We start from the raw sequence: 144,179 nt of genomic DNA on the forward strand, positions 1-144,179 counted from the left end.
AAAGGGTTCCCCAAACCAGAAACTTTAAAAGTTGTTCCCTAATTGTTATACAAAAAGGCAAATTTTTCTTATTAAGTTCATGTGATAATGGAAAAGGAAAAAAAAAAGGAACTGGTTGTGTCTCCGGGGAGATCAGAAGAGCATAAAGGTATGACCCAGTCAGAGGAAATTATTTGGGAAATAGTCCCCAGGGACAGTTTATTTATCAGAAATTTTTATTTAGCAACAATAAGAGAAAGTAGAATTTGCATCCTATTTAAGCTTCTTTTTTTCTTTTTCTTTTTTTTTGTATCCTTGAAATTTACTTAGCTCATAAACTTTTAAACTTTATTGAATGTACTTCTATGTTATGATAAGTTCCAAGAAGAATCTGGCAGAAAATATTCTTATTGGTATAAGGGGAAAATTGACCTATCTTGTTTTATGGACTTTGCCACTCACATTCTCCTGGAAAAAGAACAGCTTTGATGAAGAGAAGAGAAGGTTGTGTGTGTGTATATATGTGTGTGAGTATGTATGTATGCATGTATGTGTGTGTTTGTGTATGTGAGGAGATTGCCATCAGAGGTGAGATATCAGGGAAGAAAATTTCACAATTTTGCTTAGGAATGGATATGCAGCAGTATTACTTAGAGGATGCTCCTCTGGGTCTGCCCTTGTAAATGCTCATTCCTCTTTTCTTGAACTCCTTTCTTGGAACTTTCCTTTGGACTTCTCTAAATTCTACTTAGTGATATTCCCTGCTCCACACCAGACAAGAATGAAAATTCTCAAAGGATCCATTCAAATTCCTGCTATCATCTATTTAATCAGTTCATCAGTTTAGAAAAATTATTTTGATGCATGATTCACCAGGAAAATCAGCAAATCTCAAAAAAGAATAGATGGAATCCATGAATTATGGGATGTAAAGCTGTTCTAACTTTATTTTATAGATGAGGAGAGTGAGTTGCAAGGAAGTTAGTACTTGCCAGGAGTTCCACTATTTGGTAGTGATCAAACCATGACCTTGCCAATATTTAACACTAGCAAAGCCTAATAATCCATTTCCAGATAGAATTCTGGAACATAAACATCCAGTAGGGTATGGTAGTAGGATTACTGACTGGAGCTCCAGGGTCAGCTTTCATCTCTAATGCCTTCTACCTTCATGACTTTTATAAACTCACTGAGCCTTTATTTACTCCCTTGTCAAATTTGTTGGGTGGGATAAGGGGGTGGAGGGGAGCAGTAGATGGTTTCTCAGATTGTTGGCAGCTCTAAAATGATGATCCCATTATGGAGTTTTAAAAATAGTTTTATGACAACATTTCTAGAAAAGGACAAGCAACCCAGGAGAAATGAACCCAATATACCAAATGGCGACAGGTTTACAGAATTTTATGGGAGGTCATATATTCTCGATGAACGGCAATTTCCTACTGTAAAGCCCCCTTTCCTGTTTTTGGACATTATGTTGGAGAAGCAGACCTTGTACAGAGAACTGTCTGCTCCAGGAGCCCATTAAACACTGGAAAATGTGTAACTGCTCTTTAATCCAATTATAGAGTCCTCATGTTCCTCCTCTTAATAGTACTGCCCTGAGAGTGAAAACCAAAGATAGAACAAGATTTACGAGCCTCCAGAGCTGATCCTGTATGTGGGGCCCCTCCGATGACATCATTTGGTTTGGTCTCTTGTTGTAGAAGGTTGTTAGGGTAATTCTAAAAGGCAAATTCAGTGAGGGAGAGGGAGAACATTTAAAACCAGTGGAGGAACCCTGCAGAGGTTACAGTTCCATATTTAAGGAGCTTCATATGCCCATATAAACAGGTGATAAAAAAACCCATTATCTTTCCAAATGAACTCATTCTGAACTCTTTGTTAGGGTGGATTTTTAGGAGGTTTAGAATGTTTGCAACTATTGTGTAAATACCCACACCTTTAATTATTTAAGTAAACAAGGAGAAAGATCTGCAAACCCACAGCAAACTGGACCCAGGTGAAACCCACACCAACACATATTTAGGAAATAGAGGAATCCCTACACAAGGGAAGCAACTCTTTAGATGAAAATATTACCCCTGCTTTCTTGGTGTCTTACTATTTTTGGAATAAAGTCAGGTTAGAAGAGAGTTCAAACCAGGCAGACTAGAATTCCACTTCTTCGTTCTATTGCACATATCGATCTTTAGAACAACCCTGGGAAGGTGGCAATTTTTTATTTGAATCTTATAATTGAGGAAACTGAGACAGAGATTATATATTGCTTGCTCAGAGTCAAACAGCTAGTTAATGTTTGAGGTCAAATTTGAACTCAATTCTTCCTGACACCAATATGCAACTCTCTATTCACTGCCCCACAAGAGTTTTGTCTAATGACTACCTCCCAGGAACAGGCAAAGCAAAATCAATATTCTTTTCTTGATTATTCATTACTTGCCCGATGCATGCTCAGTTTTGCTCCTCTCCTTCTCTCTGAACTGACATAAGATGAGAGTGTCCTGGGGCCAATAGCCAATAGCTACCAGCATCTAGATGGAGGGATCAATTTGGATGGTGCTAATGACCTCCAAAGAGGATAGCTTGGTAAATGAGGACAGGAGGTGAAGAGTTTGGAAGTGGCAATAGGGAACAAGAAATGGGAGCTTCTGCTCACTGTGACCTGTGATTTGGGGGATATGCAGGAAAGCGCAAGCAGTATTAAGAGGTTGGCAAGGGATTGACTGTCCATGGGAAGGTGGCAGGTCTTGGTGAATGTCAGAAGGTGGAAATCAATATAAATGAAAATGATTAGGGAAGAAGAAGTTTGCTAATTGTGGAGCAGACATTAAAATGAGCACACTAAAAAGAGTGGACAGATAAAAGGAAGGGAATTATGGGATTCGTGTAGTGGACAGTAAGGTGGTAGTGGTGATGGCATGACAAGACTTAGACACTGGTGACCAGACTTCTAAATCAGAGATTTTCGAAAAGGGACAATGGGGGGGTATAATTACTGCTGTGAAATTAGCCCAAGAAGAATATCACTGATTAGAGAGACCTCCCTTGAGGTCCTACCTAGTATCAACAGGTAAAGCTGAATCCTTTGAGGCCCTGGGAGACCCACCCTACAGTGGGAAGGAGCAGGAACACAAGATTGCTGAGACAACCGAGCACTGTCTTTTGGCTTGGCTTGCAAGCTTTATCTAAGCTAGTTATTGAAAAAAGGCACTCCAACTCTCTAAGAAATCTTTTATTTTCTCAGAAATGATGACAAGGGTGGTATGGTTTCTCCCTCCCCTCCCATTAGATTTGACTTCCACATACCAAAGAATTCCATCAGTAATATTTACCAAAAATGAAGAACAAGGACCATTCTGTTTTCTCCTTTCCTTTCTCCCTCCCTCTCCTTCCCTCCTTTCTCTCCTTTCTCTCCTTCTCCCTTCCTTCCTCCTTGTCTTCCTCCATACATATGGGTGCTCTATCCAAAGAGTTCTGGAAAATCAGGTTTTGATAAAGTCATTTGGGATTAAAATGGAGCTACCTGAATATTTTTAAACCCAAATCACTCTGGCTGTCACTGATTGGCTAGTAATAGCTCCCAGCCCAAACCTCAGCTGGTCTTTATTTAGATTTTGATGACTTTCTCAAAAATACCATTGTTTCAGTTCTGGCCACAAATCCTGAGGATCTTTCCCACTCCCTTCTTTTCCTTCTTTTCTGTCATTTCTATTTTTTTGAGTAGGCAAAAGTGATTATTTTTTGCCTAATTTCTTACTTAAACTTAAATCATTGAATAGGTGCTGCCTCAGATAAACCAAGACCTGGGAAAGATTTTAGCTTAAAAAATGATCAAGTCCTCCCTTTGCATCTGGGACCTTCTCCAAGCAGCCTGAATTATGTTTTGCCATTGGATTCAAATGCCTAGAGGAGAGAATAAGGCTGATTACTTTGGATAGCCCTGCTTCACTCAAATCCAATGGACCTGAAAGTCAAGATATCATCTCCTGATTTCATTGATTCTCCTTGAGGATGAAGGACAAACAACATTTCCCCTCCTCTCCTCCCCTCCCCTCTCTCTCTCCAATCATCCATCCATATATCTATCCATCCATACATCTATCTTTTTTATGTATCTATCCATCTATCTTCAGAATTAGCACAATGTCAGCCCTGTACTGATTAATTAATAAAAGTCTTTTTATTGGTTACTTGCTTGATTTGAACTGGGTTATTCATTATTTTAGCCATCTATTTGCTAGTAAGTGAAAGTGAAGTGCAAGCAATCAGAGATCTGTGAGCACCAGACACCTTGAATGGAAACTTCTAGACCAGAAGATATCCTGATACGCCTGGTAACACCTCAATTACACATCAAAAGAATGTTATTAGATGATTGGGAATTTAAAGTGTGTTTTAATGAAGAGACAGCTGCTATATGATGAAGAGGATTTAATAACAAAATCCATTATCATTAACTTCATTGAAATAAAATTAGCCATCTGTGTATGCTTTGCCTGGTTAGGTAGTTTGGAAAGTCATTTAAAGAGGTTGTTTCTTCAGTTAACCTTTAATTTTATATAAAATGGAAGTGTGGATTTTAAACTAGCAAAAAGATTTTTTTCATATCTCTTACTATATATTTAATGGAGTGCCATCTAAGCATCATTCAACTAGTTTAAAAATAGATCTTCCCTTGTTAATTTAGTAATATTATATAGTTTGCTTTCTACACACATATTAAGATAATACAGCAGATAAAGTTCTGGACCTGGAGTTAGGAAGACGAGTTCAAATCCAACTTTAGATACTACTAATCTTGTGACATGGGCAAGTCACTCAACCTTATTTTATTCAATTTCTTCATCCATAAAATGGACAGGAGAAGCAAATCACAAGGCATTCTAATACCTCTTGCAAAACAAAACAAAAAACCAAAACCCCCAAACAAAGCAAAGAAACCTAAATAGGGTCATGAAGAATTGGACATAACTAAAACTGAACCTTAAAGATCTCAGTGAAGAGAGTCTTAGAAGGTGATATGATATCCACCCTGTCATAGCAGAATCAAATTTCAACCAATTTAGATCATATCATTTGGGGTGATGGTACTGTTATTGAATCATAAAGTCCTCATAATGCAGTTTTACTTTAAGGTTTGATCATTGCAAGGACATGATCCTGGACTTTTTGAGACACACAATGAGAAAGCACAGATTCTAAAAGAGTCAGATAGATTTTGAGTATCGACTGGGGGTGAACTCTAATACATGTCTCATATGAAGAGCATCTCAGAAAACTCAGTATTTTCCTCCAAAAATTGAGAACCTTATTGACCACAGGAATAAAGAGAGATCCTCTAGGGAAGGAGACCTGGGCAGATTTCCATACAAATATAGGTGTCTGTGTATGTAGACATCTATGTATATAAATACATAGGGGAAGCTGGGTAGTACAGTGGATAAAGCATTGACCTTGGATTCAGGAGGATGGGAATTCAAATCGAGCCTCAGACACTTGCTACTTAATAGCTATGTGACATTGGGCAAGTCACTTCCCCTTGATTGCCTGGAATCCAGGGCCATCTCTACTTGGCCTGATTTTCATATCTGGCCACTGGACCAGATGTATATATATATATATATATATATATATATATATATATATATATATATATATATATATATATAAAATTTATGAAATTATTTAAAATTGTTATAGACTTCACCAGACTGCCTAAGGGACACATAAAAAGTTTAAGGTTCCCCAGTCTAAGGTTGGGAATGGTCAGAATTGATTTAAAGGCAAGGCCCACATTTATGATAGAATAGGTATTTTGTAGCCTTATAGTGCTGGTGCAGAAATGAACTGCCCTCACACTGTAAGATACATGGAATAAAATCATGAAGATTTAGAATTCAGTTGGCAAATTGCTGACTGCATTACTATTATAACATCTCTTCTATCTCCTTACTTTGATAATGATGAGGATGATTGCTAGCATAGTTTATATACTCTATTTCATTTGATACTCAGTATACTGTTATTATTATTAATATGATTATATTTCTCATTTTACAGATGGGGAAACTGGGGCTGGGAGGAGTTACATATCCAATCCAGAGGCTTTCAGCTAGTAAGTGTTTGAGGGAGGTATTGAATTCAGCTTTTCCTAAGTTTAGGCTTCCAAATACATATTTATTCACTATACAACAAAACAGCATTTCATCATTTATCTAATAAATATCATATATGAAATTTAATAAGATTTTCTGAGCTATTTGAGATTATCTAAATTACTCATCCCATATCCAGTAGAATGTAAGCTCCTAAAGGGAAAGGGCTATGTTGTTTCTTTGTTTTTTCTTTGCTTCCTCAGTACTTTGTGCCTAGAAATTGTTCAATATATGCACATTGGAGTAGAATGTGCTACCATAAGTATTGGTATTTTTATTATTCAAACTAAAGAAAACACTGTTCTTCATTCAGCCAACTAATATTTAAGAAGTCCCTCTTATGTGCCAGCCTCTGTGAATGTGTTGTACAGTAGATGCTTAATATTGGTTGGTTAATTAATTCTGTTACTAACCTCTGATAACAGGACTTTACAGACATGATCTCAATGTCTGTGTTGATAGTCAGGGTTGTTTGAAATTTGTGGAGCAATTAGAAAGTGGGTCTTATACTGTGACTGCTTGAAACCCAGTAATGAACATCATACCTTGGATTAAGGTAACAGATAGTCAAAGGTATTTTTAAAAACTAGTTCCACTTTTCCTCCATTGGCCTGACCTGAATTTAGTGGCTACATCTGCCCTGAATGATAGATCTAAAAATTGCTTTGGAGGTTGCCTATTTCCATAAAATACTGACACACAACTTGTTTGACATCAGCAAGATTGACGTCTAGAAGATGAGGCCAGAATTGAGCCCTGTTATGAAAAGGTAGAGAGCCTGTGATGTAATGATCTTTTACACAAGAGATAAAGGTTGATCCCTCTGCAAGTGTAGTGAGGGAAATAACAACATTGCAAATTGTTTACCCATCTTTTGCTGCTTGAATGTATCTGTGGTTTCACTAAAATTGTCACTTGATAGCAACACGTCTCTGCCCTCCAACCCAAGCCAGTATGGCTCCTTGCTGAGAGGATGGTCCAATACAATCCTTTTGTTGATTCCTATGCAAAAGTCTGGCTGTCCTGTTCTCCCTTGCCTTTGCTCTGTGACTGGGTCCCCTGCCCTCCTCTCTATTCCCCACTGGGTTGGATGGGCAAAGGGTATTTCTTAGATATGGAGAGAATTACCTGGATTTGGTGCCTTGAGATTTGAATCCTAATTGTATAGCTAATCCTCTCAGTAATTATTATTATCATCATTAATATTGGTAATAGTGCCATAGGATAGTTGCCATTGTTTATATATTGATTGAAAGTTTTCTGAGACCATTACAGATGCTATCTCACTTGATCCTCATAAAATAATATCCATGATACATGATACAGACACTGTTATCATTCCCCATTTTACATAAGAGGAGAGTGACATTAAGAGATGTTTCATAAATTGCTCAAGGTAAGCAGGATTCTAACACATCTTCTTCCTGACTCCACACCTAACACTAGCCAGCATACTCACCACCCAACAGCTTCAAGGTGGTACAGTCACTTCCCACCCCTGGCATCAATTACCTCATCTATAAATTTTAGCCTACCAAGAATCTTTCCCTTTCTGTGTAGGGGTCATGTATGGACCCCTTAGTCAGTCTGGGGAATCCTCTGGATCCCTTCTCAAAAATATTTGTTAATTAAAAAAATGGGAAATTTCAGTAGCAAGTCAGTAAAAATAAAGACATGATTTTTCCCTTTCCAAGTTTCCAAATATCCCTGAAATCTATCATCATAACCTCCTTCAGTCCATGTTAATTGCCAAGCCCCATGCCTACAAAGGCAAAATGAGATTGTTCATGCTCCCAAGGACCTTACTTTTTTTTTACTCACATAAATAAAATGGCATAAATGCAAAGCATTTTAGGAGGTGGAACTAATTAAGAGGAAAGAGGGAGCCTGAATTACATACCAAGTAAGATTTAAAAGATTTTATTATGGCAAAAAAGAAAGTCAGAAAAATGTTATAAGGAAACTTTGAATAAGAAAGGTCACCCTCTTCTACAGGGGTAGGTAGGGGTAAAGAGAGTAGAATGACAGAAAACTTAGATTACACTTCATGAAAAGAACAGGCATCTGAACTTGGCCTTGAAGGATGAGAAAATTTTCAAGGGGCACAGTACTTTCTTCAATCAAGGTTTCTGGGAAAAAACTAAAGAGCTAAGATGGAGCCCCCATGGGTGATGCTATAAGAGAGATCATTAGATTGATCAATGTGTGCAACCTGGAATGAGATTAGCTCCAGGCAGAGGAATTCAGATGTGGTCTCTCTTAATCTTTTTTGACTCAAGTAATGAAGGGAAGTTTAAAGAAATACATTTAAAAAACCAACTGGGACCAGAACCACAATGACCTTTAATGCCTAGGTAAGAACCTGAGATTTGATTTGCTAGCCAAGAGAGAGTCATTGATGATTTCTGATCTAGGAAAGGCAATGATCAAAGCAGAGATTTAGGAATAACTGATGTAGCAGAGATAGGCATAATGGACTAGAGAAGGGAATGGAGTGAAAGTAAGGTATATAAGAAATAGTATCTGACAGATGCAATTCTAAGTGATTTTTAAAAATTAGTAGTATTTTAATTGATGCTCACAGCAACATATTACTATCATTGCCACTTTAGAGTGAAGAAACTGAAGCACACAGAAGTTAAATGGTCTTGTCTATTGTCACACAGAAAATAAGTATTTGGGATCAGAGTTTCCCACTGATTTACAATTAGTAGGAATGGAAACTTTTTAACATGATATGGATTTTTCCATAGAGGGCATCCATTTGCCAAGTATCTTTGTCACATGGTGAGGGCATGTTGGTATTTAAATAGCAGACCATTATAATCTCCCCAATGGAATATGAGAATTCTACATCTTCTTCATTGGTACCTTAGTTTCTTTTATTATTTTATTTTCCAATAAAATAAATATTTCTCTCCATCCTTCCCACCTCCTCCTTAGGGGAAAAATATGGAAACCAAAACTCTGCTAATAAATATTCCTTTCTTTCTGTGACATCAAATCTGCCCACACTTCACTCTTCTGTTACTTTATAATAACCCTAAGCAAGGACCTTGCCTTGAGCCTTTTTCCCATCTTTCAAAAGTATAGTCCGTTCCACTTCCCACTTTTCCTCTTTTCATTCACTTTCCTTCAGTTATTCTCACCTTTTCCCCTTCAAGGACCATCACACATCAAGGCTCATTGCTAAAGCCTTCTTTGAGGGGGGAGAGCTCTTATCCACCTTAGCCTTTCGTGGGCCATTTAATATTCAAAGTAAACTTGAGCAACCAAAGGTAACAGAGATCTATTGCATAAGAAATGTTGTGCTGTATCATTGATGTAGACCTAGCAGGAACTTTAAGGTCTCATTTTACAGATGAACAAAATAAGACACAAGAGTTTGACTTATTTTTGGTATCACAAAGTCAACCAATATCAGAAAGAGGACCTCCAGACTCCATATGAATGGGCCCGGCCAGTAAATAGTTTTCCCTCCCTAGCACAATCAAGATAAAGTACTAATAATCAAGCTGCCTCTCTCATGGTCATTTGACTTTACACATCACTCATACTGGAAAATCACCTATATTTGCTTCATTTCATATAAACTTGTAAAATCTTCTATGAACCTGCACTGGCAATATCCTCTAGTCTCTCATCCCAGAATCGAGATACTTCTCGAAGATTCTGCCAGTGGAACACATAGTACTGACAGGTAATGTTCAGATAGAAAGTATTCAAATCCTTCTGAGTAAGAGGATGAATATCTCCTATTCAATAACATTCTGCCCAATACCATAGCCAAGAAACCAAGTGGTGAAGTTTCCGATTGATGGCTATGTATATGTTGAAGGCTTGAAATATTGGGTCAGTGATGGGTGACCAAGACATCCTTGTGGGACTAATAGCCTGAAAAACTGCCATTCTAGTACCAGTCTAGCTAGGTTGGAAAGGCTCATAATCTGGAAATCAAGAGGTATAGGTGACAGATTGGTGACACTGGTTTAGAAGGCTTGAAATAGTGAGTCAGTGGTTGGTATGAAAGGCATCTTCATAGTAACAAGGGAAGCACATGGATCACACATTCTTAATCTAGGGTCTGTGAGTAACTTGGAAGGGGAAAATCACATTTATTTCAATGTAATTATTTTACTTTCTAGTCCTAGATAATTTATTTTATGCATGTAATGGATTATTCTATTAAAGATCCATAAGCTTTACCAAATTGTAAAAAGCTTCCATTACTCAAAAAGGAACTCCTAATATACAATGTGGAAAGCATTCCCATGTAGACCCATCTAGCCAAAATAACAAATAGGTTGAATTAAATCTCTGGGATACTGTCAGAAGACTTTACTCTTTGGATAAACACCAAATTTATATGCTCCATATTTTGACTTGCAGACTAATTTCCCAGTAGTCTCCAATAAGAACTCCAAAAAGAACACAGATACTGAGTTGTCCCAGGGAGGGGCAGACTTCCAGGGTGGGGGCATCATGGATGATCCCTCTTCTAGCTCTTGGAATTCAATGAGCTCACGGTCTTCTTGACCACTCACAGCTGAGCGGGAGTCACATGCCTCTGTCACCATATCCTTCAGGGACTTTGGGGGATACTTTTCTCTGATAAATGGCAAACATGAATACACTGCTCTCTGTGGGGATGCCAAAGGGACCACTACACATTGGTCTCTTCCCAAACTGCTCCTTGGGAAATCTGCCCATCACATTTCAGCTGAAACCTCCTCCATTTCATCAGCAACAGTCTATTCTCTCAACTCTGAAGCAGGCTGGGGCTCCTTGGGAGTCAAGTTTCTATCCACACCCTCATGGGGGGGTTGAAAAGCAAACTCCTACACATAGACTGCAGGCTCAAAATACAAGAAACTTGGCAAGAGGAGAATAAAGGCTTTGATGGCAACCCTCTGAACACAAGCAATCAACTGTTCTAGGTGCCCAGGAGACAATGACAAAATGAGAACCAATCCCCATTCTCAAAAGGAGCTACCTTTTCCTGGGGAGGTATACCCTGCACTCAAGTCCAGTCAAGATCTGCAAAAATAAATAAATAAATGAATTTAAAAACACAGGGGACAGGGAGGGGACAAGCATCTAGATTTTCTGGCTCTTCCTCTCTATGAAGGCTGTAAGAACTCTTGTTAGTATTCCTAACTCCTCTCTGACAGGCTGAGGGAGCAATGCTACAGGTGATGACCAGACCCTCACTAGGAATCAGTTTCCATCTCAACTATCAACCAATTTTTATGTCTTGATGCCGTCTTCTCCAGCAAATTGCATCTTGAGTCATTTCTCTGACCTTTTCTTATCTGTGGTTTCCAAATGGTTTCCTGCTCTCTCCAAATATGCCTGAGTCTTTCCATCCAAAACAAAACAAGACTTCACTAGACCTGTCTGTGCCCTTAAGTGATCATCCTCTTCTCTCTTTGCTTTCTCAGCTAAACTCTTGCCTCCATAATTGTAGACTCAGCTTCTTTCCCTCTAAGTCTTTAATCCTTTTTGCAATCTATCTTGCAGCTTCACTTGATCCTGCCCTCTCTCCAGTTCCCTAAATTGTCACATCTTTTGGATTCTTTTTAGTCTTCATCCTTCTCAATCTATCTGGTTCTTTTGATTTAGCTAGTCCCCACTCACCTGCCCCTAAATATAATGTCTTCTCTGGGTTTTGGGGATGCTGAATCTGACCCAGTCTGACTCCAGCCTATGATACAAAATGACCATGAGAGGTTCCTGTAGCACTGATCTCACATGCCAGAGCAAAGTCTCAGATGAGAATGCAGCTAAAATAGCAAAGTGTTTTAGAAATGTTGAGCCAAAGTCCAGTCACCTGACATTTGAATGAAAAGATTTTCAGGGGGTTCTTGGATCATAAAAGAGTCCTGTCAGTTCAAAGAGGAAAAAGTCTTTGTAGTTGTGAAATAATACATATATTTAAAAAGAAAACCTAGTCACTGATTCTTTTGGGAACTAGTAAAAATTCTTGATGATAATACAGGTGGTGATGATGATGATGATGATGATGATGATGATGATGATAACAATGAGAGAATGAGGGAAGGAAATCATTCAAACTCTGTCTTATCTGTTTCTTAGTTCAGTAATATATACTAAAACTTCCTTCAGAATAAAGCTCAAGTGTTTGGAACCTTAGTACAAGTCTTAGTGGTCCTTTCCCTGGCAGGAATTAGCCTGATGAATCTATCTGATGAATCAAACTGAGTGTTTCCATTAACCCAATTAGGGGCCATTTATCTTAATTAGGTTTTAAACATGTCTACTTTGATCCTAATCAACCTCTAGGCTCAAGAGTAAAGTGAAAAAAAGAAAAAGAAAAAAAGAGTAAAGTGAAAGGGTCTCTCAGGATCCTTTCCTTCAGAGCAGCTGGTCTAATCCTTTCAATGTCCTTCTCTTAATTGTCCTTCCTTTAGAGTTTTCTTCTATTTCAGAAAGTGAAATAGAATTTTGAACTGATTCCTGCCCCCAGAAGGTCATCATTCAATTGAATAGATATTTGGAAACCTCTGTGCCAGCTACTGGTGAGAAACGATAGAATTGGGACTTGGTCTGTGATTTTATTAGCACAGGAAAGTTTTAGATGAGGGAACTCTGTCTCTTCAAGATAGACTACACCTCCTTCCCAAACTCTGATCTTAGTTGTCTAAAGCAAGAAGAAGGTCAATGACTTGTAAAAATTATCTGGTCAGTGGGGAGTCAGAGGCAGGCCTTGAGCCCAGATCTCCCCTGCCTAGTTCTAGTTCTAGGTGGTCCATTTTACAGAGAAAACAATCACCTGAATGGTAGCCAGGCAGTAACCAGAATGAGTACAGAATCTTCAACACAGAATGGGAAAGGTTACCTTTTGTGGCATTAGGGAACATTGACAGATGTGGAAAATGAGCCTCAAGAAGGTCACAGGAAATGTTCAAAGACAACCAGAATAGCAAGTATTTGAGGTCAGCTGTGAATCAAGAATCTTTTTTGATTAACCTAGCAGTCTTCTTACTGTAACCACCTCCAGGGACCTTGAGTTCATGACATATGAGGATTAAAGAAATCAGTGCATTTGACCTGGAGAATAGAAGGTTATGGAACCCTGGCAGTCATTATAGCTCTCTTAAAGTTGAAAAGAGGCACTATTGAAGCAGGAACAGTTTATTTTGCTTGACCCAGGAGAACAGAACTAGGTACAAGAGTGAAGATTTTAAGAGGAAAAATTTAGGTCAAATTCCAGAAAGAACAAAACAACTGTTTTTAAAAATCACATCATGGCAGCCATGGTTGGCCATGGTGGTGCCCCTGGTCCCACCAGATACTTACTCTGGTAGATCTGAGCAAACTGGTAAGCCTTAGAGCATGGACTGAGGCATGGATTGTCTTGGAGGATAGTTGGCAAATATTCATGCCTAATTATTTACATGTTTTCTTCTCCACCTGGATGTTAGCTCCTGGAAGGCACAGTCTGGGTTTTTCCCCTTGTATCCTCAGAGCTTAGCACAGTGACTAGCATACAAAAAGAGCCTAAAAATGCTCACTATCTGATTGACTGCATAGGCTATTAACTATTTGCTTACCTGTCTTATTTCCCCCCTTCTATTTAAAACACTTCGTGGGTATGGGACAGTATCTCAGTCCCATTTCTGTGCTCTGCGATGCCTAATTTAGAGGCTGACACCTAATCTAGGGGAATGGTGCAGAGAAGATGGGGCAGAGAAAGATGTCTGGCCATGGAGGGTGATGGCAGGAGCTGGAAGAGACCTGGAAGGTCATATAGGCAATCCCTACACTTTATAGGTGAGGAACTAAGGTCTGGTGGTACAGTTAAGTTTCAAACTGAGGTCTGATGACTCCACATCTGGAAAAGGAGCATTTCAAATTCTTGCTTCCAATGAAGGAAACAGACCTAGGGACTCATGGATTTGGGGATTTTCTTCTTAGAAACAAATGGATAGGAATCAGCTTCCTGAAACCATGAATTTCTAGTCTTTTTCTAGTTCAGGCTCAGCTTTCCTGCTTAATTTATGACTTTAAAATATCAGCAATGGACACTATCTAAAGATTATTATCTATCTACTTGGGGACAAAATTCAGAGATCTCCCACCCTGCTTCAAGCATTGCACCTACCAATAAACTCTGCCCTGAAAAAGCATGCATCCTTGATTTTGCAGGGGAAAATGGTTTCTCAGGGGTAATTTCTAATAGGTTATAAAGTGATGTTAATCAAAGAATATGATTCCTTATCCTTTCTTCTTGGAATGGATCTTCAGATGGCCATAGAAGGTAAACTCAGCTAAAATCATCTGTTGCTGCTAAGTGGGGAACAAGGCTTTGCCTTTGCTCTCTCCTGACTTGTTCTGGCCTCCTCTGAAGATCAAGAGATGGGCTTTTCCTCCTTCCTTCAATCCCACAATTCATGGATTGTAAGTACAGTAGTTTAGCAAACTACTCAAGGAAGGAACAGACTAGCTACTTAATTCAGGACAGCTCTTATTCATGTCTGGATAAAAAAAAAAAAACCTCTTCATTCATTTGGATGTAAAGAATTGGTGCCCTCTAGAAAAGTGAACAATTTTCCTGGGGAACCACAGGATGTTTACAACACTGCCTTCTTTCCCAGTATCATGGAGGATGTCCCCAAAGAAGCCCAGGTTGGACCCAGGTGATCCAGACTCTCAGGATTCCCAAAGATGTGGTAACCCTAGGAAATGCCCAGTCCCCTAAATGAAAGTCCTAATCCTTTAAAAGAGATAAGCTTAGTTATTAATACTAGAAAAAATAAATGGACCCAAAAAGATGTTTTCCCTATTCTGAAATTTGTGTATGCAGTTGATGGGTGGTCCTTTTAAGTTAATTCATCATATCCTGGACAAATACCACAGAACCCACTAAATGTTATTCTCAGATTTAAATTGGAAAAGAAAATCTGTTTCCCTTTGGGAAATTGTACCATGCTCTGAATGATCTCAAGGTACCTGCTGCCACAAATTCAGCAATATTTTTAACATTAACACTTTCACAGTGATGAGGAAAACTGTGAATCATAAAAGGTCATGATGTTCCAGGATCCCAATTTGGAACTGAGAGGGACCTTTGAACTCCTCTGTCCCCCACTCTGTTATTGTAGTGATGTGGAAACTAGGATGCAGACAGGTTAAGTGATTTGTCAACCACTTACCCACCAAGAGAAAATGACCACTGATTGAAAGACAGTGGGACAACACAAGGTGGCTAAAAGTAGGTAGAAAGGAGACACCATTAATGGCATGTTTATAAGAGCTGGTGGGACAGCTATCATTGAAGACATGATGCTCCTTAAGAATGGATCTAGTGGGGCAGCTAGGTGGCTTAGTGGGTAAAGTATTGGCCTTGGAGTCAGGAGTACCTGGGTTCAAATCTGGTCTCAGACACTTAATAATTACCTAGCTGTGTGGCCTTGGGCAAGCTACTTAACCCCCGTCTGCCTTGCAAAAACCTAAAAAGAAAAAAAAGAATGAATCTGGTAAAGACAAACAGACTGCCTTCTATGGGGGGGGGGGAAGCAAAATTATGGGAAAAATTGTAAAATTCAAAATAAATAAATAATTTTTAAAAAACGAATTGATCTGGCCCTTTGACTCACTGACTAAATAGTATCCAGTGGCTCCATATAGAATAAAAAAGAAATTCCTCTGATTTTTTGAGACCTTTCCAGTCTGATCCCAACCTATTTTCCCAGCGTCATGATACATGGCACCCTTTAAGTCAGTATAGAATGGGACCAAGCTGACATCCACAGAGGACAGTTCATTTGGCATTCCCCAAGTTTTCCACTGACTATATCACATACCTAGGATGTATTCTCCCATTTCTTCTAGCTCAAAGAAGCTGTTCCCTCAAGACATGACATGAGAACTACCTGGGATATGAAACTTTTCCTGCTCCCCAATTGCTAGTGTCCTTCCTTCTCGACACCTGGCAGCTGGGTGGTACAGTGGATAGAGCACCAGCCATGGAATCAGCAGGACCTGAGTTCAAATTTGACCTCAAACACTTGACTCTTACTTGCTGTGTAATCCAAATCTGACTGCCTCCATCCCAGGGTCATCTCCAGTCATCCTGATTCACATCTGTGACTGGACCCAGTTGACTCTGGAGGGGAAAGTGAGGCTTGTGACTTAGCAAAGTCCTCCCCCAACTCAAATCCAATTCACATGTATTACCTCCCTGGTGTCAATAACTTATATTAACTTTGTATTTATTCTGTGAAGATATGCTTATATATGTTTGTAAATGTATAACCATGGATGACTACAAATATATACTTTATATATTATTGTATAGCATATGAGAGAGAGAGAGAGAGAGAGAGAGAGAGAGAGAGAGAGAGAGAGAATCAGAGACAGTGTCCATCACCTACAGAATATAAATATAAATTATTTGAGATCTGGGGCTATTCCTTAGGCTTCTTCTGTGCTCTCCTTCCTCTTCTCTCCTTTTTGTAGAGGGGGTAGGGAAGTTTACCTCCAGTATCTCACACAGAGTATGGGAACGTAATATATGATTAATAAATATTGTTTGTTTGGTAGAAAGGGGACTTACTTAGTTCTCTCCTAAGACTGAAGTCTAACAGAGAACCAGGCTCAGTGATCCCTGCTTAACCTATAAATAGCACTCTTTGGAGCACTGTCTATTGAGAGGATCTTTAGGGGGTGGGTTTCTGAAAGGCAAGAGTCACATGGATCAAAAATGATTGATCTCTTGTGATTTGGGCCATACTTGAAAGTACACAGGTCAAGGAGATTACAAAACCATTGAAACATTTTGGACCCTAATAGCATTCTTGTTGTGGAAAGTACTGTTTGAATGAATATCTCTATTGTGGATATAGAGGATAGAAAGAAAATCTGAGAATCACAGAAATTCAGAGTTGTGAGTTATCCCAAAGGCCTTGAAGCCCAAATTATTCATTGACCTTCCACATCAAGAGACTCTCTGGTCTTCCTCTGAATCCTTCAAGGAGGGGAGCTATCTTCCAAAGCATTCCATTTCACTCAAGGAAAGCACTAAGTACAAGGAAGTTTCCCACCTCCAAGATGTTTCTCCCCATCTCCCCGCAGAATGTAACTTCCTACAGGGCAGAGTCTACTTCCCTCTTGTCTTTGTCCCCTCCCCCCCCCCCCCATTCACACCTTCATAAAGCACAAGATCTTACACATAGAATATGTTTAGCAAATATTGGCTGACTGATTGACTAAGGAATACATTTGCCTTTTTGCCATGTCTTCCTTTTGATCCTGTTACTTTTATGTGGGTCCAAACCCTACAAGCTGAAAGCTTATTCTTAAACATTAGGTCCTGTCCTCCTGAAGTCTTGTCTTCTTCAGTTTCTCCTGTCCAGCTTTCTCAGACAGCACCTGTACATGGATTTAAGGCCCTTTCTCAAAGTTGATTGTCCTCCTTTGGGTTCTCCCTAGGGTCTTAATGTCCTCCTAAAGTGGGACACAAAGAATGCCCAACAATACACTACATGTGGTTTGACAAAGAACATAGAAGAAATGTCTGAATGTTGTGCAGTACTATTATAGATTTACAAGAAAATCTTTTTAATGCATTTTAACCCAAATCAATTCTATCTACAACGGATGCCCCACATGCTTTTTGCCCCCTATAGCGAATCCGCCTCTGAAGACATTTGTTATTGCAAATGCCTGTTTCTGAATGAATATCCACTCAGGCATGAGGAACTCAAGAATAAAGGGAAGCTTCTTCCAGGCTCCCTAGTCTGCAGTGATTCATGAGCCCCCTCACTAATGAGACTCCTACAAACTGTTGATCGTACTTGATAGCTAACAGATTTTTAATGTAGCCAATTAATTTTCCACTAATGACTGAATTCCAAATAAAGGAAAATATATTCATCTATAAAGAACCATGAGTGGCGTTGTTCGGGGGACAGCTATAGCCTTATGGTATGTTGCCAATGCTTTCAAGTGAAGATGATGTAAAGATGTAGAGGCTTGACTTCTTGATATACCTTCTTGCCACTGGCCTGGAAGACAATGAGATGATTTCATCCTTTCTTAGGATTTTGGTACCAGAATGGGCAAAGGTGAGCAATCTATCCCACCCCCATTTCTAGCATTAATATGTCCACATCTACTCTTCCCCTGGAATATGACTTCAGAATGGTTATTGATGAATGTTCAGACTGTATCTGTCTTCAGCAAAGAGAAAGCCAAGATTCCTTGGCAGAAGCACAACAAGGTTTTCAATGTTCAGACTCTTCTGTCAGCTAGGCTCGCTCCAAGTCAAAAAGTTCACCGTGTTTGCTCTTTTGAAGACTCATGTCCCGAGTGATAGAGAGAAAGGGAGGTGGCTGGGTGGGGGAGGGTAGGAAACTCCCAGGGAGAAATGTCACTTTTGCAGGAGTCAGCTTCCACCCAATGGCAGAATTATTGATGGTATTGACACCACAAAAGAAACCCATGCGTTGGGCACTATCTTTCCTAGGAGTGTTGCTTTCCTTGTGCCACCAGTGGGAAACTCAGTCAAAGTCAAAACCCTTTGATAACATCTTCAGGATAAAGGGAAAGTAGCACATGATTTATGACATTTCTTCCTACCAGAAATCCCTTGACTACCACTTTTTAGCAAGATAAACCCCACCAGAAGAACAGGATAAATCACATCATGCTGTGGTTGTTGCTATGTCTATTTTTTCTCCTTAATATTATACTTTTTTTAATATTGAGACTGAGTCTGCTCCAAAGAAAGTTATCTGGAAAAAGAGAAATGAATTTGAGTTTTGCCTCTGACAGTTCCTAGCCATTTGGCCTTAGAAAGGTTGTTTAATCTTTTATAGCCTTGGTTTCCTCAACTGTAAAATGAATGACTTTGCCAACATAACCAGTTTATTGTGAGGTAATTGATTTTAAAACATTAAAATACTATAGAAATTTGTTTAATTTTTATGCTAGCAAAATCATATGAAAATAAACATTTGAGATAGCCTTTACAAAACAAAAAAAAATGAGAAGAATGACATTTATTGAAAAAAATATCATTAAGTATGTACCATATTCTGGGCAGTTTGCCATGAGATGGGCATACAAATATCAAAATCAAACAGTTTATATTCTGTTGGAATAGACATTCAGCATATTTAGGGGTTGTGAATTTGAAGGAAGAGGGTTTGTTGCCTCTTTGCTTTGGTTGTGGTGATAGGAAGAGGGTGTTTTTTTAATGCTATAAGCATTTCATAGTGCATAGTGACAGTGGTGGTCTCAATTCCTCTGTCTAGAGGAGAAGTCAGGAATGTAAATAGTGTAAGGAATATGAAGTCCCCCAATGAATGGGATGCACTAAAGATACCAGAGATAGTTCTCTTGGGACTAGAGTTGTACTTCTTATTCTCCAAATAACATAAAGATTACATCTTCATGGAGCTTCATTCTGAATTTTTAGGGCCATGTTCTACTTCATCATTTTCAACAGATTTCCTTTGGTAGATGCTTGTTGGAATTGGAACCCAAGTCCAATTAGCAGAAGAAATGACAAAAATCATTAAGGACAGAGGCATTGTACTCCCAAGAAGATCTGGAGTTGACTAAATACTAAAAAAATGTATATGTATGTGTATGTGCCTGTGTATCCAGAAACATGTGTACATGCATGTTGATACTCAGACATGCATGTATACATGCATTTAATATGTTTGTATGAGTGTATATAGTCACATATTTATTGTGTAAATATATTTACGTGTTCATAAAAATAAATACAAACCAATTGAGAAATAGCAGTGGCAGCTGGGGATGGGGCATTAGTAAAGGCTTCATGAGAATGGTGGTGATGGAGTAGTCAGGAAGGAAATTGGGGATTATATTGGGGAAAAGCTTGAGCACATGAAAGGAAATATCAACTATTTCACTGAATTGTTTTGTTCTATTTAGTAGTTAGAGATGTCTGGTCAACTCCAAAAGTGATTTTGGTCATTTTGTTCTTTGTTACATCTAGTTTATGCAGTCCAGAACAGGAGTAGACAATCACAAATATAAAGAAATACATATCTGGGAATGTTTGATGACAATGATGATGATGATGAGGAGGATGGTGATTATGCTTTACATAGCATCTACTATATGGCATATACTGTGCTAAGCACTTTAAAATTATTATCTCATTGATTCTTATCACAGTCTTACAGATTAGGAAAGGGAAGTAAACAGGTTAAAGGACTTGCTCTGGGTCATCCACCTCTTAAGTGTCTGCATTTGAACTCGGGTTTTCCCAGGACCCGCCCTCCTGAATTTCATCATTCTAGAAGGACATCTGGTCTTGGATGTCCCCAAGAATAACAATCTATACCTGATTGTCTTAGAGACTTTTCTGCAGCAGGCCCAACTTATGTGAACAATCCACATCACCCATTCAGACAATGACAGAGGTGGGACTTGAACTCAGGTTCAAAGCCACAAATCAATAGCATGTTTTGCTTCTATGCAGGACAACCATGGCAGTCTCCTGCCCTGTTTCTCCACTCTGAGTTCTCCAGCTTTAGATTGCAGACTTGGCTGGATTGCAGTTCTCTTCTCAGCTCCAGGTTTCTTTCTCCCTCCTCCCTGCCTGCTCTACCAGTCTGATGCCTCCACCTTTCCCCTGTGTTCTGCAGAGTCCTCTTTCCATTATTGATAAAGTGCCCTTCATGTTGAACCCCTGGCTTTTCCATGGAAATTCTAATATATATAGCTCTAGGCATTATTTTTATTCCCTTTAGTTCCCCACTCTTCATCCCCCCTCCCATAGGCTATCTACACTGCTGGAGGGTGGAAAGTGATGAGCTTTGTTTTCACATCCATCTCTAGGATCTAGAATTGGAGCCTGACATATAATAGGAATGTAATTAGTGTATGTTGAATCAGCCTAAATTTCTGACTCCATGAGAACAACTTTGCTAAAACCTTCTTTCTCTCACACTTCTGTATAAATGCATATAGACAGATATGCATACATACCAATCATATATATTTCTTGTACAATATAAATATATGCATATCAAATATAATTATATATTTATTACTATATATAGCATATATTTAATCTATAATACAAGTGTATATGTTGCAAAAGACATGCACATGAACACGTGTAAGGGCGTGTGTTGATATTACATAATATAAACATGGATAATGAGCTATATAGTATATATGTGTGTGTACACAAGCATAGGTGTGTGTGTGTGTGTGTGTGTGTGTGTGCGTGTGAAGAGATGTTAGACAGGATCATCTCATCTCTACTTTAGATCCAACCTCAGGATTTCAATAGAGTGACCCAAACTGGATTAAGTGACTCTCAAAGGAGGAGAGACTATTGAGTCAAGGCAGCAAAGGAATGATCTAGTGTCCATAAGGAACATGGAAGATACACTCTCTTCTTTACAGACAGAACTGCAAAGTAATTTCAGTAGGAATTAACAATGGGGATCATGAACCTAGAGATTGTTAAAACACAGATAAGTTGATAATGCATTCTAGGGACAGCCTATACAAAGATGTGGAGGCTGGAAATGAAATGCCAAGTTTAAAAAATAACCATTTTGGTTAGAATGCAATTTGAATGTAGGAGAATAATGTAAAATTAAAAAGATGAGTAAACAAAGTGCCTAAGGTAACATAGGTTCTATGTCATGGGAAATTTCTTCACTAAAACTCCCTTATAGCAAGCTTTTTTGTAGCTTTGTTTAGTTTTGTTCTTGTTTTTGTTAAATGACTTTTTGATGAAATTCAAGATACAGTCTTCTTGTACTGTGATCTGCTGGTTAATGTCAATGGTGGACAGATTAGAGGTTCCTGGAGACATTATTCCTTTGACTCTGGAATTCTGGACCTTTTGCAAAAACAGATATAGACTATATTTCATAGAGAACAACACTGTGCAGTATTTGCTATCAGGTTTCCCTTGGAATTTTTATCATAGGTAGTTTTGCAGAAATACATATCTTAACCACAGAAAGTTATACATTCATTTATTTATTTATTTTTAGGTTTTTGCAAGGCAATGGGGTTAAGTGGCTTGCCCAAGGCCACACAGCTAGGTAATTATTAAGTGTCTGAGGCTGGATTTGAACTCAGGTACTCCTGACTCCAGGGCCAGTGCTCTGTCCACTGTGTCACTAAGCTATCCCCAAATTTATTTTTTAAAGTTCATCTATCTTATTTTTTAACATTCATTCATATACATATGTATATTTTTAAGTTACAAAATTCCCTTCCACCTTCCCTTCCCAACCCCTACCCTCAGCGGGGAATAGTCAGGTTAATATTGTACAAACATATTTTTGATAAACACATTTACAGATTAGTCATTTTTAGCATGAAGAATTAGGATTAAGGGAAAGAGATACATAAAAGAGATAATTTTCATAAGCTATTAATTTTTTTGTTTTTTTTCCTCCTCTGGGTGAGGATAACATTGTCCACAGAAGGTTGTCCCAGCTCTCTGAACTGCTGAGAGGAGCTGCTTCCATCAAGGTGGATCATCTCACTAAAATGTTGTTAATGTGTACATTGTTCTCTTAGCTCAGCATCAGATCCCATAACTTACTCCATGTACCTACAGAGTCTGACCATTGATGGTTTCTTATAGAACAATATTTCATAGTATTCCTGTACCATAATAAGCCATTCCTCAATTAATGGGCATCCCCTCAATTTCCAATTCTTTGCCACTACAAAAAGCGCTGCTATGAATATTTTGGAACATATGGATTTTTTCTCATTTTTTATGATTTCTTCTGTATATTGACCTAGAATTGGAATTGCTGGGTCAAAGGATATGATTAGTTTTATTGCTCTTTAGGCATAGTTCCATATTGCTCTCCAGAATAGTTGAATCTGTCCACAACTCCACCAGCAATGCATACATGTTCCAATCCTCTCATGACTTTTCCAACATTGATCATTTTCCCTTTTTTTCACCTTAGCCAATCTGATAGATGTAAGGTGATACCTCATACTTCTTTTAGTTTGCATTTCTCTAATCAGTAATGATTTGGAGCATTTTTTCATATAATTATATATAGCTTTAATTTCTTTATTTGAAAACTGTCTGTTTATATCATTTGACCACTTATCAATTGGGGAATGACTTGTAACCTGATAAATTTGATGTAATTCTCTATATATTTTGGAAATGAGACCCTTATCAGAGCTCCTAGTTGTAAAGATTGTTTCCCATTTTCTGCTTACCTTCTAATTTTAGCAGTATTGGATTTTATTAGTACGAAACCTTTTTAATTTGATATAATCAAAAATCATTCATTTTGCAGTTTATAATATACTTTAATTCTTGTTTGGTCATAAATTTGTCCCCTTTCCATAGATTTGAAAGATAATTGTTTGGTCTATTAATTTATTTATGGAATCATCCTTTATGCCTAAATCCTGTACCCATTTTGACCTTATTTTGGTAGTGTAAAGCTATCACTTTAAACGTTAGCTTATCAAATTAATGAATATAAAGCATTGCAAATGAATGGGGGAAGAAAGTTTTGAAATGGGAACTTCTAGATAAAGATTTTGTAAGAAATAGAGTATGTGTTTTTCTTTGTCTTTTTTCTTATATCAAAAAATAAAGAAAGGATTAAGCAAGCTTGGATCTATATTATATTTTGCAATAACATAAAACAATTCTATACTTTTATTTTTATTTTCCTAAGAGACATGTCTTCATAGTGGTGATCAAATCATCCAGTTCATGTGTATGAATCAGAAAGTCTAAGTAGAAGAGTAATTGCAAGTACAAATGAATTGCAAAGGGAAGCATACTCATCATGTGCCTGGAAATGGGAAGGTTTAGAGTCCACTGGGCAATCCTTACAGCCTCATCTTTACTGTAACCATATTTAGTAGCTGAGGAAAAGACAAGTTCACATTATATGTGGGAAACAAAATACTGGCTTTTTTTTAGTTAGAAGAACAAATTCATCACCTAATTCAAGAAAAAAAATTAAGGTTTCTTTTGTCCAGATTAGTGCCATAGTAACAGTTGATCATCACCATCATTAGGTAGTCTAGTCTTTTGGGGCATCAAAGACATGATGTTGCAATATTTCTGTATCAATCACTGGAGGATATAGTGCTGCTGTTTAATTCACAGCCTTTGCTAAACATAGAACAGTCCCTTAACTACACCCCCCCATCCAAAAAGTCTAATTCAGTCCAACCCTGTTCTGTGATAGAGAAATATGACCTACGCGATAGCCTTGCCTCTGTTTGGGGAAACCTGCTATCTTTGCCCGTGTGAGGTTTAAATATATTTTACTGTTTGATATTGATATCCTAGGAGCAGGCATTGGATGTGGTCTTGCCCCAGAATAGAAAACATTATATTTCTTATGACACTTTCAGACACTCATACTGGAACCTATTGCTTTAGGCTTCCATAAAGTAAGAATCTGTCTGGAGTGGGTGTGGGCTTACAGTAGAAGAATAAAAGCATGATAAGGAATGATGGTAAGATCCTTTTTCTTATAGTTTTAAGTACTGTGCCATAATTTTAAGTCATTAAGATCTGAGTTCAAATCATGGCTTAATTCTTTACCATGTTGTGAGACTTTATGCAGATCCATCAGTTGACAATCCTGATTTTGCTGTTGTTCTTGTTTTCCTCTATCTTTTGCATTGTACAAATGAGGTAAAGGAAAATCCAGTTCATAAAATTGGGAAATGAATAGAATGATTCCATTCTTTAGATGAAGTGATTATGTTATATAGGGAGTTTATTGATTTTAACTGAAGAGACTCAGTCAAACTCTGTTATTTTAGGATAAAGAAGTTGGTCAATATGGAATATAGCATACGAGTACTTCACTGCCTCAGTGATAGAAGATTTTTCACTTAAGCTCCTAAGAGTGAATCACTTAGAGGTGCCTCATCGTTCCCTATATATGTTGATTCTATGTCATAGGACACAGGACTTCATAGGATGGTTGGAAGTATCAGATTTCTCACTAATATATTTTCAGTGTCCCTAGAGTATAAGTTACTAGCAGCAATAATTGGAATGGAAGCTAATGACAAACCAAATATGTCAATAAATGAAACTTAGGGCTTAGGAACTTAGAAGAAAGCTATATCATGCTTCAGGTGGAGCTTCATGATGGCCCCACAAAGGGAGAAAAGAATGTCTAACCACCCCTCTCAGGAACCTTTCTTTACTCCCTTCTGCCACATGGGCTTGATGTTGACTCCATTTTTCTCTAGACTCTATAAGAACCAGTAAGAAAGTCTGCATGTTTATTTTTAGGAGGGAGGCTGTAAAGGAAGTAGGCAAGAGTTTTATCCCACTCTACTTCTTATGTAAAACATTGTAAGAAAGATTCCTTTTCATTCCTTGTCTTTATTCCCCCTTCCCTAGTCAATATTTATGGTAAGTTCAAAACAAACTTATTTGAAAAAAAATGTAATCCCAGCACAAGAGCAAGGAAGGTAGATTTAGAAGATTTGGGCTTTTTTCTATAGGTCAAATAATATTCTAAAAACCTCAGTTCTCTTATGACTATGGCATGGGAATTCCATATATTTCCAAAGAGCAAGGTCTTGGTTGCTTTAATTTTGGGTCTAAAACTAAGCATTGTACTCTAAGGACTATCAGAGAAGGGCACTTGCCTCCCAGAAGTGCAATATAAAATTAAATACCTTGTGCCCTATTTGAAAGGGGACCCAATGAGGGTCCCAATTGCACATTTGCCCTGAAGTTTGAGGTGGCAGGGAACAGACCCTTCAATTATCATCTTTATGGGGGCTTGATCCCCAGGTTTTCATCTATTTAATTTTCTTTCAGTAATCCAGGCAGTCTTATACCTAAAAATACTTGGTGACATGGGAATGTCTTACTAGAATGCAAATTAGTCTCCCCAACTCCTATTGCTCTTCTGGCTTGTTAGTGAAACTGCATTTCCTCTATAACTTCTTCAGGGGAAATGCCATGATCTAGAACTTGGAGTCCTGTGCATCTTAGCAGAAGGTCAGGAAGACCTAAGTTCAAATCTGTCCTCAAACAGTTGACAGAATCTATGTGACCTTGGACATGTCACTTAACTCTGATTGTCTCATATCCAGAGCCATCCCCAGTCATCCTGATTCATATCTGGTCATTGGACTCAGATGACTGCAGAGGAGAAAGTGAGACTGGTGACTTAGCACAGTCCCACTTCACTCAAATTCAATTTACATGATTATCACCTCCAAGGTAGTCTTTTTTTTTGAGAATGAAGGACAACCATCATCATCATCATCATCATCATCATCATCATCATCATCATCATGTTGCATGGTGTATGTAAGTGTATACACACACACACACACAACACATGCACATGCTTTCAAGATATTTGGAGACACCTTGCTTCACAGAACTAACACCCAGTGAGCAGGTTGTTCTCTGTGCTTGGCATAAAAACAATTCTTTGCATTCTTGATGACCCCACATTCTGAATGATCTCAGTCCCAGTAAAATTCCCAAATTGTTTTATACAAATGTCAGGTGGTCATTTAGACAAGTGCCTGTAGAACCCATGTTCCAGTCATCAAGCCTGCCCAGCAATCATTCTTGCCTCTTGCTGCTGTTGCCCCTCATTGTTAGAAGCACAGCCCACTATAGGTCTTAATGTTGTTGTCTCCCCACAGTCCCCACTAAGGGTGAGGCTACAGCATGTGTGTCTTTGATTAAGCTGCCAAACTTCTGTTTGTGTCCTGACTTAGCCACCTTTAGCTTGTTTTTTGAGGCTCCAACCAGCCACAGATTAGGGGTCAGTTCCAGTCCAGTTGACAAAACTTATATGCTATGTGTGCTGATCTTGCTATCAAGTCAAAAGGCTAGATTAGCACCTAATATTATCTATCCATCTATTCATCCATCCATCCATCCATCCATCTATCTTCCTATCTACCTTTTTAAAGAAAGATTTTATTTATTTTGAGTTTGACAATTCCCCCCCCCATTCTTCTTCCCTCCCCCTACCCATCACAGAAGGCAGTCTGTTGGTCTTTACATTGGTTCCATGTTATACATTGCATTGATCTCAGTTGAATGTGATGAGAGAGAAATCATATCCTTAAGAAAGAAAAATAAAGTATGAGATAGTAAAATTACCTAATAAGATAATGCTTTTTTTTTCTAATTTGAAGGTAATAGCCTTTGGTCTTTGTTCAAACTCCACAGTTCTTTCTCTGGATACAGATGGTATTCTCCATCACAGACAGCCCCAAATTGTCCCTGGTTGTTGCACTGATGGAATGAACAAGTCCATCAAGGTTGATCATCACCCCCATGTATCTATATATCTTCTATCTCTATCTATCTATCTATCTATCTATCTATCTATCTATCTATCTATCTACTTCCTATTTCAAAGGAGGTACAATTATCTTCTGACCAATTCTTCTAGGTAGCTATGAGCAGATAAGCATAAGAGTGAGCCAGACATCCAAAGCTACACTGAAGGGGGAAACATCTACCCGGTCTGTCACACCTGCTGGTCTGTCCCATCAAGCAAAGACAATGCTGAGAACCAAGCCTGGGTAAATGAATGCCACCTAGGGAATGGATGAAGGGAAGAAGGGAAGAAGGGAAGAAGGGAAGAAGGGAAGAAGGGAAGAAGGGAAGAAAAAAATAAAGATGGAAAGAGAGAGAGAAAGGAGGAAAGGAATGAAGCAAAGAAATACGGAAACAGTGTCTGTAATGTGCCAGACACTGTAATAAGTACTTTACTAATACTATCTTGATTGATTCTTACAACAATCTATGAGGGGTAATACTTTTACCCTATTTTACACTGAGGAACTGGGAAGATGCAAGTTAATTAAGTTGTCCAGAGTTCCATTGTCTAAGGCTGGATATGAACCCATTTTATTGACCTACAGGCCCATTTTTCTATCTTATGTGCCACCTCACCATCTTGGGCCTGGAAATTTGTATCCAGGCTTCTGTATCTGTGGAAGTATCTTCAGGGGTTCCAAGACAGATCTATATTTTTTTAAAAAGGTCATTTTCCTGTATTGCCTTAGTCAGAATTTATATTTTTCTCTGCAGGTTTTTGATCTAAATCTGTCAAGCTCTCCTCCATTAGGATGTTACATTTTCAGAAAATTTTATGTTAGGAGTAACCAGTGCTGAATCAATGTTATTTGATGCCATTGACAATGCTTTTTTTTATTTTTGCAAGGCACGGGGGTTAAGTGATTTGCCTAAGGTCACACAGCTAGGTAATTGTCTCAGGTCAAATTTGAACTCAGGTCCTCCTGAAGCCAGGGCTGGTGCTCTATCCACTTTGCCATGTACTTGCTGCCAATGACAATACTTCTAAGCCTTTACTGTAGAGGAAGAGAATAGAGTGTTGGATGAACCCCAGCAAAACAGCATCAGGATTGAGGGGTGACTGAACAGCTATGGCAGCCCACAGACAGTAAGGAGGTCACACAAAGGTTCAAAAGGAGATCACGGGTCCTTTTAATAGCACTAAGCAAGAAAGAGAAAGAAGAATTCAATTTAAAATAAGAACAGATAACAGAAAATGCATAAGAGTCTATCTGCTGAAAAAATCCACAATTACAAAACACTTTTCATAGAAATATTCTTCCACACAATTAGAGAAATAATAATTGCTCATGGGTAGACCAAATGAATATGATAAAAATGACAATTCTACCTAAGTTGATTTACTTATTTAGTACCATAATAACCAAACAATCAAAGAGTTATTTTATAGAGGAAAAACATACATTTCATCTGGAAGAAAAAATCAAGGGAATCATTAAAACACAATATGAAAGGCACTTGTAGTTTTTACACTATTTACAAAGTAGTAATCAACAAAACCAATCTGGTACTGGCTAAGCAATAGAGTGGTGGATCAATGGAATAGATTAGGTACATAATACACACTAGTAAATGACATAATAGTGTTTCATAAACCCAAAGATTCAAACTTTTAGGGTAAGGACTTAATATCTAACAAAAACTTCCTAACAAAAGTGGAAAGCAGTTTGACAAAAATTGGGCATAAATCAACATCTCATATTATATACAAAGATAAGGTCAAAAATGATTTGTATATCAATGGCGATATCATAAAAATAGGAAAGCATGTAAAAATGTGAGGTCTATGGATAAGAAAGATTCTATGATTCAAGACTAGAGAGATAGGTAAAATAGCTCAATTTGATTACGTGAAATTAAAAAAACACTTATGCACAAATAAAACTAATGCAGCAAAATTAGAAGGAAGTCAGAAACCTAGGAAAATGTTTATATCAAATTTCTCTTATAATGGTCTTACTTCTCAAATATATGGGGAACTGAACCAAAAGAATTTAAAAAGTTCATTCCTCAGTTAATAAATAAGAAAATTAATATGTGTTCAACAAAAGAAGTTAAAGCTATCAGTAGTCCCATGAAAAAATACTCTAAATCATCAATAATTAGAGAGATACATATGAAACCAATACTACTTTATACCTATTAGATTGGTTAACATAAAATAAAAGATAAATACTGAAGAGAGTATTTAAAAAAGTAAACACTAATGCATTATTGGTGGAGTCCTGAACTATTCCAACCATTCTGGAGAAAAAAAAATTGATATTATACCCAAAAGGCTATCAAACCCTGCTTACCCACAGCTACCAAGGTGATATCTCAAAGAGCTTGAAGGAAAGTAAAAAGATGGTTTTGCACAAAAAATATTCATGGAAACTCCTTATGTTAGAGGTGGGGGAAAGAATTAGAAATCAAAGGCTTGCCCATCAATTGGAGAGTGCTGAACAAGTGGTGGAATATGATTGTAATGGAATTACTATTGTGACCAAAGAAATGACAAATAAGATGATTTCACAAAAACTTGGAAAGATGTATATGAACCCATGCAAAGTGAAATGAGCAGAACCAGAAGATCATTGTGTATAGCAACTTCAACATTGTAAGAATGATTAACTATGAAAGTCTTTCAACCCTAATCAAGAAAATGATCCAGGATGATTCCAAAGGATCTATAGAGAAAAATTCTATTTACCTCCAAAGAAAGAAATGATGAACTCTGAGTGAATATTGGAGCTGATTTTTTTCATTTTATCTATATTTATTGCCTTTTTTGTAATATGTAAATATGTCGTGCATGTCTTTACATATATAATCAAAATGAAGTAAATTGCCTTCTCAAGGAGCTACAAGGGTAGTAGGGAGAGAAAGAATTTATAATTTAAAGTTTTAAAAAAAGATAATTTTTTTACATATTGTTGGGCAATATTTAAAAAAAAAAGTAATTAAAAAAGAAAATATAAAAAAGAATTGCAAATTATTCACAGCTATGTGAAAGAATGGAAAAAAACCCTAATAATAAAAAAAATGCTAATCAGAACTATCCTTGGCTTTCACTTCAGACCCATAAAATTGGCACAGTTTTGGAATAGATATAGTCAATGTGAATGGGTAGTGAAAAGGCAGACATTACAAACTCAAAATTTTCACTAAAGAAGGAGCATGAGAAGACATGTCTGCCTACCTTGTTGCAGAAGTAAGAATTGGGGTGGCTATACATTTGAAACATTAAAAAAGATGTCTTTTTTGATGTATTGCTCAACTTTGCTGAAATTTCACCCCTGTCTTATTATTTGAAGTTTAAAAAATCTGTATAATATTTGATATATTTTGATGAGGAAAGAAATGAAGGAATTTTGAGCAAAATATAGAGAATATGAAACCAAAGAAATCAATAAAATATATTTTAAAATGAATAAAGTTCGAATATTCTTTTTAAAGATAAATTGTATTGATTCCCTATGGAATGACATTCCTAATAGTTCATCATTTAAACAGTTCACCAGAGCCTTGATTGCTATGATTTCCATGGCTTTATTCTTCAGAGGGGAAATAAACATAATGGGGGTAGAGGCAAGTCGAAAGTCAAGAATAATTTCCCAAGACACTAATCAGAAAATCTCGTGAAATGACAAAATCTCTGCATGAGGAATAATCTTGGGAGTCATGTAGTTCAAAACACATCTTCACAAGAAAACCCTGGACCCCTGTCATAGCAGAATTATACATTTTTAGTCTGAAGCCCTCCAGTGAGAGAGACACTATGTTGAGGCAATGCGGCCCTTTTTACTTCTACACACATTCCATTTAAAAAAAAAAAGTTTTCTTGACATTTAGTCTAACTTTGTTTCTCTGACCCTTCAACTCATTCTCAGAGTTTGGGCTTTCAGGACCATATAGAATAATTCTTGTTTCTTTTCTCATTGACAGACTTTGAGACTTCAAACTTGACTGATAGGATAGTAAAGAAATTTTTGTCCCCAGAGAAGTTGAAAGTTGATGTTTTTCTTAAACCTAATTTTTTTCTTTTGTTCAAGGCAATGGGATTAAGTGACCTGCCCAAGGTCTCACACAGCTAGGTAATTATTAAGTGTCTGAGGTCAAATTTGAACTCATGCCCTTCTGACTCCAGGACCAGTGCTCTACACACTGAGCCACCTAGCTGCTTCTCTTAAACCTATTTTTGATGTGAGATCAGAAGCTTTTCTTCCTTTAATTTCTTTGACAATGATGAAAACTGTTCTCTTTTTTCTTGTTTCCTCTTCCATTGTGCCTCATCTCCTCAAATTATATTTTTAAAAATTTTTTGAAAGGCAATAGGGTTAAGTGAATTGCCCAAGGTCACATAGGAAACTATTACGTGTCTGAGGCTGGATTTGAACTCAGGTCCTCCTTATTCCATTACTGGTGCTACATTAACTGCCTCACCTAGCTGCCTCTTCAAATTATCTTTAAGGAAATTTGAGAAATACAAAGTATCAAGTCAAATGGATAATTTTCCTTAATATTAAATAATTTTTTTTACACTAGAAAATGGATTTCCTTGGTCACCAAATAAAGAGATGATAATGCCTTGTGACTAATGGTTATTTTTCTGATTTCTTGCTCTTGTTTATTTAATGTGCAATAGAAAAAAAATTGACAATTTTTTTCTATCAATGCTTTGTGCACAATCTTAACGATATCATATTGATTAACCCATTGTTGATAAGATTTTGCCATTCAGTCCAACTTTTCCCTTTTATACAAAATATGGCTTCTTTCTGTCAATGTGCAGTGACAAATTTCTGAACAGTCAAATTAAAGTCGCTCACCTTATATTAATGATAGAAATATTCTTTCATCAATAACTACTATTGAAACCCACATTTCTTCTTCCCTCCCTCTTTCCCCTGACAGAAAGCAAGATGATATGGGCTCTCCATTTATAGCCATGCTAAACATAAATTCATATTGATCACAGTGTTAGAGAAGAATCATATCCGACAGAAGAAAGGAAACATTCGAGAGAAAAAGAAGCGACATAATACATGAGACAACTTTTAAAAATTGAAGATAATAAGCTTTGATCTGCATTTAAACTCCAGTTTCCTCTCTGGATATGGATGGTATTTTCTAATATAAGTCTTTTAAAATTGTCTTTGATCATTACACTGCTGAAATGAGCAAATACAAAATAATTGCTCATCAAACAATATGGTGGTTAAGGTGTACAATGTTGTTCTGGTTCTGTTCATTTCACTCACCATCAGTCCATGTAAGCTTTTCCAGGTTTTTCTGAAGTTCCATCCCTCCTGATTTCTTAAAGAACAATAGTGTTCCATCACATCATAAGCTACATCTTTGTTCAGTCATTCCCCAATGATGGGCATCCCTTCAATTTCCAATTCTTTGCTAACATGAAAAGAGCTGCTATGAATATTTTAGCACTTGTGAGGGTTTTTTTTTTTACCAATTTTTGTGATCTCTGGGATACCAATCTAGTAGCTTTATTGCTTTGCCAGTGTCCTTTTAATCAAGCAAGGCAAGAGTGAACATGCTTAAAATTTTCATGACACCAAATGAGTATTTTCATGAACCAATCATTTTAAGAGCTATTCCCTGATAAATTTATGGTCAAATGGTATGGGCATTCAATTTTCAAAAAGAGAAATTAATACTGTCCATATGAAAGATTATGCCTAAAAACTAATAATGGGGAAAATATTACCTAGAAAATTGGCAAAGGTGACTAAATATGGAAAAGTTAATGATAGAAGGGTTGGAAAAGAACAGACATATTAATATGCTATCATTGGAGCTATAAATTAATTAAACCAATTGTTCAAGTCATCCCATTTTCTAGGCAAAATCATCAACGGAATCAAAATAAGAGGAAAAGTTTCATGTTTAACAAAATATGCATAGTAGCAAAAACAAATGGAATACTAACCATTTAAGGAATCGCTAGCCAAATTGTGGTATAGGTATGAAGTAGCATAAGGAATTATTAAAATTCTTTATGCATAGAAAACTGGAAAGTTTAATAGGAGCTAATGAAGCAAACAGATGAAGAAAGCAATACATAAAATGACTACAATTACTTAAATGAAAAACAGCAACCAGAAGAGCCCAATTCTATAGATATGTAATGAATAATTTTTGCCCAAGGGAAAAAATAAGAAAAGATCCAATCCTCCATTTTTCTTTGGCAAGACAATGCAGTTAAGGGCCTTACCCAAAGTTACACAGCTTGGTAATTATTAAGTGTCTGAGGCCAGTTTTGAAATCAGGTCTTGAGGCTGGATTCAAACTCCCATCCTCCTGAATCCAAGGGCCATCTCCAGTTTTCCTGATTCCTGTCTGGCCACTGACCCCAGATGGCTCTAGAGGAGAAAGGAAGACTGGTGACTAAGCACAGCCCCCTTCTCACTCAAATCCAATTCACATACTTGTCATGACATTACCTCCCTGAAGTCATGGTCTTCTTTGAAAATGAAGGACAAAACATTTCTACTATGGCTACTACTACTACTACTACTACTACTGCTACTACTACTGCTGCTGCTGCTGCTGCTGCTACTACTATTACTACTACTACTACTACTACTACTACTACTACTACTACTACTACTACTACTACTACTGCCACTACCAGACAAGATTCACTTCTTTTGAACTCCCAAAACTTCTATGGGGAAGAAATCTTAAGCCCCAGATCAATGTGAAGTTTTAACCTTATTCGTTAATCAGACTTCCCTGATATCCTTACACAATGTGTGTCCCAGAAGCAAGGTCACTGAGGCCCATAGTTCCTGGAACCTAGAGAGCAGTGTTAAGATGATTTTGCCTAATATCTTTCACTCCAAGAAAGCATTTCTTAGTGGACTCTAGATATTTACTTTTGGAAATAGGAGTTCTCAGTAAATTTCTTGATTGGGGAAATGTCTATCACCTGTTATTTCTATTTTACAAGACACTTTGCCCTTCTTTTTCAGAGACTGAGCTTCCTAATTCCACAATTACTTACTCTTAGAATCTCAACTTGGTTCCCAGAGAGATCCAGATCAGATTTCTCTCCTAATACTTATAATGTTGAATGGTGGAATAGTACTATTTTAATGATCAGTGTGGAAAGGGCTGACCTTGGCTCTCAAAGACTACCCTAGCAAAGTGTACTGTCTGTCAGGGAATATCTAAGGATAGATACCTTAGGTCGGCAACTGGACAGAATCATTGCTATTTGCCTCCTAAAGTATGAGTTCTCTGGATATGTAGAGTGTTATCTACTGTAATGTCATTTAGCTAATGGATGGATTCCTGTTTGACTGAGTAGCTCCTCAAATTCGATATTCTCTCTTCTCTTCCATGCTATGGCACAAGTTGTCCTCTACCTGAATGAGCCCCCTCTTGACCAGAGAGTGAAAGGTCAGTTCCTGCACCATCTCTTCCAACAAAAACTTTCCTCCTCCCTTTGCTTTGGGAACGCACTCCCTCACACCCGCTTCTCTTCGTCTTCCTCAAGTTATCAGGTTTATGCTTTTCTGCCTCTACTGAACATCTTCTCATAAGAATTAGATTTCTTGAGAACAGGTGAATTTTTATTTCCTTTTCCTGCCATTTAAATTTCAGCAGTGCTTCAGATGTAGCAGACACTAAATAACTACATGTTGAATTAGGATGGATTGCATTACATTACACTAGCTTCACCATTTAATCTTGCCAAGGGAAACAAGAGGAGCCTGGTACATTTACCATTTTTGTCAGTGTATTGGAAGAAGTTATGAATCATACGCTTATCAAATTGGCAGATGACACATACCTGGAATGGCTAGTTACTACCCTGAATGGCAAACTAAAGGATTCAAAGTAATCCTCACAAGCTAGAACATTAGGTCAGATCTCAAGAGATAGAAATAAATGGTTATAAATTTTAAGTCATGCACTTATTTAAAAAAATAATGACAAAGTATAATGTGGGCAGCATGGCAAGATAGTAGTTTGTCTGGAAAAATAAGATGTAAAAGTTTTATAGGTCAAATGAGTTCAAATATGCTGCAGCAGCAACCTCCAAAGTAGCATAAGCTTGGGCTGCATAGGCATCTTCTCCAGAGAGAAAGGGTGTTTTTCCCTCTACCTCCAGTCCTCCTTAGGAGGAGGTAAAGGACCTGAAATCCTTGAAGGCATGGGGACAAGGTGAAGAAACTGGAAGGATTTAGACTGGAGAAGAAACAAGACATGAGAGGTATCCTCAGGTATCCTAGAAGCTCCCATAAGGAAGAGAGACTTGTGTTGACCTTCTTAGGACTCATCCAAGAGCAGTGGGAGGATGTCATAGGGACTTGGAACAAAAGAGCAGGGTAAGTCCCCGGCATGGAGATAATGAGATCAGCGGTGGAATTGTGGAGAAAAGATTTGGAGAAAAGATTTTCATAATAGGACACAGGATTGAATTCAATGACCAGTAAGGATCTTGGGAATTGAATCCAAGTATCTATTATCAATGTCCTGACCTTGTGAATTCAAGGTTCTTGTGAATGCAAACCAAGTAACCACCATAAGTATCACATGATTTAAGGTTTTTTAGAGGATATCTTAAATGAATAGACATCAAATTTTCTGGAAACAAACCACATAAATTTAGGACAGATATATATTTACAACATATATTCAATTATTTTAGAAAATTCCTCATTCTGTTTTCAAGCTAGGACAAAATGGATGAGGCTGAGTGATTGTGATCAGATTCTTTAACATCTTGGTACTGGTGGAAGGATCTATAACTTATATGATCTCTAACAGAGGAACGTGTTAGCTAAAATTAGAGATTCCATAAAGAGATGAATTCATGGCTCTGAATCTCTTCCTCTTTCTCATCCCAACTCACATGTAAACAAATTTTTGAAAAGAACAAAATCCCAAAGTAAGATGGAAAACACAGCAGGTTAAAACAGGATGCCTGCTAGCCAAGAGGGCTCTTAGTAATTGGACTCCCCACTCCCTGAGCCGCATAAACACACAGACATTTACTTCTCCAAAGCAAAGTACCCTGTAGCCAATAAAGTGTCCCTGATTTTCTGAAGCCAGGGACAGACAATGCTCCCTCTTTTTGTATCTTCCTCTATTAATAGGACTGTAACCTTCATTGCCCCAGGGAAAGGCAAACAAAAAGGCAGAGCCATGTCATAGAGGCGCGTTCCAAATTACAGTAATTTTGTGCTTTTATTGTATTTTGCTAATCCTGGAGAATCAGCAAAGCCTTCTATATGAGTCACCCGCCCCATCCATGGCAGGGGAGATGAGCAGATCTCAGGCCACAACCAATACAAGCAAACCCCTGGGTTCCATCTCTTTTCTCCCCCTCCTCCCACCCTGTTGTTTATGGCTCCCTAGCTCTTGAAGGAACTGTGAATGCCTCACTTTGCCCCAGTTTGGAGAAGACTGCTGCTGGTGTGGCTGAATGATTAAACAGTAAAAGACGATATGGTCTGCTTTTTCTCTTGAACTGTTTCAACAATTTCCTATTCCTGTAATCTAAAAACAAAATCTTATGTTTGAGAAATAAATACTTGAAGCTGGGATGGAGTTCAGTGGAAATGTTTATTTCCTTAGTGATCACTAATAGCAACATTTATGCATTTTGACTGTTTTAAATTTTAGGACATGCTAAATAATTGAAAAATGTTATTTAGAGGCTCATAACATCAGAGAAATAAAACTGAAAAAGTTTCAATGGACATTTGTTTGGAGTCCTTATTTTATAGTTGAGGAAATTGAGGTCCACAGAGCTTGTAATCTATCAAGTACCAAGGATACAAGTGGGATTGGAATATATTTGTGCTATACTTTAAGATATACTTACATACAAGAGGAGGCAACTAGGTAGCTCAGTGGGTAAGAACTTTGGGTTTGAATTCAGGAAGACTTGAGTTCCAGTCTGATCTCAATACATTTATTAGCTATGTAAACCTGGGCAAGTTACTTAACCTTTGTTTGCCTTAATCCACAAGAGAAGAGATTGGAAAATCATTCTAGTGTCTTTGCCAAGAAAAATTCATGGATAGTATTGGTGTAACATGGTCCATGGATGTCACAAAGAGTTGGACACAACAAAGCAAATGAACAACTACATATATAATTATACATACATATTTAAATGTATGGATGTATTTAAAGATATGATTTATATACTTGCATGCATTAAATGTCATATTTACATATTTATATGTAAATCTATTAGTGTATTGCATATCTTGTTTTGATATTTTTAAAAAGTTTAACAGTATTTCCCCTTATTATATAAACATTCTTCATACTAAAGAACAAAAGAGAAAGAAAAATAGCAATTCAGTAAAAGACAAAAACATATTTGATATTATATGTAGCATTCTATATCCATAGTCCCCCTATATAGATCTATCTAGCTATCTATGTAATTACTTTAAACTTTATCTCTATCATATCTATCTCCATCATGTCTCTGATTTCAATTTCTATTCATATCAAGGAAAAATTCAGCAGAACGTAAACTCCTTGAAGGCAGAGACATCATTAAATAATCTCTCTAGTTAATAGTATGGCAAGGGTGTTGGTGGTGTTGGTGGTAGAGATAGTGGTGGTGGAGGTAGTGGAGGTGGTGATGGTGGAGGGTGGAGGTGGTGGTGGTGGTGGTGGTGGTGGTGGTGGTGGTACTTTCTTGTTTTATTTACATCCAATGCTTCATGACCCCATTTGCCATTTTCTCCTCCAGCTTATTTGACAGCTGAGAAAGCTGGCATACAGGACAGAGTGACTTGCCCAGAACATGTCTGAGACTGGATCTGAATTCAGTTTTTCCTGCTCTATCCATTGCACCACTTAGCTACCCAGATTTTATGAATTCCCCCTTTCTATCTATGAGGACAGAATAGATGACATTTTTTTGTCTTTATAGTTCCAATCCCTAAAGGGCACAATATTTGTCCCAGTGTAGGTAATGGATGTGCTTGTTTGAATGAACTGAATGACCTTTTTGGGGAAGGGGGGGGTTGCAAGGCAATGGGTTAACTGACTTGCCTAAGGTCACACAGCTAGGTAAGAATTATGTGTCTAAGATTAGAACTCAGATCATCCTGAGTCCAGGGGCAATGCTCTATTCATCGAGCCACCAAGCAGCCCCCTGAACTGAAGGACCTTTAACAAGACTTCCCTGTGACTGATTTGATCTTGTCCATTCACTAATAGGAAATATATGGTGACATAATGAAAGACTGGGGCACAAAGAGAGATATCCAACCACAGGACAAGATAGAAAGAAAAATTTCTCTGCAGAAGATTCATGGGACAGAACTCTAGATAATATCAGTCTCTTCCTGGAGAGAGAGTTTCATAGAAGTGGGACCCAGCTAGGTCCCCATAAAACCAAATTGATGAGACTGAGAATGCTCATGTTCCTAGGTTTCTATCGGGAAAAAAAGTGACTGGCATGACAGTCAAAGAGGGAGGGCCTAAGTAGCGAAGAAAGAATCTCATTAGAAAATGCTAAAAGGTAAAAATATATAAAATAAAACAAAAATCCAAAAGAGAAAACTTATGAATAAACCTGTTTCCTTAGTAGATGAACAATAGGTAGGTTCAATAGACAGAAGGAAAAAATGAAGAATAGAAATATATACACATACACATAGAGAGAGAGAAGTGTTTTTATCTATATATATACAGACATAGATATTTAATTTGCATATTTTATATATTTAAAGCTTATTACAAAAACAATAAAGTATTATACTTTAAAAAAATGAGAACCATGAACTCCCAATGAAGAAGAGAAACAGATTTAAAGCCAGTAAACTGCCTAGCAATCTTAGAACAACAAAAACAAAATAACAAAGTGACCTGCAAAATTGTTTAAAAGTGAAAACAATCCGAAAGATACTAAAATATGATTTAGGTCAGGGATCAGATCTCAAATAAAAAAGAATGAATAAATAAAAGTATTACAGAATACATGACATACAATTTCGAGAAGGTAGTTGATGCTCTTGAAAAAGTGAACATGAGATATGGAACTCAAAATAGGAAAGGAATAAAACTCAACAAAAGACTGTAACTTTGAAAGAATCCATAGTTTACAAGTCATGATGTGCATAGCTTCAAAGGTTAATGACTTTAACACACTTAAACTTCTGAAAAGTTTTGAAAGTATATACAAAAGACCATAGCTCCTCTGGTGCCACTTTCTCTTGCTTACTGGATGGTGCATGAGGGATTTGCTCTGGGGAGGTGTGTCCGTGTCATTGCAGGTACTTTGGTTGGAACCATGACCAGGTGGGCAAAACACATAATAAGAAAGCCTTGAAAGCAACATCATGGGAAGACATGGAGAGAGGACCCCAAAATCTATAAAAGAATTTCATTCCAATGGCCTCTCTCTTAGGAATGATCCATCCCAATCAAAAAACAAGAAGGAAACATTTGACATCAACCAAGATGTAAATGGATTCATGGAATACGTAAGTCAGAACAGGAATATGATAGGAGATATCCTGGAAAAAAAGAAAAGAAATAACCACAGCTCTCAAAAAAAAAGATAGTTGCCAAATAGGAAGGAGGCTAAAAAGACAAAAAAAATGAAGAAAAACACACATGTCTGTTATCATTGAAGAAAACCAGGCTGTGAAGTTGCAGATTGCCCTGCTGTCCTTGAGAGTCAAGATATAGGCACTGGAATCTGTTACCGCTGTGGTTCCACTGAACATGAAATAACCAAATGCAAAGCCAAAGCAGAATCAGTATGGAAGAATTTCCTTTTGCAAAATGTTTCATTTGTGAAGAGATGGGACATCTATCTAGATCTTGTCCTGATAATCCTAAAGGACTTTATGTTGAAGGTGGTGGTTGTAGACTTATTGTCCTAAAAATCAGAATTCAGATAACAAAGTCACTGGACTGAGGGGATGAGTGCAGATTATGAAGCAATTTTGGAGACTTCCATACCACAAAAAACCCAAAAATTAGTAGCCAAGGTTGTTAACTTTTGAAGGTAGACAAATAATACCTTAGAATGTTATAATTTAAAAATAGTCTAAATGATGTCTTTTCTGAAGTTTTGTGCACTGAAGAGGAGTACCACCAACATAAAACACTCAAAAACTAGCATTTGAAGGTTAAATTAGAGTTCTGGGAGAAACCTAATTCTTAACAAAGTAGTATTTGCAAAGCATGAATAATATCAATTGATACAGGTTTTCTTCAAAATAATGAAAGATTTAGTCCAGAAACAAGATCTCTATGCATGGAGGTGATCTTTCTATATTTTATATGTTTCATTTCTTTAAGTAATTTAATTAAATACAGTGGTATTTTAAGAGTTCAAATTTTCTAGTTTTAAAATTTATTTTGCTTTTCCATATTTAATAAAAATGACCTTACCTGTAAAAAAAAGGATCATAGTTCCATAGGTCATTAGTGGAGAAATTTTAAGACTTGTACGGATAAAATTTCAAAACTTCAGTGGCAAACAATACATTTTTGCAAGCCGCAAGGAGAAAGAGTATAGTAGGAATGAGCCCAGGATCACTCCAATTCCATGAAACAGCAGAAGAGAACGGACATGTCAAAATTCAAAGTACAGTATATAGAGATCAGCATATACTCTATATTAAGTGTTCTGCATATCTAAGCCTGATAAACAATGGCAAAATTATCACTGTAAGCAAAAGGGAAGCATTTGGATATTTTTTTGCAAAGTGAAAAAACTGTGAGGAAAGGAGTTCACTTGCAAGTATCCTAAAGAAGAAAGAAGATCATGCAAAGAGACAATAAGCATAATTTTATAAGAACAAACAAGATTTGCTATCTTATTGTCTCATTTATCTTGGACAATCTAAGGCACCTTTTTAATAAAAAGAAATCTAATGGAGGGTTAAAAGAAAACATGAAGAGTGAACAAGGAAAGAGGACTCTAAGAGGGTAAAGGTATAAAGGAAATCAGAGAACAAAAACTGGAGAAGAAAGGCTGACAATACTGCATGGACTGAAATTCTTGATCTATAAAATTAGTGGAGGTTTTGTTGCTATTTTTGTGTTTACTTGATTTAGTCAAAGAGGTGTCATAATGTGAAGTTTCTCTATTGGGGAAAAGGGCAGGCAAGAGATGAAATGGATGTAGGGAGGCATGCTCAGCTAATCTGGATGAAAATCAAGAGCCAGTTCCTTAATCTTTTAAAGCAGTCTGAATGCTGAAGGAAAGTATTGGAGAGGGCAGGGTGGGAGTTCTGGTGGAAGCAGGGAAAGGAACTGGTTTTACCCTAGTAGGTAAAATGAAAGGATGTTAGTGAAGTGCAATCTCCTGTCATTGGCTAGGTCCTCAAAATGAAGGACACAACCATAGAATTAAGCTGGAGAAGCTACCTGAGTGATCATTTCTTCCTGGAAGGGAATACACATTACAAAATACCAGAAAAGTCATCATTCAGCATTTGCTAGGAAACTCCTTGAGATGATAAACTTATTCCTCATCTTACTTTCGTATAGAACATTTCACTGGGAGTGGGGTTGCACCGTTAGGATTCTTCCTAACAAAACACCCATTGTTTAGGCAGCTGTTCTCCTGAGCTCTCTTCCACATGAGGATACTAGGAAATAATTATGGTAACTCTCAAGTCTTGTCTTTGTCAAACTGTCTGCATTTCACTTCCCTGAACCCATGCTTTTCTGAAAGGGACTCAAGTCTCGGTCGTATCCTAGGACATGCTATCCTACTCAGGACACTTCCTAGCTTATCAATATCAAGGAAGCATATATTGGTTTCAAGGGTTGTTAGGAGTATGAAATAAGATAATATTTGTTAAGTACTTAGAACAGTACCAGACACATAATGGATGTTTAATAAAAGCTTCTTCCCTTTCCCTCCTTTTCCCCTTTCCTTTCCCTTTCCTTTCCCTTCCCCTCTCTTTTTGTCTTTCCCTTCCATTTTCCTTTCAGTTTCCTTGATTTTCCTTTCCTTCTTTCCCCACCATTTCCTTCCCTTTCTATTTTTCTTTCCCCTCCCCTCCCCCCTTTTCTCCCTTTTCTTCCTTTATCCTTTCCACTCTCCTCAAAGTTCTGATTCTAACATTTTCATATTTTGCCAAACACTCTAAGTCATTTATCCACTCTGCCTTCAATTTTTTTTCCACTGGAAAAATGAGAGAATTGAACTAGATGAGTTCTAAATTTATAAAAGTTTTTTTTTGCTGAAATGAATTTACATTGGTCCCACTAGTCAAATGGATGTTATCAGATATACTAGAAAGACAGTGACAAATCAATGATTTTATATGTAACTATTAGGAATTAAATTTTAACCTACCATTTATTGAAATGTTAAATTTTATCCATATATCATTTCTGATTGAGTGATGGGGCAAGAAAAGGACTTGTTCTTGAATTGCTTCAATCATGTCCAATTTTCTATGACCCCATTTGGGTTTTACTTGGCTAAGATACTGGATTTGTTTGCTATTTCTTTCTCCAGCTAATTGTACAGATGAAGAAATGAGTCAAAAAGTTACAGTCAATCAATCTCTGAGGCCACATTTGAACTCATGTCCTCTGGATTCCATGACTGTTCTATCCACTGTACCAGCTAACTGCCCTTAGTAATAGTTATCAATAACAACCTCTGTGAATAGCAGTAGGAATTGTCATACTGGGGACTGGGACCCAGGAGACTAGTTAACACAGATTGTTTTTCTTCCTTTCCTTTCCTTCTTTTCTTTTTCTTTCTTTCTCTTTCCTTCTTGCTTCCTTTTTTCTTTCTTTTTCTCTTCCCCCCTCATTTCCTTCATTTCTTTCTTTGTTTCTTTTTTCTCTCTCCCTCTCTCCTTTCTTTTTTTCCCTTTGTTCTTTCCTTTTTCTCTGTCTACAAATAATAACATGTCTTTAACTACTGCTGGTATTCTGAACAAAAGGAATTTAAATTTTGATCACTGAAACCCTGAAAGATAAACTGGGGGTTTATAGACTAAATTTCCTTAAGAATCATGACTTAAACTCAAAACAATCTGATTCTCATTGATTGATTAGCAATATGTTCCAAGCTAATTCTGACTTGGTCATTGTTTGGACCCTAATTGGGTCAAAGACAATATAAATATAAATTGTAGTTTGGCCAGAAATCCTGAGTCTTCCTCTTCCAGACTGACTTTTTTTTGCAATGTAAAGACACCATTCATGGCCTCAGTTCTTCCTTACATAGTTAGTCACTGAATGGGTCAAGCCTAAGTCAAACCCAAACCTACTCAAGACCTTAGCTTAAAAAGAGATGCAGGGCTATCTTCAGTTGTCCTGCTCCATGCCTGGCCACTGGACCCAAATTTCTCAGGAGTTGAAAGTGAGCCTAGTGATATAATCCAATCCACTTGCATGTCATGGAATCACCTCCCTGATATCATGGTCGTCTTCAACAATGAAGAGCAAACAATAGTGAGTAGTAGGAGCACAACTACTATTAAAAATATCAGAAGGTGAAGAATTTGAAGGAGTCTTAGTTATACAATCTATCCTCCTTATTTCATAGAATATAAAATATAGAAAATGACACCCCGAATCTCACATTTATGTAATGTGTCATCTAGTTTGGATCATCACTTAATCAGTGAGCATCCAGTAAACATCCACTGTTACTTAGAGACAAAAGGAAACATTTTAAAGCATTTTCCTTGCAATGACCTTGCTGGGTACACAATTAAGGCCTAATGAGCCCATTTTGCCTATAAGAAAACTGGTTCAGTTGGAGGAAAAGCTTCTAGCTTGTATGTATAGAGCCAGCACTCAGGTCCAGTCTTGGGAGTCCAAACCTGGCCTGCTTTCCACTCTCCAACATTGCCTCTCATCGCCACACCCCTCTCCCAGAAGACTTCATCCCTAATCCTAGTGAATTTATTCCCTTCTTAACTCCTTCAGCATCTACCTATGACTTCAGCTTGTTAGGCACAAGGCCAACCCTATAGAGTCTATTTGGGTAACTAAGAACCTAGTCACATCAAAGCTATTCTATATCATTTGTAACTTTGCTTGTAAAACAAACCTCTGTATATAGAAATGGAACAAAACCATTCTATTAGGAACCTTTTAATTTATGCCTCCTACATTCCATTTTCTCTGGCTATAGTTTTCTTCCCCATAAATTATCCAGTTTAACTTATCAAAGATGTTTATTCTTACATCCCTGACCTTCTGATAATCTGGAGTAACTCTGCTATGTTTAGACAGGCTCTTCTGCATTGAGTGAAATAGAAAAATACACAAGACAAATACACCCTCGTAGCAGAATAGAGCAAATGAGTCACAGTCATTTGCTTGGTCTAGAGTGCACCCACATTTGGCGAAGTACTGACCCCAATCTAACGGAGCCTTGGGGAACTGCTGTGATGAATCAGACAGAGTTGGTAGGAAAAGTCCTTGAGTGAACATCTCTGCTCCCCCATCCCTGATAATCTTTGCTTGAAGACCTCAAGAAGAAGACTCCATTATTTTCTAAATCAACTCAGTTTGATTTATTAGGGTGTTTAGTTTCTTTTTATTTTTAATAAGGTAAAGAGATCTGTTTTTAGTTTCTTTTAATTTTATTAGGGAGATCAATTTGAATTTCTCATAATTTACTTACCTTCAGGTTTTGTTCACTTTCATGCTTCCTTTACCTCCTTGCCATCTTGATTTTAAAATTCAAGCTATTATTAATATTAATAAAAATTAATACTGTTACTAATTCCTATATTATTACAATTAATGGAATTAATTCCTGATTCCCAATAGAATCAGGAAAGACTACATATTATACATTGTATTTCAGTTTAGTCTTAAAAGAAAAGAGGGATTCTATGAAGTGGAGGTGAGGAAGAAGTGCATTCCAGTCATAGTAAACATCCAATGAAAAGATACAGAAACAAAGGATGGAATGTCATATTTGAGAGACAGAGCAAAGGGCAGTTTATCTGGATCAAAGAATATATGTAGGAAAGGACTGGTCCAGGAGGAGACTACTGAGAAGGGGAGTGGCCCTTTCCCACTTTTAAAATGACTATGGTTTTAATGAACGCAGGGCCCTAATTTCCTGCCTTTTGAAAACTTCTTCAAGAACAACTCTGAATACTGTTCCTTCCCAGAAGCTTTTCCTGATCTATCTTGTCAAACATCCTTTCAAGTTTCTCTTAGCACATTTTGCATTTCTTTTTATAATATAGTTTCTGCTATAATTATTGTATATATGTATGTTATAGAACGTATTACAAATTGCATAGTATATCAATCTCTGGATATACTTGGAGTGTAATCTCCAGATGGAATGAGAGCCTGTCTTAATTTCCTGTTCCTAGCTTATGACTTTGGATACTTTTATAATTTTGGCTCTATCCTATATTTCACCAGTGCTGGAGTTTCCCTGAAGAAATTCCCTTTTATTATTGTCATCTGCATGTGCTTTGCGATTTCAAGTCTACCTGGCAGATTGTCCAAGGACACATGACCTGCCATGGCAAAGGCAGACCTTGATTCCTGGTGTTCTTGACTCCAAGCCTGGCCTTTCATCCAGGAAATCACTCTGCTTCCTTCAAGAAGAAGGCATCGAATGAATTAGAATAGCATTTCCATTAAACCCTAATGACCATTTTCAAAGGACCTAAAAAAGAGAAATCGAACAAAAATGTAAGGAGAACTTTGATCTACTCATTCTTCTGTTGTTTGTTCCCTGGAGACTGAGTCTTCTCACTTTCTGTAATTAAGACCCAGTCCCTACATACATGGAGCTTATACCATATGTGTAAATAAATCATATTCTTAGGTATGCAAATTATGAGTCATACTTGAATACATATGCTCATAAATGCATGATAATTGTATCATACATCAGAATATAAAAAGAAATGTAAAAATTATTTTTTCTCACAATCTCTGTAGCTTTAAAAAACAAACAACTTTTTTTTTCTTTATGGTTGCTTTAAAAGAAAAAAATCCTCTCAACACACTTTGATAACACACTTTGATCTGTGAATGATGCTGTCCTGTGCATATTGGCAGAGTCTAGTGAGAATTTCCAGGATTTGTGACTAAAGAACATTCCCAAGACATCTGAGGTGAGAATCTGTCAGGGCATCTTTGCAGAGAACTCTGAGTACTATTGATTACATTCATGTAAGGCCCCTTAATGAGGTGTGTGCCTGCGAGGTTCGTCTAGCCCTTTAGGTTGTGAAGACTAGTAAAAGACTGTAATGACAACCCAAATCAGACAAGACAAACCAAATCCAAAGGCCACTTTGTGGTTTGGAGTGACAGATCTATCATACTCCCTTTTTTCATCTACATCATAAAAGTCAGATTGAAATCATGAATCCTTGAAAGAAAAGGGGTCAATGTTTTAGGAATTAGTATGAGAGAGAGCAGAGAGTAGGGGCAGGAACAAGTGATTGTGATGGACTAGATTTGGGGGTGATTTCTGCCCTGGTTCTTACCAATCTTATGAGTATACACTAGTCATCATTCCCTCTATCTCTGAACTTTACCTTCTTCAGTAAAATGGGCATCAACATATCTCTAGTTTCTCTGTCACAATGTTGTTTTGAGGAAAAGGATTTACAAATTTTAAGCTACTATTTATAGATAAGCTTTTAAAATTGTTGCCCTTAAAGTTATGCAAAGCACTTTAAATATGCAACCCCTCCTCAAAGGTTCCCAATCTATAGTTAGAAGATCTCCTAGGGTGGCTAGGTGGCGTAGTGGATAAAGCATTGGCCCTGGAGTCAGGAGTACCTGGGTTCAAATCCAGTCTCAGGCACTTAATAATTACCTAGCTGTGTGTCCTTGGGCAAGCCACTTAACCCTGTTTGCCTTGCAAAAACCTAAAAAAAAAAAGATCTCCTACTGGGTCTCCCAGCAAACAACAAAAAGGAGTATAATCCCCATTTGATCTGTGAGGAAATTGAGGCTCAGAGAATTTAGGTGATTTAATTGAAGATCAAAGTAATTATCAGAGGCAAGATTTTTATTTTTTATTTTTTAAGGACTAGCTGAACCAAATAATCTTTCAAATGATGGTAGTAGAGTGTTTGTTATTGATCTTGAATTGTTCCTGATCAGCCTTGTACCCTTGAGAGTTTTCTTTAAGAGTAAAACAAAACAAACAAAAAACCTCAGAAAAATTTGCCCTACTCCTTAAGGAAAGGCAAAAGTTGGCTGGTCTTCATTCATTCAATTATGGTCAACCCACCCACAACCAAACAAAAATATACCAAGACCAAAGAGTTTGAACCTTGAGACAACAGGGAACATATTCAACCTCAAGGGGAACTTGGTTAGACCTAGGTGGCAAAATGGAAAGTGGACTTGGAATCAAGAAGACTTGAACTAAATTATTGGATGTGTGACTGGCAAAGTCACTTAATGTCTATTTCTAGCAATTTCCTCATCTGTCAATTGGGTATTAATAATAGTACTTACCCTCCATGAGGTTGTGAGAAACAATTGATATAATATTTAGAAAATGCTTTGTAATCTTTCAGGTACTATGTACTATTCAGGTGAAACTAGGAAATTCTTTTCAAAACTTTAAATGAAATCTCTAATCATACCCTCAAGAGGGAGAACCCCAAAAGCAGAGTTAAACAAATTCTCAACTCAAGATATAGAGAAATTTCAGTAAAGATCTGTGTCATGTGGTTTAAAGGGGAATATAGTTCAGCATATTAGGAGAGCTAGAAAGTCAGGGGTGGCTGTTAAGAGACAACACAGCTCAGTTCTGGGCTCAGCAAGACAATGGATCAGCAGTAAGGGTCCCCATCCCAAATTAGAAGACAAAGTTCAGGCTCAGGAATATTGGGGCAACAGGTAGGACTGGGTTGGGTTATCCTAATACAGAGAGCAAACTGCTAGCACCTGAAACCCCATAGGTAACATCACAGGCAAATGGTAAGCCAAGGACCAGACTCTGGCTCCAGCACAAAATTCTTGGTACAAAGCCCTGTTTTGCCCAGGAGCATCACTCAACTATCAAAATGAGTAAAAAACCCCCAAATAAAATGTGAATCCTAAAAAATTTCTATTCTGAGAGAGACAATAAAAACAGCATCTAGAAGAACAAAGTAGCAACAAAATGCCTATATGTGAAACTTCAAAGAGATTTTCAATTTGGCCTCAAATCCAAAAAAAAGGCCTTTTGTAAGAGCTCAAAAAGAATTTTAAAAACCAAAGAAGAGAGGAAGAAGAAAAATGGGGGGGGATAGAGGGTCATGTAGAATTATGAAAAATTGATCGAAGAAAACAATACCTTTAAAAGTAAAATTGCTCAAATGGAAAAGCAATGTAACTCATCAAAAAGTGAAATCAATCAACTGGAAAATGAAACACTAAAGTTAAGTGAAGAAAATAAAACCCTAAAAAATTAGAATTGAACCAAATAGAAACTAATGACTTATGAGACACCAAGATTTCATCAAACAAAACCAAAAGGTTGAAAAAATAAAAGAAATGTAAAGTACCTCTTAGGACAAATGACTGATCTGGAAATTAGATGCAGGAGAGATAATTTATGAATTATTGGTCTACCTAAAAAACTTAATCAGAAAAAGAGGCTGGATAATTTCACAAAATTATGATGGAAAACTGTTAGAGTATCCTAGAAAAAGAAGACAAAATTGCCTGTGAAAGTATCCAATGGATCACTTCCAGAATGAAATCTCCAAATAAAAACTCTTGGCAATATTGTAGCCAAATTCAGAATTCTCAGCTAAAGGAGGAAATATTGCAAGCTGACAAAAAGAAGCAATTTAAACACCAGGGAATCACAGTCAGCACTACACAGGATTTATCAGTGTAAATTTGAAAGGATCAGAGGGCCTGGAACATGATATTCCAGAGGGCAAAGTACCTTGGATTAAAACCATGAATCAATCCTGTAAAATTCAGCATATTCTTTCATGGGAACAGATGGTCTTTCCCAAAATAGAGGACATTAAAATTTATCTGATAAAAAGATCACAATTGATCCAAAATTTGGTCTTCAAATACAAGACTCAAGATGTGTATAAAAAGGTAAATGGATTGGAAAAAAAGTTAGTCAATAAAACTAAATGGGAATTGTATTTCTCTTAGGAAGGTTGAAAGGAACATAATTAGACAGGGGGTATGGGTAATATTAAGAAGTGAAGGTATTTTAATTCATGAGGTTTGTTTTTCTACTGGGACAGCTGGAGGGAGGGGACTTGGACAGATGGTATAAGTATAAATTTATTAAGATACTATGAAATTTGTGGTTCTTGAGAATTGTAGTTTTATCAGGATACTTGAAAGGAATATACTTTAATGTGTGGGTACAAAGCAGGTATAAAAGTATTAAGATGTGAGAAAAGAATTATACTGGGAGAAGAAGGCTAATTAGAGGATAATTAGCATTGCATGAAGAGGCACAAAGGTCCTATTAAAGTAAAGAGAAAATAGAGATAGTGTAATCATAGTGTAAATCTTTCAACAGATGTGGCTCAGAGGGAATGACATAGTTTTCCAATTTGGTTTAGATATTTATTCTACCCTACAAGGAAGTAGGAGGGAACAGGGGAAAGGACAATAGTCAAAAGAAAAAAAAATCAAGAGGTAGAAGGAGAAAGGAGAAAGAAAAGTTCAAATATGGGAAAGATTGGAAGAAAGTTAAGAAAAAACTTTTGAGGAAATAAAACCAATGCAACCAAGATTAGGAGAAATGCAGAAGGCTGGGAAACAGTTTTCATAGCTAATGACTCTGTAGAAATATTGAGTTTTGGAAAAGAATGAAAAGTCTTGTATGAAATCATGCTGAATGAAGTGAGTAGAACCAGGAGATCATTGTACACATTAACAAGAACTTTATGAAGTGATGAACTGTGATGGACATAGCTCTTCTCAGAAGTTCAGTGATCAAGCAAAACCCTGAGAGACTTGTTTAAAAAATGTCATCCACGTACAGAAGAAAAAAACAAACTATGGAGTCCGAATGAAGAGCAAAGTATACTTTATATACTTTAAAAATTATTTTATGTTCTTTCTTTCTCTCTCATGAACTTTTCCCCTATTTGTTCTAATTCTTTTTTTCATTACATCATTAATATGGAAATATGTTAAATATGATTTTACATGTACAATTTATATCAGATTGTTTTCTGCCATGGAGAAGGAGTAGAAAAATGTGGAACTCAAAAGTCTGCAAAAGGTTGAATGTTGAAAACTATCTTTGCATGTAAGAAAATTTGGAAGAAAAAGTAAAGTGAGAAAAAATAAAATGCTAAATAGATAGTAGTTATCATGACCTTATATTACATAACCATCACAACAATTCTTATAATATTACAAAGTCTGTAAGTGCAAAAGGAAAGATTCAAACTCAGATTTATCTGTCTATAAATCCAGGGCTTGTTTTCTTTTACCTTCAGCAACCCTCTTCAAAAAGATCACATAGTGTAGAGAAGAGAAGATTTATCACTAACAGTTAAGGGTAAAGAATGAATGTGCCATTTAAACATTGTGGGCATTTTCCACAGATGAGAACAATTGTCAGTGACCAGTAGCTACCTAAAAATATTTGCTGAATGCGTAATGAGTGCCTTATCAGACCCTGATATTATAGTGTTGAGAGTCTAAACTAAGTGGACATCTGTGGAGCTCTCCCTCTGCCAAAAGCAGAGTAACTGAGAAAACTGGGACTTCCTGAAATGATCATGTCTCTCTTGAGAAAGCAGAAGGACCATGATTCTGCCACAGGAGGAGGGAACACTTAAAGTAAGATAATTAAAAAAGACCATGATTGAGAAAAACCTGGAATGTCAGACATTTAGATTTGGAGAACAAGTATTTCAAAAGGTTCAGAAGAAGAAAAAATGAGGATATAATGGAAGAACATTTCCTTTAAGGATGATAAACCTTGGAAGGATTGGTGAAAGAACCAGGTTTGAGATGTATCTCCACAAGTTAGAAATTAAAATAAACTTAATGAGATGAAAATTAAACATGAATGCATAGAAAGTCTTCTATTAAGGTAAAAAAAATCCACCAAAATTACAGAATGAGGAATTTGATTGAATTCCTCTGAAAAGAAAACCTAGAGAATTTTCAGCTTGTGGTAAAAAGTTCCATGGATTGGTCAAAGAAATCAAATTGTTCATAATTAATCATCATTCTAACATTGCTATTAACATGGAAAATGATCTTCCATTTCTTTTCACTTTAGTTTGTATCCATTCATATAGGTTTTACATATTTTTTTCTGAAATCATCCCCTTGCTATTTGTTATAGTACAGTAGTAATCTATCATATTCAAATGCTCAATTTGTTTAGCCATTTCTCAATTACTGAACATCCTTTCAACTTTCAAATTTTTTCCATCACAAAAAGAGCTGCCATAAATATTTTTGAACCTATAGGTATTACCCCCCCATCCCTTTTTTTCTTTCATCACTTTAAGATTCAGACATAGAAGTGGTATTAATAGATCAAAAGGTATGCACAGTGTTGTAGCCCTTTGGTTGTAGTTCCAAATTGTTCTCCAGAATGTTTGAACCAGCTCACCAAAATTTCATTAATGTATCTATTTTTCCTCATCTCCTCCAGCGCTTATAATATCTGAAAGTGTCAGGGTATTCATTAGAGTTGTTTTAGTTTGCCTTTTTCTAATCAATATTGATTTAGGACATTTTTCTATGACTATAAATAGCTTTGATTCTTCTGAAAACTTGCCACTTCATATCATTTATTAGTTTAGATAATGACCTTATTTTTATAAATTTGACTCTGTTCCCTGTAGAGTAATGAGACCATTAAAAGAGAAATTTGCTGTAAATTTTTTTATATTACTCTATTGTACATGGTTTCTTTTGATATAATAATCTCCCTTGATTATCTTTTATAATTAAGTCTATGTTTTTCCCCTTGTCTAAGATGATTGTTACCCTCACTTTTATTTTACTTAGACTGGAACATAATAGATTCTGCTCCAGGCCTTTATTTTTAACTTTGTATGTCTTTCTATTTCAAATGTGTTTCTTGTGAAAACATATTGTGCTATTCTAGTGTAGTTTCTAATCCAGTCTGCTATCTGCTTGTTTTACGAGTTAGCTCATCCCATTCTCATTTGTAGTTAAGATTACTAATTGTGTATTTTCTTCTGTTTATCTTTTAGACTTTTATCCAATTCCTTCTCAAAGGTCTTTTTTTTTGTTTCTGATATCTTTCTCCATTTATTTGCCATCTTATCCCATCCCCCATTCCATATCTCTTATCCTTTTCCTCTCTCATTTCCCTATTGGATAATCTATATTTCTATTCTCAATTGACTGCATATATTCAATCTTCCCTCTTTGAACAAATTTTAATGAGAGAGAGGTTCCAGTATTTTCTGCCCACATTCCCCTCTCCATTTCTCCCACTATTCTAAAAGTTCTTTTCTGTCAGCCTCTTTAATATGAGAAAAATATTTCCATTTTTCTTCTTTTCTCCCCTCTCCCAGTGTATCCCTCCTTCTCTTTCATTTCTGGAAATCACCCCAACATAATAGACTTCTACTCATTCTCTCTGTCTAGGTAGACTTCTTCTAAATCACCTCATAATGATAAAATTCTTAGAATTTTAGTATTAGTATCATCTTCCTACATAGTAATGCAAAGAGTTTTGTTCCTCTATTGAATCCCTTATGGTTATTCTTTCATATTTGCCATTTTTATTCTACATTTAAGTTTTGTGCTTGAATGTAGCATTTTCTGTTCAGCTCTGATCTTTTCATCAGGAATGCTTGAAAGTTTTCTGATTTCATTAAATTTCCATTTTAACCTGAAGACTTATACTTGGTTTTGTTGAATAGGTCATTCTTGGTTGCAATTCTAGCTCCTTAGTCTTCTGGAAAATCATATTCCAAGCCCTCTTCTTGAATCCTGTGTATGATATTGTCTGTGACTCCATTATATTTGATGTCTTTTTTTTTATTGCAAGGCAATGGAGTTAAGTGGCTTGCCCAAGGCCACACAGCTAGGTAATTATTAAGTGTCTGAGGCTGGATTTGGACCCAGGTACTCCTGACTCCAGGGCCAGTGCTTTATCTGCTACGCCACCTAGTCGCCCCTTATATTTGATGTCTTTCTGGTTGCTTGCAATATTTTCCCCTGGCAGCTCTGGAATTTGATTATCATTTTTGTGGAGTTTTCATTTGGGGATTTCTTTCAGGAGGTGATCAATGGATTCTGAACATTTCAATTTTACCCTCTATGTAGGATATTGGGAAAGTTTTCTTTGATAATTTCTTGCTCTTTTATAGATCATAAGTTTCAGATAATCCAACAATTCTTAAATTATCTTTCCATTCAATTTTCTAGACAATTATTTTCTGTTGTCTTCTTCTAAGTTTATGTTTTGGTTTTTCTGGTTACCAGAAACAAGTCTTTTTTTGTGTGTATAGTTTTTTTTTTATCCTATTTCTTAACTTAAGTCAAAATTTGGCTTTGTTCACTTAGAAGGTACTGTGCCAAGTTATCTTTGTGCCTCTGTTTTCTGAACTGGTTTTGGAGATTTGCAAATTTTCAGTGCTTCTAAGGTTGTGTGATATGGGGATCAGTGTGGTCCTTGCTCTGCCATTGACCCTGAAAGGGGCTCTGCTCCCCTCCAGCCTCAGCACTAGCCCTACTCTTGGCCCTGAAACTGTGAAAAGGTACACTTCTTTCCTGCCTCCACAAGCTCTAGTGTTCTTTCTGCTTTGGAACTATGGTCAAGAACCCTGATTCTTTGTGACTGAACACATATTCTCCTCTTTACCCTGGAAGTATAACCTAGAACAGCACATGGGCAATAGAGTAGCCAATTAAGGTCAACTGCACCTATCATCAGCAAAGCATGCTGCCATCTCTTCCTGACCCGTTTTTGATACATGTTCGAACTGAGAGTTCCGAAAGCCGTTGCTGCTGCTGCCATTGTCACGGCCACCTCCAACATCCACTGTAGTGATGATCTGGGCTGGTTCACACACTGGTATCACAGACTTCTTCTACTGACCTCCTGCATTGTCTTAGACTGGAAATAAAGGTCCTGCTCTCACCTTTTTGGATCTGCTATCCCATATTTTGATTTGAGAAGTTATTTTAAAGTTGTTTGATTTCTCTCATGTATCTCTTGCCCTCAATTCTAATTCCTCATACTGAAAATGACTAATAGGTAAGCATGTTTATCAAAACTGTGCATGTACAGTTAGGACAACTGTATTTGACTGGCTATGGACTCTATTACCCCAACCTGTGGAAGAAAAACAAAACAAAGCCGAACACACAGAAAGAAAAACAACCCTCCGGAATCTGATGAACACTTTATAAAAATTATCTTATCTCTTTGCTTTAATCCTAATTCCTCATGCCCAAAATGACTAATTTGTAAGCATGTTTAACAAAACACCTAAGTAAAATGTTTACCTGCCTGCTCCCTACTGAGGGGGGGTGGACAGAAATTATGTAACTTGGAAATATGCATGGGCATATGGATGAAAATAATTAAATACATTTTTAAAAAATATATAAGTACAATGTTATCTTGACTGTTAGCCACTGGGGGGAGAGGGGTGGGATGAAATTTTGTATCTAAAAAATAACCATATGCATATGGATGAATGTTGATAAAACTTTCATAGCATGTATTTGGAAATATAAAATATCAATTAAAATAAAGTTGGGGGGGGACAGTTGGTAGAATTCAACTAGGTTTCTGAATGTACTCCAGCATCTTGGCTCCTTTGTGCACACTTTTTGTGAAACTCTTTTGATAATAGAGAAAAAGAAAAACATTTTGTCCTCAAGGCGCTTAAGTGATCAGGAGGGATGCTAGAAAATGGAAAAGTAAATAATAGAGGATTTGAAGAGAAAGAGCAACATCAACTAGGGATGTGGCAAGAAGGGGCAGAGAGAGGGATTTGATGATTTTGGTTAAATTCTAGAAGCAAAACTGGTTTTAACCAGTGAGTCTTATAAAATGGCCCCCAGAGAGAGGAAAAGGCCTTAGATTTTTCTGATCATCCCAGTTCTCTAAAAGTGAAATTAGCTACTTTGGGAGGTCATGGTTTCCATAAGATGATGACTTGTCAGCAGTGATTTCACGAGGGACTCTGTTATGGTTTTAATTGCTGGCTTCTGAAGTTTGTTGCATCTCTGTTATATTAGAAAGGTATTTATTATGCACAGAAATGTGCCACCTCTTTAAGGGACCTTAAATGTGGAGGGCACCAAAATATTAAGGAACTATTGCCTATAGTAACATTGAAAAAAATAAATTTCTCTTTTTTTGGGAAGTGGCAAATAGTATGTCAGGAATGAAAGTGCTTTCATATGGTTCAATATTAGCATGATCAAGATTTAGTCAAACTTCTTGAGTTTTCAAAAACCATATATGCATGTATGTATCTATGTATGGATGAATAAATACATTTAAGAAACCTATAATAATGAGAAAGAAAAAACCCAAAGAGCTAATGAGGCAGGGACGTTGAACAGCATGAATCTGTACATCTACATTCTGGGCAGAAGTTTCAGACATCAATTTAATGAGATGCCCTACTGGGAACAGAAACTCTATAGAGTCTGTTGTTTGAGTGGAAGAAGAAAGATAGTGAGAGATCAGCATTTCATTATAAAGTAATAGTCAAAGACTATCTCTGAGAAGGGCGACAATTACTCCTCACCCTGATTAAACCACTCAGAGAAAAAAGGCATTGTAAAGTTTGAAAAGAGAAACCTTGACTGGCCAGTTGGCCAATGCTTGGCACAAAGGAAAAAATAATACGTGTTTCTAGAGCAAAGGATCCGACCCCAAGCATTAAAAAGGATGGTGACACTACCATGTCACTTTAGAACTGTGAGTTTTAGTTTCTTCATCTGTGAAGGTACTATTTGTACAATTTATTGTTATAGACTTAGTGTGAGAAAAGAAGCAACTTGGTAGCACAGTGGACAGAGTCCTGAACTTAGAGTCAGATGCTATCTTGAGTAGAAATCTGACTGTGTGACCCTGGCCAAGTCACTAAACTTTTTTTTCTCATTTGTAAAACATTTGTAGCACATTTTTAAAAGTTTAAAGATAGATAGATGATTGATAGACATAGACAGACAGATGGATAGATAGATAGATGGATAGATGCAAAGATAGATAGCCCAACATGTATTAAATGCTTACTATTTGCCAGACCCTGTGCTAAGTGATGGGAATGCAAATTAAAGCAAACAAGCTGATATTAAATGCCAGAAGAAAATAGTAAAGTATGTAGTACAATCCCTGGCAGAGAGTAAATCTTTAATAGTTGCTTGTTGCCTTACTGGATGACTAAATGGGGACTGGAAAGAAGTATTTACATGCATCCAGGAAATAACAGGGCATGGTTAGGAGAGGCTGGGGATCATAATCTCGTCTTGGATCTGGCAAAGAAAGGTAAATTTTGGCAACAGAAGCTCAGGATTCTTCTAGATATTGCATACAAGGTTCTGCCAAGGGATGGGGATATCCAAGCATGTCTACTGGATAATATTGTTACTTTTAAGTGTTCAGTGATTCTTAATATTCTAGAGAAAAATGAGTCATGAGACCTCTGCATTAAAGGTAATACAAGTCCATTTCATTTCCTAGCCCTGATCCTGACATGTCCTTTCATCTTCCTGCCCAGCAAAGGTGGCTTTCATCTTTCTGCTTCACATAGCCCTCCAAACCTAAAGCCATTGTCCTCCCTACTCACAAATCATCTTTGTGATTCACTCCCAAAGCATCTTCCCACTGTATCCTAGCTTATATTTCCTCCTTCCTATTCAATTCTCTACTACTATGTAGCCCTACTCTCGTACCCCAGGGACATACTAGTTTATTTTGGGCAGCCTCCTCTTTATCTGATACCATTGTGACCAGTGGGTAGTTGAAAGAGCACTGGGCTTGGACCCTATATATGAGGGCTTTGAAGTTTGCAAAGCATTTTATAAACATGGTCTCATTTATTGCCCACAACGGCCTACAATACCCTAGACATTATAAATTAGTTGTATGTAATTGATAGATGGGAACACTGAAATTCAAAGAGGTTGAGCTGGATATCCATAGACACATAGCTGGCGAGGGAACTAAGTTGGCTTTGACCTCAAATCATCTAACATTCTATCCAGTCTACCACAAAGATGTTAGAAGATTTAGAAGGTAATTTCTTTGGTCTACATGGGTCCTAAGTTTTCTTCCAGGACAAATATACCAATACTTTATCCATTTGATACAAGTCAGTATATTTAATGCTCCTAATTTATTACCTGCAAACTACCCATTTTTTCAAGAGTAACAGCATAGCAACAAAGGTATTTTAGATATTAAAAAAAAATCACTACTAGGCAGCCAAACTTTCAATGATGGTGCTCTTCCAAATCACCTGATCTGGACCTGAAATCTATCCAGGGCTTAATGTTCAAGGTCTTTGCCTAGGAAGCAAACTGTAATGCTTACATTTCTATTCTTCTTTACAAAGTTATACCTTAGATAATGAAATGTCATTTAAAAATCATCTGCTCCTATTTTTTTGAAAATACCATAATATATTTAGATAAAAATATACTTAGATCTGGACATTTGGGTGGGACAGCAGATAAAGAACTGACTCTGGAGTCCCTAGGATTTGAGTTTTGTACTTATTAACTGTGTGACAAGGGCAAATTGCTTAACCTCAGTTACCCTTTAGTAAAATGAGCTGGGGAAGGAGATGACAAGACACTCCAGGATTTTTGCCAAGAAAACTCCAAAATGGGATCACAAAGAGTAGAGTCAGGGAGGACTGAAACCATTCAATAATAACATACTTAGGGACTGATAAATGATGGTTTCTCATTTGTGTATTTAAAGGTTGACTGATCTCTATTTAAATTTCTTCCTTTGCAGCTATCACTCACAAATGCAAACTTTCCCCTCTAGGGATAGTAATCTTGCTATCTTCCATTAATGTTATTCTTATTCCAACCTCCTTCTTATTGGTTTATTCCATTTCCCCCTTTGACCCCCACTTACACTGATATAAATCCTACTCCTCCTTTGGGACCCAGTCCTTTGGGACTCCCTTTCTCATAATGCCCTGAATGAAAATTCTTGCTCATCTTTGATTATTTACATTATGGCTCACCCAGAGGGATCATTTTGAAATAAAACTATTTTTTGTTTTGAATTTTTCAAGAATCATTGCCTGTGTCGGTTATCTCATAAACACAATTGCAACATTAACAATTATGTAAAGAATAAGGACATACCACCTATACAATTTTCAGAGCATTTTAACTACATTATCCTATGATTCAAACAGTCTTGTGAACTACGTGTTTTCATTAGCCACATTCAACAGATGAATAAAAAAGAAAGGTTAAATGATTTATTTGGGTTCACACCATCAAAAATCTGCTCTAGCAATGACTTTCCACTATTCTTGATTCCAAGGACAAGATACTCTGAACTCTGGCATACTGATTCTCCCAGGATACAGATGCTGGGGAAAGTGTCAGCTGTTTGTACATATGCAGCTTTATCCCCATAATGGCCTCATTCAATGTTGGATAAGATGGAGAAGCTACATCCTTTTGTAAGCAGTAGCAAAACTCTTGGCCTGTCTGTAAAAAGCTTTTCCAGAAGGTAGTAATTTTCTCCTGTGTTTTCTTTTAAAGTGATGCTGATAGAAGTTGATGAGTCATTTCCAACTAAAAGAATGATTCACACGTTCCAGCTTCCATATGGTTTGCTCCTTGCCTTATTTTCTCCTGTGGAATCATCACTGATGCCAGCCCCTTGATTCCCTAGTGATTTATATCTCCTGTTTTTAGTGAGTTTGAATTCTATGTCAGTCAGTCAACAAGTAAATAAAGAATGAAGTAATTAAAATAGGCATTTGGTCTTACTGAGATTTGGGAACATAAATTATGAGGAATAGAAATAAACAACATCACTGGTGGCTGGTTCAAAGATAGGCTTGCTATCAGTGTCGATTTACTTAGTGCAAACAGAGTAAAAGCCTTGAGACAGGGCTTGCTATCTAAATTTGATTTTTTAAAGTCCAGGGATGAGGGTGTTTGGTGTTGAAAAAGGTTTAAAAGGCTTCAGAAACTTGCTAAAGACAACTCTTTCTGATGGAAATGAATGAGGGCTAGATGGGAAATTGAAGTTGTCTACCTGAAAAACATAGGAAGGAGAAGGAAAATGGACAACATGATAGGAGTCAAAATTATAAGGAAGGTGAGGCAGAGGAGAGAAATTGATGACAGCTTCAGGGATTAGGATCAAATGGCATCAGATTTTGAGGAGAGATCATTGGGTGATGGTAGAGCATTAGGTTCTTAAGAGAGAGTGGGGAGGGATACTTGGGTAAATCCTTCATAGCTCTATGGTCTGAGAGGGAAAAATGAGGAAAGGGTTAAAAGTGGACATGGCAACCTTAAGAAAATGCAATATTACTTATTCTTAAGTGGTAGTAGAAAGAAAAGAAATGATATGAAATAGAAAATTAATTCCTCAAAGAACAAAGTTCTAGCAATCCTTTTGAAGATTTGAGCAAAAACACTTCATTTTTTAAATAATTCTTTAAAATAAAATTTTATGCTACAATTAGTTTGATGACATAATTATCATTCTAAGTCTTAGCTCATTCCTTCATGTTTCTTTTGTTCAAACAGTTAATATAAACTGGAAAAATGATTTACCAAATTGAATATACTTTTCAATTTGCATTTTTCCAAGATTGTAATAGAATGTTCAAGTCCTTCACCTTCAAATCCTTCAAACACCCATATTCTTTTCTTGCTTTTTCCCCCTCAGATGACAACAGTGGTTTTCTATGAGAAGACAGGCCTATTAACTTCAGTATATTGAATTCTGAAGGTTCATGTGTTGATTTTTCTCTCTGTCCTTGTCTTTTGTTTCTTTTACAAAAATACCTTGTGTTTCTGTGAGAGATAAACATTTAAGCACAGTTCAGTATTTGGAATATAAGAGTTCTTCTGGTCTTCCATTAAGGACAAGAGTACTCTATTATCATGCCTGGAACCCACAGAGAAAAAAATCATGAGTTCTGCCCTCGACTTACGTGACCTCATGTTGGGTCCCTGGGAAAGTCATTTTATTTCTCTTTGCTTTTTTTCTCAGCTGTCTATAAGGTGGTGATTGCAAACTTTTATGGACATAAGAAAACCACAAAGCAAAGAAGGGGAAACAGCAATTTTGTCACTAACTTGTAATTTGAGATAGCGATTAGTGACTGAAATTTTTATTTCATTGGCCTAGGAAACTCTCTAGTGAAGAAAATTCCCTCTATCAATTTATATTCTTGTTTAAGAGACAGTTTATGTCTAGAGTCACATAGCTAGTAAAGGGCAGAGGTGGATGTGGGTTCTCTATCCTGCTTTGATTAGAATCTGTGTTTACATGTCTTCATATAAGCATTTATTTTTCTACACAATTTATTTCTCTATATGTAAAGTATTATATATGGGTGATATGTTTTTTAAAAAATAAACTATGTGACCTAAGTTCACAATTTCTTATATAATTCTCTTTCCCATTTTCTTGTTCTTTTTATATTGAAATGAATAGTTTTTTTTTTTCCGCAAGGCAAATGGGGTTAAGTGGCTTGCCCAAGGCCACACAGCTAGGTAATTATTAAGTGTCTGAGGCCAGATTTGGACTCCAGGGCCAGGGCTCTATCTACTACGCCACCTAGTCACCCCTGAAATTAATGTTTCTTAATAATTAGGTTCAAAATTTTGAAAGTATAAACCCATACATAGAAATGTGAGCCTATGTACAAATATGCACATACATTTATATTCATACATTTAGTTCATACTCACATACATGCTAAGAACCGAGACCTTCCTGAGAAGTTAGGTCAATTCAGAGGGAGAGATAATGACCCAAGCAATCAACCAAATTTTTCTCTCCCCGCTAAGATTCTTCCTAGCACTCACTTCCATTTGTCATCCATCAAGACAATAAATCAATTATGGAGTCATGAGGAAGTGAGGAAGATTGAACTTTCATCACTTTTCATTGTCTCTGATCAATGTTCAACAGGAGCTACTATTTCACAACAAAGCCTAATAGAGGAAAAGGAAGGTGTCAGAGAAGGACATCCTCCAAATTGGGATCATTAATTTCTGAATTATGGAGATTGGTTTCTAACTGTTAAGCTAGCCATACCTCTTGTCATTGACCCCAGATTTATCTCACATTAATGACATTATTCATCAGAATAATTGAGATGATGCATCAATACCAGGAGAATATGGGTAATAAAAGATGTGACTTTGCTTCAGACCTGAAATCATTAAATGAATTTGGAATTTCTTAAAGGTGATCCAGCTCATTGTCTTCCTCCCATTCAATTCTTAACCCAGCTCATTGTTGATCTGAAGTCTCAAGTGTATTCAGCAAACACACATCTTATACATGGAGAGTGGAATTCAAAATTGCTTTCCGCTAACCACAGACTGGGTAAGAAATATTGATTATACATTCTTTTACCTGTGTGGATTTATCTTCCACAACATCATGGAAGAGAATCTAGACAAAATTCTTAATTGTGCAAATACAGAAATTAAGACCCAGAAAACAGAAATTATTTGCCCAAAAATATATGATTTGTTAGTACAACAGTCTGGACTTGAACTCAGGTCTTATTCCTAATAGAATTAATGTCTAAAAGGGTCCTTCAACATCTTTCCAGAATTCAGCATACAGCTAGTAAATGTGTGAAGTTGGATTTGAATTCAAAGAAAGTATATTTACCATTTTTAAAAATATGTGTAGATAGGATTTACTTTCATATTTCTGAATTTTCATCCTGATGGCTTGAAGATGTCAGTCATAGGATCTTATTTTGAATTTGGATTGCTATGATCTCCCTCTTCCAGGTTTGTGGCATTCAAAAATTTCATCATCACATTTTCATCAATAAATATGTTGAACAAGACAGAGCCATACAGTGCAGTCCTTTGCTTAGGACCTCTCTTGATTAATCAAAGCCTTCAATGAGGAGATCACAGGCAAAAGTCATCTGTTTTAAATAGTCCATCTATTTTAAATAGATTAGATGGCTTGGCAGTCCTCATGTATGATTAATGGATGTCCTTGTTAATTATAATTAATTTTACCTGTGCAAAAAGGTGTTCCAGGCTAGGGATGAGAAAGAGAATGTGATTTTCCTTGGGTCTTTTCTACAGCGTGTGTGTGTCTGTGTGTCTGTGTGTCTGTGTGTCTCTGTGTGTGTGTGTGTGTGTGTGTGTGTCTTGTGTCTATGTGTGTCTGTGTGTGTGATTGAGAGACAGAGGGACAGGAAGAGAGAATGTGCATGGAAAAGAAGAGGGAGGGATGATGAGAAATACATCCAAGCAAGATTGGAATGTTACCATTACTATTCTAATTGCACCTTTCTGGTGAAGATTCTAAGGCTAGATTGAAAGGAAGGAAATTATGGACACTTTCCACTGCCTGCCTCAAGGTCTAAGTTCAGACATACTCTTTTCTACAAGAAAACAACAACCAAAAAAGTAAACTAATGTTCTGTAAGTATGTGATTCAGTGGTAAGTTCAATTGTCAGGGGAACCATACTTTGGGGGTGGGGATCATTCCTTCACTGTTCTGAGCAGCACAGACTTGTTTCTGACAAGAATCTTAAGAAGGGAAAATTTGTACTTATCAAAGGTAAAGAAGTGGCCAGGTTAGAAAGAACCAGATCTTGTCAATTTGCCTTGCAGTGCATTAAACAAATGTAGCCCTGTCCATTTGCTGAATCCCCACCTCAGATGTCCTTCCTTTGCCTCAGTATCCCCCATCTAGAGTGCTCTCCTGCAGTGTCTCTCCTTCTGAACCCCCAGTTCTTGTCAAGGTTCAGCTCATTTCTTTGCCCACAGGAAACCTGTTTCTGATCCCCCTCAGTAGAGGAGTTTTATCCCTCCCTCTTAATTTTATTTTGATTTATTTTGCATATAACTTCCATTTCCATTCTTGTCTATATGTGACCTCCATGTGGTGGATTATCAGCTCTTTGAGATTAGAGGATGGATGGAGTTTGACAGTTTAATCCTTCAATGCGTCTCATGTTATTGATGAGTCATTGCAGGCATGTCGATCCTCTGTCATCTCATTGGGGTGTTCTTGGCAAAGATCCTGAAATGGTTTGCCATGTCCCTCTGCAGTTCATTTTACAAAGATGGAGACTGAAAGTTACCAGGTATAACATTCTTTAAGATTTGCCAAGTGATTTATATATGTTATACAATTCGGATCTCAGAAAAAAATCCAGTGATGAGGTATTGTGATAGATGAAGAAGCCAAGGTGGAGAAATTTTAAGTGACTCTACCTGGTCACACAATTAGGCAATGTGTGATGGGATTTAAATCAAGCCTGTTATGTCACCAAGGTTAAGAAGTGACCAATGTCTCAACAAGTTTAATGGCAGAAAGAAGTGGCTTGTATTCAATAAGAGGACTTTTTGTGTTAGCAAAAATAATTAAAATAAAACTAGAGAAATTTATCATTTGGGAGTTGGCTGAACAAATTGGAGTAAATGAATAAAAAGAACTATTGGGTCAAAAGAGCAAAGTGGAAGAATTATGAAGAGTCACAAGATGTGATAGAGAATGACTGAGGAATACCAGGAGAATGGTTCTCAGGGTGACCCCAATAAAGCAAAGTAAAAGAAAGCTGAGGTGAGGTCCAACTCCCCTGAACAGAACAAGAACAACCTTGGTTCTAAGACTGATGGATGCAATGGTTTTATTGCTTCAGTTTTGTTCCACCATTATTTTTTTTTGTCAGCAGTGGAATGAGGTTTTGAAATGAACAAGAAGAAATTTAAAATATAACAAGAAATATAAAACTCAAATGTCACTAAAAGAAAGCAAAAAAAGAAAAAAGAAAGAATAAAGAGTTTTCCAAATTTCCCACCCCATGTAATCGACCCCTAATCTGTGGTTTTTGCACTGCTTTGTCCATCTGTTCAAAGCTACTGTCCATGATGGTATATGCAGGTTTGATAGTGCAGTGGCTCTCTCAGGATCATTGGGTTCCAGAATCAGAGGTATAAAATCCTAGCTATCTCTTGTTATCTAAGTGTAGGATAATGTGAATTGAAAATATCTATTTACAAATAAGGGCGAATAGTAGAGTATTGCAACCTAGAGTCAGGAAGACATGAGTTCAGATCCAGCTGGCAAGTCACTTACCCACATGCCTCAGTATCCTCATGTGTAAAGTAATCTACCAAAAAAGAAATGAAAAACCACTCTAGCATCTTGGCCAAGAAAATCTCAAATGGGATCACAGAGTCATAAATTACACTGAACAACAATTTATAAATAAAGGTCATTGCCTGAATGTTAAATTGGAGAGATAAAGAAACAACTCTCCAAAGAAGAATTGTAAATTATTAACAACCATATGAAAGAATGCTCTTAATCCCTCTCCACTTAAAAATATTTATAACTGTATTTTAGTGACAACAAGTAATTGGAAACAAAGCAGATAACCACCTATCAGGAGAAGACTGAACAAACTAGAGGGGCAGGTAGGTAGTACAGCTGGGGGAGCCCTGGGAGTAAAGTCAATTTGGCCTCAGACAGGTACTAACTATGAAACTCTTGGCAAGTCACTTAACTTGTGTAGCATCTCCTTTGCAGGGTTATGGTAAGGATCAATTGTGTTAATAATTGAAAAATTATTAGCACAGTTTCTAATATTAATATGCACTAAATGAATGTTTCTTTGTATTATATATTAACACAATAATAATATTGTGCTGAAAGACATGATAGCTATGAAGAGAGTCAAGCATGGGAAGAGTTACATGAACTGATGCAGAGTGGAGTCAGCAGAGCCAAGGAAGCAATAGAAACAAAGTGTACCTCGGGATAAAGGGAATCGGCACAATCGGCATCCCAAGAACAATCAGGAACACATGGGCAAAATGGCAAAGGACAGGAAGATCTCCAAAGATGATTTTTGCTCTCTACCTTTTCAGAGGTCAGTGGTCAGATTTTTAGATTTTTTTTCAATGCTTGATTAATTTAGCTGATTTTCTTAAAAATAATATTTGTAATATGGGATACCTTTCTGAGAAGGGAAGGAGAAAGTGTACAAGATGGTCAAGGATTAAAATTAAAAAAGATATCAAAAAAGATATAATTTGAGACAAATCTCATTTCAAACATAGTTAATACCATTTTCTAATAAATGAATATCAAAGAATTTGAACAGAGATTTCAAAAAATAAGAATTCTGAATGGTTAATAGGCATACAGAAGATTACTGTCAAATCATTAACAACAGAAACATAAATGAAAACAACACTGAGATTTATACAAGTCATGTCTAATATTTCCATACCCTTTGTTCCAGAAATTTCACTCTTAAGCATATATCATAAGGTCATCATTTTTCAAAAGAAAGTTTTCAAATCTTCCAAAATATTTGTAGCCACTCATTTAGTGGTATCAAAAATTGGCAATAAAGTTGATCTCTTTCAACTGGGAGAAAGTAGGTGTTGTCAGAAATGATTCATATGATGATTGCAGAGATGCTTGGAAAGCTTTCCTTGTATTGATGCAAACTGAAATAAGTAGAGCTGGAATAAAACAACACAAACAATGTCTCCAATAATGCAAATGAAAAGAAGCAATTTGCGAACCATCAAAGATGCAGGTTGCAAAGTTACAAGAAACAAGTATGACACTAAAGAAGAGATGCTAAAATTCAGCCTCTTTCTTCTTTGTAAAATTGGAGCTATTCCAAGAGGGGAAGAATATCCATAGATTTAGGGTTTTTTGATCTATTATGCTATTTTTTCTTATTTTTTTTTAAATAAGTTCTTTCCATGTGGGATGATTCTCTCCAAGGCAAAAGGGGGCAGATTCAGGGTAAAATATAGGTGACATAAAACCAAAATACAAATCTATGTGTATACATATATGTGCATGTATTTATATGTGTATATATATACACAAATGTCCATGTGCATGTATGTAAATGCATGTGTGTATATATTAAATCGAAGAAGCAAACACCCCAGAACTGTTCTGCCATTATTCCTGATGATGCCATAGACAGCTATTCCATAAGATATGATCAAGCTTTAAATGGCTCATATAGATATATAAATCCTTCTAATTCCAAATTCTGTTTTATCTCTATTTGAGAAGCCAATTCACAAAAATTTGCCAAGAGGAATTCCAGTATCACTTGAGCAAGCAAACACACACACACACACACACACACACACACACACACACAAACACACACTCACATACAGATCATGATGATCACCACCACCACCACAATGTAGCTATGCCTTAGGGATTTGCCCTTGACCTCCTGTTGGTTCAAATACTGGCTGATGATTTGGATTTAGACTTGAAGAACCCCAGTACTAAAATGATCAAACTGCAAAAAAACAGGGAGATGGAAGTAAGGGATTAAATGATGCCAAGATAGAAAGGGAGTTCAATTGGCCAGAACTCTGGGCCACAAATAATAAAAAAAAATGTAACAGAAGTAACTGTAAAGTCTGACTCTAGCTTTAAAAATCCTGTTTCACACATACAGGATTGAATAGGCACCATAAATGGTGGGGAGAAGACCCTTCAATGTAACAGAGTTTTTCTGTATGGTAAGAAATGAATAAGATGAATACAGGGAATTATGGAAAAACATCTGAAAACATTCCAAGTGAAGTAAATAGAATCAGAGAAACATACACAGAGACTAAAATGGAAATGAAAAGATTAGCAGTAAAAGTAAAACAGCCCAGACCAAATTCTTGACCAAGTTTAGTCTCAAAGAAAAGAAATTAAAAGGTGCTTCACTTAGAACTTTACAACAATGTGGGATTGTGTATCTGGGACACCCTATGAGATATCTGCTTTTTTGGATGCATTGGTTAAGTTGATCGAATTCAGTCTCCCCTCCTCTCTGGGCAGGGAAAGAGAAGAGGTGTATTTGAAAATGCAGGCAATGTAAGGGAAAAAGATAGTAACAAAACTTTATTACAAACTCCCCCCAAAAAACAAACAGGATTGTTTTAGGAAGTAACACTAGGTAGCAAGTCATCTCAGAAAGATTTGGGAATACGTGACTGTCCAGTTTTATGGTAGGTTATCAGTAAGACATCATCCAAGAAAGCAGCTTTTGTTATTAGGAATAGCATCCCACCATGCTGTCTGTTTATTCTGTCCCAGGAGAACAACATCAAGAATGTTGCTGCTTTCAGTTCTCAGGCTGTCATTAAAAAAAAGTGTGACAAAGCTGGAGAATGCATGAAGTAAAGCCTGGCTGTTTAGCCCAGAGAGTAAAAAACTTTGGTGGAGGTGGGGAGAGCAGTGCTTGGTAAGAGGGTCATAGCTGTCTTCCCACACATGAAGGACTTCTACAGTGAAATGGGATAGATTCAAGAATTAGGAATGATGGGTGGATACTACAGAGAAGGGGGTTAGACCTGATGTTAAAAACACATGTTCTTTTGTTTTAAGTTTACACAAGGTAACAAGAAGAAAAAAAGTTTTTATAAAACAGAAACAAAGAAAAATTTATAGTGATATTGTTTTGATTCTTAGTCTTTATAAATGCCTAGCCTTGAATGAGATTAAATAACATGAGGAGACTCAAATTTGAACAATAAAGTAGGTGACACTCATTACACAGATTTCAAGTTCTCTTATCTCTGAGATCTTTTTTTTCCACAGACATTTTTCACGTTTAGTGCTCTAGTCCTATCAGTGAAATTCTCCAAAAAAACCATTGGGGTGGATTATTTATGAAAAAGATTAATGTTTCCTCTGGGAGATGACTCTTCATTTATTTACCTTCTCAGGTCTTCTTATTAAAAAATCGACATGCCCAATTGATAAATGGTTTAAGGATATGAATAGGCAGTTTTCAGATGAAAAAGCTAAAACTATCTATAGTCATGAAAAATGCTATAAATCATTATGGATTAGACAATTGCAAATTCAAACAATTCTGAGCTACCACTGCACACATACCATATTGGCTAATATGACAAAAGAGGAAAATGATAAATGTTGGAGAGAATGTGAGAAAATTGGGGTTCTAATGCACTGTTGGTGGAGTTGTGAGCTAATCCAAAAATTCTGCAGAGAAATCGGACTTATGCCCAAAGGAATATAAAACTGTGTATACCCTTTGATCCAGCAATATCACTACTAGGTTTGAATCCCAAAGAGATCCTAAAAAGGGAGGAAAGGACCTTTATATATACAAGAGTTATAACAGCTCTTTTTTTCATGGTTGAAAAGAATTGGAAATTGAGGAAATTCCCATTAATTGGGGAATGGCTCAATAAATGATGCTATATGAATATGATGGAGCACTATTTTTCTGTAAGAAACTATGAGTATGCAGATTTCAGAAAACCCTGGAAAGACTTCTGTGAACTGACACTGAAATTAACAGAACCAGATTATTGTACTCCTGAAGAGCAATATTATGTGATGATCAACTATGATAGACTTAGCTCTCCTCAGAAGATCTAAGAAAATTTGAAATTACTTGTGATGAAAAATGCATCCAAATCCAGAGAAAGGACTATGGAGGCTGAATATAGACCAAATCATAGATTTTCTCATAGTTTTCTTTTTTTTCTTTTGCTCTCATTCTTCTTTCACAAAATTATTTGTAAGGAAATATGTTTAATGGCATTATACATGTATGACCTATATCATATGACTTGCTATCATGGGGAGTGAGAAGGGAAGGGAAGGGAGAGAGGGAAAAATGTAGAACTCATAACCATATAAAATATGAATGTTGAAAATTATCTTAATGTGTAATTGGGAAAAAATAAAAATTTTTTAAAAAAAGAAAAAAGAAAAATACCATGATAATATCTATTTTGTAGTGGGGAAACATTGTCAAATGTCCAAATAATTAAAAAATGAAATAAAAGATATTAAAGAAGCCCAAGGCATTTAGGTGAACCTCTGGATGAAGGATTTTATTTTTTTTTTTGAATCATAGTTAAGTATGGAAAAGAACCTAGAAAAATTTGAAGTCTCTGAAATCTGTTTCAGAATTAATTATTTTCTATTCCAGGATAGACTCTTTTCCAACATAATAAAGTTTTTGGGAAAGTATTTCTTGGGAAGCAATTTTATGAAAACAAGTTATTATTAAGACAAGTAAGTAGGAAAGGCTGTTCTTTCCCCAACACCCACCTAGCTTAACACTCAAGTTCTTGGCTCTTCTGAGATTCTGGGATATCTCACCAAGTTTTTCATGGCATTTTATCTGTTTATTCAACAACTTGTCATTGATACATTAGAGAGGCTATTTTATTTAAATGAAATATTTTTCCATTTTCTAAACCTGTTCATGATGTGGAATCACTGATTATTATTTCTAAAAGAAATATTTGAGACAAGAGAAGACCAAAGTATAAGCAGATGTATTGTCTTTTCCTCCAAATCTTCTAATATAAAATAAGGGCAAAGAGGGATAGAAATGATTCCACTTATAGCAGTTAAATTATATGGAAGGATGTCTTTCAAAGTAAAGATTGCCTCAGCTGTTAGTTCCAGTAATAAAATTCTTCTCATAAAAGTCAACTTTTAATAATCTTCATGTGATGGAGACAATAAATTGACATAGATTGAATGTAGATCTTTGGAGCAGAAACCAGTCTGAGAAGGCTTTCACTGTTTTTAATGAAAAAGGAAAGGAAGGAATTTAGGTAGAGAGTAAGAGAGAAAGTGTGTGTGTGTGTGTGTGTGTGTGTGTGTGTGTGTGTGTGTGTGTGTGTGTGTGTGTTTGTAGATGTGTGTTTTTGTGTGTAGAAGGAAAGAGACAGAAAAATAGAGGGGAGAGAGAGAGAGAGAGAGAGAGAGAGAGAGAGAGAGAGAGAGAGAGAGAGAGAGAGAGAGAGAGAGAAATCAGAGAAAGGGGGCAACATCTCTCATGTCAAGATTTTGTTGTCTGTCGGCCAAACCCAATATGAGAGAAATCCCTCTAAAATGTTTCATATTTGGCTCAGATGGAAGAGAAACACAAACATGGCTGGGAAAAAAGCCATCTGTCTACAGTTCCATGTCACATCATGCAAAGCTACATATTTCTAAACAGCAAATGTCACAAATGTGACACTCCACTCTAATCCACTAAAACAAGAAGACAATTCAGTTTAAATTATCTAAAGATTGATAAAAATGCACAGCCAAATTCAACATGTGTTTGATGACTAATTGGCCCTCCTGTAGTTTCTAGTATTAAGTTTGTTTCTTGACTCTAGATACATAAAGGTAAGAGGAGAGGAGAAGAGTGGAGAGTAAAGGTGAATACAGCCATATAATTAGCAACTGTTCCTTGGGAACAGTAGTTAAAGTACAGGACCTGGAGTCAGTGAGACTTAATGTTCTTGGGTTCACACCTGACAATCATAAGCTGTGTGACTCTGGGCAAGTCATTTAACCTTGTTTGCTTCAGTTTGCTTATTTGTAAAATGAGCTATAGAGGAAACTGCAAAGCCCTCCAGTAGTATTTGTGCCAAGAAAACCCCAAACAGGAGCATGAAGAGTCAGACACAACTGAAGAACAAAATCATAGTTTCTTAAGTCATTATTATAGGGCCAGGCATTGTGTTGATTTCAGGGGATAGAAAGGCAATGAATACAAGTTTTTCTGTTGGCAAAGAACTTACCTTCTAACAGGAAAAAAATAAATGTCTAAATTGGCTAGAAACAATAAATGTGATATAAATGTGAATATATGCCAATTAGTTACATATAAAGTTACGATACTTAATATACTTGGAAAAGCATTTTACAAAGGAAGTGATACTTTAACTGCATGTTGAAGAAATAAAGGGATTCTCTGAGGTGTGAGTGGGGTGGGAGTACCATCAGAGAATGGCCAATGGTTGGTGGAAAGGTATGGATTCAAGAGATGGAGAAACCAAGAGAAGGTCAGTTGGATCTGATCACATGGAATAATATTCACTGATGCTCAATATACAGGTTGGGGAAAAGGATTTGATGGATGTTCACAACTAAACAGATGATTTTTTAAATTCATTTCTGGAGTAAAAGGGTAGCCACAGAGGCATGACCTGGTTAGATTGTACTTATAGACAACCACTCTGGCAACTGCTTGGAGAATAGACTGTAGTTGAAAAAGTCTTGTGAAAGGGAGTGAAAACAAAAAAAAGAAAGAAGAGAACACAGGTGAAATAGAAAGGAAGGAGGGATAAAAAAGGGGGTAAAGACCAAGATGGTCAATGAATTTTAATTTTTTTTTTACTAGACCTATGATTTATTAGTGTACTCAAGGGGTTCATGATAGTCTTTCTAACTATGTCACTCCAATTTCATTGGCAAATAAAAAAATAGAATTGTCTTCCTTGAAATTTAAAGAAGAAAAAACAGAATCTCAGTATTTTGATTTTAATAGAAACAAACAAGATGGTGGAAGAAACTGGATCAAGGTATTGTTTATCCTCAAAAGCTTCAGAGACCTCAAAGCATTCCTTCTTATTGGAGAATTTTGGTGGAACAGCCCTGATTTTGCAGGCAAATGGAATGCTGCACACCCTTCCCCCAAAGCTCAGTCCCTCAGTCTTTCAGGCTAGTGCCCACCATCATTTCCTGATTGATTCCAAAATGAAAACCTGTATTTTTACAGTGTTCCAGTAGTGTATTTTGCTTGTGTAGTGAGAGATGTGCCCCACTTTCTGGGTCAGCATGTGCCTCAACCAAGGAAGCAGCTGGGGGAAGAAAGTAGAGGTCTTCATTTGTGCTGCTTTTAAAATTCAGAATCTCCAGATGACAATTCCTTTGAATGCGAAAGTGACTAGTCCTTGTCATAATGTTGTCATAGAGACGGTGACATCAATATACTTCATGACAATCAGCCCAGCAATTTGTCTAAGGAAAACATCAGTCGTGACTCTGGAGTGTATTCCCTCTTGAGCATCTCGTTAGAATAAACTGGAATCACTTATTACAGAGGGAAGTCAAATGAAAAGGCACAAATGTGTTCTGCCATGCTGGCATTCTGGACCAGCTGGACATTTCTGTATAGGGTCAGTACCATTAATGGTGCTCCAGAGGTTGCAAGGCACTGGTCTTTTCCCCCTCAAGGGTGTCATATTTGTTCTTTGCAAAATCTCTTCAAGTTATGAATATTTTGTTTTATTTTCTTGTTCAATCTTTTTGAGGTTTTCAAGAATGTTATCATGGTGACTGTTTTTGAATGTGGATGCCTTCTTATATAACCCTGATACAGTCACACTTCATTCTCTCATTAGAGGGCTCCAACCTAAATAGCTACAACCAGAGGTTCTACAGGCATTAATATTTTTTTTTTCTTCTGATATAACCAAAATGTTCTTGGGATCTACTTCAGGGATGACTACTCAGGGGAGCATGCAATGGGATATTATACCTGGACTTCTAATAGGGAAATGTATGAGTTTTACCAAATTGGAAATAAAGAAGCTAATGATTTGACCTTCCTGGCTTTCACAAACTTTGGGCACTCATTTCAGATTCAACTTTGTTCTAGAGGCAGGAAAAGTCTAAAGAAGAAAGATCTCTTCTCCATTTATTCTAAAATAATTGTTTACTTAATAGATCATATAGATCATTCAACTACTTCCATTTTCTATTGAATCCCAAAACATTCATTTTCAATAATTAATCCTAATTTCTGTTCTGTTTTTTTAATTGTCTTGCCTTCACATTCTCTCAGGCACCTAGACATCCATGAAGGTCATTGCCTCCTGGGGCCAATCTTGAGGGCATCCTTCCCTATCTGGGATAGTGCCTTCTCTAGGTGACTCTCCCGTATAACTTTGACTGATATAAAATATATAAAGTAGAAATGAGTTGATTTACTGGGGGAGGAATGAGGATTGTTAATGGTAAATGGGGAATTAGGAAAGAGGTCATGCGTAATGTTGAGTGAGTTGAAGCTAGATTAGGCATGAGGGGCACATAAGAATTTATTATTCACTGACAATGTTCTAAGCCATTTACAAATATAATTTCATTTTATTCTCACATGTGAGGATAAGTACTTATTATAACCATTTTATAGTTGAGGAAACTGAGGCAGACAGAGGTTCAATGACTTTGCCCAAGGTCACACAGCTAGCCAGGTTCTGAGACTTAATTTGAAATCAGGTCTTCCTGACTATACTACTGAGATGTCTCTATGAGTTATACTGGTAAGGAGGGAGAGTATTCTATGCATGAAGGAGAGCTGGTGAAAAGACATTGAAATATCAGGTATGGATATGTGAGGGCTAGTGAGCACACTGGTATAGCTGACTAGAGTGTTGGGAAAGGGAACAATAGAAAATATACGTGAGAAAGTAGGCTGGGAAAGGATTGTGAAAGACTTCAAATGCCTAATGAAGAATCTGTATTTGATCTGGGGGACTTTGAAAAGAAAGGAAAAGATATAGTGAGACACAAGATTAAGAAAATCATATGGACAGCTGTGTAGAAGAAAGACTGGTATGGGGAGGCAACTGAAGCAGGATCACTATAGTATTCAGGTGGGAATTAATAAAGGGACCTGAGACAGTTAGCAACATCTGAGGAGAGAGAGAAATGGAGCTGAGGTAGAAGGAGGTAGAAGTAACAATATTTGGCAATGGATTCCTTATATTAATGATGGAGGAGTCAAGAATAGCTTTGAATGGAATATTCTTCCTTATCTACCTCAAACTCTCCCATGGCTCCCTATTCCCTCTAAACTGGAACAGAAACCTCTCAACCTAGGATCAAAGCATTCTTTGAGGTCGCCTGCCTTGTCAGTCTTAGGGTACATTACTCTGCCTCACCCATTCTGTGTTTCTCTCGTGTTGACCAATTTGTTGGTCAGTACACTCTGATCTCCTGCTTCAGTAATATCCAAACCACTGTTATGGATGGACTGTACAAGGGTCTAAACGAACTCTTCCATGATGATATGACTTATCTTCCCACTATTAATGTTAGCTAATTCCTCAAAATTTCCAAAGTTACCCTGACTGATTTTTCCCTCCCTTTGCCACCCCTGACTCCCATTTAATTTCTGCATAATTATTGCTTGCATTTCTATAATACTTTAAGAGTTCACATCACTTTATAAATATTATCTAATTTGATCTTCAGAACAATCTGGGGAAGCCAGAGCTGTTATCATATCTGTTTTACAGAATGAAAAAGTGAGGCATAGGTAAATTAAATGACTTGTCTAGTTTCACTCAGGCTATGGCAAGATTTAAGATCTATTTCTATGGCAAAAATTAAACACAGGTTTTCCTGACTCTAAGACTTCAACTCTATACAATGCCCTAATTTATAGTTTGTATATCTTCTCCTCTGTTACAAAGACATATTCACACAATGGATAGTTCCTAGACAGAAACCATTCCATTTTTTAAAAAAATTTCCCCATCATCTGTATACCTGGAATGTTCTACCCTCCCCACCATCTTTCCTTTAATTTCCTTGGATTTCTTAAGACTCTGCTTAAAACCCATCTTTCTTTCCTTTTCTTTTTTTTGAACCCTAAGCACAGTCTAGCACACAGAGATTGTTAGCTATTTTCAAACCTTGTCACTCAATGGCCTTGCATAATGTAGGTGTTTAGTAAATAGTTGTCAAACCAAACAGATGTGGCAAATAAAGATGTGCAAAGTGCTTTGCATCGATTATGACATTTGATGATAATGAATTATTATTTGCATTTGTAGCATGCTTTAAGATTTCCAGAAGTCTTTATAAATTTTACCTTATTTTATCCTCACAACAATCCATTGAGTTAATATAGTATTATTATTCCCTATTTTTATAGATGTGGCTAATTGAGATAGAGGAATCAGGTTCACATCCAGGTGTTTCTGATTTCAAGTCCAACATTCTCCTCTCAGGTCACTTCTAATCTTTGAATAGAGTTCAATTAGGTCACTATGAGTTTTTTTGTCACTCTAAAATTTAGTCTGAACTTAGTCTGAACTATTTTGCACACCAGAGGGACTAGAATTGAATAGTCTAAAATGTATATATCCCAAAGGGTAGTGATGATCTTACCAAGAATAGAGGTTATGGATGAAAAGCTTCAGGGGCTATTTTGACTATTTTTTTGCAGGAGGGGATTTGATGAGCAGATTTCTTTGATATAGGGAATGATCAATCATGAAATTCCAACTAGATCTGAATTTTCTTGTAAATTGTGGACTTGAAAACTTCTCCTTCTCATAAAGAAGTGAAATAACTGCAATCCAGGCCTTCCTGAGTCTGTTGGATGCCGTAATCCACTTGTCACTTTGCTTCTCATAGATATTATGTTCAAGTTAAATATTTTAGACACAAGCCTGCTTCACAAATCATTGAATGTACCAATATACATGTTAATTGGGGAAGAGAAGAGAAAGAAAACACCATCAGTGTGAGCCTACTTATGCTCTCTAGGAATGAGATAACGCTATGTTGTTTACATAACACTTTTCAGAGAACTGAAAATGACAAAGACATTGTTTCAAAACATCTCTGAAGAGCAATTATTCCAAGTCTTGGAATTGCTGAGTCTTTCACAGATAGGGAAACACCAAATGCATCCGGCTCAAGCTTCCTTCCTTCTATTCTGGTTGGACAGGATGGACAGGTGCATCCTACTTCTCTGGAATCTTTTGCATGATGAAAACTCCAATGACTGCATTGCTCAAATATTGAGATCTTCTGGAAGTGAAGCTACCAATCAATCAAATGGATAAACCTCATGAAAAACTAATTTTGAATGAGAGCAATCAATCATAATTGGAATAATTTTTGGCTGTGACTATTCTCTCTGGTTGCACTATCATTCAAAAATAGTTATGGCAAAAGTTTTAAAAATGACCAATTTGGCTAAAATTCATCATTTTCTCTAAACTCTGGGGTCTCTTTTTGTCAGAGATTTTCTTCAAGACTCAAAATAAGCATTGGAAATTACTGATAATTCTTCCTGATGTTAATAGAAGAGAATTTTTTAAAGTTCTAAGCTATTACGAAAGTTTAATTAATGAAAAAATTTCTTAGGAAATCAGAAGAGAATTTCAAAAGTTAAGATGTTCAAGAGAAATATTAACTCTTTATATTTCTCTTGATCACTAAGATTTGCGAAGCACATTCTATATATCATCTTATTTCATCCTCAGTATATGCTCTACCTCCATATGGTATCCCCAATGCTATACTGCTATATTCTTTTAATATGGAAAATATGGTGATTATCTAAAGGAAAACTGGTGAAAACCCCACTTAAAGAAAGATTGTGGTGGGATGGTAGAAAGAGCAATAGAACAGAATTAGAAAAGTTGTATTTCCATTATCAAGCCACTACAAAATTCTTATGCTAACTACTTGTGATTGTTCCTTGTGATTGTTCTATGGTGAGCCTCTTTTGGGCTTGATTCTATTCATATGCAAATGGAATCATTGAACTAGATAACTTCTGTCTTTGATACTATTACCTGTATCCCCCAGGATACAATCTGGTTCTTTCCATTAATGGGTCCTTTACTAGACTTGATGAAGTAAGGGAGATCAGAGCCCATGACAAAAGTGTAGAACAAATGGAAATTTTGTTGGAGTAATAATGACAAAGCAAAGTTTCAGAGAAAAGAAAGGCTTCAAACGGTGTCATAAAAGCCTGGAATGGAGGGGGGAGCAGGTAGGTGGCACAGTGGATAGAACACTGGCCCTGGAGACAGGAGGATGTGCTCAAATCTAGGCTCAGGTGCTTAATACTTACTTAGCTGTGTGACCTTGAGCAAGTCACTTTTTTTTAAACCAATAAAACCTGAAATGCTGCAGCTTAGGAGAGAGAAAACCACTGACTACTGATGTTTTGCTGTTTAAAACTCACAGCAGACAATTCACTTTTGACATAGATGATAAAAGTCCAGGCACACATTAAAGCATCCACTTTAGGGTCCACTAAACATTTCTGGTGTTGATTAGTAGCTTCCTAGCAACATTTCAATACTTGCGCCCATGGGCATTTTTACCCATGGTATACATACAGTCCTATTCAATCATAATGAATCCTATTTGAAGAGGGGGAAGGGAAAGTTTACATTATAATTTCTTCAGTGCTTAAGCCATAGCCAATGGACATTTGGGACTGGGAAATTAGCCATTGCTGATTTCCCTGTCTTATTCATTGACTCAATCCCATTCTTAATTGTCCTGGGAACTTTTACTTGCTTTGTTTTCTAAATGATCCAATTCAATCCCCTAAAGAAACCTTGTGGGCTTTTGCTCCTGGGGAAAAAGCATATTGATCCAAGAATTATATTGAACATGCAATCAATTCAGTTTATTGTGATACAAGATACTCAAGTTCAACCAATCCACCAGTCCTAGTCTTCCTGAGAAAAGGGATTATAGGTGTGTACTACCATGTCCACATGTAAATGCTTCTTTAAAACAAAATTGAAACTGAGTTCAAGAGGAATTATTTCATCATAAACTTTAATATAAAGCAACTTTTTTATTATGACCTTAAGATGCACAATTTTTTATATACAAAAAATATGGGAAAAAGATTATATTTAAATTCATGAATCCCTATTACATATAGTTTGATTTTTGATAATATTTGTACCAAATGATTAAATTCATTTATTCATTTATAAATTCACTTCTCTACTCATCCATTCCATAGTGAATATTATTACTTTCTGGTAGTGAACTGGAAAATATAATAGTGGAGTCACCTTGCTAGGTACCTTAACTGTTTTTAGGAAATATATATGCACATGTATGTATGTATATTTTTATGTATGTATATATAGAGACATATATAGTTATGTATATACACAATTATATTTTTCATTTGTATATAATGTATAAACATTTATACATATTAAAAATATATGTATATAAATACATACTTGCACATAATTGACAGTGTGAGGATTTGGGTGATCATTGGGAAATTTTCATTGTGTTAAAACAAAATGATCTTCCTATTTTACTAATAAAAAAAATGATGAATTCTCTACTTTGAATTGAAAGAAAGTAACAATTTACATTTGGCACCAGGTTAAGGGAATAGTATTTGGAATCAGTTGAACATATACTGACTCTGGCACCTTTGTGACAGTGGGTAAATCATTGATTCTCTTAGCTTCAGTTTTGGAGTCAATGGCCTCTATCAAGGTCCCTTCTAGCTCTAAATTCACTAGCCTATGGAATGCTAACAACAGCATGAAACCAATCACAAGAAACTCTTCTTAAGTAGACAGTGTAGTCCCTGGCTTGCTTTCTTTAACTGGAAATTTTAGAACTGTTGATTTCTGGAGCCGTCCAGTCGGGAAAATTCTAGCTCCCACAACTTTTATTAGACCACTACCAGGTCTCATTGTATCTAGTTTTGAGACTATGCACTCGGGTCTGAGGGTTCAATGTGACTTATCATTCAGATTTTCACTTTCTGCTTCTGCTTTCTGCTTATTGAATGTAGAGGTTTTTGTAATGAATAGATATTTATCAAAATTTTCTATTCACTTTTATACTCATTTAGAAACTCCCTACCAGCAGTTTCCAGCAAGTCAAGAAAGTCGTGTTTCTTTATCTGTTGGTATGCAGAGTAGAGTGAGCTTTTACAGTTGAAATATTAGTATTTATATCTGTGCTTTCAATTTCCTTCCCCCAAGATATCATAGTTCCCTCAACTTCAAATCCACCTGTCTCTGTCCCTGTCTTCTTTATTTTTTTTAAAAGATCAAATGAGAAGAAAAATGGCTGAGGTGACAATAGACATAAAACCAACCATCCATATCAACCTTCCCTCTGTTCTGGAGAAAGCAAGTGGCCTAGAATAGTAGAGATTCCTTGATCGCAATCTGAACAACTCCTAGGTGACAACACTGGTCCAGACCAGTAATCTGGGAGAATCATAGGACAGGTAGGCAAGGAAATGTTGGAACATATTCTCCTATATAATAGCATCAGAACCCAAACTTAAGGCTGATGGTATTGCAGTAGAAGCATGAAAAGCAAGATGGGCTTAGAAATAACAACAATAGGTAACATGTTTTATGTAATTATATGTGCCAGATGTTACACTATGAACTTTATAATTGATACCTCATTTCATTTACACAGTGACACTCAAGGGACTTGCTATTACTTAAATTTTACAGCTTAGTAAACTCCAGCACACATGTTAAATGACTTGTTCAGGGAAACTTGGTTGATGGTCATCCCAGGTAAGAGCTGAACTCAGGGTCTCCTTAGTAGCAAAAATCAATTGCTCACCAAAAAAAAGGAATGTCCAATGGAAGTTAACATTTATGGAAATAGTGGTTGTATTGCTGGAGAAAGTGAATGAGAAGATGACTTCGAAGATGGAGTCACAAGTAAAAATGTCCTAAGAGTTGTGTACAAGGGCTAGAGTCAGTGATTGGGCTCCTAGAAGGATGAGTACAGGGCCAGTGATCTGCAACTATGCACTAGGGAAAATTTTTGAGTTTCTAGGTCCTAGAAACCCTCCCCCAAAAGATATCACACAGTTATAGATTTAGAGCTGGAACAGAACTAAGATGTCAAGGAAACTGAGGACCACAGAGTAGAACTGGCTTGCCCAAAGTTATACAATTGATAAGTAAGAGTGATAATATTTGAACTCTGTACTTACTGAATCCAAATCTACTGCTATTTACATCATACTTTATTTCATCAAAGAGATTCAGAATAAATGATGATTATTAGACTATTTTGTAAAATATATTAGAATTACTCTCATCTAATCCACTAGTTTTGTCTCTGAAAGAAAATGCTCCAAATGGGACAGTAAGGCATCAGAGTATGGAACATGAATGATGATAGAGTGACAAGAGAATTGACTAACAATAATGAGAAAAATAATAATGAAAGAATCAACTCTTTGGATCCTGGGAGTTTCGACACATGTAGTTTGTATCCCCTAAAAAAAAGGAAAGAAATAAAATGTCTACAATGAATGGTACAACCTATGGTGATGCTAACATCAATAGTAGGATTCCAGTAAACCTTGGGAAAGCAATGACTGTCTGTGTTGGCATTTTATGTTGTCAGCTAAAATGATAAAGATAAAATGAGAAAACATGCAAACCTATTTAAAAATAAAAGTACGGTAGTAACCTTTATGTGAAAAATGGTTTTCAATTATGGAACAATAATGGAATATTTGAATGATATATAAATCTAATTTCAATTGATGTGAAAAATCTCCACCTAAGATCATGACATGTTTACAAATAGATAATTCTTAATCTGCCCTTTAGAGGAGGATGTGGTGCACTGAAGTTGAGGACTTTGTTAATGAATTATCGATTGGGAAGAGGGAGGTAGTATGGACCAGCTGGTTCAATTAGTCATACTCTGCTAAGTGCTTCATCCAAATGAATGTATTGATCATTAATGAGATTCTCTGTTTCTCAAAAAAATAAAAATCTTTAAGAAAGTAAAATAGAACAGATTCACAATGTCACTGGACTCAAAAGAAGGGAAAAATCATTGGTATCAGCTCATTTTGATTTAAAAATTAGTTCATACTTTCTAGGAAAAATGACTAATATATATGTCATATATATTCCCTACAACTTCATTTATGACAAAACTCTTGATTACTTGATTGCCTTGCATCCAGGGCCATCTCCAGTCATCCTGATTCCTATCTATCCACGGACCTAGGAGGGCTCTGGAGGATGAAGTGAGGCTGGTGACTTAGCACAGCATCCCTTCACTCAAATCCAATTCAAGGGTTTGTCATGGCATCCTCCTTCATGTCATGGTCTTGTTTGGGAATGATAGATTATTATCAGAAAGCAAATATTATGAGCTCAATATCTTTAGAATACTTGGAATTTTCCAATTGCAGAAACATCATAGGGTTTAGAAACTAAATGGGGTCTCAGAAAACTTATCAGTGTATACCATAGATCTCAGGATGAAAGGAACTTCGAAGACCTAAACCAAAATCTTTATTTTGAGAATTAGCAGAATGAGAGCAACTATATAGCAATTAGCCTAAGAACTGGAATCCAAGATGCCTGACTGTAAATCTAATATTCTTTCCACTATAAAACTCCATAATTAAAAACACAACAGTCCTTAGTAACCAAACTTCATGATATTAGGGGGAAGAAGATGGATGGTAAAGTTAAAGAGATTGGGTATGCTCTGAGGTCCCTTCCAACTGAGATTCCATGTTAGCAGAAATCATACATGCATGGTGTCATAAGTTATAAAGGTATTTGAGAAGGATCTACGCAAAGGAGCATGGATGAATGTTGGAACAAAAAGCAGTTGATTTCTTTAGACTGTGTAACAGCTTGAGAAAAGAGTATATTACAGTACATGAAAATTATTATTGGAGCTTCATTTCAGAAGAGAACAATGTTAAAATTATGTATGTTTAATTTCCATGGGAATTAATTATATCATTTTTGATATGATAAATTACACCTATTTTTGGTATATGGAGGAATTCAAAATAGGAAAAAATATTACTCCATAGATGATCCTGAATAGGCTGGACCAAAACAAAAATTGTGTCACAGTCCAGGCCACACCCAATAAACATTGTAGTGACTTTTCAATCACATGACTCTGTAACAGTTAAAGGTGGACATGACAATGAGAAAAAGCTGCAGAGCCTTGGAGGTAGAGGAGGGAAAGCAACAAGTAAATATAAGAATGACTCTGATAAAAGGATAAGCTGAGTCTTAAACAGTTGCAGTGTTGGTGATGGTCAAGAGAAAAACAGATATAGAGGAAGATATTTCCCAATTTCTTTCTTTCTATGCTCATTACGGAGGGCGAGTGACTGAAGGCTGCAAGCTCCTGGTCAGGCATCCAGATGGTGTTATCCAACAGAATGTTAAGCAGAGTAGTCAAAAATGATATATACACCACAATTTTCTTGCTTTTTAATGTTTATGTATTCCATTGTGTGCAAACAATAGTGCTATTTTGGCCTTTGAGAAAAACACAAATAAAATTTTAAAACACAAAATGAATCACAAATAGTACTCCTAGAAATAGAATAAATGTATGCTTCAGCTGAAAGTCATCAACAGTCACCGGCATGAGGGTGGGTTTTAATGTTTTTCGACTCAATAAAATGCCCTGGGTCAGTCCTGCCCTCCACCTACACAATCCATAATTTTCCCATTGCCTTTTTGGCCCCTTTGCTAGCTCCAGATCAAATCATGTAGAATTGGCTTTCTAGCCATGAGAAAATTATTTTAATAAGATGTTAATGGAACAATGGATTCTTGTCTGTGAGGACATTCTCCAACTGGAATGTGATCCAGGTAGCCCTAGATAGATAAGCTAGAGTGAATAGTCATGCCCATGGATTTGTCATCTTCCAAGAGGTATATCCTAGACAAAGCAAACTTATCCAAGGGACTCTGCCCCAGCCACAAGCACATTTAGAAAGATCAGTGATAGCTCCTGAAGAAAGGGGACCATGGAGTGGTACTCTCTCCACCAGCATCAAAGGAGGTCAGAGCCAAGCATCTCTCCCCACAAGCTGCCCTGGCTCTGAAGTCCTGAATGTTTTGCATCCAGGATATGAGTGAGAATGAGAATGGTATGCAGGCAGCCATTTTCACATCTTTGACCCAACAATGAGATTAGTAATTGGGAAATGAGAAGATGGAAGAAAGGGAAACCATGGGCTTTCCCTGGCATGGAAAGGAGGCTGAGATTCCTCTACCATGAAACTCTGTTCTGTCTGGGTGTAAGGAGGAGATAGACTTTTAGTATCTTTAAGATACCTGCCTGAAGCTTTCTCTGTCAAAGCATGAGATGGATGATTGTGGGAAATCGTATTGCACAGGGAAAAAGACATTCTCTGGAGTCAGAAGTTCTGAAATCAACTCCTGCCTGTGATCCATGCTACCTGAGAGACCTTGAGCAAGTAACTTCTCATCTCCAGAATTCATGTTGCTAATCTGAAAAAACTGACAAATTTGTGTTATATGACTTCTTTGGTTTCTTTCTATTCTATATTCTATAATCATATTTTATTATTCACTCAACTTCATTCCACCTCCTGGGAGTTTCCCCTTGGTCTGTGTATCTCCCAAAGTAGAAAGAAGTATTTGGTACCTGAAAGTATAGCAAGGACATTGGGGAATTATTGCAATACTCCTGGCAATGCCATTCCTTCTGCTACCACTTTCCATTTTTATCATTTCAATTTGTTCTAACATGGATTTGTCTTTTCTTCCTGCATCAAGTCTTCAGGTAAATTGCAACCTTTGACTTATTCCAACCTCCCTCTCCCTATATCTACCCCCACCCCCCAGCTGTCTCTCACTACTAATAGCAAAAAAAAGTTATTAGGGAATCTGGGAGAAGAGGAATGTGGTGGTGGTAGAACAGAGAGACTGATAGAGAAGGGTGCCCAATCTCCCATCACCTCACACATTCACCTGTCTGGATCAGTGTCCCAGAGCCTAGTTAGCACCTAACTAGGCAAGAATAGATCAAATAGAAAAGTCTCACCCTATCTCCCACCCTTCATATCCAACTCTAAAAAAGGTTAAGTATACCTCCTACTTCCATTTCTCCTCAGATTCATTTCTCAGACCTTTGCAATATGGCTTCTGCCCTCCTCACTCAAGTGAACCTTCGGTCTATTGACAGCAATGTCTGCCTGGATGCAATGATTATCACTACTTTCTCAGTATTGCTTTCTCCTAGTTTAGCTCTTACCTATGTGAGCACCCCTCCATTTCCTCACATGAATTACTATCCATTTCCATCCTTCTAAGTGTTCCCAAGGGGTCTGACTTCTGACATTTTCTCTTTCTCTATATTCTCTGTTGATTTATAAGTTCCCGTGATTTTTGATACCAACTCTTTGCACAATTACATATTCAGAGATATTTAGAGCAGAGTTATTGGTGATTTCCAGAATTATAGAAATACAAACATCTGGCAGTTGGAGCACTAATAGATTTATTGTGGTATATAGATACCGCATAATGGCAGAACACGATGAGAGAAGAAATTATCCTTTTAGTCCTCTGTGTACCAGACAAAGTATTCTTTCAGATCTTTAGGGTGTGACTTTTCTCTGTCTTCTAGGTCTCTGTTATCAGTTTTTTCCCCTTGGTGGGAAGCCTTGCTGGAGTGCCAAGAATGCCATGTTCCTTCTCCATTACCTGGCTCTCCATTTCCTGGCTTCACTGTTTGATATTCCTGTAACATTCTCCCTCTCCTCCCTCCTCCTCTTGGAATTCCTAACTGCTTTCATGGTTCAGTCGTTTTGGAGTTTCCCAGTTTAAAAAATGACAACAACAACACAGTGCTAGGTCTGTCTGTAGTAGGTACTTAATAACTGACTATTCCCTCTCTCCTTTCCCTTTTCCTATTAAATTGCTTTACATTTGGTTTCTATTTGTTCACAGTTAGTAGAATATAAACCCCATCGAGGGCAGAACTGCTCCATTTTTTCTTTTTGTGCTTTTGTTGGCTGATACACAGTAGGTCTTTTTAAATGACTCTTCACAGTTCTGCTGTGTCTGTCTGAACATCTCTGGCTGGTCACTTAATTCTCCTCAGTTTGCTCATATGTGAAGTCATGCTTCTGGACTAAAGAATCTTTGATGGCCTTTCTAGGTTCTGGCTTCCATCTTTCTACCTTGCAGATGACTCCAGACTATTCTGTTCTTTTGGTCCCTCACCTATAAAGGGAGCCACCAGCCTGGACCAACTCTAAAAGCATGGATGGGGTGAATTAAAAAGGTAATCTTTTTATTTAGATTTTTACAAGGCAAATGGGGTTAAGTGGCTTGCCCAAGGCCACACAGCTAGGTAATTGTTTACTGACTGTAAAAAGGTAATCTTTCAGAGTTTCTGTTTCCTCTTCTGTAAGGTAGGCAGAAAAGTGTTTGTAAGGTCAGCCTCCTTGGGCCTTGGTGGAGGTCAGAAGAAAGATGACTGCCAAATCAGCTCTGAATCTGCATTCTAGCCGAGCTTCCCTATAAGTGCCTCCTCACGTAGGTGGGCTGCGCCTGCCCCTATGCTCTGGGACGATCCCCAGGATGCCCTAGCCACCTAGATGACAGCGTGGCCTTAGACTCTGGGCAAAGGCAGCAGAAGGAAGCTGGAATCAGTTTTAGAAAGTAGGAAGCTAAATAACTGAAGGGAGGAGGCTGAGGAATGCATTAGAAAGAACATTTTGTGATGGGACTGTCTTTGCTTCTTAGCCATGTTTTATTGGGGCCCTGATCATTATTTTGTCAACAGCCTCACAATTTATTTCTAATTTTGCTCTTTCATGACTCAAATTTGTGGGAAGCTGTTTGATAAAAGGGATGCAGACAGGGCAGAATATCTTTGCAGTTTTCTCTGAGTTCAATTGATGGGGTGTCGAGAGACAGCTTTAAAAATGGTTTATTTAGTATACTTAAACATTAGCCTGTCTAGAACAGAAACATTGGTTTCCTTCTATTTTTCTTTTCATCTCTTATCTGTATATTTCCATGATGGTGAGGGGGAAGAGGAGGACTAATAGTGACAATGAGGACAATAGTGACTCTCATTTTCATAATGGTTTAGGGTGTATAAAGTTTGTTATATCTTGTATCTCATTTGAGTTTCACAACAAGGTAATTAATATAGGCAATATAATTCCCACCCTACAGTTATAGAAACTAAACCAGAGAGAATTTGAGTGATTCCTCTAGAAGTCATCAGTGACTGAAGTAGGATTCCAACTCATCTCAGATCAGAGACTGCAAACCACCTGGGACCTTAGAGGGCATCAGATCCAATACCCTCATTGGATGACAAAAACAGAAGCCCTAAGACTGTCATACAGGTAAGAATCAGGGATTTTCCCCCCTAGTGCTTCCCATATTAGGCATCTGGACTGAAAAAAATCTGTATGCATATTTGGCAAATCAGTTGTCAAAAGTTATGATTTTATATCAATTAATGTGATATGTATAACAAAGTTAACAATAATAATGATGATGATGATGATGATGAGTAATTTCTAGAACTCCTTTTTTTACAGGCAGTTTCCAGGTCTGAGGAAACAGTTAAAACAAAGTGCCAGAAATCATTCATCAACCAAGACAGGCCCTGCCTTCAATTGTGCTTGCCTGTGTTTAGTGAAGTGTATCAGGATAGCCCATACTGGATTGTAACCTCAGCATTATAGAATCAACCCAGCCATTCCCACAGGACTCCTACTTGGATGGACATAAGTGATGTAATTGTTGCATTGTCCTGCCTTGTGGACGTGTCCTGGGAAGATCACTCAGGCCTCAACTCTGATTGTTCTATGATCCTACTTCCCAACAGCAAATTGGCAGCCAGGGAATGGAGGAATCCCATGATTTACAATTGATTCCTTACAATGAAAATAATTAATAAACTACAACCTGGTTACAGATGCTCTGTCTCTGGCCTGCTTTGTCACAATCAGATTAGAGATGGAGCAGAAAGGCCCTCAGTAATGGTATAGAATGATAACTACCAAATACATGTTTTTTTTGACCAGGACACACTAATGACACTCACCCCTATGCTTGTCCATCATTGGCCAGCCCAGGCACCAACATACTTTTTAAATATTCAGTCCCACCAATATTGTTTAGTAGTCTCTGAGTGCAGACCAGAGTCCTGAGAAAGAAAGTTTGATCAGAAATAATCCCTAATTTTTGTACATCAGAACTTAACTGGTAGGAGGCTCAAGAATCAGTCTCTGTGTGTTTTGGAAATGGAAAAGTACAACTGAAGATGAATTATTGAACAAGATCTTTGCAAGTTCTTTGACCTCTGGATAAGGACTATGGCACACCCCTAGCATACACACACATACACACACACACACTCTCTCTCTCTCAAACAAATCAAATAACACCCAAGGAGATGCCAAGGGAATGCTAGCTCAAGGGCAAGGAGATTCAAATCCTTAGCAGCCAGAGGAATGAGTGGAGTCTGCAGGAATGAGCAGGGATCTGATCTAGACTCTAGAAAGCAGAAGTTCCACAAATAGAAGGCAGGTGATGACTTGAGGGCAGTCTTGCCGCCTTGAAAGGGAATGAATGGAACTTGGGAATTATGAAGCATCTTTGGGGGATCACTCAGTGGCCCAATTTGACCAGATGGAGAGGAAAAGGAGAAGGATGAAAAGATAAGACCCCACTAAATTGTTAAGGGTCCTAAATGTCAAAGAAACTTGGACTTTACTAGGTAGATGGTAAGGAACTACAGTGAGTATGGGGGGAAGAGAGAGATGTTAATATGGACTGCTCCATGCTGACCAAAAATTAGTCTATCTGCAGTAGAAGGTTAAAAGGCATTATGTTATAATGGATAGAAAATTGGATTTAAAATCAGGAATAGCTGCATTCCCATTCTGTCTCTGATCCTTAGTTGTAGTGTTCCCATAGCCATGCCATTCTCACCCTCCAACCTTCAATTTCTTTATTTAGAAATTGGGGACAAAGAGTGCCAACCTCATAGGTAGACTCCACATGAAGTCACATATGTAAGCGCTTTATAAATCTTAAATATGTAGATGCCAAGTATTGTCATTATTATGAAGTATCAACTGAAGGTGAAGAGAGGAGATTGTTAGAAATTACTAAAATAATGCAGGCTGAAAGAGTAAATTCTGAAATAGGTAATAAAGAGACAGTGAATGAGGAGAGGGGAGACATAGCAGAGGGAGAACCAATAGGACCTAGCAACTAACTAAAGGTATAATTTGAAGTAGAAACAACAAAGCGATATTCCACCCAGGACATAGGAACTCCCAGGTAAACTTTATCCCCATGGTGGGACATAGGATGTTTGAAGGAAAAGCAGATCTAAGGAATAAGAGGACAAAGAGACTCAAAGAGTTTGAAGTGATAGCGGAATCTCCAGGTAGAAAAGGGGATCTGGAATTCAACAGACAAGAAACAGCTAGAGGTAAAGAGGAAGATTCAAGGGTCATTCACATGTGGACATGAATGAAATCATTAGAGATGAGAATGCAGAAAGGCAATGAGTCAATAGATTTACTGTAATAAGCAACATGGTAAGTGATATATATTAATAGAAAAAATCACTGCACTCATTCTCCTTGGGAAGAAAACATGTAAACAGCCACATATATTTTCACAAAGTGCATGGGAATTAATTTTAGAAGAAAAAAGATCTTCATGAGAAAATGGGATTTGAACTAAGTCTTAAATAAAGTCAATGAGCTAGGAAGTAAAGGGAAAGATAGAGATCATTCCAGAGTACAAAGAGATCAATAAAAAAACTCAGCGTCTGGACATAAAATGGCATGTTTATGGAGCAGTAAGCAAGTCATTGTCCCTGGATTATAGAATATTCATAGTGAAATATAGGAAAGAAAGAAGAGATCTAAGGAAACATGCTTTTGCCACAGAGACATACATCAGCACAAAGCAGATGAGAAAAGATGTGTTGGGCAAAGGAGGTCTTAGAAGTTGAGGAAAGGAATATGATGTCTCAGAATCTCAAAGGATGGAGGCGATTTTCTTTGGGAAGGGTTGCAGTGGGATTGATGACCAAAATACAGCCTCAAGATTGGAAGATTATGAAGGCTATTGACTTTTGAAAAAGAAATTTCATAGAACGATAGCAATTGAAATAAAACTTCAAGGGTATGAGGAAAAAAGGTGGGTTTCCTTAAAAGGACAAATGATTTGTGTTATTATCATTCTTTCTGCAAAATTTTTCAGGGAAAGAAAAAAGGGCTTTGCAGGAGTAGTTTGATGGGATACATGGATTAAGGAAAAGTCTTCTGAGTACTGGGCACATTCAGGCATGTTAGGTCATAGGTAGGGAGCAGCTGGTACAGTAGAGAGCTCAAAGACAAATGAGGCTCAAAGTATTTTCATTAGAAAGGAAAGCTAATGTATGAGAGAGCTAGGTGGTGCAGTGGATAAAGCACCAGTCCTGCAGTCAGCAGAACTGGAATTCAAATCCGGCCTCAGACACTTCATAATTACCTAGCTGTGTGACCTTGAGCAAGTCATTTAGCTCCATTTCCTTGCAAACCCCCCTCCCCAAAAGGAGAAGCTAGATGGATTAGTGGAGGAATATCTGGACATGGAGTTAGGACCATGGGAGTTCAAGTCCTACTTCAGATACCATTAGTTGTGTGATTAGGGGCAAATTGCTTACCCACCTTTTGTGATCCTTAGTTTCTTTATCTAAAAGTATGAAATTGTTTTCACTTATTTCACATATTCCTTAGACCTTCCTTAATTCTTTGATTTTATAATAGTCCAGGGAATATGATGAAGCATACTAGAAGAATGAACATAGCTATGCTAGTTCTTTGAATGTTGGAAGGAGAGATGGATTAGGAGACTGAAATGTTTTGTGGAGTGAAGCAAGGGAGTGAAGGAAGCCTTGCCCTCCTTTTTCTCATGGGCCTCTCATGGAGGTTAGTGTTTGGAATAAGGTTATTGTTTTTTTTTTTTAAACTAATACAGAGAAGATGGAGATGGGGACTCAATCAGGGAAATCTTATTTACAAAATATTTTCTTCTATGTAGACAGTGATTTCTAAGAATTGGCCTGAAAAACTTACCTCAGAAAAGCTTACTCAGAAAACTAAATTTATAAAATAATCCTACTAATATTCAAAAGCTGTACACTGAAGGATTGAGGGAAATATAGAAATAAATCCATTCATAGAAAAGACTCTGTCAATAGGTACAAATAGCATTGGAGAAGGAAGGCATGAACCATTCCAGTATCTTTGCCAAGAAAATCAAAAATGGGGTCAGAAAGAGTCAGACATGACTGAACAACACTTGGGGCAGGCAGGGGAGAATGACAGGATCCATCATTTAATTGTTCAAACTGATACTGGGAGGATGCACTCTCAATGTGTGCGACCTCAGGAAATATTGCCTTAGTTGTAGCTCTAGATTGACATCATCTATCTGCCTAGATGGGAAGGGAGATGCTACTCCTAGTTAACCAAAGGAGGAAAAAAGATCAGATATGTAGAATGCCGCATGAATCAATATTTTCCCCATAAATATCTTAGAAATAATTTGCACATGTTTATTTGAAGAATTTGACTTCTACCTATGAAAGTTGTGGTTATTATTTGCATTAAACCCATCTGGAAACTTTTAAACTCATAAATGGGAAGCATGGAGACTATACTTGTTCTTCATAGTTTTATCATCTCCCTAATAGAAGATGAACAGAACAAGGAAATCCCAAAAGCTCCGAGTGGGTGCTTTATTTTATTACACCTGGCTTACCAGACACTTAGAATGACGTCAGTCACATTATGTGGAACCCCTTTTATCACTTGGCAAGCTCCAGAAGCAGCAACAAATGGCATAAGCACAACCAAGATCATCCCATGCCTGCCTGGTTGGTTGTGATGAGCAGAGATGCCCTGATTTAAATGGAAGACTATGATGGTCCTTTTGTAAAGCTCTCAGGTCCAGGCAGTCCCTAGAGGATCGTCATGGGACAGTATCATGACATTTCTTTACAGAAATAAATTTCTGATCCACACTAATGAAGAGGACTTTGTTGCTGGAATAAAAATTTTGGGATTCTTGTGAGGAAGTGATTCATATGTCTGACATTTTGTGGTAAAGATAAAAACCAGGCATAGCCCAACATAGCCTCAAGATTTGGAGAGAGCTAATTATAATGGGTGCAGGGAAAGAGATAACAGGATCTCATGATATCAGCTTCTTTAGAGGATGTCAACCCTTGAGGGTCCAGGTCATTACAAGGAGGAAACTAGATGAATGCAAACAGAAATCTGGTTTAAAAGGAAAGTTGAACAGAGAGGCTTCTGTAAATGTAAAAGAAACTCAGCAAACAACTTAAAAGCAAAACACAAAATGAGGGGTGGTAATATCTAAAATTTATATAATTCATTAGGAGTATCCTAAGGTTATATTATATTTAATATTCAAAGCAATGCTGTGAGGGAGTGCAATAATTAACCATTTAAACCTGAGAGATATGAGGTGATTTGGCTGCATTCACACAGCTAGTAAGAGTCATAGGATTCAAACCCAGGAGATCCCGGGTTCACATTTTACCTTTTCCATCCTACTGTGTTGCCTCTCTATGAATGGATGATAAAAGAGACAGTAACAAAGAAAAGAAATTAGTTTGACTTTATTTTGTAAGCACTGAGCAAATGCTGAAAGTGTGTTGAAAATATTATCATTCTAATTATTATTACTATTTATTCTTATTCTTACAATTTATGGAACCAGAATTTCCTTGGCCACTTGAACTCTATTGAGTAACTTCTAGTTGTAGGACAATTCAGGGTCTTCTCTACAACTTATACTCTCAGAGAGCGGTCTGGGTCACCCAAAGATCAAAGGACTCCCCAAGCTACTGAACAGATGATTTGAACTAGTTACCATAAACTGATGCAGTAGATCTCAAGATTATATTACAGAAATATTTTAACAAGTTTTCTTAAGCTATATTGGAGAGATTGCCTGAAGGGATATGATGGTTATTCTGTGTAAATGGCATAGCCACTGAATGAGATAAAAACTATTTAATTTTATTTTGCTGCTTTTTTGTTTGTTTTGCTTTTTTCTGCAAGGTCAGGGTAGCTAGTGACACATTGGGAAGACTGCTGAGTATAGCATCAGAAAGATCTGAGATTGAATTGGAGTTCAAAGATTAACTGGCTGTGTAATTCTGGACAAGTTCCTTAACCTCTGTTTGCTTCACTTGCCTCAATTCTAAAATGGGGCTAAAAACAACACCTACCTTCAAGGCAGTGGTGTTGAGTGACTTGCCCAAAGTCTCACAGTTAGATAATTATTATATATTAAGTGTTTGAGTTCAAATTTGAACTCAGGTCCTCCTGATTCTACCAACTGCACCACCTAGCTACCCCGCTAATATTCCTTTCACAGGATCATAGGGGTCATTATGAAGTTTATTAGTTCTCCTTAAATTCTATAATTTAAAAGTACCCATCTAGTGTACTTCCTGTCATTATTATCATTTAGTAACTTTTAATCAACCAGTCAAAATTAGCTTTTAAAAAGTTAACACAGTAAAAAAATGTAGGATCACTATACCACTTCCAGAGTCTGTGACATTTTCCCACAAGAACCTGCAGTTACCAAAGGAAAATAAAATTAAGCAAAGAAAGCATCCACAGCAAGAGGATAACAGTATTTGGAAGTTGTTTTACTTTTTTCTTTTTTCTAGTTTTCAAATGTTGCTTTTAGCATAGTATACATTTTCTGTTTGGTTCCTTTTAAAATTTTGAATCTGTGTCAAATTCTTCTTTGATCCTTGGTAAAGATCTTACTGTAAAATAATCTGATAACATAGCTGGGATGGCAATGGGAAGTTCTCTGGACCTCTGATATCAATGAGATTATCCTCTGGTCATAGGGGAGATGGAGAGAAGATGGAGATGAAGACAGAAACACAGAGCTCTTCTTTTCTTTCCCCACATGTTGGGCAATTGGTATCTTTCTTATCTTTTAAAAGTTTATTGGTTTAGTGGCAGCTAGGTGGTGCAGTGGATAGAGCATGGGCCCTGGAATCAGGAGGACCTGAGTTTAAATCAGACCCCAACATTTAATGATTACCTAGCTGTGTGATCTTGGGCAAGTCACTTAACCCCATTGCCTAGCAAAAACTAAAAATAAAAAGTTTTGGTTTAGTCAGAGACATGGATACTCTAATTAATCATTTGTAGTTAATACAAACCCGGGAGAGATGGCTAACATACTGTGTTTGAGAAATAATTTAAAATATGGATCTTGACAGGATAGAAAGGTCATCTGAAAATAACAGTATGAAATTTCATAGGAATAAAGTCTACCTCAGAAAGCCAAGATTAATCAACTTCATTGGCACAAGATGCAGCATCCTGTGGTATGATTTATGTGGAAAAATTTTGGATGTTAAAGATATTAAAGGAGTAATATGAATCAATTGTATGATGATAATGTCCCTTGGGCAGCACTGGGAAGCACTGGGAACAGAAGATGGAAGAGGATCATCTATCTGACTCCAGCTGTCCTGATCAAACAACAACCAGGGGATTATATGTGGTTTGAGGTTAACATTTGGGGAAGGACAATGTGAAATTTGAGAACAGGACAAGAAAAGGATCCCCGAAGGGACGAGATCAGAGATCATGGGAAACAAGGAACTGGAGAAAGAAAGAAGACCTCTTTGACAAAATGGATTCCTCATCCTGGTAGTAAACCTCCACCCTCTCCCTGGAAGGGGATATAGGCCGATTTCATGTTATTTCCATTTTTAACCTGACAGACTAGCCAATTAATGCTCAGTTATAAAACAAAATGTTAGACTTAACTTACCTGAAAACCTAACAAAGTCTTGATTAAAATTGGTAAGATTGCTACCCATTCCTCAATTTACAAATGATCAAGGCATATGAATAGGTAATTTCAAAGGAAAAATTTCAAATAATCAATTGCTATTGTTCAGTCATTTCAGTTGTGTCTGAGTCTTTGTGTTTACAATTTTGGAGTGTTTTCTTGCCAAAGCAACTGGAGTGGCTTGCCATTTCCTTCCTTAACTCATTTTACAGGTGAAAAACTGAGGCAGTGTTAAATGACTTGCCCAGGATCATAAACTTAAGATCCTAGGTCATATTTGAACTCAGGAAGATAAGAGTCCTCCTGACTTTAAGAACAGTATTTCATCTACTGTGCTACCTAGATGTCCCCAGTAATTAGAGAGGTTCAAATGAAAACAACTGTGAGTTTCCAGTTTGGAACATAATTACATCTTTGATGGGACTGTGAATTAGTCCAGTCATTTTAATATCTATTTGGAAATATGCACAGTTATCAAATTGTACATAGCCTTCATCCCTCACATATTTCTGTTTGGTCTAAGTATACCCCCCCAAAAAAAACATAAAAGGAAAGCAAGAAAAGACTGATATAATAAAAACGTATAATGTAACTTCTTTGTATTTGTAAAGAATTGGAATCTAAAGCTGGGTACCAATCAACTGGGGATTGAGCAAATTATGTGTTTAAATGCATTGGAATATAATTCTGTTATAACAAACTTAGAAATACATTTTCTCAGTCTCCTGAGAAGACCTATATGGCAGTTGTAGACTAATGAATGTAGAACCTGGAGAACAATGGTTCAATAACAGGGTTATAAAGATAAACACTGAAAGACTTAAGGGACTCTGACTAATGCAGTGATTCATCAGGATTACAGAGGACCAGTGAAGAAACATGTTACTTAAATAAACCTACATAAATCATCAGCATTTCTATATATGAACAAAAAAGTCCAAGAGCAAGAGATAGAAAGAGAAATTCCCTCTAAAGTAACTGTAGACACCATTAAATACCTGGGAATCTACCTCTCAAGGCAAACCCAGAAACTGTATGAATACAATTATAAAGCACTTCTCACCCAAATAAAGTCAGCTCTAAATAATTGGAAAAATGTCAATGTTCATGGTTAGGTTGAGTTAATATTATAAAAATGACAATTCTACCTAAATTAAATTACTTATTCTGTGCCATATAAATATAATAACAGAATAACTACTTTACTGAAGTAGAAAAAAATAGTAACAAAATTCATCAAGAACAACAAAAAAGAAAGAGTAGCAAGGGAACTGATGAAAAAAATGTAAAGGAAGGTGACCTAGCTCTAGCATATTTAAAACTATAATATAAAGCAGCAGCCATCAAAACTGCCTGGTACTGGCTAAGAAATAGAATAAATGAATCAGTGGGTTAGGATAGCTTCAAAAAAACTGCAGTAAATGACTACCTACTATTTGACAAACCCAAAGACTTCAGCTTCTGGATTAAGAACTCACTATCTGACAAAAATTGTTGGGAAAACTGGAAAAATAGTATGGCAAAAACTAGGCATAGATTCATATCTCATACCCCATACCAAAATAAAGCCAAAATGGGTATAGCATTTAGACATAAAGGGTGACATCATAGATAAATTTATAAACCAAGAAATACTCTATCAGAGCTAAGGAAAGGGGCTAAATTTATGGCCAAACAAGACTTACAGTATATTATAAAATGCAAAATAACTAATTTTCAATATGTTAAATTAAAAAGGTTTTGCACTAATAAAAACATTGCTGCCAAAACTAGAAGGAAAGCAGGAAGGTGGGAAACAATCTTCACAACTAGGAGTTCTGATAAAGGTCTTATTTCTAAAATATATAGAGAATTGCATCAAATTTATGAGGTCACAAGTCATTCCCCAATTGATTAGTGGCCAAGGATATGAGCAGACAGTTTTCAAATGAAGAAAGTAAAGCTAAACATAATTATATGAAAAATTGCTCCAAGTCATTATCAATTAGAGAAATGAAAATTGAAACAACAATGAGGTATCATCTCACATCTATCAGAGTGGCCAAAATGAGAAAAAGCAAAAATGATCAATGTTGGTGATGGTGTGGGAGGATTGGGTCATCGATACATTGCTGGTGCAGTTGTGAATGGATCCAGCCTTTCTGGGGAGTACCATGGAACTATGCCCAAAGAACAATAAAATTATTCATTTCCTTTGTTCCAAGAATTCCATTTCTAAGTCTATATCCAGAAGAAAGTGTGTAAAAAAGGGGAAAATGTCCTACATGTTCCAAAATATTCCTAGCAGCCCTTTTTGTAGTGGCAAAGAATTGGAAATTGAGGGGATTCCCATCAATTGGGGAATGGCTAAACAAGTTATTACATTAATACTATGGAATATTATTGTTCTGTAAACTGTCAGACTCTAGAGGAGCATGGAAGGACTTACGGGATCTGATGTTGAGTGAAAGGAGTAGAACTAAGAGAACAATGTACGCGTCAACAACCTTGTGAGATGATCAATCTTGGTGGGTGCAGCTCCTCTCAGCAGATCAGAGAGCTGCGGCAGCTGTATTAGACCAGCTATGGACCATGTTACCCCCATCCAGAGGAAGAAAAACAAGACAAAACACACCCAAAACCCTTCAGAGTCTGATGAACATTTTATGTAAAAATTATTTCCTATGTATCTCTTTCCCATAATCCTAATTCCTCATACTGAAAATAACTAATACTAATCTGTAAATATGTTTATCAAAATATGTGTGTACTTGCTAACCTGACTGCTGCTGAGAGGAGGGGGGGGGGTGGGAAGGGAGAGTGGAAGCAAATTTTGTAACTTGAAAATATGTATGGGCAAATGGATGAAAATAAATACATTAAAAATAAAAAAGAAATATGTTACCTTATCTTTTGACAGAGAAGTGAGGGATGCTAATTGCCAAATGATGCATTAGATATTGAACATAGCCATTGTAATAATAGCTTTGACTCAATTGTTATGAAATTTGTTCTTGTTTATTATCCTATTGGGGAATGAGAAGTATGGAGAGAAGAAAAATTTTTGTTAATTGAAAAAAATAAAATGAAGGAAACATAATTCATTTCCTTTAAGGCTCAGTTTAGAGGACACTTTCAATGAAAATTTATCCCTATTTCCCCCTAATATTAGTGATCATTCCTTTTTGTTACCCTATGCTTACTGGTACTTGTAGATGTTCTCTTTCTGAGAAGATTATAAACTTGGAGTCAGAGAATATACTATTTTTGTTCTGATATTTTCAGTATCTATTAGAACATTTAGTGAGAACATTGGTTTGGTTTTCACTTTTTACTGAATTCAAAAGAATGGAATCCAAATTAATTGATTTGTATAAGAAGAGGAGCTATTCAAAAATCATCAGTCCTTTCTTCTCTTCCAAAAACATTCTGAACCCTTAAGTCGTATTGGTTACATGCATCTGAGATTTTTCATCTCAAATTATTAGTAATTTGAATGCTAATCAAACAAACATCTCCTAAAACCCCATTATGTATAAAAGACTCAGTTAGCCACTGGGGAACCAAAAGAGAGAAAATGGCCAATTTCTGCCCTGGGGAAATCCCTGTGTGACTGGTTTTAGTCAGTAAAAGCCAGTCCTGACAGATCAGGTGTGGGCAGTCCTCTCTTCCTAGAGCAGGTGGGGATGCAATAAAGATGTCTTGAGAAAACATACATAAGAAATGGTCTGTTCAGCTGCAGTGACAGGAGGCTCATGAGCTAAACCATTTGTTCAGCCCGAAATGTTGACAACACAAAGGCAGTTCAGGGGCCTCTCCCTATAAGCAAAACCTGTCCTGGTTTCTTTTAACTCAATTGTTCAGGCAAACAAACACCCAGGAACAAAACTCAAACACTCAGAAATACCTTCCTTGTGAAGAGTAAGAGCCACGTGTGGGATCAGTGACAAGTGAAAGAGGGAATCCAAAGGAACCCTGGTTCTACAATCTGGGGGTGACTTGGAAAGATGAACCCGAGTCCATTTATGGAGTATTTCCTCTGTCCTATTAGTCCAGTCACCTGAACTCGTGCTTGATCATATCCAAGCTTCCTCCCCAGTAAATATGATGCTACAGAACACACAGAATAATGGTAAATGGAGGCTTGGAGACCTGCATCTGTGGCCAGGGTGCTTACCCATACAAATCAGAGTCATCACTATGTCTTCTAATGTCCATGTCTAGTGTTGTGTGTGGGAGGAGCAGAGAAGATAGGTCCCTCTTTTCTTGAGGGTTTTACATACCTATTGATTCAAATCATCTTTCTCCCTATCTAAAATCTTGGCTATTAATCACATTTTTTTTTCAATCTCTACAATCTAAAATCCCCAATTCAACCACTTGAAAAGCCTCAAACCACCCATGGCTCAATTTGAAACCCATTTGATCAACAAAGACTGAGGGATATGAACAATTAATGATGGGCAGAGCTTCGAAGATCTTTGGAATCTCCCAGCCCAGATCTCTAGGATCTCTGTTCAGTGAATGGATGGTGGGATTTGTGATTTAGCAATCTTATCTCTAAGCACCAATTGGTTCCTTAACCCCTACAGAGGAGATATATCACTGGAATTGGCACAATTATAGTCATACATTCTAGGGTTTCCTTTCACAGAAAAGAAGTCACCTTGGTTTGCCTGAAATATATAATGAAGTTCTCTGAGTTGGTTATAATGGAGAAGGGAGAGAAGGGAGAGAAGAGAGTAAAGATCAACCAGTTCTTTCATTATTTACAAAAGATATGTTGAACTTAGATCAATGTATATACCATGGAAAAATGGTATAAATTTTAACAGACTGACTTCTGTGGGGGAGAGGGAGGGAAGCAAAATTAGGGGGAAAAATTGCAAAATTCTAAATGAAATAAATAAATAAGATGTATTGGAGATTAACTTTGGCCATGCAATTCATTTGCCAGTTTTCAATGGTTATTCACAGGTCATACTGATTGCCTATGAAAATATTCTAAAACATGAGCAAGATGCTGCTTTTGCTTTTCTTTTTCTTTTTCAGACATCAAGGACCAATCTTAGCTAAGCCAGGAGTGGCTCAGCCAGGGCAGCAACATTTCACTTGTACTCAGATATTACTACATTACTCAGTAATCTTATAGGGAGACACAACAGGTTGAATTGGGTTTTTAATCCTCACTTTTTTGTCTTTACAGATGAGAAAACAGATATTTAATCAAAAGATGGATGATAATCATTTTTCCCAAATGGTAAAACAATACTATAACTTTTAAAAATTCTCTACAATTTCCCCCTCATTTTTAGCTTTTTATGCTTTTTATGTTTGAATGTCAAAGTTTCTATTCAGTTCTTTTTTTATCATGAATACTTAAAAGCCCTATATTTCATTGAATGTCATTTATATTCCCCTGTAGAATTATACTCAGTTTTATTGGGTAAGTTATTCTTGACTGTAATTTTAGCTCCTCTGTCTTCTAATATTTGTAGCTGTTAAATTATTTCAATCCTGTCTGTCTCTCCATAACCCCATTTGGGGTTTTCTTGGCAAAGATACTGGAATGGTTCTCCTTTCCTTCTCCAACTCATTTTACAGGTAAGGAGAATGACTCAAATTAAGTGACTTGCTCAGGCACATGGCTAGTAAGTGCCCATGGTCACATTTGAACTCCTGAAGATGAGTGTTCCTGTCACCAGGCCCAGTTCTCTATTTACTGCACTACCTAGTTATCTTCCAGAATGTTATATTGCAAACCTTCTGCAAGATATTTACTTTGCTAATTACTAAATCTTATGTGATCCTAATTGTGACTGAATAGTATTTAAATTATTTATTCCAGGTTGTTCATGCTATTTTCTTCTGGATCTGTGAACTCTAGTTATTGGTTATAATAACACTTTGGCAGTTTTCTTTCAGAGATTGTTTTCAGGAGGTGGCAGGGTTTCTTTCAATTTTTGCTTTACCTTTTGGTTTTACATTATCTGGGCAGTGTTCCTTTCCAATTTCCTGAATTATGATGTTTAGGATCTTCTTTTGATCTTGACTTTCATGTAGTCTAGCAATTCTTAAATTATCTTTCTTCAATCAGGTTAGTTTTTATGGCAGATTTTTACGTTTTTTTCATTCTTTTGACTTTTTTATGTCATAGAGCTTCCACTTCGCCATTTCTAAATATTGAGGAGTTATTTGCTTCAATGTGATTTGGTAACTCTTTTTCCATTTGGCATATTCTGCTTTGGAAGGATTTTTCTTCGATATCTTTGGTGCCTCTTTTAGCCAGTTGTTGATTTTCTTTTCTAAATTTCTTGCATCACTTTCATTTCTTTTCCAAGTTTTCCTACCATTCTTATTTTTTCAATCATTTTCTTTCTTGGGCTATTTTAGGAACATTTGTTGGGTTTCTGCCCAATCTACATTTTCCTTTGAAGCTTTGCTTCTAGATATTTTAGACACTGTTCTCTTTGGAGTTTTGTCTTGACTTTGCATTTTCTATGCTGACTGTTACTATTGAAACTTTTTATGATCTGTTTTTTTTTGTATTTTTATTGCTTATTCATTTTTATGCCTATTTATTCATTTTAGACTTTATATTAGTGTTGCACTTGCCTCACCTCTGGGGAGATTTTCAGACTATTTTGTTTGTTCTGTTGGTTTACAGATTTTTTTCTATTTGCAAGGTGCTGTGATCCAGGTATAGGTCTGTTCTATGGCCCCTTACTTCCTCCCTCCCAACTCTGTGCTTTGGTTTTCACCCAAGTAAAGTTCCTAGACCCTCATAATTATAACTGCTCCTCTGTACTATGAAATTGTGACAGGAATTGGGTAATCAATTCTGGAGCTTCCACGTGGTAGCAGATCCTGCCCCCCAGGGCTGGCATAGGCATCTCTTGAGGTCTCTTGCTAAGCAGTATTCATGTGCCTTGCCATCCCTATGTGTTGATTGTAACAAGTGCTCCTGAGACTGTAGCTGCCATTCCCCAAAGCGCCCAGCCAGTGCTTCTTTTGCCATAATCTGCACATTGTGCTCCTGGTCAGACTCTAACCCACCATCTATTGACCTCTTATCTCTTTCTTTTCCTTGTAAACTGTTCTGAGTTAGAACAGTGACTCATTCAGATTTTTGCTAGTTTTTTTCTGCTCAAAATTCAATTTGATATTTCCTGTAGTCATTTTACAGGAAAGATTTTTGGGGAAGTTGGGAAATGCTGATTCTTGACTCTTTCATATTGACTCTTCCCATCTTGAGACATAGTCTGACTAGGACTGCATATAATGGGGATATCACTTCTCTAATTCTAGATGTTGGGGTTCTCTTATTGTGAGCTGAGGTAGTATTGATTTTTTTAGCTGCCAAATTCCATTAGTCTGTAAAGATACATAAATCTTTTTATTTTTTTAGATAATCTCTTTGAACCACATTATTATCTTGCATTTATGAAGTCAATTTTCTGAATTCAACTTTATAATGAACATTATTTAATTTTATTTCATTAAACTTTCTATCCCACCAAGATAATCTTTAGATTCTGACTCCACTCTCTAGTTTGGTCACCAGCTATTCCAGGTTTGTATCTTCTGTGTATTTGATAATGATGACAACTAGTCCTAGAACAAAGTCATTGCTAAAATGTTAAATACTAGAGGTCTCTGAATAGAGCATAGAGATTTATTCCCAGAGATTTCTTTCCAAGCTGATATGTAGCAGTTAACTATGTGAATACCACTATGTAACCAGGTATGATTCCATATTGTTTTGTGATTCTATGACCCACATCTTTCCAACTTTTCCAAAAGATAAGGGGATTCTCCTATGCTTTATTAAAATCTATTCCCTAAGAATTTTTTCTCATTTATTAGATTAGCAACTATCAAAAAAAGGAAATTATATCCATGTAAGTTAGTATCCTCTTCTAGATGAAGTCATGCTGATGCTAACATCATTGTTTCCTATTATGAACAATCATTAACCACTTCTTTAAAAATATAAAATACTTGAAATTTTATTTATTTAGTTAGGTTTTGCAAGGCAATGGGGTTAAGTGGCTTGCCCAAGGCCACACAGCTAGGTAATTATTAAGTGTCTGAGGCTGGATTTGAACTCAGGTACTCCTGACTCCAAGGCTAGTGCTCTATCCACTGTGCCACCTAACCGCCCCATACTTGAATTTTTCAAAGAATATAATGAAGTTTACCATATCATAAATTTTCTTTTATTAATACAAAACAAAACATGTTTACCAGTCTCCAAATCTACAGTGACTCTCATAATCCAGTAGTTTATAAATATCCTATTAGCTCATCTATCATACCCACCAGTTCCTTCAGTAATAGCTCTGGCTATTATATCAATGTTAATTGATATGGCTCTAGTGACAGATTCCTCAAGGCATCAAGGAGCCCTCTGACATGCCCCTTCTTATCTTGGATACCATTTACTCCATTCCAACTATCCTCCATGACAGAGAAAAGCAAACAAAGCAGGACTACAACAGCTCTTGCTCCTCTCTCTTCTCAGTTTTTTTCATCCCAGGAACAGCTATGCCTTCTATCTGAAGGGCATTTAAACATATTCCATTTTAATGCCATACTAAAGTTTTTGATGGATGTGTTGGTATTGAGCTAGGCATTTATCCCCTGATAATCTCTGTGGCTGCTAGTTCAGTTTAGGCTAGATTTGTTTGTTGGTTATTGATCGGATAATTTCCCCTGTTGTCCATGGGGCTGACAGTTCTCATTAAATCTCTTTCACAAGCCAGCATTTTATTATTTTTTTTCCTGGGGTTCAGCTCTATGGGTATTTGAATGTCCAGAGCCATGTCTCGGGGAAGTCAGTGCATGATTCTGTGCTCTGACTAGGAGGTTCATGAGCTGAGTAAACAGGAGCCCACAGGATAGAAATGGAAAGACAAGAAATAGAGAGTGGGAAGAGCTTGTAATCCCTGGGATTCTTCATGCTCTGGGATAAAACTGCATCCTTTCAATGTATGTCCTCTTTCAAAACAAGTATTGTTGAGAAGGGCAGGTATTGGATAAGGAGATAGCAATGAACTTAATTTCTGTGGCAATCTGCTGAAGGTTCCACCCTCTCCAACTTTGGGACATGAGTCATGTATACTTCACTGGTTTCCTCAATTGTAAAATCAGTGGAATGGGCTCAATGCCGAGGTCTAAGTCAAAAAATGTTTAAGCCACTAACACACTGCCTAGCCAATTAAGACAGTGAGGTGGCAATGTGGTGGGCAGAGAGATAAGGCAGGAAGACTCATCTTTTTGAGTTTGAATCCAACGTCAGAACTGTACCAGTTGTGTGACTCTGTCACTTAACCCCATTTGCCCCAGTTTTCCTCATCTGTAACTTGATCTGGAGAAGGAAAAGGTGGACCCTTCCAATATCTTTGCTAAGAAAACCTCAAATGGGATCAAAGATAGTCAAGACTGAAAATGACTGAATAACACGAACAACAAAATTGGTGCTTAATAAATGGTTGTTGTTAGGAAGGCACAAGACATGAAGAAGTAGAAGCAAGGGTGACTGGGCAAAGGTCCTACTAAATAAGTGTTGGATATAGATTGTCTTGTTTCTACATTTATCTCCTTTCCAGGTGTGAAATGCTCAGTTATCTTGATACATGTCAGGGAGTTAACAGATGTCCCGTTTCTTTTCATTCAGTGCAATGGGAGGTATTGATGAATATTTTCCAGAGTGACAATACAGAGAGAAAAGTAGAATAAAGGAAAAAATGACAGATGGCAAACTTTCATGAATTCTATTTCCCCAACGTGCTGAATTAGGGCAGTGGACTGAGAATGAGAAGACCAGACTTCTAATTTGGTTTCAGGCACCCTAGGTACCTGACATCTCTGAACCACAGTTTCCTCATCTATAAAATGAGAGAATTAGATTCAAGTATCTCTAAAGTGACTTCTGGCTCTAAACAGAGACCCATACTATATCAAGATGAATCCCCAACAAATTGACTGAGGCTCAGTTTCTTCTTCTGTAAATGACACATGCAGGGTGTTCCCCTTTTCATTAATCTTAGCCTTTGTTTTTTCCCTATGCCGTGGTATTGTTGTCCTGAGTGAGAAGAAACCTCCTGCCCCCCACTTTGGGGAGAGGGGAAATGGACATGAAAAGTCATTTCAACATTTTCTTTTTTCTTGAAACCTTTCTAAATGGAGGATGATGCTTTAGCAGGTATCAATGCTTTGGCAGACTTTGTGTATAAAGGTATACATTTACATGTATGTGTGTGAATGTTTAGGTGTGAGCATACATACATGCACATGTATGTACAAATAGATGTGTGTATACAGATTTAGACCTAGATCTAGACTCCTAAATATCCCTATTTTCATATTCACAGAAACTTCCCAATGATAGGGACATCCACAGACAACAAAATGCCAGTGGGAGAGAAGGATGAAGAACAAAGACTTTCTGTACAAGGTGGTCTTCCAGAACTAGGTGGGGGGGGCAGGTCAGGATGCCTCCTCCCCATGACAGCTTATTTTTTCTTTTCTTTCTCCACCCCCACCCCAGGTATAATATGGTTGGAGTGAGCATCTACGGATGCTGTGCCAACCAAGGTGGAGAGCAGGCATCAGAATGGTGCTGCCTGGGTTGCCTTGGTGATGGTGGGGATGCTGAATAGATATTCCAGGCTGCTTCTAAGTGTTTGGGTTAATTCTCTTCCTTTGTACTGACCTGCTTCCACCCTCTGTTCTGAGTCACTGCAATTCAACTGCCTTTTCATCAGCAAAATAAATTTCCTGACTGGAGGTTTTGGGGGAAGAACCCTTGTTGTTTGACTTCAGGGATGTTCTTCCTGGCACTAGCCTGGGATGCTTCATGAATGATTATGGACTGGCTGACTGATGGAAGAAGAGAAGCTAGTACTGATTGACCAAACAGTAGCACAGACTCTCCATGAAGATAGCTTATCAGTCCAGAATGTTTCCCACATTGAAAAAGTGCCTGATATGATTCACCAGAATTAAAAGCTGCTGGGCAGGGCTTCACCATGGTTTTGCCAGCCTATCTTCCCACAGAGAAGTTCTGAGCAGCCTTGGAAACTGCTCCCTTCCACCACCTGCTGGGAACCTGTCTTCATTGCAACAAGAGCCTGAGAGGGGCATTTTACCTAGGCATCCAGATTTATAATCTTCTCGGAAAGATAGCATCTACAAATACAAATGAGCATTAGGGAGCAAAAGCAGGCAATCACCAACATTTGGGGGATCAGGAAGAAATTTGCATTGGAAGTATATTCTGAGCTGAGCCTCAAAAGAAGCTGAGAATTTTTGGTTTCCTTTAATTTTATTTTTAAATTTTTTTTCGATTCACTAAATTACTCTTTTCTCTCTAGCTCTCCTATTTCTCAATGGGGGAAAAAGAAATAACAACAAAAAATCTCATAACAAATGAGTCAAATATATTGTCCACAATGACCATGTTCAATAACTAATTTCAGTGTGAATGATGTTGGAATCAATCACAAGTTATTTATATTACAAGAAAGTAAAGTGATTTTATAGCATAAGAATTTATACTTGCAAATTCTATTTTCATTTCATGGTAAGGAAATTTGTAGCTATTAACAAATCCAAATGAAAAATCCCATAGTTGGCTGTCATAATGGATCTGATAGAAACATAATCATTACAAAATTTTCCTTTGTGACCAAATAATCCATTGATAGTATTCAAATTAGTGTCGAATCTCAGAGGGTCAGAAATGTTTTGGAATTTTTTGAAGCAGAAATTAATTATTCATTGCTATTTATATCAATAAATTGATAGATTTGGCCATTTATTTTAAAAATACTATTTGCTTTGAATTCTGAGTTCTTTTTATCATGTAACTTGAAAAAAAATCAAGACTTTATTGCCACATAGATATGCTTTATGGCCTGGGATGTAACCAATAGGAATTAGGGGATTCAATGGAAAATTGGGAGAATGAGGTTCCATTTCATTTTTACTAACATCCTCATCAAGAAATGTTGTGTATATTTAATTCATGAAAATTTTGCAGTATTTCAGGTGGCTAGGTGATGTAGGGTAGATAAGAGCTCTGGTCCTGGAGTCAGAAAGACACAAGATCAAGACTTTCCTCAAATATTTATCAGGAATCTTACAATTCACTTTCACTTTAACAATTTCCTTCATCTCAAACTGCCTCAGTTTCCTCCTATGATATGAGGATGTAAATGAGATAATACTTTGCAATGAGAAAATTCTTTAAGAACCAAATGATAGCTATTCTTATTAAAGTACTCTAAGGTCACATAACACTTTTTTAAATAGCTTCAGAGAAACACTCACTTTCAAATGTGCATTAAAAAGAAAATATAAAAAGAGTCTTTTTTTCCTCTTTAGTAGTAACGTATATTCTAAATCACCAATAGTGAGAATGAAATGGCCCCAAATATATGAAATAATTCCATTATCAATGAATATCAGATTAACAAAATTATAAAAAAACATAAATATTATTATATGCATTTTTTCTTTTAATCTTCAGAAATGAAAATAACCTCCCACTAATTATTATTTAGCTAAAGTAGACATCTCTATCTGAAGGAAGCTATAAGATTAACATCTTCATCTTATCTGAAGAAGAGGATAATTATTTCTATAAAAATACCAGAATCTTTTGAAAAGAACTGGGATCTTTTGGGTAAAAGAAGCAGGGGTTCTTGAAAAGGGATGTGTGTGTGTGTGTGTGTGTGTGTGTGTGTGTGTGTGTATTTTTTAGAATTAGTTCATTTTACCCAAGGTCAATAAATACATATGCAAATATATCTCTTCCTAGTTTTATCAATACAACCTTGTCATAGACTGTTAGTATCACCTCACCTAGATGAATTGTTATTAGATTTTCCACCTACACATTCTCCCTTCTCCAAGCCATCCTTTCTAACACTTTTAAAATAATATTCTGGTCTTGCTACATTTCTGTTTAAAAAATGCTTCCATTTTATGAAAATGCTTCTTTTATCTGGCCCATATCTTGGAGAGCTAGGTAGCACTTCTTTTATCTGGCCCTGAAGTCAGGAGGACCTGAGTTCAAAATTGGCCTTAGACATTTGACACTAGTTGTGTGATATTGGGCAAATCACTTTATCCTGCTTATCTCGCATCCAGGGACATGGCCATTTGTTCTGATCCATATCTGGCCAGCCCTGATGGCTCTAGAAGAGAAAATGAAGCTGGTGACAGTACAGAACCCCCCTCACTCTAATCCAATTCATGAGCTTATCATGGTATCACCTCCATAATGTCATGGCCTTCTTCAAGAATGAAGGACAAGCATCAGCTATTCCAATTAGAATCAGTGGATTGAACAGCGCCATCCTGCAGGGACCTAAAGAGGAGTTAATAGGTTCATTATCCATGAGGGGGAACTCTGAATTCACATCATTCCTTTCTATGGCTTCTTTCTTTAATATCTATGAGGAAAGAAAAAACAATTCACCATCTTCTTCAGTAGGGTCCTTCATAGGGTTCCTTCTGCTATCTCCAGTTGAGAGCCACCTTTCCAGGTTGACTGCCCACCACCCTTATTTATACTCATTCTAGTAAACATGTGCTACTAGATCCCTCCCTTCTCCTCATCTCATCTCCAATCTCAGCTTTTCCTCTGATGCTTCCCATCCAAAATGTCCCCCTTTTTCTAAGGCATCTTAGAATCTTTCCTTTTCTTCCAATCCCAGATCTACTTTCTCTTCTGCCTGAAATATTTTCTGATACATCCTCTTCTTCCCCAACATTGAATGCTCTGTTTTTTAGGCTTCAGTGACATGTGTATGTTGTGTTATGGTCACTATAAAAGAACATAGAGTAGGGATGGTTACATCCTTGTCTTTGTATAGCTGGGACTAACACAAAATATGAGGCATAGAAGGGGATTAATTATAGCCTGAATGGTCAATCCCAAGTCTCACTCAATGGTTTTGGACTTCTCTGGGATGCCAGAGTTCCTGGGTCATGCTGGACAGATGTGGAGCTTGGGCTGATGGCCATCTTTCCCTGATCTTATCTAGTCATGGCGATGAGTCACTTCTTGTCTCCTCTCATCCTTGGACCTTGCTTGCAGAGAGTATCTCTGAATTTTTTCTTCTCCTTTCCCATCTTCCCCTTTCCTCCACATCCCTTCCAATGATGGTTTCTCTGGATGCTCTCACCTCTGGCCATTTCTCTACTAGATGGATTCTGATCCTGCTCAGGAGAGCCTTTATCTCAGCATCCATTTGGTATCAAGGTCCGTGAAGGCCTAACACATTTCAGTGTTCAGAGGCCAGGCAACCACACAAGGACACTCTATATAGCTCTGCTGGGTTGTCTGGTCCTCACACCTTCCAGCATTTGGCAACTGCTTTCTGCCATAAAGTAATGTCATAGTTGTCTGAGGGAAAGGATCTGCAATCTTCTCCAATGAAAGGACTAGCTGCCGTTAACTGGTGAGCTACTGCGATGCTCCCTCAAAGGTCACACATAGGCCACACCATCACTTGCTTCAATCTTTCCCAGGTTTTTCTTTCCATAACTGAGAAGAAGGAGGCACAGACAGGAGTGGCATGGAGTGGATGCCAAGGTAAATTGAGAACACTATGCTCTAAAATATGTTAAAATGAAAGAAGAAAGACATGGACAAGGAATGAATGATTGAATGAATGAATGCTTTGCTTCTTGTGGCATTTTGATAATCACTTTCCTTTCCAAGAGCATGGTGGCACAGTGGCTATGGCATCTCATGAAAAAAGGATGATGACATGGCTTGGCCTGTCTGTTTCATCTGATTAGAATGATTTGTGAGATTCCTTCCTACAGTGGTTTTGTTTCTGCAAAAGTTTTTTTTTTTAATTTAATGTAATAAAAATTATCCAGTTTGTTTTTAATGATGTTCTCCATCTCTTCCTTGGTCATAAATTGCTTCCCTTTCTATAGATCTGACAGGTAAACTAGGCCTTGATCTAGTATGGTTTCATGATTCCCCACTGTTGTTCTTTCTTAATCATCCTACCTCCTGCTTCCCCATCATCATTGCCCTAGAGAATGTGTATTTGTGTGTTTGTGTGTGTATGTGTATGTGTGTATATGTGTGTATGTTGGCAGTGAGCAGCACAGACAGAAATGGATATGGACCTGCCCTAAATGAGGGATAAGACAAAGAAGGGATATTCTTGCTGATTCTCTGCGAGGTGCCTCCAGGTACCCCCTGACTTCAGTGTAATACAATAGAAGGAAATTTAATTAGATACTTCCCATGTAGTAAGTTCTGTGCTGGGCTGAATTTTGTAAAGAAGTGAAATGATTGAAAAAGGGAAAAAGAGTTTGACTGATGGGATATATTCAAAAGAGCCCTGCCTTCAGCCCCTGGTGAACGCAAGCTCTAGAGAGAGGCCATCCAGATCTGCTAGGAGAATTAGGAGACATTCTGGAAGAGAACACAGGCCCAAGACTTTTGTCTGCTAGAGGGCTGTTTAGGATGGGCCTGGGATGAGCTTGGGGAGGCCAGGCTGCAATGGGTACAGAAAGAGATGACAGGGATCCTCTTCTGGCACTGGGTGCAGACAGCTAGTGCTGACATAGTTCTGAATTACAGGTCAAAGGTAGAGATGAACAATTAGAAGCAGGGACCCTGCTCAGGTTTCCAAGCCAGGAGGAACACTGTGATAACCCACCTAAAGGGGAGCAGAGGATCTGGTCCCTGATGCAGGATCAAGAAGAGCACTGGTACTTGTGGCTGCCCAGGACTGTGAACCAAAGGTGGGCAGGATGGGGCCCCCACCTGCTTTCACAATCCCTCCTCATCTTCATTGTTATCTAACAGTCTTTTTTTCTAATATAAATTTTTATTTGTTTTCCAATTATATACAATGGTAGTTTCTACCTATCATTTTTGTAAGGTTTTGAATTTTACAATTTTCCCCCAATCGCCCTTCCCACCCTCCCCCCACAGAAGGCAGTTTGATCATCTTTATATTATTTCCATTGATCAAAATTGAATGTGTTCAGAGTAAAAATCATATCCTTGAAGAAAAAATAAAATATAAAAGAAATCAAAATTACATAGTATATAAGACAAGGTAATAGCCTTTGGTCTTTGTTTAAATTCCACAATTCATTCTCTGGATACAGATGGTATTCTCCATCACAGATCCCTCAAAATCGTCCTGATTATTGCACTGATGGAATGAGCAAGTCCATCAAGGCTGACCATCACCCCCATGTTGCTGTTAGAGTATACAATGTTCTTCTGTTCTGCTCATCTTGCTCAGCATCAGTCCATGCAAATCCTTCCAGACTTCTCTGAAATCCCATCTCTCCGGGTTTCTAATAGAACAATAGTGTTCCATAACATACATATGCCACAATTTGTACAGCCATTCCCCAATTGATAGACATTCACTCAATTTCCAATTCTTTGCCATCACAAACAGGGCAGCTATGAATATTTTTGTACAAGTTTTTCAAGATCTCTTCAGGCTATATACACCCAGTAGTGGTATTTCTGGATCAAAGGGTATGTACATGTTTATTATCCTTTGGACATAATTCCAAATTGTTCTCCAGAAAGTTTGGATGAGTTCACAGCTCCACCAACAATGTAATGTATTAGAGTGTCCTAGGTTTCCCACATCCCATTCAACATTTATCACTGCCCTTTCTGGTCATATTGGCAAATTTGAGAAGTGTGAAGTCGTACCTCAGAGATGTTTTAATTTTTATTTCTCTAATAAGTAATGATTTAGAGAAATTTTCCACATGACTATGGATCATTTTGATTTTCTCATCTGTAAATTGCCTCTGAATATCTTTTTGACCATTTGTCAATTGGGGAATGGCTTGGTTTTTTTTTTATAAATTTAACTGAGTTCTCTATATTTTAGAAATGAGTCCTTTGTCAGAAAGACTAGTTGTAAAAATTATTTCCTAATTTAATTCATTTCTTCCCTTTTTATTTATTTTTATTTTTAAAAATTTTTATTTACTTAATTTCTTTTGATCTTGGTTACAGTAGTTTTGTTTCTGCAAAAGATTTTTTTTAATTTAATGCAATCAAAATTATCTAGTTTGTTTTTAATGATGTTCTCCATCTCTTCCTTGGTCATAAACTGCTTCCATTTCCATAGATCTGACAGGTAAACTACTCCTTGATCTCCTAGTTTGCTTATAATATTGTTTTTATGTCTAAATCCTGTATCTATTTTGATCTTTTCTTGGTATAGGGTGTGAGATGTTTCTGCCATAATCCAAGTTTCTGCCATACTAACTTCCAAATTTCCCAACAGTTTTTTATTGAAGAGTGAGTTCTTATCCCAGAAGCTGGACTCTTTGGGTTTATCAAATAGAAGATTACTATAATCATTTCCTTTGTTCAACAGTATTCACAAAAATTCTGTTATTGTAGTGTAGTAGCTTTTTCCCAGAGCTAAGGTGCAGCCAGTGGACCCTGGAGTTTAGGATAACAATCCTTTGTGTTCAGGATGACCTCATTTCAGGCAAAGTGTATTGAGCTGACCAGCACCAGATATTCAATGCAGGATTTATGATTTTAGCTCCCCTCATTTCCCAGGGACCTGAGAGCCAACATTCATCAGAACTCTTCATATGTTCACAATCCCTGTTCCTGATAATTCTCAGGAATCATTCTCCTTTTCTCATTACAGACCTTTGGTTTTGTACCCATAGAGAAATCAGAACCCCAAGACTTGGGACAACTGTTCCCATAGGACCCAAGATTGTCCAAATCATCCCAAGAAATGTCAATGATGTGAACTGCCTCAAGCCCTAAAAATGATTACATCATGGTCCTATCCAGTATGCTTATAAATTCTGCCTTCCACCCAGCAAGATAAGCCCTCGTGGAAATTTAGAACTATGCCAATACCCTTTGATTCAGCATGATCATTCCTAGGTCTGGATCCCAGAGATCATAAAAAAGGGAATTAGTCCCATAGGTACAAAAAAAAATTATAGTAGCTCTCTTCACATAGTGGCAAATAACAGGAAATTGAGGGGATACCCATCAGTTGGGGAATGGCTAATCAAAATGTGACATTAAATGAGATGGAGTGCTATTGGTTTGTAAGAAATCATGCATGGTCGGACTTCAGAAAAGCCTAAAAAGTTTATATGAACTGAAGTTGAATGAAGTGAGCAGAACCAGCAGGACATTGTATAGCAACATTGTGTGATCACCAAACATGATGAACGGAATTCTCCTTAGCAATACAATAATCAAAGACAACTCCAAGGGACATTTCCAAAGGAAAACAGCAACCACATCCAGAGAAAGAATTATGGATTTTGAATGCAGAACAAAGCACTCTATTTTCCATTTTTAAAATTTGTTTTATGTTGATTTTTTTCCTCTCTCTTTGCAAATAGTTCAAAAAATAAATAAATAAATGAATGAATGAATGAATAAATGAATAAATGAAAAACAAACAATTACAACAAGAAAAGATACCTTCCTCCTTGGGTGGGTGGGTTGTTATGGGCTTCTGTTTCCAAATATCATTTTCTTAAACTTCTATTTGTGGCTTGGCTCTCCTATCCCTAGCCTGTTTTTGCTTTTTTTTTTTTTTTTTTTTTTTTTTTTTTTTTTTTTTTGTGGCTGGGGCTGGTTCTGCTTTGACTGACAGTAAATAGGAGTGTAATTTGAATAGGCAGTTGCTTAGAAGCAACCTAGGCCATATATTCCTATTCAACCTCCAGCTAACAAATCCTGCTCTGGTGGGGTTTCCATCCATTACTACCTCTCATCCCCTCCACAGTTGAGGTCTGAGACACAAGATGACAGAAATCATCATCTAGACACAATTGTCCCAGTTTATAATTAAAACTGTCTGCAGACCAGATTCCTGACATATCATCCACCCTGATCTTTGAGAGCTCCATAGCAGACCCAGAGATTCTCCAATTGTAGTGATATGGATAGAAAGAGCAAGGAGATGGGGGACGGCTAGATCCCAGGTTTCTCTCTCTCACACACACACACAGTGACATATACAAACACACACACACACACACACACACACTCAGACATATATACTCATACAAAAACCAGGACACACACCACACACACATAAACACACACTCAAATACACAAATATACACACTGCACACACACACATAAACAAACACAAACACATTCACATACCACACACATACACACACATAAATACAGACACTGCTCCCTGATATTGGGAGCAGGACCCTTGTGTGTTTAGAGTTTCAGAGCAGGTCTTTCCCTCCTCATCTCCCAGCCCTTAGGGAAAGTTGGGGCTCAGGTAGCCAGGGACTTCTCTTGGGAACCTCCACCTCTGCAGCTGTCATCGCCCAGGCAGGACTGAGCTTCAGCCTGGGTAGCACCCCACCCACCACATATGTAAAGTGTGTCTCCAACCTTAAAGTGTTATATAAATGTCAGCTATTATTGCAATTCTTTTCCAGGGAAAGGAGTTGCCACCTACAGATCAGCCTGAAATCCATTACCATGGAAAGTGTGGTGCTATCTAATCATCCCCAGGCTTGAGCATGGAATGGAGGCCAGCTCTGAGACTCTCGAGTGATCGTGACAGGTCACCTTGGTCTTCTCCTCTGAAAATTAGAGGGGTTGGACTCCTCAGTGTGCAGATCCACTTCCAATAATGACAGTTCTAGGAGCTTGGAAATTACTTGTCCATCAGTGGGCACACAAAACTTGCCAGATGCCACAACCCAACAGAGGCAGGAGTCATACTTTTCCTCTTCACCCTCCCTCCCTTCTGTGGGAGTCTTCTGAGAATGAAGCCGGGTGGGCAGAGAGCAGCATGTGCTCTATTGTGGTTGACCCCCTCTGCTTGTGCCCAGGTACCAGCTGCTCTGCTATTTGCTGGGCTAATGGCATGGGAAGCCTTTGCCTAGTGATTGCCAAGTAATAAGCACTTATGGCCCCCTGCTCCATTCAGACAATCACCTCTGGCAAGGGAACGGGTAGGGGCTTTTGTGTCGGAGGCTGCTAGGCCTCATTCTATTTAAACCTCCATTGCAGGCTTTCCTGAGGCTTCCCATGAGAAGGCGTAAGGGCAAGGAATCAGCTCTCTGGGCAAGGAAGCAGTGATTTGGAAAACCCTTGAATTCTCCTGGAAACTATATTATCTTTCTAGCACTGACACCATGGGATCCTGTCCTGCCCACAGACTCTGTTAGGGGAGAGGCCATGGTAGTGAGACAGATCATGCCATGAAAGGAGGCAAGGGAGGGACTTGAGTAGGTAAGCTTTTGTTCTTGGGTTTCAACACAAGAGTGAAGGAGACTTTGATTTAGACTTCTGAGAAATGATGACTTAATGTTAGGTCTTCCATCAAAAACCCACCTTCATTGGAGGAATGGCTTCATGTCCAATTGTTAGGGATCTGAGGGGCCCGTATTGTACTTGATTTGTCCATTGCTTTCTGGAAAAGGGAATTTGAAGGATGGAAAATTTATCTCTTTACAGACTGGAATTGAGCAAAGGGGCTTTCTGAAAACTCCAAGCTGCTCTTGCTTCTTCTTCTACCCTAACCTCAGACCTTCTACTCAGCATAATGATGACTCAAATGGGTAGACTAGTCATCTCCATGTAAGTTCCAGGAAGAGACAGACTTAAGGGGGGTATGGTAGAGCTTCTTTGACCATCTCAAAATCAGATACGAAAGTAAAGTTTCTTAAAAGCCTTTACTGTCCCTTTAGTCCCCAAGAATTTCATTCTTAGACAATTCCCTTCCACATGCCTTCCCCATAAGTCCCACATTAGTGCCTTTCAAAACCCAAGGATTTAGAGGACCACCCAAAAGATCAGAGAAGGAGAATGCAGTCCAGTTCAGGTCCCCTATCTACTAGAATGTCTAGTGACTGAATCATCTAAAGAGAATTCACAGCAGAGCATTCTTGTTCAAATCAAGAAGTTGACCCACAAAAAAGATATTGAAGCTACATCTCTGATGGACAGAGTCAATGGTAATTGAACACAGGCTGAAATATACTTTTTTTCACTTCATTTCCCTTGAGTTTTCTCTATCTTTTTTGGGGGGATTTATGTTTGCTTTCACAAGAAGATTGTTGTAATAATGTGAAAAGAAAAAGAAAGAAATGAAGGAAGAAAGGGAGGGAGGGAGAGGGAGAGAGAGAGAGATAGAGAGAGAGAGAGAGAGAGAGAGAGAGAGAGAGAGAGAGAGAGAGAGAGAGAAGGAAAGAAAGAAGGAAAGAAAAATTAACTCACAACTTGCTGTCTGGTGCAGGAATTATGGAACAAGGGGAAATTGTATTAATGGACTCAGCTACCAGACTTCAAATAGGGCTGAAAAGCAGTATTATCACAAAGACTTCAAAGAGAGGTGGTACACTCAACCCCTAGACTCAGAAAAGGGCTAAGCAAATGATTTTTCTAGTCTAAACTTGAGGTTTCCTAGCTACTTGATGAGTTAGCCAAGAGCCAAATCTTAAACTATGTTCTCTGCCTACAATTTGACATCTGGAAGCCCAAGAGAGAATCAAACAGACTTTGCTTTTCATCAGAAGAAAAGAACAGGGCTCTCTTTTAAGTTACAAGTCCCTAATCCAGGTGCTCCTGTGATCCTTGTAAAAGATAGGGCTCAATGTCTGGAGAACAGAGTAGCAGGACTCCAGAGAAGAAATAGCAGTACCATACAAATCCATAACAGTTTAGACATATGTGCATCTAAGACCAAGTCCTAATCCAAGAAGTAATTTTGGGAGAATGAGTGAAAATATAAACAAAGCAAAAAAGTTATGGAAGTATTATTTTACTATTATTGCCACATGCAGTAGTGATACAAGTCCAGAATAGGAAAATGGCCCTGGGACTGTACAAAAAAAAAAAAAAAAAAAAAAAGCTTTCAATGTGAACTCATTCAATTGTGAACTCATTCAGTCTTTCTGGAGAGCAATTTGGAATTACGCCCCAAGGGCAAGAAAAATGTGCATAGCCTTTGATCTAGACATACTACTACTGGGTCTATACCCTGAAGAGATGATGGAAAAGGGTAAAAACACCACTTGGACAAAAATATTCATAGCAGCCCTGTTTGTGGTAGCAAAGAACTGGAAATTGAGTGAATGTCCATCAATTGGGGAATGGTTAAATAAATTATGGTATATGTATGTTATGGACCACTGTTGTTCTATTAGAATTCAGGAGGGACAGGAATTCAGGGAAGCATGGAAGGATCTGCATGGACTGATGCTGAGCAAGATAAGCAGAACCAGAAAAAACATTGTACGCCCTCCCAGCAATATGGGGGTGATGATCAACCTTGGTCATTCCATAATGATGACTCCATCAGTGCAACAACCAGGCACAATTTTAGGCTATCTGTGATGGAGAATGCCATCTATATCCAGAGAAAGAATTGTGGACTTTAAACAAAGTCCAAAGACTATTAAAAAAAACAAATGGTTTCATATTGTATAATTTTAAATTGTTATCTCTTATATTTTTTTTTCCTTAAGGATATGATTTCTCTCTCAACACATTCAACTTCAATGTATACCATGTAAACAATGTAGAGACTGACATATTGCCTGCTGTGGGGGGGGAAGTGACACTGGGAGAAAATTGTAAAATTCAAAATAAATAAGTATATTTTTTATAAAGCTTTCAGGGCAGCTAGGTGGCATAGTGGATAGAGCACCGGCCCCGGAGTCAGGAGTACCTGAGTTCAAATCCGGCCTCAGACACTTAATAATTACCTAGCTGTGCGGCCTTGGACAAGCCACTTAACCCTATTGCCTTGCAAAAACTAAAAAAAAAAAAAAAAAAAAAAAAAAGACCTACCTCAGTCACAAGATCAATGGAATTCCTTGAACAAATTTAGGGGAGATTTTAAACTTGTATTTCATGTGAAATGAAAGCACTAAAGAAAAAAAAATGGAAAAGAAATAGTCATTATGGAGGAGAGAGAGAGAGAGGGAAGTAACAATAAAATACAAGAAGCATAAAACTTCAAATATGTTACAGACTCCTTGAAAACTAGAATGGATCAAATAGAAATTAGATTCCATAAGAGAAGAAGAAATTAGATGCTATAAGAAATAGATTCCATAAGACAAGAAGACATATCAAAATATAAGCAAGAGACTAAAAAGGGAGAAATAGAGTAAAATTTTTATAGGAGAATGCAATGCACCTATTTTAAATCTAGTTAAATCTACAAAAAATAAGTATGAATGATAAGCAAATGCAGAACTACAGAAAAAATGATAGATTTCTCTTTTTAATAGTAAGAGAATTAGAAATATACAAATATGAATATGTACATATGTGGATATGAATGTGATATATATGTATATGCATACATATCAGTTATTAATAGAACTTTCACAAAATATTATATCATTAAGAACCTCAACTATATAAGAGCAGAAGTAATAAAACATATTTTATTGGATATGATAATATAGTCTTATTTATAGAAATCTGTCAAGAAATAAAAAAATTAAGTAGAGTTGACAAACTTAAAAGAATGGTTAGATAACATCATAGAAATATAATTTCATGAAAAATAATGACATCAATGGAAAAAAATTAAAATATTTTCACTACTGTCAGCTTCCTTCAGCAGAATATTTATATTTCCTTACTATTTCTTAAACAAAAGCAGAGGGGCAGCTGGGTGGTGCAGTGGATAGAACACCAGCCCCGGAGTCAGGAGTAGCTGGGTTCAAATCTGACCTCAGACATTTAATAATTACCTAGCTGTGTGGCCTTGGGCAAGTCACTTAACCCCTTTGCCTTGCAAAAACCTAAAAAAAAGCAGGAAAAAACAAATTAATGAATGATTCATGAAATGATTCATCATTTTCAATAACAAATTTAAAAAACAATTTGATATCAATATAGAAATCTTAAATCTTAAATATATTAATATAATTTAAAGGTAAACATTAAATTAATAAAGTTAATGAGTTCATTTGAAAAAGCAGATAAATCATTATTTAACAGAATTTTTGAATTTTTTTTAGGTTTTTTTTTTTTTTTGCAAGGCAAATGGGGTTTAGTGGCTTGCCCAAGGCCACACAGCTAGGTAATTATTTAAGTGTCTGAGGCTGGAACTGAACTCAGGTGCTCCTGCCTCTGGGGCCGGTGCTCTATCTACTGCACCACTTAGCTGCCCTTGAACTGACCTTTTAAAAAGAGGATTACCAGAGTGGCATTTTTAAAATTAAAAAAAAGGAAAATTCATCAAAATTTTAAAAAATTATATACTATTGGAAACTATCTTGTCCAAAACTTCAATGAAATGCATAATTATGTTCCACAAAAAATATGAAACATCCCAATTAAGGTAACAAGACTTAGAGAATTTAAATATTGCAAAAAGTCATGATCAGGCAGTAAATGAACTCCCAAAAAGTAAAAATTAAAAAGAAAAACAATTGACTTACATGTAGTTCAAGCAATTATTCAAAAGAGAAAAATTAATTACAACACTATACAGCTACCAAAAGATTTAGTTAAATTATATGGTTCTGATAATTGCTACCTAAATCAAGGACTGATAAATATAGAAACACAATTATAGGTTATCTGTTATAAAATAGGAAATAATCTATTCTAGTTATCAAATAGGTAAAATAAACTATTAGCAAAAAAAGACTAGAGCATCATATCAGATCATATTTTGTCCAGAAGGGATTTGTAATAGAATTTTATGACAATTTTAGGAAAAGTATAAATGCAATTGATCACCTTAGTATTGAAAATGATGACAGGGGGCGGAGCCAAGATGGTGACATGAAGGGATCGAGTCTTAGGAGCTCTCTGATAAAAACTCATGAACTAAGGACTCTAACTAAACTCTGGAGAGACAGAACCCATAAAGGGACCCAGCAAAGCAGTTCTCCTACTCAAGGTAACCTGGAAAAGAGCAGAAAGGCTCTGCTCCCCAGGGTCGGAGGGGCGGCCTGCCAGAGGGGCGGCCCGCCAGAGGGGTGGCAGACAGAGCCAAAGAACTTCAGCCTCCCGGAGGCAGCCCCAGGGCGCTGGGGGTCTCAGCTCACAGCAGCAGGGGAGTCTCCTGAGCTGCACCCCGGGGAGCACCGGCACAAAGTGGGGGAACAGTGGGGACCTCTGCCAGAGCGAGCACGTGGAGCCCAGCCCTCGGGGCACACAGGGAGCAGTGGCCAGCACAGCCAAGTTCCAGGAACAGAAGCAGGTGGAGCCTGTAAGCAGGAGCCCCCAGGGCATGAGCCCATTGAACCTAGGGAGGGGAGTGAAGAGAGACTGCAGAGCTCTGTCCTCTGCCTCTGGAACAGGACTCTGGGGCTCTGACCACATTCAGATCCTGATTGAAGTCTAGGCCCCCCCACAGAACAGCAGCCCCCCCCCCCACCTCAGCCCCGTGGCAGAGGGGGGCGCTTATGGTCATTCACAGACCAGGAGGGAGGACAGAGCCTCACACACTGAGACCCCTGTGGGAGTGTCCCAAAAGCTCAGGAAGCACCCTAAAAAAGCAGGCTTAGGCTGGGAAAATGAACAAGCAAAGAAACAAGAGGAAGACCACTGAGTAATATTTTGCAAATGAGCCCAAGAAAGATCAAAATACTCAGTCTGAAGATGAGGAAGCACAAGCTCCTGCATCTAAAGACTCCAAGAAAAACAGAAATTGGGCTCAGGATATGATAGAGCTCAAAAAAGACTTTGAAAATCAAATGAGGGAGTTGGAAGAAAAACTGGGAAAAGAAAGGAGAGAGATGCAGGAAAAACATGAAAATAAAATCAGCAGCTTAGTCAAGGAAATCCAAAAAAATGCTGAAGAAAATAGCATGCTAAAAACCAGCTTAGGTCAAATGGATATTGAGGAGAAGAATGCTTTAAAAAGAAAAATTGGCCAGATGGAAAAAGAGATAAGAAAACTCTCTGAGGAGAACAAATCCTTCAGACAAAGGATAGAATTCAGGGAGATTGATGAATTTACCAGAAATCAGGAATTAATACTTCAAAACCCCCCCAAAAAATGAAAAATTAGAAGAAAATGTGAAATATCTCATTGAAAAAACAACTGATATGGACAACAGACTTAGGAAAGATAATTTGAAAATTATTGGAATACCTGAAAGTCATGATCAGGAAAAGACCCTTGACATCATTTTCAAAGAATTACTACAGGAAAATTGCCCTGATATTCTAGAAGCAGAGGGCAAAATAGAAATGGAGAGAATCCACCAATCCCCCCGAGAAAGAGATCCCAAAAAACCAACCCCCAGGAATATTATAGCCAAGTTCCAGAACTCTCAAGTCAAAGAGAAAATATTATAAGCAGCCAGAAGGACACAGTTCAAATATCATGGAGCTGCAGTCAGGATCATGCAGGACTTAGCAGCAACTACATTGGAAGCTCGTAGGGCTTGGAATACAATATACTGGAAGGCAAAAGAGCTTAGAATGCAGCCAAGAATGAACTACCCAGCAAGGCTGAATGTCCTCTTCCAGGGAAAAAGATGGACTTTCGATGAACCAGGGGAATTTCAAAGGTTCCTTTTGGAATGGCCAGAGCTGAACAGAAGGTTTGATCTTCAGATACAGGACTCACGTGAAGCATGGAGATTGGAGGAGAGGGGGGGAATATGAGGGACTTAATGAGGATGAACTGCATGTATAGAAAAATGATACTGATAATATTCATATGAACCATCTCAGTTAATAGAGCAGATAGAGGGAGCTTTTATAGTTGAAGCACAGGAGAAAGCTGAATTCGAAGATAAAATAGGGTGTAAAAATGCAGTCAATAGGAAAAAAAAGGGAAATGGAATGGGAGAAAGAAAAAGGAGAGGGGGAATAGTCCAAGATATTTTATATAATAATATTTTTTTATTACAATGAGATATTGCAATGATATGGAAGGGGGGGAGGCAAAGGGGAATGAGGGAACCTTTGCTCTCATCAGAGATGGCTAGGAGAGGAAACAGCAAATATACTCAATGGGGTATAGACATCTGGAGTAAGAAGGAGGGGGGACCAGGGGGAAGGGGAGGGGATGTGAATAAAGGAGGAGAGGATGGACCATGGGGGGAGAGTGGTCAGATATAACACATTTTCTTTTTTACTTCTTGCAAGGGGCTGGGATTGGAAGGCCTGCCCAGGACCATAGGGCCAGGTGGATGCTGGGTCTAAGGGGTGGTATGGGGGCTCAGGGCCTCTTGGCCCCAGGACCAGGGATCTGTCTGCTGCGCCACTCAGCCACCATACAGCAAAGTCAGAGTGAAAGGAGAGAGAAAACATAGTACATGGTAGTGGAGAAATAAGAAAGGAGGGAGTTGCGATCAGCAATGGCAACCTTGGAAAAATATGGAAGTAACTTTTGTGATGGACTTATCATAAAGAATGCGATTCACCCAAGACAGAGTTGATGGTGTTGGAACAAAGACTGAAACACATCTTTTGTTATTATTATTTGGGGGAGGGTGCAGGGCAAGTGGGGCTGGGTGGCCTTCCTGGGGCCACATAGCAGGGTGATCTTTGGGTGTCTGGGGCTGGATTCAAACCCAGGTGCTCCTGGCTTAAGGGCCAATGCTCTGTCTGCCACCCAGCCACCCCTACTATTATTACTATTTTATTTTATTTTGGGTCTTTTTTTTCTTCTTTTTGGTTTTTGCAGGGCAGTGGGGATCGGGTGGCTTGCATGTCACATGGCTAGGTGATTATTGGGTTTACGAGGCTGGATATGGACTCGGGTGCTCATTGCTCCAGGGCTGGTGCTTTGTCCATTGCGCCACCTGGCCATACCTACAATTATTACTATTACTTTTTTTATTTTAATTTTTTTTCCTCTCCCCTTTACTTTTTTCGCCCAAGCAAGTCTATCTATATTCATGGGGGAGGGGTATTTTGTTTACTTGTAAACAAGAATATTTTATTAATGTAAAAGAAATTTTGTACAAAATGAGAATAAAAATAAATTAAAAAATAAAACAATAGAAAAAAGAAAAAAAAATGATGACAAATGCAGCAGCAAGATGCATCACTTTGTTTTGTTTTGTTTTTACAAATTACAGGAAAAAAATGAGAATACAAGGGTTAATTGACTTTTTAACATTGCATATGTTAAACAAGGCATAATAACTTAGCTCAAACAATGAGACAAGATTTTATATATATATATATATATATATATATATATATATATGTATGTATACAATGAGGATGAATTAGAATTCTTTCTGATAATAACCAAGGGTAAATAAATATATTTTTATGACTGTTTCTTGTTGATCTAATGCTAGAAGTGTTAGGTATAACACAAAGGCAGAAGAAAGTAAAGAATAATCAGGGGCAAAAAAAAAATCAAAGGCTCATGTTTTTCAGGTTACAAAATGGTTTAGTTAGAGAAGGTTCCAAATAAGATAGAAACAGTTTGAAGAAATTAATTATTTCAGCAAAAGTGCAGGATATAAGAAATTGACATAAATCATAAGTATTTCTATAAATTATGAACAAAATTGAGTGAGGGGAGTGTAAAAGAGAAATCACATTTATAATAATTATAAAATGTTTAAAAGTTATCTAAATAACTATTGTGGTAAATTAATTTTGCATGATAGAACAAGCCAATATAATAAATATAAAATACTAAATAAGATCATTTACTAACTTGGTGTTGTACCAAATGACAAAAAATTACATTCTAGACCTAGAAAGAACTACTAATGAAAATCATTTAGGGGAAATCAGATATCAACAATCCAAAACTCCAAAGAATCAAGGGAAGTCCGAAGAAAGAGGGGTTACCAGTATCAGATTTCACACTATATTGCAAATCAATAGTCATCAAAACAATTTTGTCCTGGTTTAAAAGAATGGGTTGATTGATAAAATTGACTGTTTACACAACAATCAGAAATAAGTGAGCACAACTGCTGAATCCCAAGTCAACAAGTCAATATGTATTTAATAACCACTTATTATCCTCCAGATACCATTGAGTGCTAAGAATATAAATAGAAACAAATAAGAAAACAGGACTTTCCTCAGAGCTTTCTTTCTAAAAGTTGAAGGTAATGTATAAAAGAAGGAATATACAAAGAGCTTAAAGAAAGTACTCATGTTGGAGAATAATGGAGAAAGAGTCAAAAATAGAGTCTGGGGAGGAATCAAATAATAAAACTATCTGCTCTGGGCTCTCCTTTAAAATGGATGATCCAGGAGGAACTGACCAATTAGAGGAAGGTACCAGAAAGGTGGAGGCATCTCCTTGACCAAGATTCTAAATCATAACAGAAAAAGAAGACTCCATGATTCCAGATGTTGAGTATTATTTGAAAAACTGATAGGCAAGCTAGAAATATCTCACAGAGATTGGCTCCATAGAGAGGTGTACCCAAATATAAAGGTTACATTCTAAAAAAAAAAAAATTAAAGAAGGTAAATTGTATTTTGAACCTCTATAGGGATAAATGTTTTGGACCAAATTAAAGAATTACAGAAAGAAAGAAGATAAAATAGTGTAACAGCTGATTATATGTAAAATGCTACATAAATATTAAAGTACCATATAAATTTCATCTATCATTACTTGCAGGAAATTAAGAGATAACATCATATATTTTATATACCTCTCCAACATTTCCTTTAACATTACTCCCAAAAGTGTTCTAGCTTTTTCTTTTACTGATAGAGAATCCACTTGACATCACCCATTCTTCTTTTGCATAGTTATTAAAATATATGTTCTTTCTCTTTATATACCCAGTAAACATTGTTCTGTCCACCAGAGACAAGAACAGGTCTAAATTTTCATTCACCAGATAGTTCTTTAAATATAATTATCACCTCCTCCACGTCTTCTCGTCTTCAGTATAAATATTGACAATTCCTTCAACAAAGCTTCACATGGCATGATCCCAATGCGTCTCAGATTATGACAGTTGTTATTCTTTGTACATGTAGTTATCGTTAAAGCCTTCTTGAAATGTGGTCCTGAGAAATGAACAAAACGTACAGGTCTAGAAAGGCCAAAAAAGGATCGTCACTACTTTTCTCTTGTATTCCATGGAATTGGTGATGTCACTTATTGATTCAGTAGTCCATTCCTTGTCCTAGGACTTTATTTTTAATATCAATTATTATCCAAGAAACTTTCTCTCTGTTTCTACTTATTTGACTAATTTTGAGCCCAAGAACACTATACCTCTGCATTTATTTATAAATGCTGAAACTTTGGCTGAGCCTTCTAGCTTGTTCAAAACTTTTGGATCCTGAATCCTAATCTACTATATTAGTTGTCCTTTTCAGGTTTGGTCATCTGCAAATTTGAGAAATCTGCCATCTGTTCTTTATCCAAGAAATTAATGAAAATGATAAATAGCACAGAACCAAGTTCAAAGCCCTGAGGCATGCTGCTGGAATACTTTTTCCAAGTTAACACAAAAGCATTAATGAATATTGTTTAGATTCAAATAATCAACTACTTCTCTACCTTTTCTCTTCATTTCTACAAGAAATATTTGTTAAAAAAAGAATTATTTGTTAAATATGAACATATCTGTTCAATCACTAAATTGATTGTAAAACATAAGACTGTTGTATGTTGTGAATAAATTATAACCTATTGGGTTTTTTCTTATTAATCAGTCTAGCAAAAATAATCGTTAAAAAAAGATTGTAGTTAGACTTGCCTCTGTATCTAGTCTTCCCCTCTAAGATGCAAAGTGTTCATTTACCATTCCTATAAAAATATTGTACTATTTCCACAGAGTTTGAAGACAAGTTCATTGATCTCTATTTTACATCTCTTCTATTTATTACAATTTGAAAAACTGCCCTTCCCATGGCCTTTGGCACAGGACCAAGTGCTTCAGTTTCCATGAGCTTTGAACTAGAGTTTCAGAAAACACCTCTGCTGATTTTCTTTGTATCTTTGGTTAAAATCACATAGACTTGTGGACTTGAAATCATCAAGTGAAGTTCTGCTTATCTTTGATTTAATCTCACCATTAATCCTTCTTCTTCTGACCTGAGAAGTAGTCTTCTTCTTCTTCTTCTTTTTTTTGTATTCTTCTTGTTGCCTTTTAAAGGATATTTTTTCTGGGCTTCCCTACCAGTCTTATATCATCTTGAGCTTTATTATTTCTGATCTTTTTCTCATGGTACTATACCATTTGTTTGTCATCATTCAGTATTAACAGCTCTTGTTTGTTGTATTTGACATTTAAAAAATGCTGAAGGTGGTTGGTACAGCTATATTGTTTTCTTTAGAAACTATCCTCTTTTACCACAGCTGTTTATCTTGTTTCCATAACTTTTTTCTCTTTGGGAAAGTCTCAACCATTTTGATATGACTTCTTCTTTACAGTGTCATTCACATAGGATTCTAAGCATCCTTTTAACCCCTATTTCTTTTTATTGTTTTATCTTTTTTAAATTATGAAATAAAGCAAGCATTTTCATAACATAATCATTACACATGAAACTGTAAATCTGTGATGTAGGATTTGTTATTCTTTTAAGATATATATATTAAAGTTAGCTGTAAATTTCCTATTCTTTTCTTTTTCCTTCTCTTCTACCCTAGAAATGATTACCATTAGACACAAACATATATGAAAATAATTCTATGCACATTTCTATTTATCAGTTCTTTCTCTGACTGTAGATAACATTTTCCTTCATATATTCTTTGTAGTTGAGTGGAAAATTTATAATTGTCAAAATGACTTATTCCCTCAAAGTTGTTCTTAAAACAATATTGATGTCACTATAAACAATATTCTTTTAGTGCTGCTCATTTCACTCTTCATTATTTCATGTAAGTCTATCCATATTATTTGAAGATCATTAAGCTCATCTTTTCTTAGAACATATTAATATTCCATCACAATCATACACACTACTTATTTGCCCATTCCACAATGGACAGATATCCCCACAACTTCCACCTTCCACTTCTTTGCCACCACAAAGAGATTTGCTACTATATGTATGTATTTATATATCTGTTTATGTGTAAATATGTATATGTTTACACATGTAGAGGTATCTATATATCTCTCTATATAGAAGCATATATATATATATATATATATATATATATGTGCGTGTGTGTGTGTGTGTGTGTGTGTGTGTGTGTGTGTGTGTATAGGAAGGGGTCCCCGACATCCTCTGGGCCCTGAGGAATTCCTCAGAAATACAAATTTGGCCAGGTACTTTGGGTCTGAAAATAATCAAGTACTCAAGTACTTGACCTGTGGAGCCAGGATATACCATAAAATTGTTTGAAGAATTACAAAGTACCCTCATCAGCATAATTATCTTGCTGTATCTGTTAAATTCCAGGATGTGGCTGAAACAATGAGATAGTAAATTCCTCAAACCTGTGGGAAGCTCATGAATATGTGACTCCCCCCAGCTCAGAAAATATGTTCAAACAAAGACTCTTTCTGTCTATATGGAACCCCATATTTACATATGATAAGACGAGATCTTTGCTTCTGTATCCTTCCTGCTCTCAGTATTACCCCCCCAAAAAAACGCTATAAAAACCCTATCCCCTAAACACTCAGGAACTGTCTGATTTGGGTATTCCATGCCCAGGCAGTCCCCAGGAATAAAGATCTCCAAACTTATCAAATTCTGGTCTCAAATTCTGGTCTCCATCTTGCTCTTTGGGTTCAACATCCCTTCTTATATGTATTTTCTCTGAATCTTTTCAAGAATGCTCTCCTTGCAATTGAGTCATTTGTTGAGGTGGCTCAGTGGACATCGTGTTGGATTGTAAGTCAGGAATACTCACCTTCATAAGTTCCTATTTGACTTCATCCATTTACTAACTGTATGAACCTAGATAAGTTACTTAACCTTGTTTGATTCACTGTCTTTATCTTTAAAAATAAGTTAGAGAAGGTAAACTCCTTTAGGATCTTTGCCAAGAAAACCCCAACGAGATCAGAGCATCTGACAGAACTGAACAACTGAACTGTACTTATCAAAACTAGTAGACAGGTCACACTAAACCCAATAGGCTTGACCTCCATTACCAATTCACTAAAATAGTTTTTGCTCTCATATAAGGCTCCCATAATTGTCACCCCAACTATCAGTACCTAATTCCAGTGAGAATCTTATGCCAAATAGCTTCTATGATTCTTAGTTTCTCTACCTTTTTGGATAGCATCATAATAACAATAAAAGTAAAATATGATAAATAATAAAGATTAGAAATAAAATAATAATAACATTAACATAATATATTATGCTTTGCCAAATCTTTTGAAAATATCTAATTTGATATTCCCAACAGCTCTGAGAGGTAGATTCCATTATTATATCATTTTATAGATGAGTTGGATCAAAAGTAGGCAGAAAATGATGTGGAAGTTTGGGAGGGGGCAGCTAGGTGGCACAGTGGATAGAGCATAGGCCTGGAGTCAGGAGTACCTGAGTTCAGGTCTGGCCTCAGACATGTAATGCGTACCTAGCTGTGTCACCTTGGGCTGGCCACTTAACCCCATTGCCTTGCAAAAACCCTAAAAAAAACAACAAAAGAAAGAAGTTTGGGAGACAGGTTAAAAGGGTATAGAGATCAAAGTATAAATCCATTTATCTTTCTGTCTACATGAGCCAAAAGAAGTGAGAAGAATTGTTTCCAATTAATCATTTAACAAGCATTTATAGTCTACTTTGTGCCAGGTCAATCTAAGCACTAAACATTGAAAAAAATAACATTGAATGTAATGTCATTAGGGATAATTGAAGCCAGTTTTAAGTTAAAACAAGAACATAGAAGTAAAACTGGCTAAAGTGAAAAACGAAGTTATTGTACAAAATGTAGAGGAACTAGGAATCAAGGAAGTTATAGTATATATGCATCCTGGGGAGAAATTGGTAACTAAAATGGGTGAGAGTTCAAGGAATAGACCAGCATGGACTTGTATTATGATTAGATTTTGTTGTTCTTCTAGTGACTATCCCAGTCCTTTTCACACAGTAAGCATTTATGTGCTTATTGATTTGAATTTTTATTAAGGAACACTGAACAAGCTAGAAACTTTCAAGCAACATATAAGATACTATAATGTACTGATGAAGTGAAAGGAGATGTACTGATGGTAAGTTCTAAGGGAGAGGAGACACTAGGAGTATAGTAGTGAAGGAAACCTTCCTAGAGTAGGTGAAATGAATTTGGACCTAGAAGGATAAGGTCAATATTGAGATTAGCTCGTAAAAGCCCTCTAATTCACGACTGGAGGGTGAGAAGACCCTTCCAAATGCCTCCTTTAAAGAGGGCAGAAGCTGAGAATTGGACCTCTCCATTCTTATCTGATGATCTACCAGTTAAAAGACCATTGAAAAAGATGATCCACGCTCAGCAGATATCAACTCATTTCCCTTCCTGAACCCTCTCCTGCTCCTTTTTGTTGGTTGTCTCTTCATATCAATTAGACTATAAGCTCCTTGAAGACAAAGACTATCTTACTAATTGTATTCATGTGATTATCAAAGTGCTTGGCACTTATTAGGCACTTAATAAATATAGCACTTATTAGGCACTTAATAAATACATGTGTAATGGATTGAATTTGAATATGAAAAAGGCATGATTGTAAATAACCTGTTTGGGCTAGAAAAGAAGGAAGAATACGAAGAGACAAGTGTAAAAGATAGATTGATGCACCCTGTGAAAAACCTTGAATACCAGGCATTTTTTTCACAACTGTGTGAGGTAGAAAGAAAAAGGAATATATTTTCTATTGTCTGTATCAAGAAAAAGAGGATTGGAAAGATCTGGTGGGTTAGTCATACTTCTATAGTGTTTGAGGGGTGTCATGATAAAATGGTGAAAACCAAGTTTAGGGATTTATCTAGTCTTTTCTGTATAAACCATCTAGTCTTCTTGACATACACAGGAGACTAAGGACAGGGAAATGAGTGAGGAGTCTATTTTTTAGACCTTTGGACTGATAATTCCTAGATGCAAATCTCTAGAAAATTCAAGAAATTCCTGTGCCATATTTTCTTAGTACCCATTGGATATTTCTCATATTTCATCCCCATCTTATGTTGTGTTTTCTTTCCCCCATTTACAAGTTGTGTCCTTCTCATCTTCCCATTTTTATGAATGGAAACTGAATAGTGGGTTTTCTTTCTCCCATTTCCAAGATGTCCCCTTACCATCTTCCCATTTTTATGAATGGCACCCTCTCAATTCTGATCATTCAAAGTTAAAAATGTATGAGATTTGACCCCTCTTCTCTATTCACTTAAAAAATCCCAGTAGTAACCATTCAAGACAGTTTGTTTCCAATTGTCTCTAAAAATCTCTCTTTCCTTTCTAACATGTCTGGATGTGGTTAATCGGAAATAATCTTTTAATTGAGTTCTTTGACTCTTGTCTCTCCTACTCAAATCAACATTCATATTTATCATGTGCAGTTCATTAAACATGTGTCAGACCCTGGGAATATAAAATCAAAGATTAACCATCCCCTTTCTTTAACAATTTAGTATGCTATAAGGTGAGAAAATATGTAATAAATATTACTATAAACTGGTGTAAGAAGACTGAGAAAGTGTGCTAGGTTTTCAAGGACTTTAAGAGTCAATCAGAGTATTTTACTTTTTGATCTAGAGCTGATAAGGAGCCATTGGAATTTAACTAGTGGAAGATTGACTTAGTCAGATCTATCCTATAGGAAAATAATTCTGATAGCTGAGTAAAGTATGGATGGAATAGGAAGGCACTTGTGGGAGACAGACGACCTGGAGGCTATTGTAAGAGCCCAAGCATGAAGTGCTGAGGCTTAACTAGAATAATGTGTTGGAGGAGAGAAGGAAATGTATTTGGGGATGTTACAAATGCAAAATCTACAGGCCTTGGCGACCAAATGTATATGGAGTGTATGTATATGAAATTGTATATGAAGGAGAAAATGAGGAGTCAATGGAGGCTACCTTAGTCATCAACCTGTGGGGAGGATGGTGATGTCCTTGACAGCTTCAGAAAGTTTCAGGAGAAATATAATTATTTTAGATTTGAGTACATTGTATTTAATATGTTTAGAGGAAACTTAATTTGAGGGGAATGATCGTGAATAATAAAAAGGTCAGGAAATCAAAAAAAAATATAAACATCATAGATTTAAGTAGAACAGACATATTAGAGGCAATCTAATGTAATCTTTTCACTTTGAAGAATCTGACAAATAATTCCCTGCATTTGGCACAAGGATGACCAGAAGCTTTAAAATATTTATCGCTGTGGCCAGGGCCTCAGACCTGGAAGGAGCACAAGATTGTGTTTTGATTTCCAAGGAAAGACTATTTTAAGTGACCAAGTGACCGAACTATAACAACTGAAAAGCTTCCAACATGATGAAATCCTCTAAGTCAGAACATATTATAAGAAGTTAATTTCAGGGAAGATATTAATAATTGTGTCTCAGAGAATAAATAATATTATTTATTGAATAGTCTCATTGAAAAAATCACTTCAGGATGATTAGAAATATATTTAAAGGATATCTAATTCCATAAAAGATGAACTTTGTGACTCAATTTCCTTTCAAGTCATCTTCTAAAGCTGAACATGGAAAAAAGGTCAGAGAATGTTACACTTTGAGTAGGAAAAATCCTCAGAGGTTATGCAACCCAAATTGCATATAAGCAGGATGTTCTTTTCCAATGACTCTGATGAAGCCTTTGATGACTGGAAGCTCATGAATTCCTGAAGCAAACTTATTCCTTTGGCTGTATCCACTTCAACTATTAGGAAGTTTTTAATTGTATCATGATGAAATCTGTAGGTCTTCAAATTTCACCCATAGCTCCTAAATCTGTTCTCTTGTGCCAAGCAAAACAAAAAATAAACTTTCTTCAAATGATCCAGCTTTACAGAAACTGGTAGGTTTTTATATGGGGCCATTCTTGAAGTCAGTTCTTATAGGGGATGACAATCACTGCCTCTTCTACTCCACAAGCTCCTCATTTTTTCTCAAATCATTCTACCAGGGCAATGAAGCTTCTTAGATGTTTGACGCTCTCATTTTGGTCTTTATTTCTTTGCACTTAACATAGTGACTAGCACAGAACAAGCAAAATGAATATTTTCTGAATTGAAATGAATTTCCAAAATATGATTTACCTAAGCATAGTGCTGGTGAGTGCCTCCACTCTTTCCCATCCTCCCTGCAACATATTACCCCTCTTTTCAGGTCCACCTAAACCATTCTTCCTTTATCCAAATTCTTTCCCTTGAGCTTCCAACCTATAGACTTCTGGAAGCAATAGTTAATGCCCTCACTGTTCTTTCTTTCCATGAATTTGAGCTGGAGACAGAAGCAAAACTCAATGTGGACCCTCCCTGCCAAGTCTGTTAACTACTCCTCTTCCTGACTGATAAATCTCACTTGAGTGACCATGGATAAGCAACAACCTCTTTGGCCCTAAATTTTTCCATCTGTATAAATTTCGGGGAGAGAACTACCCTCTTAAAATGATGCAAATGAGGTACTGCTTGCTTTATTCACTAACTCTGAACAAAGGCCATGGACTCTTAAAATGATTATATCTCAGTTGCAGTGTGGGAGATATATTTGACTTGTCTTTTTGTGCTGACTTCAGACAGATATTACTAGGGAGACCAGGGAACACTTAGGGGCTCTTATGTTTACCTGTTACCTTTCCTCAGACTCCTTGACTTCTTTATTGCAGTACCAGCAGCACTGTGCTTAAGGAAAATGAAATTCTCATTAAAACAGTTTAACAGATAAAAGCTAAAATGGTGACACTCATTGTGTTCACTGGGGGCTCACTAAGCCATGTAATTATTTAAAAGATATTGTCTGATCTGTTTAAATGTTGAAGGCAATCAGGCTGAACCATAGCTGGCCCAAGTACTTTAACTTCCTGAGTAATGGAGGTAAATCAGAGTATAGACCATATGGTCACACAATAGGATTGATTTACCAAGGAAGCTCTGATGACCATGATCAAATTGGCTAGGCCATTATCCGTTTGTATTACCAAGATCAGAAACAACATCAATTTATTATTGACAGTACTAAAACTGGGGATCATTATTGTGAAATGAACCCATCTGTGGTTTAAATTTAATATCTATAATTATCTTTCATAGGGTCAGTATGAAAGCTATTAAGACTATTTTCTGAAAAACAAGTATTACTAAATATGAGGATATTCTTACTCTTATCAGTTGATGATGAAATGTTATCTATTGAGGCTATGAAAGGACAGAAAGAAAAGGAAGAAGAAAAAGAGGAAGAGGAAACAGGCCAAAACAAGAAAATAAAAAAATGAAAGGAAGGAAGGATGTTCGCAGGTGTTAGCATTATCCACATTTTGCTGGTGAGGAAACTGAGGTAGAATGAAATGAAGTGACTTACCCAGAATCCCAGATTCCCAGGATCTAATAAATATATTACAGGGGATAATTAGCACTGAGAACACAGGGAAGAATCTATCCTAAATCCTGGATTCCTTTACATGTCTCCCTTTCACAGGGTAATTCTTCAAGCCTGAACTACTAGAGGTTTTACTAAATTAGTCATTAAGACTGCATTCTAACAATTTCCACTGCTGAGTAGAGGGAGAGTAGGGGAGGGACAAACAAAGCTGGTAGAAGAAACATCTCTTGTCTAAACTCTAAAATGAAGTTAGTTGAACACCCCAAAATGCTTAGCTGCCAATTAATGTTGCTTAGACCAAAACAATAAATGGGCTGTGAGGTGACCCAGGACAAGATTGATTTTGGGTGAATTAGGTACTGCTTTTAATGACTTCCTGACATATTAAGCCATATATAACATCAATACTCTTCTAGTCAAGCTATATAGATATAAAGTTAAAATTAAATATATCAAAGACTAATGCATGGGAAACATGGACCGACTATATCACATTAATAACAAAGAACCACCCAGCAGACTTTTATTAGAGAGATGAATGAAAGAGGGAGAGGGAAATGAGCTGATGGACAATCTATAGATTCATTTGAGAACTAGAGACAAACCAAGAAACACCATCCCATTGGGTAGGTACCTTGTAGTGTATTTTATGGAGCAAGTAGGTAAGTTATAAACATGGATTGGAAAAGATAGACTGTAATTTGCTTTAGTGGAGGGAATAATTTCCTTGGAGCAATCAGAGTTCCACTGCAGGACTGTCATGGATGATAGATATCATTCTATATGAAAATGATCTTATAAAATAACAATTAAAAGTCACTCAAGGATTTACTATGGTCCAGACATCTTATTCACCTTTGGTATCTACCTGCAACTCAAATACCACCCGTGGCCCCAAGAAACAGCAGCCTATGTGGTGGTAACATTCTGCTAAACTACTTCAGTAGACAGGATAAACCAGGCTGAGAGTAACCAAGTGATCTCAAACCCATTGGTAAGTAAGGGAGATATCTACTCCAAGCATAAGACTTCCCCCATAAAAATGGCTGAATGAGAACAACTTTAAAGGCTGCTGAAGCAACTATTGTGAAGCACTTGGAAGTTTGCTCAGAGGCCAAAAACATTCACTGCATCCCAGACTATTGCCAATTGCCCTGACTTCTGTGTTACAATTAGATTTCAATTGTTGGAGACTGAGGTTGACCAATTTGAACAACTTTGCCTCACTTAAATCCAATTCACACACAAGTCAAGGCATCACTTTGTGATGTCATGATCCTCTTTGAAATAAAGGATGAACAGTAAATGTAGCAAGCATTGAGGAAATAGAAGCAAAACACAGTCTCTGACCCGAAGAATCTCACATTCCTTCTACCCACCACCACAATTATCACTATCATTGTTAACAACAATGGAAGCAATCGCTAGACTTGCAAAGCTCTTTACTAATACTATACCATTGCAATTATAGTATTCTACCCTTTAAGAATCCTAGGAAGTAGGTGCTATTATTATGCCAATTTTATAAACGAGGAACCTGAAGTTGATGGAGTCTAAGTATATTGTCGAAGGACACACTCTCAGCAAATGTCTGAGGCTGAATTTGACCTCAGGTCTTCCCAACTCCAACTCCAGTACTCTATCTAAGCCACTATCCGAGACTTAACTGACTTTCTAAGTAAAATTTAAAATTCCAGTGTCAATTATTGATCTATCTACCAGCCATTCAAATAAAGCTTCATTTGCCTGACTGTACATTCATTCTTCCTGATGAGTCACCACATAATTGTTTTCTTACATTCACTTCTTTTTTTCATCTTTCTTTAAACAAGTGCTATGTGGAAATTTATGCTGAATAAGACAGTCAGTTCTGTAACTGATCAGTCACCCAAGTCAGAAAGAGCTTCCTCAAGCCTATCATGACTATAAGATATTTTATATTAATAGCTTATAAACAATCCAACAAAGAAATAGTGATAGCAATAAAAAAAACTAAAGACTAATTAGTTACATTGGCAATTAAGAAGCAGCATAAAAATAGAATCTAAATTAATGGATAAATATGATTCAAACTAACAAAAATGTCCAATTTAGACAGAAACTTCTCAGGAGTACATCTGTTCTACCAAGGGAATGGTGATTGAAAATAGGATAAATGGATTCAAAGCAATATCAGTTAATTTCATAAATAAGAGGATAAAAAAATACAGTAGAAAAAAATCATTATAAAGTAACTCTAAAGAGGAAAAAATTATAGCTTTACTGAAAATGGAATTCTGACATTAAAAGTCAGTAATATAGAGTCAGTTATTTTTCATGCAATTTCATATTTTAGTCCCATCAAATAGGCAATAAACAGCAAGCTGGTAAGGTGATGATTATCCAGGACCATGGAATGAGAACCTAAGAAATCAAGTTTTTTAGTAAATAGAAAATCAATGATTGACTAAAAAACCCTTAAGACTTTTAATACTATGGAAGTTCCAATGAAGAAAAATTGAAACCAATTCATTAGTGTACTTCATTTTAGGTCTAGAATATTCTATCATAAGAAAGAACTCACTAATAAATCTTGGCATTGAAATCACAAGGTATTCACTTTTATGAAATTATTTCCATTTCATTAAGAATTTATGACTTATCTTTGTGGTGAAATAGGAACTGTTAAAGCCTATTTAAAAGAAATAAGATCCAATATGAAAAGTTTAGACAAAACAGAAAGTGCAGAAGGCTAGGAATATTTTATTTCCCTAATCTATGTCCCTCTCTTTATCTATTCTCCTCCACTAATTTCTCCCAAATCTATACAGAGGATTTGAAGAGTTGTTACTGGATTATTTTAGAGAAAACATTTTGAATCAACTTCTAAAAGACTTTTCTTGAAACAATTTTTAAAAATTCTATAATCACGGTGGAATATATACTTCCCATATTGAACAAATATTGGAATAAAGTTGCTTAAATAAAAAGAATTAACACAACATCTGTCTCTGATAGTGCATACAATATCATGATTCCACAACATACCTCTTCTCTACAGAGAAGCAGCTGGTATATTTAACCATCTGAATTCTGGAGTCAGATGGTCATTGAAATTTAGAGGGTTCTTTTTTAGTAAAAACTGAAACTTCTATCTCTCTTTTGTTTTATTCTACTGTGTGTGTGTGTGTGTGTGTGTGTGTGTGTGTGTGTGTGTGTGTGTGTCTGGTGTTGCTCTGTGGGTGGTTTTTTTAAACTTTCTTTGAAGCTCCATCAATTAATAAACTACTTGACAAATGGTAAGAGTATAATTAAGACTTGTTGCTAAATCTGTAGCACAATTCCATTGGTCTAAGGGATTCTCAGATAAAAAACACACTAGTAATGAAAATAAGCACCTTTCCTACTGTATGGGATAGAGAGGAATAGGATCCAAAGAACCAAACTAACAGCAACATTAATTTACTATTTACCATAAAGAATAATATTTATTTTTTCTAAATTCTTTTACTGAGTAATTATAACAATAAGTTTAATTCTTCTCTATGTGACTTTGCATATAGGAATAAGACTTATATCCACTTATGATCAAAGACTTATAGGGATTTTTCCTTTTTAAATAAAGAATTGGCCTAGGGGAAAATCATATTCTGTTCCAAGAAAGGAACAATTCAAAACATGCTGACTCTCCTTTGGGGTGTCTGAAGAATTGACCTGAATCAATTATAGAAGACATTTTAAAGTAAAATAAAATCCAAAATGAAGAAACAGAAAAAGAAGGACATAATTTATCTATGAATAAGTAATCAATACCAAAAGAAAAAGCAGAATTTCAGGGGGATAAACTTTCAGTGTGCTGCTGCTGCAGCTTAGCATTCCAAAACAATAAAGTTAAAGAATATATCTTGGGGGCGAGAGTTGCAAAAAGAATATTTTAATAATAGTATGCCAAGGAAGTTAAGATTCCTTCTATTAGAGAGTTTAGAAAAAAAGTAATTAGTTATTTGGCATTTGTGTCTCTTGGTTGTCCCTCATAAAGAGAAATGTGGCATAGCTAGTATTATGCACCATGTTCTGAATTTTTCCCTTCACTTCAGAAGATTGCTGCACAAATATTAACCAGGTCAGAACCTGCCTTTTGTTTTTGAGGGTGTCAGTGGAATGTATGCATTGAAATCTGCTCTCAAAGTAATACCATCAATCACCCCACTCATTAAAGTTTTATAATAGGTTAGACACACAGGCAGAAGGTAGCACAGTTGGAATTAGAAATTTATAGATGATGGTAAACAAGGCTATTAAATGAGCTTGAGAAAATGAAATCAAGGGAAAAAATGATTAAAATTTTGATGTAAGGAAACTTGTTTACAGAATTGTCTGGGGAAGAAAATGACTCAAAATTATCTGCTCTTCTATCTCTATTGATCTCTGCCAAATGCCAGTTGTGTGCTCGAGTAATTCAATTCTACTTTGCTTTGGCTCACTTTCTACATTAATATGATATGACAGCAAATGCATACATACACACAAACTTATGTGTGTGCGTGTGCATATAACCACATATATGATTCACATGTGTCTAATATACATGTCCTTGGCAAAATGAAAGAGTAAATCAGTGAATTAGAGAATTGGTAGGAACCTGAATGAGTATCAAATTCAGCCTCAAAATGAAGGAATCCTGGATATAGCCTATTAATAAAGTGATAGTCATTCAGTGATTGAAGTTCTCCCATAAGAGCCCCATCACTTCTGGATGAATGCCATTCCCCTTTAGGACAGTGATCATTATTTATATTTTCCTCCTGACCGTTAGGCTAAATGTGTCTCTTTACAATGTCCACTTACTTCTGCTAGTTCAATCCTCTAGAAATAACCAGAATAATTCTAATTCCTCTTCCATATGCCAATCATTCAATTACTTGAAGGCAGCTCTCATGACCTACAGTTTTCTTTTCTTCAGGAGGTTTTCTTTTCTTCAGGTTAAGAGAACTCAATCCCTTCTTATTTATCATCATTTGTCATGATTTCAGGGCCCCTCACCCTACTGATCCTCTTCCTGAACCTCTCTATTTTATCAATCCCCATCTTATAGAAGGAAACACAATACTCTGCTGCAGTCTTCAAAATGCCTTCAGGTTTCCCTGCCTTCCTTCTTTAGCTATTTATACTGCTGAATCATATGAAACTTGTAGTTTACTAGCTTTATAATACCTATTTTCTAGTCATGCCTCTCATATCTTATGTCTCTGAAGTTGATTTTTTGTACTAGAATATAAGAATTCCCATTTATTTCTATTGAATTTCTTTTCATTCAACTAAACTAATCCTAATCCATGAAATATCTTTTAGATCTTCATTCAGTGATCCACTGTATTGCCTGTACTTCGTGTCATTTGCACATTTGACACACATTCCATTTATATGCTTAGCCAAATCATTTTCTAAAATAAATTACCAGGGACAAACATACATTCCTGGGTTGCTCAGTTGGATAGATGACACTGAACCATTAACAGTTACTCTTTGAATGGAAGAAATCATATTGTATTAATGTCAAATTTTTACCTTTTTTATATTTTTTATATTTTCCACCAGAATAACATGAAATTCCTTCTAGCATCTTTGAGCAATAGCATTCCCTTTGGCTTCTAGTTTATTTGGCTTTTCATTTTAAAGAATGTATAACTATGAAGTCAAGGGGATCTGTGTTCAATCCCATACTGACAAACACTGATTGTTCTACCCCATGCATATTACTTAACTGTTTTAGGAAATAAGTCTACAAGACTCAGAACAGTTAAAAATATCTATGAGCAGAATGATTTTCCTTGATTTTTCTTTATTTATCTGTTTCATGCTAATATCAAGGGTTCATATATACTTTGAATTCTCTCTAAGGAAAGGAAACCACTGGTCTCAAATGAGACATAAATGTCATTGATGTGGCATCTGAGAGGGCAAAAAATAATGTCATGTTGCTGCAATGTTTGTCTTGCTGCTATCCATGGAGAACCATTTTCCTCTTTGAGCTAAGATGTGCATCATCAATATCATCTCTATCACCACCATTTGCATCATGTTAGGAGTGGTTCTAATTAACCTTCCCCTAACAGAATTGCTAAAGAGAAGAGGATAAAGTGAGAGACTCTTGGAAATGAAGACTTATTTGTGGACACATAAAATTTCAAAATCCCTAAGTTTCCTTTTACTTTGTCTGTAGACAAGACTTTGCTAAAGTCACTTGGCTAATAGGGTAGCTGTGGTATCACCTCCTATTAACTCCAAAGTTAATACCTTCCTCCTTCTTGGTCAATGAATTGATTACATTTATAGGGAATAGCATTCCGTTCTGTATATTGTGGCTGTGGTGTGCTGGTAGCAGTTTCTAAGAGCAGAAAGTGTTCAATTTTCAAGGCAAGAATAAAGCATCTCAAAAAATTAGCAGTTCTTACAAATTAGGACTTAATTTGCAATTTTACTGATTTCTAGACAAGAAAATGATGAGAAAAATACTAATAATGGACCTTAAATGCTAAAATGTAGGTACACCCAGCCCCACCACACCCTAGACAGCTAGCTGGTAAATATTCTCAGCATACACTTGTATTACCTTATAACCATTGCTTGAGCTCAGCAACAGTACAGATAGAAGGCTTAGGGAATGAAACCATCCAACATAACAACAGTCATTATAGTAATTGCATTTTATAATGTCTTGAGGTTTTTAAAATGCTTTAGATTAATCATTCCATTTACGTCTCATGACCTTCTGGATTGTTAGAAGTGAAGGACCAAGTAGGATGAGATGTGACGTCTTTTTTTGCCTCTTCAGAACTATTAATTCAATACCTGTCCCTTCCTGGTCAGATCACCAGCATTATTATTATCATTGTCATCATCACCTCATCACTACTCTCCCCATCCCTCTTGCCACCATTGCCATGGTCATTACCATTATCATCATTCTTATGATCATCATCATCATGACTCCACAAATTATAATGCATTAAGCTTTACAAAGCACTTTTTTCTCAACAATCCTGTGATGCCATTATCTCCATTGTTCAGAGAGATAACCTGAGGTTCAGAAATTTTCAGTGGGTATAAGTTGGTGTTCTGATTCCCAGATCCATATTATTATAGCAGCCCATCCAAAACTATGTGCTGCAGATGCTAATCAACATCAGGGATCATGAGGAAAATAGATATATACAGATTATTCCAAAGTTTCAGTTTCCTTAATCCTGGAAATGTTTACATTAGTTATGAACTTAGAGGTTGATACCTCTTATCAACCACATCCAACACCCATTTAGATTAGATGGGCATTATAAAATGCACAGGTTTGACAAAAAACAAGTCTTGATTTCAGATAAGTTAAATTCCATATCTTGAAAAAACATACACACACATATGTAAGTGAAGACAAAACAGATAAACATTATTTCCAAAGGGGAGAGAAACCTAGTAGCCAAGGATTCAAATGAATCCTTGTGTAGGAGGTGGCCCCTGCAATGCACTGCAGGGAGCTAGAGATATTATGATGCAGAGTTAGGGGGAAGTACAATTACAAAATGGATGGCAATTAACAAGAAGACAATTCATTAGTGCTATATTCTAAAAAAAAGTGGAAATTCTGTGCCAATGTTTCTTATACCAAGACTTAAGAATAACTAATTTTCTTTTCAAGACCAAAATGAAAAGCTCACGGTACTTATTCTTCCATCTGTTATAAATTATGCTACAAAATATTTCCCCATTTTTGTTCTGGCAAAATCACCAGTGTGATGCTCAATTGATATTCAGTGAGGGGGTGTGGGAGATGAAGAGAAAAAAATAGATTTCCTCAATTTTCATGCATTACATTTTATCTATCCATTAAAAGAACTCATGATCCCAGTTTCAGTCAGAATCCCATCTCTCACTATATCTTCTGTGAACTTTCGGAGACAAATGTGCTACTGATGTGTCATGCAAAGAGATATATGAATTTACAAGTAGATGTACTTCATAGGCCTATAAAATCCTGCTCACTCTTCAACATGTGCACCACTCGTGTGTGTGTATGTGTGTGTGTGTGTGTGTGTGTGTGTGTGTGTGTGTGGACATGCTAAGTAATTCCAGAAATCATTCTTCTTATAATGATAGATAAGTCTCATTGAATTAAAAAAAAAACTAACCAACAAATCAATCAGTTAGTGATGTATCACTGACCTCAATCCCATTGTTCAACAGCTTGAGTGAGTAGATGTTTTTTATTGTTTCCAAAAATAAAATCTCTTCTCAGATGTTGAAGATTCATCACTAGTCATAGAATTCCAGAATTCAGAGTTGGAAAGGATGAAGGAAGAGACCCCATGTGGTCCAAGGCATATCAGAACAAAAGTCTTCCCTCCTACATGCCTAACAAACAAACATCTTTTCATGTTCTGTTTAAATACTTGGGGAAAGAGGGACCCACCAGGTCCTAGAGCAGCACAAGCCACCTTGGGATGGATATCATTCCCAAAAAGTTGTTCCATGCATAAACTCAAGGTCTATGTCTCATTCCTTGTTACATTCCTTCAGGGACTTCTAATTTGGGATACCCCAAAGCATCTTCCAGAGACAACTTAAAGATGGTGGGAACTAATGCATCAACATTTGACCCCCTGTAGGTGCTCAATGTCAGCTAGATGGTACAGTGGATAGAGCATCAGGTCTAGAGTACAACTTTCTGAGTTCAAGTCCCATGTCAGATACTGAGGTTAGATAATAAACTGAGTGTCTCTGGGCAAGTCACTTAATTCTGTTTGCCTTAGTCTTTTCATCTGTAAAATGAGATGGAGAAGGAAATGGCAAGCCATTCCAGGATCTTTGCCAAAACAAAAAACAAAAAACAAAAACAAAACAATGAGTCATAAAGGACTGGAATGACTGAACAAAAAGAATAACAGGTGTTCACAATCTTGACAGTGGTTACAGTATTTGACTAGGGGTATAATAAGTTCTGACACAACCTTCTTAAAATCATTCATATTTTCTGGAGTCACACCTTTCTGTAGCTATGTTCTCATAAGGAGGGCTCTGGTGGAAACATGTGAAGATAACTGACATTGCTTTGGTTGTGTCTCTCGGTTTGTCAGGGAAGCTAGGTGGCAGAGTAGATAAACCTGAATCAGGGAAACCTAAGTTCAAATCCAACCTCAGACACCTACAGAGTTGTGTAAAACAGGGAAACTCATTTAACTCTGTCTCAGTTTCCTCATCTGCAAAATGAACTAGAGAAGGAAATGGCAAAACCACCAAAGTATATTTACTAAGGAAACCCGAAATAAAGAGTTGGATACAACTTACCTGGACTGAAAAATAAATGATTGGATGGCTAGGTGGTGCAGTGGATAAAGCACAGGCCCTGGAGTCAGGAGTACTTGGGTTCAAATCCGCTCTCAGACACTTAATAATTACCTAGCTGTGTGGCCTTGGGCAAGTCACTTAACCAACTACTGGACTTGAAAAAACCTAAAAAAAATAAATGATTTCTAATTGAAGAAAATGCTTCTCTTTTAGAGTTGACTTACTTAGAATTTACAGTTAAATTTCTGGGAAGAGTGAGTTTGTGCCCTTCCTTTGCATAGATTTTTGCAAGAGGTCAGAAAATAAGGATAACATGTTCTTTGGGAATGGCATTATTTTTGTTATACAAATATAGTCAAGGGTAGAGTTGATTATTATAGGTAGTATGATGGACAACATATACTTATGTATATATTTTTGAAAGGACCATTACTGAAACCTGTGTATCTGTGTGTGCATGTATTTGTCTGTGTGGTTTCTATTGGTTTAAACTAGAGTTGAATTATTAGAAGGGCAACAAAAGATTTGTTTGCCTGTCAAAGAAAAATGAATTAGAAATGCTTTAGGACTATACATCTGAGATAATGAGAGCAGATGACACCTCCTTCTATAACAGATTCTTCTTCCAAAATGCTCTCCCAAATTTTCCAAGAAACATATCCCAAAGAGATCATTTCCAAGGCACTCCACAAAGTACAGAACCATATGACTTAGTGACACCTTGGTGTACATAAAGGCTGTTCAGATGAATGATGGCAAGGTAGTTTCCTTTTCTCTGTGCTGCGCAGAAAAGGAGATTGGGGAAGATTAGGGCTTTGCTCATGTAACTAGAACCATTCTGAAGCTTGGGAATGACACTTTTGAGTATGCTACACATGAGTCCTGGACCATTTGTGGTATTGGTTTTTGACATGAGATAACTGGTTTTGACAAGTCAAAGTAGCAGCATTTCTGATCAACATGCTTTTGAAAAGAAACACTCTCCTTCCAAATGCTGGCATTTTTAGAGATTTTTAAAATGCTGAACACAGTATGAAAGAATATACAGCAACATAATGGTTGTGTCAAAAATGAAGAAATAAATGCTTATTTCATATGTATTGGTAATCCATGTCAAAACACTCATTATTGGCCCTTGTCATCTGAAGTGACTCTTAAGAACAGGACTGTTTAGAAGAAGATGAAATAGAACCACAGTGATATCATAGGCACCTTGATACTGAGCCCTTAGACTTGGGAGGCAAAGGCATGGCAAGATTTTCCTCTTAATGGAGTCCTTTGTTACAAAGTGTGACCATGCCATTGGCAATCATTGATTTATCAAAGAAAAGTTACCTGGGTCAGCATTGAAGCAAAATTGTTGATTAAACAAACAAATCCTTGTTGAGGAAATAATTTTTACTCCCATAATGCCACAAAGTAACTACGGTCCTGGCTTTAGACCTAGGAATACTCAGCTGCCTATGCTCCGATGAGGGGAGTGATCATGGATCAGATGATTAATTTGGCTGATTCTCTCTCCCTTTCCATGGTAAAATGACATGATATGAACTAGAATGCTTAATGCTGGGGGTAAAGCATGAGGAGCACATGAAAAAAATGTACATAGAGTTTGGCAAACTTTAAACATGATATAAACATCATTTTTATTATCAGTAGGAGTAGTACTTATTGAAATGATTTCACAAATTATTAAGGTCTGAAGTAATATGCAAAAGGGATGCCTTTGTGTAGTTGTCTGACCTAAATTTTATTATTTAAAGCAATAATTCAGAACTATTTGACCCATTGAATACCAATAAATCTGAAAATATTAATAAATACTTATATATGAATATATATGTGTATATAAATTTCATATTAATAGAAGAGGAAATAAAATACTTAAGTATTTTAGAAATCCCATTTTAGAAAAATAAATTGAATGAGCCATCAATGAATTCCCTAAAGAAAAAATTCAGGGATGGAGCCAAGATGGTGGCATGAAGGAAGTAATTGCTGGAAACTTGCTGCCCCCAAAACTCCAAAAGTCATGAAATTATGACTCTAGGCAAAATTTACAGGGACAGAACCCACAGAAACACTGAGCAATACAATTTCCCAGTCCAAGACAACTTAGAAGTTCCACGGGAAAGGCCTGTTTCACCAGGACCTGGGGCTGAAAAAAATGCTGCTGCAAGTGTAGCCAGGCACAGTGCCTAGATCCCTGGGGCACCTGGGTCTGTAGCAGAGGAGGTGGTTTCCAGACCTCCTGGGTGGAATCACTGGGAACAGATTGAAGGGGTGGTGACAGTACTCTCCCTCACCAGAGTAGAGGCAGAGCGAGAGACAGACTCAGAACAGTCCTGTAGTGAGAACCTTCAGCAGGAATAGGCAGAACCACCCAGCCCATCCAGAGTTTTCAGCCCACAAATGGTAGGGGGGCAGTTGGGGGCCTCATATATTTGCCCACACTCAAACCCAGGTTGCAGTTTGGGCTCAGAGCCTCTCAGAAGACCTTGGAGGAATTAAGGTCCCTGTGGGAATTCCAACCCCCACCCCCAAATTGCAGTAAATCAGTCATAGGTTGAGGAAATGAGCAAACAAAAGAAAA

General features: G+C 36.9%; 1 pseudogene; it reads left to right on the forward strand.

The window, feature by feature from the left end:
- The first annotated feature begins 39,769 nt into the window (after nt 1–39,769).
- LOC141493607 (zinc finger CCHC domain-containing protein 9 pseudogene) lies at nt 39,770–40,490 on the forward strand (annotated as a pseudogene).
- The last annotated feature ends 103,689 nt before the right edge of the window (nt 40,491–144,179 follow it).

This window comes from Macrotis lagotis, chromosome 7, assembly GCF_037893015.1.
Source record: "Macrotis lagotis isolate mMagLag1 chromosome 7, bilby.v1.9.chrom.fasta, whole genome shotgun sequence".
NCBI classification, from domain to species: domain Eukaryota; kingdom Metazoa; phylum Chordata; class Mammalia; order Peramelemorphia; family Peramelidae; genus Macrotis; species Macrotis lagotis.